This window comes from Jaculus jaculus, chromosome 1 (assembly GCF_020740685.1).
Source record: "Jaculus jaculus isolate mJacJac1 chromosome 1, mJacJac1.mat.Y.cur, whole genome shotgun sequence".
Taxonomy (NCBI): Eukaryota; Metazoa; Chordata; class Mammalia; order Rodentia; family Dipodidae; genus Jaculus; species Jaculus jaculus.
The window spans coordinates 192970929-193115107 of NC_059102.1; the positions used below are offsets into that span (position 1 = coordinate 192970929).

Sequence of the window (144179 nt, forward strand, 5' to 3'; positions counted from 1 at the left end):
AAATGGGAGTTGGACCTGAGGAGATAAATGACCCAGTGCATTTCATCCCAGATCCAGCTGAAACCACAGAGGAATTGGGGTAATGAGCAAGAGTGCTGCTTTCTTGGTTAATCTGGTATCAGCACAAGGGTAAGGAGATAGATACTGAGGAAACTCAACACCTAGCAAACCAGAGATCCAGAGGCTCCTAAGAGCCCATCCATGAAATAGACTTAAAATGCACTGGCATGGCTCAGGAAATTATGCAGAAGAGGGGGCAGAAAGATTGTTAGAGCCACAAATTAGGACATTATGCACAGACACACTGCCTCTCCCCCATAACTGACTGCTTCCCCCAACAATGCATGACCCACAATCCCTATGGGGTTGACCTGCATCCCCAATGAGGAGAGCCTCTTTGGAAGTTACAAATTATAGAAATAGAGCCATCCGTTTTCAGAAATAAAATGTAGAAACATTAAGAAGTAAAACCCTGCTATTGACTTATCATTTGCTGTAGCCCCTTCACTCCTTACTAAAAGACTTATTTCCTTAGAAATTTGAGAGGTATGCATGACAAGTACTTACTTTTATCTAACGTGGCAGTAGCCCTCTATAATTCTATTGTGCTTTACTATAGTATAAGGAAATAATAGTTTACTTATATTAGATCATTTCATGTCTATTATGTAGAAAATACATTTAAGTTTTTCTCTAAATATTGTACTACAAAATTTGAATATTTATTTGACCATTGAGTGGATTTATATATAATATACAAACAAGAGATATAATAGATACAATATTGTTCAACAGCATCTATAATAGTTCCAAAGAAGACAAAAAGAAGTATATGAAAATTTGCTAATGGAAGTAGAAATCAGTTCCTAATTATATTCTCTCCTTAGAACTTTAATGGTTCTTCATGATACATTTCAAAGGAGCACTCGTTCCTTATTTTCCTGAAGTTTTATGTGTTTTTTTTTTTCCCTATGACCTTTGGAAGTCATTTCATTTAATCTTTTCATTTATGAACAAACAAAAACATCCAAAAGTTGGAATTAAAAGCTTCTCTGGATCTGCATAACTTACTGAAAGATGAGAGATTGAGTTGAGTCCAATATTTTCTGCAGTATTTTCCTCAAAGTCCAGTGGCTATAGGCTGCCCTTCTGTGGAGGGAATGTTATTTGGCCATCTTGTTCACAAGACAAGTTCATGGAATGTGTTACTCTCCATGGAGAATATTCATTGAAAAGTTTACCCCTTAACATCCAACCTTACCACTCACTGCTAAGCAAGAATGAGAGGCTGGTTGAATATGCACCTATGTTGCCATTGCTCTTTCAGAATCTAGGGGCTTTTATTGAGTGGGATTGTTGTCAAGGAATATCCACAAAGTCCAACACAACATGTTGTATTGTGGGGGATTGGGAGAGAGAGAAAGGGATAAAGAGAGAAAGAGAGAGAGAGAGAGAGAGGTACTGTTTTTTTTTTTATGGTAGGGTCTCACTTTAGCATAGGCTAACCTAGAATTCACAATGTAGACTTAGGATGGCCTCAAATTCACAGTGATCCTCCCATGTCTGCCTCCTGAGTTCTGGGATCAAAGGCATGTTTTACTACAATTTCAAGTCCGGAGACCAAGGGCACAAAGGTAACCAGATTCTGACAATAAGTGAAGTATACATGCTAGTAATAACCATGGTACAGAAAGACAGATCCAGGTGATAGAAGTGGTATATCTAAAACACATGTTGAGGGCTGGAGAGATGGCTCAGCAATCAAGGCCTAGAGTAGGAAAACTTAGTCAAAAAGACCAACAGGAAAGCAAGAAGATACAAGTTGCAAATATCAGGAATAAAAAGTGGCTGTTACTCTAGATCCTACCTACACTGAAAGAATAATATGGGAATATGCATAATGTGATGTCAGAGAATTTGATAACTCTGGTTAATAGGTTCTTTTGATGGTTCAAATTCCCACAGTTGACACCAGATTAAGTAGAAAATCCAAATAGGACTCATTGAAATTTCCTTGTTTTGACATGGTTCTGTCGGCCCTTCCTAGGTTTCACTAAGGTGGCATGGTTGCTTTCTATAACAGAGCTCAAGGAAATGCCACCGTAACCAGTGCAGAAACAGCACATAAAAGAGATATGGACAAGCAGCCAAGGTAAAGGGTGTAGAAATGATAATGCAAGAAAGACTTCTAATAACAAACCCACTGGAGAATCAAAATCTTGAGTAAAGTGAGGTTGAGGAATATCATTCATTGAGAGTAAAACCAGGATTGTGTAGTAGCTTGGAACTAAACCATTAGGGAGAGATTCATTTCAGATTCAACACATAATTTATAATAATAGGGAAGTGGTTGGTAATAATAGGAGTATGGAGCAAAATAAAGGGGTTGGTTTTATGAAAAACAAAGGGTGCTACATTTCATTATTTTTAAATTTTCTTTGTTGTTTTTCTGCTACAAAATTGAAAGAGTAGGAATGAGAAACCAAGGTGAATTTTTTAATTAGAAAAGAGGAAAGCAACAAGTTTTCAGTTAAAACAAATAAATGAACAAAAAAACAAGTGAAAAAGAGGCTAATTGAAAACACTCCATTTCTTTAGGTTAACTATTTAGTCATTAAACTTCAGCTTGGGGGCTGGAAAGATAGTTCAGCAATTAAAGCACTTACCTGTAAAGTAACAACCCCACAACCTAACAACCCAAGTTTGATTCACCAGTACCTACTTAAAGCCAGATGGAAAAGGTAGCACATGTTTCTGGAGTTCATTTACAGCAGCTAGAAGCACTGGTATACCCATCCTCCCTCTCTCCACCCCTGTCCCTATCTACCTGCCTATCTCTCTTATAAAATAAGTAAATAAACAAATAAATATATTTTAAAATACCAGTTTTGGTGAAATTTCATGAAAAAGTATTTAGTTAATGATTTAAGTCTTTTCAATAAAATTGTCTCTATGTTTGTGTGTAAGAGAACTATTAGGAATTTGAGGAATGTGGAAATTATTTGAACTAGCCTCTAGGGAAATGATGAAAACAATTACTGACTAGTTCAAATCCAGTATTTTCCTGGCATGCACTTGAATAGGTGAAAGTAGCTAGACTGAGTTTGGACTTAATGGATTACTGATATGATAAAATAGAGATACTTGCACTCTGAGTTGAGTTTTGTACATCACTGAAATGATTTTCTATAAAGTCTACATGGAGACAGTAGAAAATGGACCTGATGGTGATGTCTTGAAAGACTCAAAACTCATTCAGGCGCTAAGCAGTGGCACTTGAATGTTCAGCACTAGATGAGACATCTCTATCACACCCTCCAATGGCTCAGGAGCTATCTATCAGAAGTGATGATAGAAAGAATATAAGAATATAAGAGCCAATGGATGGAAAAGAGTGCTTTAGAACACTGTCTTCCATAGTGTTTATTGCATCTATGACTACACAGTGGGTTTGTTACCTGCACAAGACCTATTTTGGATGACAGAGGTGGCAAAAATAAAAAAAAGACACTAACATAGAAAAGGGAATAGTAAGAAAGAAGATGGCTTTCAGTGGGGAGAGATGGGAAGGGAGAACAAAATAGGGTCATGAGAGGAGATTATGTTAAATTATAAAATAAAGTTCTTTATTTTTATTGTTTTAAGTGGGCCTATGTGCTGGAGAGATGGCTTAGTGGTTAAGGCACTGGCCTGTGATGCCTAAGGACTCAGGTTAGATTCCCCAGAACCCACGAAAGCCAGATACACATGGCAACATATGTCTGGAGTTTATTTGCAGTGGCTAGAGGCCCTGGTGTACCCATTCTCTCAGTCTTTCATTCTCTATCTCTCTTTCCTTCTCTCTCTCCCTCTATTAAATAAATAAATATAAAATATTAAGCCAGTCGTGGTGGCACACACCTTTAATCTTAGCACTCAGGAGGCAGAGGTAGGAGGATCGTTGTGAGTTCGAGGCCACCCTGAGACCACATAGTTAATTCCAGGTCAGCCTGAGCTAGAGTGAGACCCTACCTCAAAAAAACAAAACAAAACAAAAATAACAAAAGTAGGCCTAAGATATAAAGTATATTAACAAAAGTGCAGAGGAAGCTTGCTAAGATTGTAGAATGCTTTCCTTATAGAACAATAAATTCAGGGTTATCCTCCTGTACTACTATCTCAAGTATGTTCAACATATGTAATTTATTTTTATAAATAAAACTTAATATTGTTTTCCTTAAAATATTATTTTACCATCAAAGTGTTCAGCCTGTTTACATCTCCATGAAGAGTCATTATAGCAAATATCTCTCACCCTCACAGATAGTTTAAGATGTGTCTATTTTTTCTTAAAGGCTAAGCCTAATAATTCATTTAATATCCTCAGTAAAGTGGCCTTCCAGTTCAATTATTATTCAGCTTTCTCTTCATGAATATTAATTATGTGGCTATTGCTATCTCTTTTTCTAATATTCCCTTAACAATAGATTGGGTTGAATCATATTAAACTGAATTTTTACAGGTCATAAGTATTCATATGTTTAGTTTCAACCAATTCAACCTAACATCTCATGTTTCATTTCTATAAATTTTATTTAAAAAGATTATTTATTTACTTGCAATCAGAGAGAGTGATATAAGAGAGACAAACAGAGACAATAAGTGTACCAGGGCCTCCAGCTACTGCAAACTCCAGATGCATGTGCCACCTTGTGAATCTGGCTTTATGTGGGTACTGAGGAATTGAACCCAAGCTGTTAGGCTTTGCAGGCAAGCACTCCAACAGCTGAGGCATCTCTTTAGCCCTCTATGCCTTTTAAAACACTAGAACTGAATCTAGTGTATGGTTTTGACTGAGTGAAAGATAGCCGTCTGCATATAATGGGACAATTACACTCATGTTTGTGAGAGAAAGTAACATTACTATTCTCAAAAAAAAAAAAAAAAAAAAAAAACTCTGTCAAGGATATTTCATCCTTGGTTCCTCTCAGTTGTATTCACTCATAGCTTATTCCCTGTCTTTTATTTCTAGTGAGCTTTTCCCTCCTACCTAAATCTTACTCCATTATATTTCTTCCTTACCAACTTCAATTTAAAACTTGAAATGCCAAGTCAGCTTGCAAACTTAATGAGAATTCTGTTACTATCTCATTATACTGTAGATAAAAATTTTTATAGCCTTAGCAGTAGACATTAGTATTACAAGCAATTTCTGTTGCTCAGGTTTGCACATTTAATAGTATCTTTAAGTGAACATTTAATTCTCATGGGCAGTAAAATGGAACAGAAGAGCTGCAATCAGCACAGTTCTGTAGCTCACCCTTCCAGTATGATGAAGGGAAGAAACTCAATCATTGTAGGCTCTGTGTATGGGCCTTAGAATTATGCAAATGTAAAAGAGATTAACAGAAACAATTCATACACATTTTATTTAATACATTTATATTTTAACAAACACTTCAGGAAACAGAATTCATAACTTACATACCTTTTTTTCCATGTGTGTGTGTGTGTGTGTGTGTAGAACATGTGTGGTGTGTGATGTGTTGTATGTGTGGTATATGCGCATGTGTGTGCAGAAAGCATATCCATGGGCATACATGAACAGTCCAGAGGAGAATGTCAAGTGCTTTTTTTTTTTTTTTTTTTTTTGGTTTTCTAAGGTAGGGTCTCACTCTAGCTCAGGCTGACCTGGAATTCACTATGTATTCTCAGGGTGGCCTCGAACTCTAGGCTATCCTCCTACCTCTGCCTCCCGAATGCTGGGATTAAAGGCATGCACCACCAAGCCTGGCAACCTTTTTTTTATAGCTCATCTATGTATTTCCTTGAGGCAGGGTCTCTCTCTGTCAAACTGGCCTTCAGTCAGCCCCAGTGATTCTCCTTTTTGCCCTACCACAGACTGAAGCTAGATGTTCATGGCTGAGCCCAGTTTTTCATATGATCTTAGGAGTTGAACTTGATGGTCTATAGTCAGAGAGGCTGAAGCAGCATGTGCTCTTATCTGCTGAGCTATCTTTCCTTTCAGGTCCCATTTTTTGTTATTTTTAAAGAAACAATAATAATTTGTGTAGAATAGACTAAATGATGGAGAAGAGGCTTAACTTCCAATCACAGTGAAATGTATGCAATGACTAGGAAATTTGGGGGGAAAACTAATGAAAGATATGTATGATTTCACTGGGAGTTTTGTTCAGCTCTATTTTGGTATCAACTACAAGTCTCTAGGAATTAGAATGTTCTCTCCCTTGTAGAGAAGTCATCTTTCTCTTGGCATGCTTTAGGAAAACATGGGGAGCTTAATAACCCTTTTCTGTGTCTGCCATTTCTTGAGTATTTTCAGCTAAAAAGTTACCAATATGCCAAAGTGACACATTTTTGGTGGCATGTTCTGGGTGCCTTCAATGGCATGCCTAAGTTTTCTGTTCAAGATTGTCAGAAGGCTGAAATCAAGGTATAGCCTGGCATAAGTCGCTGTATGAGGATTTGGCAGAAAATCACAGTTACAAGTTCATTCTTGACTTTTGAAGAATTCAGTTTCCTGTGACTGTACATCTGGAGATGCTGACTCCCTGATGTCAGTCAAGGACACTCAGCATGGAGAGGCTATTCACAGTCCTTAATATATGGCCCTTCATCTTTAAGCCAGAAACCATGTAGTGAATGATTTTTGTGCTACTAATCTCTGGCTGCCTCTGCCTACAACCTCCCTCCTTCTCCTTCTATTTCTTCTCCTTCTTCTCCCCTTCCTTCCTCCCTCCCTCCTTCCCTTCCATCTTCCCTTCCTTTCTTCCTTCCTTTTCCACCTTTTTCTCTCTCCATCTCCTTCTACTCCTCCTTTTTATCTCTTCCTCCTTCTCGTCCTCCTCCTCCTTTTTTAAACAATATAAAACTTAATGGGAATCATGAACCTGGTAAAAGCCCTGCGATGCATTCCAAAGTCCACACTACCTCATTTGTTCCTGGTTCTCAAGTGCATCTGGCTTTGTTTGCTCTGTTTCTATGTAAATTTGTAGTTGAAGTGCAGCTCCAAAGTAATAATGATTAAGGATGTGATAATCTTGTAAATTTGTATTTCCTAAAGAAATATACCCTCAATTTTCTAGACCAATCTTTGGATGACTCAGACCAAATCCTTTGAAAACTAGTGACTATTATCTCCCATTTAACTATGTCACATGTTTTTCTAACATCTGTCAAGTAAGTCCTAGGAATATTATATAATAAATACTGGTCTGTTAATACAAACTGTTCCATCTGTTTTGACTTTGTACTTACGACTCAAACTTTCAGACATCATTTATTCCAACTAAGTCAGGGAGTATTTTGATTTTCCTTCTGCTTCATTTCTACCTACTGATGACTTAAGAATATTCAATTATAATTTCCATTTTTATTTTCTTATTTTTATTGAGTAAAATACCAGTTTGAGTAAGCTATTTCTCACCAGTAATCTGTGGAAGGGCTTAACTAACATATGTTATTCCCTTAAATTGAAAACATTTATTTAAAAAATAATAGAAGTAACAAAAATTTTATCACTTGCTTTTGCATAGGTTTATACAAAATAAACCATGTTTATTTTTAATTTTATTTTTAAAAAGGAAGAAATTTGAAGTTTAAGTTTCCCAGGTATGTAATTCAATCATCTGGATATTATACAACAAGTCCAAAGCTTGGCAATAGAACATTACTTTTCATATCCAGTATATTAGTGATGTCCCTGCATTAGTTCTGTTTACCAATATCTATCTTTCTGAGACAACTCTGTCTGAAATGAAACATTTTCTGTTCAACAACTTTCTGAGCTTTAAAGCATTTGTGAACTATTTTTAGTTCATTACAGTATTTTAAGAGTTTTGGCAATGGGGAAATGATTGTAAAACCTCAAAGTAAAATAGTAAAACCTTTTTCCAGGAAGCCACATTAATGACAGTACTTATTCAAGTACTTTGGGTCACCTTACTGGCCTTAAATGTATATCTCCTTGGAAATGGAAGAAAATGTAGATAAATTGTTTTTAAATTTTCTTATTATTTCATTTATTAGAGAGAAAGAGAATGGACTAACTAGAGCTTCCAGCCACTGCAAATGAACTCTAGACATGGGTGCCACTTTGTACATCTAGCTTTATATGGGCAATGGGGAATTGAACCTGGGTCCTTTGGCTTTGCAGGCAAGTGCCTTAACTACTAAACCATCTCTCTAGCCCTGAAGTTTTAAAATTCATTTGTAGTATTATTGTTCTAGCACTGAGGAAGGGTTTCTGGTCCAGATGAAATATATTTTTGGCCTCTCACTGTTTCATTCCTCACTGATGTATTTGTTTCTGTGATTTTCCACATTTCCATTCTTCTATCAAGATCACTTCATGCCTTACTTTCTAAGGGATGTGGGGATCAGTATGTGAGCAAATGGAAAATAGGGAAAAGTTTCAGAAATATTCTCCTTTTGCAACATGTGAACAATGAAGTACATGAGGCTCAAAAAATTTATGACATGCTTCAATTTCCAAAGAAGCCAGTTGATTACATGCTTAAGAATGAGTAACCCATCCTTTTGCATAATCATTCTCTGGAAAGTCTTGCTTTCAATTTCTTTCCTTTCCTTCTTTCTTGTTTCTTTTCTTTTCTTTCTTTCTTCCTTTCTTTTTTTTTCTTTTTTTTTTTTTGCTCTCATTTTCTTGTAGAGGAACAAGTGATGCTCTATTATGCTTAATTAATTTGGGTCATAATTGGAGAAGTGATGTTCATCTCCAGCAGGGAATGTGGTAGAGAAGTAGTTGAACTCATAAAGAGCTGATGTCATTTTCCAGCATTACTGAGTCAGGTTTCATTTCTTCACCTGAAATGCAAATTCCAAGGATGCCAGACACACTCATATTCCAACACAAGCCCAAAATCAGAATTGAAAGCCAATCAAAGTTCAATATTCTATTGGCTACTAGTTTTATGGAGCTTGCTCTCCATCTTGTCTTGTCCATCACTTTTAACTCTGTTTGATTAAAAGCATTCTCTGCAGTTACGGGAATAGTGTCAGGGTAAAGGACTTGCCTAGCATGTCAAAGGCCCCAGATTCGATCCATAGAACTGAGTGTATTTTTTTTTAAGTCTATACTTAATGGGCCAAACAACTACAATGAAAGCATAATTTGCAAAAGGGGTTTTCTTATATAGATACCCCATAAACCATAAACCCTATCTTCTTGTGGAATTCTTTTGACACTACTTGGTATTATCAGAATTGGTTGTGATTTTGCTATTGACTTCATTAAAAGAGGCAAATGCAGAGATAGGATCCCATATCCACCTCTTGCTGCCTTTGGGCTTGTTTTCTTTTCTCACACAAGATTAAGGAGTAGGCTTACTGGAGAGTCTATGTTCTGGCAAGCCTGTTGCTGAACTTGGCAGGAGTATTAAAATATCTTTATTAGAAGCCATGAATCAAGTTTCATTTAAAAATGCATAACCTTCCAAATCTAGCTGCTTTCTTTTCTTAACCTCATAGAACAGCATGGTTTAAAACCCAAGTTTATTTTAAGGTGTAAGGATCCAACTATCACAATAAATCTTGTTCTAAAAGAAGATGTGGGAAGTCTTTATTTAAATCAAAACACATCAATCTGAGACATCACAATCTGTCTACAGAAGGTCAGACAATATTTTTGGTCACTTTTTATTTGGGAGGGGCCATGCTTGGGATTGAACTCAAAGCCTGTGGACAAAGTAGACAAGTGTTCTACTACTGAGTGACACCCACAGCCCTTATATAAAAAGAATTCCATCATCAAAAAAGTTGGACTATACTTGAACTGTAATGGATTTGAAAAAGTACCCATCCTTTTCTGGAGCCTGATGAAAATACAATGGCTATGGGTTGTTTGGTTGTTGTTGTTTTGTGATTTTTCTTAACTATGCACATGGAGATTATAATTATAATGGGACATTCTGTTAGTACTCTCTTAGAGCCAAGGTTTGAAATTGCCAGTTCAAAGTTGCCTCCAACTCCAGAAAAGTAGCCTGAGGAAATCCAAAATCTCAGAGCTCTACAAGACCAAGCTTGCCATTGAGGCATGGGCCCAGGGAGCAAGCAAAGTTATAAACAAGGAGGATTTTTTAGTACTAGTAAGAGACAGCTCATCTTGCTTTTCAAGCATGCACCATGGCCTAGAGGCCGGTGATGAGTGAAACCTGATCCACAACAGACAAACAGGGAGAAATAGCCAGAAGCCAGACTCCCTGCCAATCATCAGACCACAGAGATGAATCAAGAGAATCTGGCATTTTTAAAAACATTTTTGCTTATTTTATTTATTAACTTGAGAGCAACAGACAACATGGGTCCTGGGGAATTGAGCCTTGAACCAGGGTCCTTAGGCTTCATAGGCAAGTGCTTAACCACTAAGCAATCTCTCCAGCCCCCAAATCTGGCATTTTAAAGAATGTTTTTGCCATATACTATCATTATGGGTAAGAAATGGGATGATTAGAACAAAATTCTGGTTCAATTCTGATAATCATGGTGTCAAATAAATGCAGTTTAGTGACACTGTTAGAAAACTTCCAAGTATACAAATTACCATCAATGCTTGTTAGAACCATAGATCTAAATGCTTTATAGACCTATTGTTTTGTAGAAAGTAAAATTATTCTATTGCATTGCTTATGAAAATACCTTTGGTAAGTTGAAGGCATGAGGTCTATATAAAATGCTGTTTTTAATATTGTACATAGCTATTTTTTTTAATTTTTGTTTATTTATTTGAGAGCAACAGACAGAGAAAGAGAGAGAGAGAATGGGCGCGCCAGGGCCTCCAGCCACTGCAAATGAAATCCAGATGCGTGCGCCCCCTTGTGCATCTGGCTAACGTGGGTCCTGGAGAATCAAGCCTCAAACCAGGGTCCTTAGGCTTCACAGGCAAGCGCTTAACCGCTAAGCCATCTCTCCAGCCCTGTACATAGCTATTTTATAGAACAATCCCACATTAAAATAGGGAGGAAAAGTATTAAGTATTCCAGCTCCTATCTCATTCTGTGATACTTGAGTAGTTGTTCTATGTATTTAGTGAACAAATGATTAATGAATATTATTATTTTTCTCAGATTACCCAAGAATGCATTTGTTTACAGTTGTATAAAACAGCTGATGGAAAAAATAAGTTAAATCTATTATGTTTTCATTGTCTATCTCTCTTTTATTAGTTGTATTTTTATTTTATTATTTATTTATTTTGGTTTTTCAAAGTAGGGTCTCACTCTAGCCCAGGCTGATCTAGAATTCACTATGTAGCTATGTAGTCTCAGGTGGCCTTGAACTCACAGCAGTCCTCCTATTCTGCTTCCACAGTGCCAGGATTAAAGGGGTGTATAATCACACTTGGCTGTTTTTAAAATTTATTTATTTGAGAGAGACAATGAGGCAGATGAGAGAAAGAGAGAGAGAGAATAGATGTGTATGGACCTCTAGCCACTGTAATTGAACTCCAGACACATTCTCTACCTTGTGCATCTGGCCTATGTAGTTCCTGGGGAATCAAACCTGGGTCCTTAGGCTTTGCAGGCAAGTGCCTTAACAGCTAAGTCATTTCTCTTGCCCCTGAAGTGTCTATCTCTTACACTTAATTGGTCAGAGGCACTATGCCAGGGTCCAGCCCTATTATTTGAGAGGGCAAATTAGGACTTGGAATTCCTTAGCATTAACATTCTGCCTGGGTTCTTCCAGCTATTATACACTCTGTAAATTTTTTGTTTATTCAGTTTTAAAATGCAAACTTGATTGAATGACTCAGAAAACCACTTGCCATTATCTTCCCACAGTTGCTATCAATTAAAGACTTTTTGATGTGAAAGTGTATCCTCTCCTTCTTACTCAGAAATATCAAGTAGCGGTGGAAGCAGACTTTTAAAGATCAGAGAGGTGTTTAATTGTGTTTTATCAAAAATCTGGGTGATGTTTTCTTTTCTTTTCTTTTCTTTTTTGGTGTTTTGTTTTTAGGTAATTGTTATGTCTGTCTCTCCTGGTAAAGACCTCTTCACAGAACTCTACATAAATTAAATTTTTTCCAGGAAGTAGAGAGACAAAGAAAGGGCACCCCTGTTTTAGTTTTATCCACAGAATAATACATATTTGTTTCATATCATGAAAGGCTGACATGTTTGGATTTTGCTTCCAGTTATACAGATGGTTTAATTAAAGAAAAAGAAATGGTGATATATGACATATTTTCTTTTTATCATCCAGAAAGGAGAAGCAACATGCCAAGTCAACTTGTAAGGTATAAGTTCAAGGAAACTGCTATGTAAATTTCATAGTCTGATAAAATAGTCGAGAACAGGTCAGGTAAAGGCACCAAGCCCAGAGAAAAAAGGCATATAACAAAAATAACTTCTTTTAAACAAACACTGAAGTGTTTATATAATTTACCATGGTGTGAGTTTACACATGGCTCTAGCCTGAGGTTTTCTCCACTCTAATACATTTGCAAACAGCTAGTGCACAAAATCTTTTCATAAAATATATTGAGAAAATTGAAGTTTTGACCAGAAATTAAAACAAAAGAGAAACTATGGATAGCTTACCTCAGCATAGATATTCTCTGGCATCCAGACACATGCCATCTGGGGAAAATTTGATTTATAACTACATAATTCTCCTTGGCTTCTAAAAATGAAAACTTTCATTTCTAATGTGAAGCACAGCACCACATATATATATATATATATATATATATATATATATATATATATATATATGAACTTGTTCATAGTCATATGTTCTATTGTATCTGCCTTAAATAAGAAAAACTTAAAAAGTCCTTAGTTAAGGATTTTGCAGTTTTAGCACGGCTATGCCAAGAATTTAACAATAACAACCTTTTTTGAGGGGGGAAGAAAGAATGAAAAATATTAAACATAGAGATTTTGTATGAACACTTAAAAAGTTCTGTGTCATATATAATATGCTGCATGTGAACACAAATTTAAAGCTTAAAATAGTGAAATGAAGCCCACATAATTCATGAAACAAATACTTTGTTTTGTTTTTCATGGTAGAATCTTTCTCGAGAACAGGCTAACCTAGAATTCACTAAGTAGTCTCAGAGTAGCCTCAAGCTCATGGTGATTTTCCTACCACTGTCTCTTAAGTGCTGGAATTAAAGGTGTGTGCCACCATGCCCAAAAGGACACTTTTTTTAAAAAAAGAAATAATCTTTTGCATGCAGGCATCAAGGTTCTTATGGTCTTTGACCTGTAATGGGATAAGACCCAAGCAAAACCATCATAATTGTAATTTGTAGGTACATTTAATATATTCTAACTAATTAACCATCCTAGTTCATTAACACAGTGCACTAAGGAGCCTCCATTGCTTACCTTCATAATCATTTTACTGGAGCTGTGCCTCATTGCCCAGTGCCATACCTTCTAACCACATAGTCACTAGCTGGGAGAAGATCAAATTTTCAAATCTTAAGTATGGTTTATATTGAGTGTGTATGTTTTCATACCATTGTAAAATGGAAACATTGTAAGTTGAATCAGAGTAAGACAAACACACATAAACACACACACACACACACACACACACGGAGGCAGAATCATTAACCATAAAGTAATAGTCTCATAATTATTAGTTTGCATATCCAAATATATAAATATTGCCTTTTGAAGTAGATTCCCTTATCACCCAGGCTGGATTTAAACTTGCTATGTAGTTGTGGGTAAACTTGAATCTCCTGCCTTCACCTCAGGAGGGCTGGGATTACAGATGTGTGCCACAACACCCAGTCAGTTTATGTAGCATTGAAGATCAAAGTCAGGGCTTCGTGCCTGCTGGACTAAGCACATCACCAACGCAGCCCTGTCCTGAGCCCTCAGTTTGCATATATCTGTGTGGGTGTGCATTTGCCTTGGCTCACATGTGGAGGCCAGCGGACAGCTGGTGTCAATCTTCATCTTCCACCTTGTTTGAGGGAGGTTCTTTTTGCTGTTCACTGCTGTTCATGTCAGGATTTCCCTGTCTTCACATCCAATCTCAGTTTAGCAGGGCGAGGATTACAGATGCTTATTACTGTGCTCAAGCTTTTATGTGGGTTCTGGGTGTTCAAAGTGTAGTTTGTACAGCAAGTACTTTCTATCCACTAAGCCATCTCCACAGTTCTATGCATACACTTAAGAAAAACCCAAGTTATTGAATTATGTTTGAATATGTTGCTAGCATAATTGCTTTTTGGAAATGTAGGTTGGAGGGAGCACAAGCCTGGAGTAGTGGGGACAGTATTCCTGACCACATCACTGAATCTGTTGGGATTATTGCAAAGAGAATGCAGATAACAGTGAAAATAGTTTAAGTAAAAAAAAAAAATATGAATAAAATAAAATTGCTAAATATTTATTAAATATGGACATTGTTCTAAGGGTACTATACAGTTTCTCATTCTCTGTATTTTTCTCTGTGATAATTGTTATCGGTATTATTATCTCAATTATATTTAAAATTAAGGTAGAAATAAGCTGATGGTTTATAGCAAACAAAAATGTATTCATTGCCACCTAGGTCTGACTTTCTGACTGAGGTGTTGATAAGGCCCTCCTTGTTAATTATAGAGTGAGTTACTGGAGTTGGGCAAAGCTTGTGCCGGCAGTTGACCAAACCTAATGTTAGATCCAAAAGCCACATTTCTTTGCCCAGGTAATCATTATGTAGGAAAAAACCACAGAGCTTAGTTTAAAAATCAAAATAGCCTCTATCACAAAGGAACAGAGCTCGTTCCCAAAGGGAAAGTTACCTAAACTGTTGTGACATTTTAGACTATTATTTAGAAGTCTTTGGACTTCGAGGAAGATCTATTAAGATCAGACAATATGTCAACCTAAAGAAATGAACTTTGGTATATATGAAAGTATTTTAGTATTCTAGTCTCAACTTTGTTAGTGAGTTAAAGGCCTGTAAATATGTCATATGATTATTGGCAATCTGTTGACAATGAAAACAAAACTTATATGCTAAAATGCTTTAGAAGTGACATTTTAAAGTCAAAGTGTTATCATTGCTATTACTAAAGTAAGAAATTTTAGCCCTTTTCAATATTCCTAAAATATTTCTCTAGGTACCCAATTTCCCCTGTATTCAAAGAATTTCATCACTTTTTTGAAAGTATGTAGAAGAAGCAGAAGAGAAGGAGGAGTTGGGCTCAGGAGTCATGTGAGATCGGCCTTATGTTGTAGAGGAACAGTAGATGATGAATGCATTTCTACATCCCCACACTTAATACACAAATTGGAAGCTTACAAGTGCACAACATATACTACATATTTTTTCTTGTTTAAAAATTTTTACTAATATTAAGATTATCAGGAAAGTAAGAATAATATAGTGGGTCTTGTAATTGAAAAAGAAGTAGATTTTAATGAAAGTGAATATAAATATAGATTTATATATTATCATTACTTTCTGAGTCTAGAATTCAATGTTACACTCCATTTGATTCAGTAACTCCAAGTTTTTCTGGATTGAGTTACAAATTTGTAGATTTCAAGTAAAAATGTGGAATGGAGGTAATGAGGACTTTACCTCTTGTGGCTTTATAACCTTTGACATTTTATCAAACTTAATATTTTTCTTCCAGAGTCCTAATAGAGGAGTTTAGGCTGCTGGCAGATGAGCTGATCTGAAACCTAGAGGCCTAATTGGTATAATTTAAAATGTTTCTGTATTCAACAAAGTAAAAAGGTCAGAATCTAAAAATGAGACCACTGAACTTAATCCACTGGTAAATTAGTTCCATAGTTCAAATGAAGCTTGAGTGTATTTCTTTCTTCCTGGAAACTAACTAGAAACCAGATATATAAAGCAGTACTGTTCATTTCTCAAAATTTTGCATAGCATTACTCTGACTTAATATAATATAATGTAATTTTATACCCTAAACTATTTCCTTACTAATAACTTTTAAAATTAATTACTAGGTCAACATCAGGTGGCAGGTTTATATCTTAACTATTCTGTGTGTGTGTGTGTGTGTGTGTGTGCGCATGTGTGTGCATACTCATATGTGTTACTGTTGTGCCAAGAAGTATATGTGGAAGCCTTCCACCTCTTTTGAGGCATTCGTCATTCATTGCTTTGTTTACAAAGACAGCTGTCTCATGATAATTTGGGTCATTCTCCTGTCTTGCATCCTTTCTCACCTGGTGCATGCTGGGATCTCATACTTTAGGGCTATAGTGTCTATAGCATCTGGCTTTACATGGAATCTGGGAATAGGAACTCAAGTACTCACTCATACATGGCAATAGCTTTATCTACTGAGCCACTCCAGTACTCTTACTCTTGTTTAATTGTTTGGTTAGAAGGAAATGAAAATTTGTCTTTTAAAATTATATATATATATAGATAGATAGATAGATAGATAGATAGATAGATAGATAAATAGATAGATATAGATATAGATATAGATAGATATGATATATATACATATTTTATATATATATATATATATATATATATATGTATATGTATATGTATATGTATATGCAAGCAGAGAGAGAGAGAGGGAGAAAGAAGAGAGAGAGACACACAAAGAGAGAGAGAAAGTGAGAGAGAATGGGTGTGCCGGGACTTCTAGCTGCTGCAAAGGAACTCCAGATGCATATGCCATTTTGTGCATTAGTCCTTACATGGGCACTATGGAATCAAACCCATGTTGCTAGGCTTTGCAGGTAAATGCCTTAACTATTGAGACATGTCTTTAGTCCCTGAAAACTTACTTTTAAGCCCTTTAATATAGGGTAAGATAATCTTTCCACAGGTAATTTTTTTGTTTGTTTGTTTTTGTTTTTCAAGGTAGGGTCTCACTCTAGCCCAGGCTGACCTAGAATTCACTATGGAGTCTCAGGGTGGCCTCCAACTCATGGCAATCCTCCCACCTCTGCCTCCCGAGTGCTGGGTGGGATTAAAGGCATGTGCCACCACGCCTGGCTCAGGTAATTTTTTAAAAAATGATTTTCTTTCAAACTACAGCATACTTTCTTAAAAGCCTTTGTAAAGTCAAATTCTATATCATTTGATGTTCTAGGGAAAAGACAACTAAAGCCATAGAGGAATAGAAGGAAAAATAAGAGTTTCCTAGAAAAGACAAGTTTACTAGTAGATTTAGTCATATTTAGATATAGTGAAAACACTGCATTTTGTTTTTAGTGAGAAAAATAGAAGATTTAACAAAGATGACCAATTTCCAAATTGATTAGGAAAGGTAGTAGATAAATCATGCACATATCTTGTACAGATTTCCAAGAAAATTAATGACTAGCAAGCAGGTAAACTGGAATGAGAATTATTGAAGTGGAATAAGGAAAGTAGCTATGACCTGCAAAATGTGGCATCTCTTCAGGTTGGCTGTAGCAAGTTTCTGAACTGTACCTAGAACCTTGGTAGTTGTTGGTGTCAGATTTCACACACCTATAAATAAGTAGCCCAAGCATTAGGACCTAATGTACCAGCATTCTTGACATGAGATTGACATTGGGGGAAATTACAATAACAGAAGCTGATTGGGAGATAATTTTTGTGAGCCTACTACCTTTTTCTCTCCTCTGCCTATGCTCATGATCTGGTCCTACTCAGGTCTGTTTGCTTTGTGGGCTATCATGTTACAGACCACTTTCTTCCATGCCCTTCTCTACCTAATAAACTTTGTATTCCATTTTCTTAGGGTTCTTATCACTTCCATGGTGAATATGATTAACTAATATCTGTTGAGTTAATAACAATTATGGCTTATATTTTGCCCATCTAAGACTATAATTTTGCATGTTAAGAACTTTCAAGGTCTCATCTTGAAAGAATGACTAAGGCTGAACATTTTATATAATATAGCAGCTGGTTAGAAGAGAAAAAAAGTTTAGACGAAGCAATGTACGAATGATTCATTGTTCTTTCTGGGCATGCTTCTTCAACCTGGCATCAAGTATGTACAAAAAGCAATTGAATTGACTTCTTACATACACAATGTCAAGCATGCTTGGTCTTGATTAACTAGGATTTTTTTTTCCACTTGATATTCCTTTTCAACTTAAAATATTTAATTGACAAATTTCTATATGTTCAAAGTATACAACATAATGATTTGATATGCTTATATGTTTTGGAATGATGGCCACATAAAATTAATGATTACATTCATTGCTGTGCTCCCAGAGTTATCATTTGTATAGGAGTAGAAGTAGGGTTAGGACCCTTCAAATCTGGTCTCATCATATACCAAGTAAACAGCATATTCTTGTTAACTTGAGCAACCTGCTATACATTAAATATCTACAACTTACTCCTTTTGTACCTGGAAATATGTATTGTTTGACCAAGAGCTTCTATTTTTTCTACAAACCAGCCCTTAGCAATCTCTGTTCTATTCTCAGCCTATAAATTCAAGATTTTTAGATTTCATACATGAGTTTGAAGTAGCAGCAACGTTGTCTTTTTTTAAAATTATTTATTTATTTATTTATTTATTTATTTATTTATTTGAGAATGACAGACACAGAGAGAAAGACAGATAGAGGGAGAGAGAGAGAGAATGGGTGCGCCAGGGCTTCCAGCCTCTGCAAACGAACTCCAGACGTGTGCGCCCCCCCCCCTTGTGCATCTGGCTAACGTGGGACCTGGGGAACCGAGCCTCGAACCAGGGTCCTTAGGCTTCACAGGCAAGCGCTTAACCGCTAAGCCATCTCTCCAGCCCCGTTGTCTTTTTTGTGTCTACTTTATTCACTTTGTATAATGTCCTCCAGATTCATCCATGTTGTAGCAAATGACATTATTTCTTTTTAAAAAAACTTTATTTTATTTGAGAGAGAGAGAGAGAGAGCAAAAGTGAGAATGTTAGGACTTTTGCCACTGAAAACAAACTCTAGAGATATGTACTGCTTTATGCGTCTAGCTTTACATGGGTTCTGGGGGCCTCTAACTCAGCCAAGCATGCTTTGGAAAACATCTTTAACTGCTGAGCCATCTCTCCAGCCCTTCCTTCTTTTTTTAATATATATATAATAATCTGGTGTGAGAATCTATGTGTGTGTGTGTGTATGTAATTTTCTTTACCAGACAATGGAAAGTAGTTTATTTCCATATATTGGATATGGTGAATAATAACTATCTCTGGGATACTATATTCACTTCTTTTAAGTATATACCCAGAAGTAAGATGTTAGATTTTTATTTTTTTGAACAACCACTTTTCATAATAGTTATACTACTGTACATTCTCTGCAACAGGATACAAGGGTTTGATTCTCCTCACACTCATACTAAGACATCTTGTCTCATAGTTATCCTACCAGAGAGATGACATTTCATTATGGCTTGGTTTTCCATTCCCTGATTATTAGGAATGTGGAGTATTATTCAAATATTTGCTTATAATTTGTTTGGATTCCTTCTCATTTATTTATGTTTTTATTGTTTTTAATTTTTAAAAGTCTTAAATTAGTGCACACAATATTAGGGCACACGTGACATGAAAACAGCAAAAAGATTATGGAAAGAGGAAGGTAAAAGGATATAAGCGGTTCAGGGGATGAAGGAGGATAGGGGAAAGAATTAACAAGAACAAGTTTTCTTTGTCTGTTTTTTAAGCCAGTTGTTTATTTTTTGCTATTGAGTTATCAGAGTTTCTGATGGATTTGTACACTAACTCCCATCAGATTGGAGGCTAGCAAATGTTTACTCTTGTTGATACACACCATTTTCATTTTGCTCTTTCTTCTGCTGTGCAGAAGCCCTTTAGTCTGATGTAGTCTCATTGTTGACTTTGCTTTTCTTGGCTGTGCTAGTGATGTACCATCCAAAAACTGCCATTGCCAAGCTTCATGCCAAGTTGCTTTTCTTTTTTGTTTTCTTCCTAGAGTTGTATGCCTTCAAAGCTCACACACCAAACCTTAATCTGTTTCATGTTAGTTTGAACACTTGTAAGACAGGGCTTCAACTTCATTCTTTCACATGTAGCTGTTCAATTTTTCCCAGCAACATTTATTGAAAAAGATGATATTTTGCTGGGCATGGTGGCGCACGCCTTTAATCCCAGCACTTGGAAGGCAGAGGTAGGAGGATCACCGAGAGTTCCAGTGAATTCCAGGTCAGCCTAAACCAGAGTAAGACCCTACCTCAAAAAAAAAAAACCAAAAATAAATAAATAAATAATGATATTTTTTCCATTGTTTACTTCTTGTACCTATATCAGATACTAATTGACAATATACACATGAGTTTCAATCTGGTATTCTTTGGTCTATGAAATGCTATAGTAAATAAAAATAAACCGTAGTGGTTAATTAAGTCTTCATTATATTCCATTACTCATCTGCTGAATAGGAACAGCTTCTGAGGTACTTTACATATCAGCAGGGATGAATTTGGTTGCAAATCAGATACCTTCAAATCAAATTAGCATGAAAAGAACTATCAGTCTTTTTCCCTTTCAAATCTGAAAAGTCTAGGCAAGTTTTACCTAAGGTGGTCTTGCAATTTTCCATTTTCTCATGGATGTGCCTTATTTTGAATGCTGGCTTCATCCTCAGTTCAGCTTCTATGATGTTCACAAAATATTTGCCAATAGTAAACAACCAGAGGTGCATGACATTTGGTTCATATCCAAGGGAGAGAGAGACAGTATCACTTTCTATAGTCATTGAACAAATATTTGAGATTTATTCTGACTAGTCAATGTGGCTGGATAGAAACCAAATTCTGAGTGATCTGGCTTTGGCCAAAAGCCCAGTGAACTCAGTGAACTGTCCGTTTTATTTATTTATTTTTGTTTGTTTGTTTATTTGTTTTTTCAAGGTAGAGTCTCGGAATTCACTATGGAGTCTCAGGGTGGCCTCAAACTCACTGCAATCCTCCTACCTCTGCCTCCCGAGTGCTGGGATTAAAGGTGTGTGCCACTACACCCGGCTTTGAACTGTCCGTTTTGTTGTTGATGTTTGTTTGAGGTAAAGTCTCACTTTCTAGCCCAGGTTGACCTGGAATTCACTGTGTAGTCTCAGGGTGGCACTGAACTCACAGCAATTCACTTACCTCTGCCTCCTGCCTGAGTGTTGGGATTCAAGGTGTGCACCACCACACCTTGAACTATCTTTGTTTTAACTAGCATAAAATAATATAGCTTGAAGCTGAGAAAAGATCACTTTTCCCAAGTTCATGGCTGTAATGCATTGGAAAAGGGCTATTTCCAAAGGAAAAGCTGAATGCAGTTAGCAAAAGTTGAATAAAATCTGAGTGCATAACCAAATATTATTCAAAACTTGTTCTGTGGGTTATTTTTTAATATTTTTTAATATCTGAAACAATGAAAGGAAAATAGTGGTGTAGAGTTCACTGCCAAACAAAAGAATTATATGTGATTAATATCTGATTAGGCAAAGAATATTTCTTTCCTCTGTCCAGTAACAGTATCTTCACTCATTTCTTAGCACTGGGGATATAGAATTAACCATGGAGAAGACTCTAAATACTATAAACTATACTTTTAGTTTCTTGCTATATGAGGAAGTTCTAGAATGCTTCATATGACTAATCCAGGAGGAAAAGGACAGGGTTTTGCTTTCCACAGGGCTTTGTGTAAAATTTGTAATGCTAATCCTAGGACTGACAACAGGGCATGCATGAACATACATTTGAAAAAAATAGAATTCAGATGAAATAACAAAATCAGTTATAACTTGCAAATCAATTAACTTTATCCTTATCTCTTCTCTAGATTCTATTACTACCATATCTTCTCACAATTAATGGTTATTATTTTTAACTTGCTGTCTTTATTACATGTCCTTAATTACTGTGCATGTCTTTTTCATAAGTGGAGGGAAATGTGAAAAGAAAATCTGTATTGATTTTTTATAACTCTTACATGAGCATATTTAAGTAAGGGCCACTCCAGTGGCACAAAGTATCAAATAACTATTCCCTTGTTTGGCAGAGAAATGTAGGCTCATAGCCATCACAATCCAGGTCACAATTTTATTGCTGCCAAGAATATACCAAATATTTTTTAACTTTCTCCAGGTGCCCAACATTCTTATTGCAACAATCATCCCTTACTTGCCTTTAAACTTTGTCACAACAAGGGCCCTTTTTGAGCTTTTAATATAGCTTAAATATTAAAAACATTTCCAGCTAACAATATGCAAATTGAATCATTGTGTCAAGTTTAGGAAATGATATGTCTGACTCTTGTTTTTCTGGCCTGGCTGTGGGTCTTTTTCCACCTAAACATTAGAAAGTTCAAGTTTTGAAACAGGAGAATAGATATAAAGTTGTATTTGCTGACCAGAAAGGGAAGATATAGATAAGTCCTTTATATGGAGAATGTGTACATATGAGAGATTTTCAGGCAGAATCTGATCAGGTTAGGACTTGGGAAGTGTACAAAAGAAAATTTTCACTTCATATGAAATTTTCCTTTATTTCAGCTAAGACTTTTTTTTGTCCATCAACTAAAATTAAACTGATATAACTGGGGCTGGGTAGATGGCTCAGTGGTTAAGGAGCTTGCCAGCAAAGCCTAACTACCCAGGGTTCAATTCCCCAGTACCCATGTAAAGCCAGATGCACAAAGTAGTACATACATCTGGAGTTCATTTGCCACAGCTGGAAGTTGTCTCTGTCTGTCTCTCTTCTTTCAAATAAATAAATCAATAAGAAAGCTCCTGGGCTTAAATAAAAACTAATATAAGTCTAGTCCATGAGTTGCTTTTAAAAAAATATTTATTTACTTGAGAGAGAGACAGAGAGAAAGAAGCAGATGGAGAGAGAGTAAGTATGGCCACACAGGACCTTCTGCCACTGAAAATGAACTCGAGGCAAATGTGCCACTTTGTGCATATGGCTTTATGTACTAGGGAATCAAACCTGGGCTATCAAATTATATTGGGGTATTAAGGGTCCAGGAAAGTTCTTGAAACCTGAACCCTAGGTTCATTTCTAATTTTAATCAAAGAATTGAATAAAAAAAGAAAACTAAGAAGGATAATTATTAAATTATTAAACTTATTGAGAGAAGTAGTGCCAAGGAAAGGCACCCATGTGGCTAGAGATCCCATGTGGAGGGCCTGAGGAAAAGAAAAAAAAAAAAAAAAAACTTGGAAAGAAAAAAGAATGGGGCATGGTGGAATATGCCTTTAATTCCAGCACTTGGGAGGCAGAGCTGGGAGAATTGCCATGAGTTCGAGGCCACCCTGAGACTACATAGTAAATTACAGGTCAGCCTGGGCTAGAGCAGGACCCTACCTCAATAAACCGAAAAAGAAAGAAAGAAAGAAAGAAAGAAAGAAAGAAAGAAAGAAAGAAAGGAGGGAGGGAGGGAGGGAGGGAGGGAGGGAGGGAGGGAGGGAGGGAGGGAGGGAGGGAGGGAAGGAAGGAAGGAAGGAAGGAAGGAAGGAAGGAAGGAAGGAAGGAAGGAAGGAAGGAAGGAAGGAAGGAAGGAAGGAGGAAAGAAAGAAAGAGAGACAGAGAGAGAGAGAAGAGAGAAAAGAAAGTTCAAGGAGCTCTTGCCATGTGGGAAGCAGAATTAGGACCCTCCTGCTCCGCCTGGCCTAGGGCCTAGGCTGAGCCCCTCCCCACTGGGCCTGGGCTGTGGAGGGAAATACCCACAGCTGGAAGTTCCCAAATGATCAGGCCTGCCTTCCCCTTGCAAAGGTATTTATGACCTTGTGGGTGTGGGCTGTTTTCTGCCTCAGATGAACCAGAGGGCCAGCTGGTTGGTTAGGTCTAGGGCCTGTCTCAGGAAGAGGTTTGCTCTGGCACCAAGTTCTGAGGGCTGAACTTGATCAACCATCAACCACAATGTTCAAATCCTATGAAAGACCTCCCTCCCAGGAGGGGTCCTGGTTGTTTGTTGAAAAACAGGTCTAGGCAAGATTAAGAAGTTAGATCATCTTTGATTTCTAACAAGTGCAAACTTTCCTGTGCTTTTCAACTTCAGGGGTCCAGTCACCCTTGCTGTATGTAACCCCACCCAGACTTTACAAGCAGGCCCCTTTAAACTGCTGAACCATCTTTCCAGCCCTAGTCCATGAATTGGACTTGCAATGTACAAGAAATATATGTAGTTATCTAGCTAGTACCTTTTTTTTTTTCATTCTCATGGTATTATAAGACCTGTTCTATATAATCTTTCCCTCTTGCAAGTATTGACAAGTAAAGAGATAGCCACCATGCCTAAAGTGGACCAACTGGATTATTAAAGAATTTTATAAATGGAATGCATCTCCCTTATCATTTCCTGATTAAGGGGTTGGTTAGGGCTACAGTTTAATCTGAAGGCTCAACTGGGGGAATAGTATGCTTCTCTTCTTAGTTTTGTGGTTGTTGGCTCATCTCAGTTTCTCAACAGCTTGTTTGGCCAGATTCTCAATTGGCTTTTTGCTAAAGGCCACATGAACCTTAATAGGGTAGCTCGTTTTATTAGAACAAGCAAGCAAAGAGGGCATGAGATCACCAAAGCTAGAAAATATGTATTTTTAACCCAATCTTACCATGATGTAACATTATTTCTTAAGCATTCTATTTACTGGAAGAGAGTTATTAAATAGAGTAGATAGTCAAAGAAAGTTGATTATGTAACAGGATGAATACGAAGGGGTGAAGACCATTGGGACCATCTTGCAGGCTTACTGTTGCATTTGGTTCATCAGAGAACCTGGCAGATAAGACAATTTAAAATTATAACTGAAAATCTCATTTGGTCTTGTTATTTCTATTGAGAGGCATAGGAGAAACTCTAGATGCTTTAAAAAAACTTCAGACTTTTAAAATATTTTATTTATTTATTTGAGAGAGACAGGGAGGGGGGGCAAAGGCAGATTAAAAAAGAGAATGGGTGCACTAAGACCTCCTAGCCACTGCAAACAAACTGATTGCATGCACCACCTCATGCATCTGGCTTACTTGGGTACTGGGGTCCATTGGCTTTTCAGACAAGCACCTTAATAGCTAAGCCATATCTCCGCTATGTAAAAATTTTAAGTCAATTAAATGAAGTAAAGTTTCAAGAAGTTTGGTTGTCCAGTGAATCTTACTAATAGTTTTTATTCAAACAGCACTAAAAGATAAACTATGCATGGTGACATATGCCTTTAGTACCAGAACTCAGGAGGGAGACAGAGGTAGGAGGATCACCTTGAGCTCAAAGCCAGCCTTAAACTACATAGTGAATTCCAAGTCAGCCTGGGCTACAATGAGACTCCATCTCAAAAAGCAAAGCAAAGAAAAAGATCAATTTAAGAGTGATCTAAAATTTTAAATTTATGAGTAGCATTATAAAACAACACTTAAAATTGGATTAAGCTTTTAAGAAAAGTAAATTTCATAAATTTTAATATACAGTGCAGGGTTCTCACATCTTGGTGGAGCAGGAAGCAGAAACACAAGCTGGAACCAGGGGTGTACATAATCTTTAAAGTCCTACCACAGCCAAGTTCCATATTCTAAAGGTTCCACAGCCTTGACAATTATGACATAATCTGGGGACAATATGTTCAAGTCATGAGTCTGTAGAGAATATACTGTGCTTTATGAAGGTATGGTGAAAGTAAACAATCAATACAAAAATATGTTGAAAACTGTTTTAGTACAATATTAAAGGCACTATATTTTGATTTCAATGATTTCCCCTAGGGAGTATAAGTATCATTTATTTTCTAGTATTGGGATATTAATAACACCTGTCACAAAGGACTGTGTAAAATTTAAGCAAGTGCTTGATGCAATGTGTGAACCAGAGTAATAAGCCTTTATGTTAGTTACTGTTCTACACAGTGTGACAAAATACCTGACATAGAAAACTTTAAGGAAGAGAGGATTACTTTGGTTCCTGCTTCCAGAGGGCAGCATTCAATGGGGAAAAGCATGGCATCAGGAACAGTTTATGTTATGTTGGCAGAAGTATGTAGTGCAGTGCCTCACAGATGGACAGACACAGAATAAGAAAGTTTGAGATGGAGTCATAAGTGAATACAGCCTTCAAAGCCTGAAGCAAACCTACTATTAGACCGTACTTCTCAATAGTTCCATAACTTATATATAACTTCTATAATCCCTGAACAATGCCACCATTTGTGGACCAAGTGTTTAAACATATGTATTGGAGAGGAGGCATTATCAACTAAACTGCAATAGCCTTCAGTAAATGTCATGGCTGCTATTGTGAGTATTTTCACAAATTTGGATCATGGCATCTAGAAAACCTTTGAGTTGTTCTAGGGTTCTCCCTCCTTCCTACTGTGCAGTTCAATGGACACTGCTGACCTGTTTTCCTAATTGTATTGCTGCCGTATTTGCCTCCTTGTCTTTATTGTAACTGTATTAACTGAGGCCTCTGCCATGTATCCTACATAATTTTTCCATATTCTTCCATTCAGTTCTCCAGATTTTCAGGGTAATCTTTATTTCTTCCATTTGAGCCAATTCCACACATAACATTGTTTTTACTCCATTTTGATTGATATTCATCGAAGGTTCCTCATTGCTGAAATAAATGCAAACCTTTTAGAAGAGTAGTCAAGATATTTCAGTCTTGCTTTCCATACCAAGTGGGTATAGTATACTCATGAGGAACCCACTGTAATTTGATGAACAAATTATGCAGCATTCCTCTCTATAAGGAGCTCCTTTATTCCAAATCTCTTGAGAATCTGTCAAGGGTCAGCTCAAGTATTACCTGTTTTATGAAACCATCTCTTTTCCTGATCAAATCAGGCAGAGTCTGCCATTAAAAAAAAAAAACTCATTAACCTTATACATAAATAAGCTATAATTTTTATGGCATGAGCTTATGATTTTCTTCTTTACATGTTTATTTCCCAAACACAGTTGTGAACTCCCTGAGTGTAGCACATGGCTTATTTACCTTTTGCTCATTAGTGTCTAATACTATGCTTAGGCATGGGTGAAATTAAATCAGATATATTGGTATTCTTATAGTGCATAATATACCAAATTAAATATTAAAACTTATTTTAAAATCCTAAGAAAGGCTGGGGAAATGGCTCAGCATACTGGCCTAGGTTCAATTCCAGAACCTATACAGAGCCAGATGCACAAAGTGGAGCACGTTTCTGGAGATTTTGTGAGTAACAAGAAGCCTTCATACATACACATTCTCTCTCTCTCTCTGTCTCTCTGTCTCTCATGTACACACAAATAAATAAAATATGTATATTTAAAAACCTAGGGTTGGAGAGATGGCTTACTGGTTAAAGCACTTGCCTGTGAAGTCTAAGGGCTCATGTTCAACTCTCCAGGTCCCACGTATGCCAGACACACAAGATGACACAATGCACACCAGGTGCCGCATGTGTCTGTAGTTCAGTTATGGTGGCTGGAGGCTCTAGTGTGCAAATTCTCTCCCTCCCTTCTTCCTTCTTTTGCTCATATATATGTATACGCATATATGTATATATGTATGTCTGCATATATATATATTATATATATATGTATGTATGTATGTATATGTATATGTATATGTATATGTATATGTATATGTATGTATACATCTATATATATGTTCTAGTCTGTTAGGCTTGCCTCAAAAAAAAAATCCTAGAAATGCTTTACTTTAAAAAAAAAATCTAGGAAAACTGGGTAAATGTCTTCACAAATTTCTCTTACTAAATTAATACAAAACAAGTTTGTTTCTTTGGATAGGTCAAACACAAAAGAATGAATAAAATATTTTATTTCTCTATTTTCATGTGCAGGTTGACATTATTGACATAAAGATTATAATAGATAAATAGTAAGAAAACATAGCTGGTTGACTACATAAGTAAAACAAAAGGGAGGTGAAAGAAGAGTTAACTTTTCTTCTTTTGGCCTTTTTTTCCTTCCATATAAAATAAGGGAAGCCCTGTTTGAGACAGTGGATGAATAGAGACAGATTCAGGGAAGCTCATGAGTGAGAATTACCAAGGGAATGACTCACCCTCTTTATTATAAGAATACTTAAATAAGCGGTATTATAAGAATATTTAAGTACTTAAATAAGATTTATTCTAATAATGCATGGTATAAAAAACAGCCTTTGCATTGGAAATCTCTGGCATGAACAGTCTTTTTTTTTTATAATTTTTATTTATTTATTTATTTGAGAGCAACAGACACAGAGAGAAAGACAGATAGAGGGAGAGAGAGAGAATGGGCGCGCCAGGGCTTCCAGCCTCTGCAAATGAACTCCAGACGTGTGCGCCCCCTTGTGCATCTGGCTAACGTGGGACCTGGGGAACTGAGCCTCGAACCGGGGTCCTTAGGCTTCTCAGGCAAGCGCTTAACCGCTAAGCCATCTCTCCAGGCCTGAACAGTCTTTTTGATTTGTTTTGTTTTTGGGTTTTTAAAATTTCTATTAGATATGTACATATTTAGTATGTAAAACAACACATGTTGATACCATCTTTTCACTCCTCCATACCCCTTTTCTGAAGAGGCCTTCCTCATTGAGGATGCAGGTAAATCCTATAGGGATTGTGGGTCATGCATTATAGGGGCAGCAGTCTGTTATGGGGGAGAGGCAATGTCTCTGTGCAAAATGTCCCAACTTGTGGCTCTAATAATCTTTCCACCCCCTCTTCCACAAAACTCCCTGATCTAGGCTGGGAGCACTTTAACTCTACTTCAGTGATGGGCACATAGGAGCCTCTGGATCTCTGGTTTGCTAGGTCTTGAGTGTCCCCAGGGTCTATCTACTTTACCCTTATGCTGATATCAGGTTCACTGAGAAAGCAGCACTGTTGCTAATTTCCCCAATTACTCTGTGGTTTCAGCTGGGGCCGGGGTGGAATACACTGGTTATTTATCTCCTCAGGTCCAGCTCCTGTCTGAAAAAGAGAAGCAGATTCTCCAACAAAAAGTGAAGTCAGCACTGGTTAAATGGGATGACCATTATTAACTTAGAGATAATTTAAAGGGTGTAGACCCTCCTATACCCCAAGATTAGTGGGAGCTTCACAATGGAAAGCAGAATCATTATCTGGATATGATTCTGACTTGTCAGTTCCAGATATTGTTTCCTTTTCACTGAGCAGATCTGTTGGCCAATCCAAGAGCAGTTGGTTACCCACCATGGCTGTGTGCCACTACTGCAGTTGTGTGAGCACCATGTCAGGTTGTTTGCTTCTGAGTTGCTTAGACTTTTTGAGTAGCTTAGACTTTGAGTAGCTTAGACTTTGAATTTCTTGGGTAGATGTTGGCCACTTTCCCCTGGTCGCTCATGTAGTGCCTTCTAGCACTAGATGGGCTAATTATCTGGGAACTGGCTCTCTTCCAGATTCCAACCAGGTCTCTTCATGGTCTGTGCCAACAGAATGTGGTGTCTTCAGCAGTAGGGTCTTACCATTAACATTAATTTGGTGGGTAATTAAGTGCTCTGACAGAAGTCTGTCTTGTTTGTTTAGGGAGATCTAGTAGGTCTCTCTGATCAACAGTTCATTGTATATGTAAATCACATCCTGGTACAGGGAATTATAAGCCTGTAACAAGGGAAAATAAAAAGCAAAGAGAAGAAATAGAAACAGAAGTAATTTAAGTTTCATTTCACCCTCTCCAGGGCCCTTTAATTCAGGTGCTCCCCCAAAGGTTCTCTTGAGGGTCCCATCTTTTAGTGTAATGTCCAGTAAATAGAACTCTATGGTACTAATTCAATTTGGTTTCAGTTTTGTATTCCTCCCCCACCTTCCCCTTCCCCCAAGCCCTACCCTCTCTATTGTCCAAGCCTCAAGATGGTATTCAGTTATGTTAGCAACTTGGGCTGATCCAGGTTAACAGCAGCAGATGAGTGAGACCATGCCATGATTATCTGTCTGTTATGTGAGTTTACTGAAAATGTTCTGTTCCAAAGTCGACCATTTTTCTACAAATTTCATTGTGTCATTTTTTTCTTCTTCTTACTACTGAGTAGAATTCCATCATGTAGATATACCACATCTTGGTTATCCATTCATCTAATGATGGGCACCTGGGTTGATTCCAGCTCTTTGCTATCGTGAATTGAGCAGCTATAAACATGGTTGAGCAAATCTTTCTGAATTGAGATCTGGAGCTTTTAGGGTAAATGCCCAGTAAGGGAATAACAGGGTCTATTGGCAAATGTATATTCATCCTTTTCAGGAATCTCCATATTGCTTTCCACAGTGGTTGTACCAGATTACATTCCCACCAACAGTGAATCAGTGTTCCTATTTCTCCACATCCTCAACAACATTTATTTTCATTTGATTTTTTGATGTTTGCTATCCTTACTGGGGTAAGGTGGGATCTCATAGTTGTTTTAATTTGCATTTCTCTAATGGTTAGAAATGTTGAACATTTTCTTAAGTGTGTGTTAGCCATTTGAAATTTGTCCTCTGAGAACTCCTATTTAGTTCTCTGGCCCTCTTTTCAAGTGAGTTGTTTGATTTTTATTGTTTAGTTTTTTGAGTTCTTTATAGATTCTAGATATTAGGTTTCTGTCAGTGCTACAGCTGGCAAAGATTTTCTCCTATTCAGTGGGTAATCAATTGACTTTGCCTATGGTATGTTTGTGCAAAAGCTTTTTAGCTTCATGAGATCCCATTGGTTGAGTGTTTGTTTATTTTCCTGGGATACTTGTGTTTTGTTCAGAAATTCTTTTCCCAGTCTTATGTCATAGAGATTGCCTTCTATTTTTATTCCAGTAGTTGAAGAGCTTCAAGTCTTATATTGAGGTCTTTAATCCATTTGGACTTGATTTTTGTGTATGGCAAAATGAGACGGTCTAATTTCATTTTTCTAAATATGGTCATCCAATTTGTCCAACACCATTTGATGAAGATGCTGTCTTTTCTCCAGTCTACATTATTGGCACCTTTGTCAAAGATCAAGCAACTTCAGTTACTTGACCTAAGGTCTGAGTCTTCAATTCTGTTCCATTTGTCTATGTTTATGTTTTTATTCCAGTATCATGCTGTTTTTGTCATCATGGCTTTGTAATATAGCTTTAGATTGGGTTTGGTGATACTGTCAGAGGTGTTTTTTTGGTTTTTTTTTGGTTTTTTTTTAATTTTTTTCTGAGTATATGTTTGTATATCCAAGACCTTCTTCCATTCCATGTGAAGTTTTAAAAAATTTGGTTTCAGTTTTTCACTTAAGGTTTGGTAGAATTCAACTGAGAAGTCATCCAGTCCTAGACTTGCTTTTGGGGGAGGTTTTTGATTACCTTTTCAATCTCCATGGTTGTGATAGGTTTGTGGGGGAGGTTAATCTGCTCTGAGTTTAGTTTTGGTAGGTGGTATGTTTCTAGGAATTTATCAACTTCTTCCAGATTATTTAATTTTGTGGAGTAGAGGTTTTGGAAGTATGCTCTAATGATTCTTCCAATTTCATTGATGTCTGTAGTGATTTCTCCATTTTCATTTCTGATTTTTTAAATTTGAGACATTTCTTTGTTTTTGTTTTTTTTTTTTTTCTTTGCTTGATCACTTTTGCCAGAGATTTGTCCATCTGGTTTATTTTTCAAAGAACCAGCTCTTCATTTTATCAAGTTTTTGAATTGTTGTCTTGGTTTCCAGTTCATTAATTTATACTCTAATCTTGATTATTTGTTTCCATCTGGAGCTCTTTGGGTTGGATTCTTGTTTATCCAGTGTCATTAGGTGGGCAGTCAGTTTATTGATTTGTGATCTTTCTGAGGTATACTTTTGCTGGTAGAGTAGGTTGGGTTTGAAGCCACAGTTTTTCAGACTTTGAAGTGTCCCATTCCAGGTCCTTCTGGCTTTCATGGTTTCCATTGAAAAACCTGGTATAATTCTGATGTGATTGCCTTTGTATGTTGTGAATTGTTTCTCTCTTGCTACTTTTAATACTCTCTCTTTGTTTTTGTTTTTATGAATTTTAACTATGATGTGTCTTGAAGAGTTTCTTTTTTGGTCCTGTTTGTTTGCTATTCTGTAGTGCCTGAACAGTATTTAAAACAGTAACTCTTCTTAAAAATTGCTATTTGTGGGCTGGAGAGATGGCTTAGTGGTTAAGTGCTTGCCGGTGAAGCCTAAGGACCATGGTTCGAGGCTTGATTCTCCAGGAGTCACGTTAGCCAGATGCACAAGGGGGCGCATGCGTCTGCAGTGGCTGGAAGCCCTGGCACACCCATTTTCTCTCTCTCTCTCTCTGTCTCTCTCTCTCCCTCTCTCTCACTCTGCCTCTTTCTCTCTCAAATAAATAAATAAAAATGAGCAAAAAAATTTTTAAAAATTGCTATTTGTACCCATCCTAGCTTTCTCCTAAAGTTATGTTGTAGTGTATGTCTTTGCATGTGTGTGAGGAACTTTCAAAAGTGTTTTCATGCTTATTTTTCTGCTACAAGTTTGAATGTTTTTCCCCAATGACACAGAACAGAATTGCTAAAAGTTTAGCACTTTCCTTAGTCATTCACTGAACCATGCAAGATGAATAAAAATAATGAGAAGCCAAGGTCATTCGTGCTGTGTGACATGATATTGTAGAATAAGAACAGCCTCTCTACCTGGGGTATCGGAATGAAGTACTGTGATAGAAGGGGCAGTTTTGGATTATGAATGGTGAACTATTACTAGTTTGTCCAAATCAGCTCATATATCATATAACAATTGCTATTTACCACTGTGGGACAGGGGACCACCATGGGAAGGACTGCTTCTCTGTCTCAAGTGCTCTGATTACAATATGAAAACTTTATTCATTGTTCACATAAATCTGAATCAACAGTGATTACAAACATCTGTATGCAGAAAATTGAATTCAGAAATCTGTTCCTTATGTTTTTATTCTAGGGTAAATTGAAAGTGCATATTTCTTTGAGACATGTCCTATTCTCTTCTTAGTATCCTTACTTTAGAACCTCCATGCCCACCCCATTCCAATTTTAATTTTCTTCCATTGAAAGAACTTTATTCTGGCCAGATCCCTAGACTATCCTAATCCCTTCAGTGCAGGGAAGATTTACAGATACAGAAAAAAGAGAAAGAAAAGCAAGGAAGAAAATTGAGTCAGCTTGTCATTTGATGAGGAATCCCTGATAAGCCTAGTATGGTAAATTGTCATCTGATCATGGATGTTCTAGCTTATCTAGCTGCAGGTCTCAGCTTCAGGTCTCTGGAAACAGGAGACAAGATTTTGATCTGGGGAGCAACGCAGTTAGGTATGTGTAAATTAAATTAATCAACAACAGTATTTAAAGTTAATTGACTATGAACAATGCTAAAGGCTTGAAACTAGTCATAAGAAAAAATTCAAAAAATACATTTACAGGCATAAGTTGCTATGAGAACTTGATTTTAGGCAATAACTTTCAGTCAGAAAAAATATGATTGAAAAATAAAGATCTGAGGCTAGAAAGATCTGACATTCTGACATCATCTCATAAATTCAATCACAGAGTTTACTCGCATGAAGCTGTAGATTCTGCCAGTGTTACTCCCATAAACTCACAGCATATCCTGGCTGATTACATACAGAAACAGGAAAAAAACAAAGCCACAGTTTAGCCTAGCAGTTTAGTAACAATTAGATAAAGACAATAAAGTTTACTTAAGAAAACTATGCTATGCTCAAAACATCCTTTTAGATACAGACCTTCCTACTCTTACCCATAACCCCATGAACAGAAAGGACAGAACAGACAACAGTTCATAAATCTTTCACCACAAAATACATATAAAATTAGTATTAGATTTATTTAAATTTAAATAGCTACTGTGACCAACTTCTCCCAGACCTTTAGGCTAAGACCTTTTAAAAACAGTCATAGTCCTAGCCAAAGTGTCTAGGAGTAGGTACCAAGGTAGCTTTACCTTGGGGTAGACAGCCACACTGTTCTGGAGACAGACCTTCCAAAATACTTTAGGTATTAAATTTATTAGACATCCAAAAGTTAAAAAAAAAAATAAAGCCAACTAGAATAACAGTCCAGAGCTACCATTTATGACTAAGGAAAATAATAATATGCATGGTATTTACTTTATATAAGCTAAATAGAAAATACATCATTTTATTATGTAGAATATGGAGTAGAAGTGTCTTAAAAGTTACTTGTCCTTACTTTTTGTTTATACAGAAATGCCATGAACAAGAGCCGAGTTGATAGTTAACTGAAAGCAGCCAAATTATCTGTGATTTGTTCATTTTGTGCTTCCAGAATAAATGTATGTTACTTGGGGTATCCCAGTTCAGATGCTGCTTTCTACTGCAGCTTTCACCTCTACTTGTTCATAGGCCCATCCTAGAATACAGCTACATCTGTTCTTTCTTAAATATTTTTTTGTTTATTTTATTTATTTATTTGAGAGTGACAGACAGAGCGAGAAAGGGGCAGAGAAAGACACAGAGAGAGTGGGCACGCCAGGGCCTCTAGCCACTGAAAACGAACTCCAGACGCATGCGCCCCCTTGTGCATCTGGCTAACGTGGGACCTGGGGAACCGAGCCTCTAACTGGGGTCCTTAGGCTTCACAGGAAAGCGCTTAACTGCTAAGCCATCTCTCCAGCCCTACTGTTCTTTCTTATGACAACCCCAAATACTTGGATGCATCTATATTTCTCCTATTATAGTCAAGATAAAATCTAAGGTCCAGATTTTCAAAGGCCTCTTCCACTGTGAGACTGACACCCAACATACCTAAATCACTTATCTGTTCCAAGAAGAGTGGACACATTGATTTCTGATGCTTTGAAATATATATTTTGGTTAAAAGCACTTGCTCTTAACATTTGCTGGATTGGGGTTCAATTCCTCCATCCACCTGCAAAAAGCCAGGATGCCAAAAGTGGCACAAGTCTGGCATTCATTTGTAGTTGCTATGAACACTGACATTAAAAGACACACACACACACACACACACACACACACACACACAAATTTTTTTAAAAAGAAAATTTATATTTCTCTTAAGACAGTCTGGGATGTTTCAGTCATTTAATAGACTCTTCATTTATTCTTTCAACAAATATTGTTTAATGCACATTGTGTTTTATGCCCCGTTTTATATGTTGGGATTAGTTGATGAGCAGAAGCAGACCTCAAAGAGCTTATACTCTATTATGGAAAAGTAGGATGGAAACATATTGAAGTAAAAAAAAAAAACAAAAAACTAAGATGAATTCACATGGGATTGATGTTGTGAAAGTCAAAACCAATTGATTATGTCTCCATAGCCCAGAATAAAGTAGCTAAAAGTTTGATTGAGAGTGGAGGGCATGGGAATCCATACAGCGAAAGTAGTATTACAGTCAAGTAATACAATACAGGCCCTTGTGTGTCTGACTGGGAGGTGTGGCTCCTTACTGCTGCCCAGCACTGTGAGAGTATTTAGAGTATTGTAGTCACATTTCCAAATCTGGAAAATATTAAAATTTAAAATTTAAAGCATGGTTTTAACTGAGTGTACATCTTTTCTACTGTCATTGAAAATTATGTTTAAAAATTATAAATTGATAAGTCAAGATGAGGGGGAATTACTCAGGTAGCCAGTTAAAGGCCCAAAAAGGGAATACCACACCAGTCTGCTTCAGCAGAACCAGAGTTGAGCATCTGATCCAGCCTATTCAATTAGCTCACTCTCTCTCTCTCTCTCTCTCTCTCTCTCTCTCCACCACCTACTCAGATAGGTTGAGCATTTCCTGAGCCAGCACCCCTGAGTCCAGACCAATCTGCTCACTCTTAGGCTCATCTTGGCCTGAGGGGTTAGCCCACCAAAATAAGATTACAACTAGATGGTTACCAAGTGGGAAAATCCTTCTTTTTGGCTGTTTACCTCTTTTGAACTCTCAGGTCTCTACTCAGGTGAGCCCCTCCTTGTCTCAGCTCAGCTGGACTGTGATCTGGGCAGAAGAAGGGGACCCTATTCCCACATAGGCTGTACCCTTACTTGCCTCCTGGTGGGAGATCTCTGTACTTCCTTCTCTTCACTTCTATTAATGTAATATAATAAAGGCTTTCTGAGCATTACTGTCTGGTCTGTGGATTTTGTTTAAATTCATAAGACTGGAAACTGGTGATTGCCTAAATTTATTGGTGTGTTGGCATATTGTTATATTGGCAAGGAACCCCAAAACTCACATTGAAAATACTATCTACTTTTTTTTCCTGTTGTCTGCTTACCTATTATAGGTACCCTTTTCTTTCTATTTTTGGATCAATTAACTGAGCATTATCATTAATATTTCTTGTAAATTAGTTGTTGTAAATTATGTTCTGACACTAGGCTCTCTTGACTTATTAATACCTAATAGCAATTAGGAGTCTGTATTGGTATGATCAAATACCTTAGAAGAAATTTCTTATAGGAGGAAGGATTTATTTTGGTTCATGGTTTGAGGGAATATCATCAGGTTGAAGAAGTATGGCAGCAAAAGAATGAGGATGACCAGTCAGATTTTATCTGGAGTCAGGTAGCCTAGAAAGGTGAATGTTAATGCTCAGCCATCTTTCTTCTATTTACCTTTTTTATTCCATTTGGTACCTCAGCCCATCAGATGGTGCCATCCACATTTCGAATGAGTCTTCCATCCTCAGTTAATCCTCTCTGATATATGCTCCTCACTAATGGAAATCAAGTCTCATTGAAAATGAAGACTAGCCATCACAAGGTCCTTACCAAATCTTGGAAAACACAAGTACCTTGAAATACTTTCACATCATTTACTCACACCTGAAGTTTGTGCTTTTGTGAATTTCAGATCTATGTATATTTTAAGGGCTGGAAAGATAGCTCAGTTGGTAATGTGCTCGCATCTATGCACATTTTGAAAACTAGAAGTCATAATTTCCATCACTTAACATAGCAAATGCTCATTGTGATTTTTCTCAGTCCTTTTCCAGTATCCTTCATACCTTGCTGTATTGTGCTTCTTTCCTCTCTCTCCCTCCTAAGCTCCCTTTGTCCTTCCACCATTCCCTCCCATTACCTTCCTGAGTTTTTCTTGGAAGATGCTAATCAAAGCCATATGCTACTTGATAACTTTTATGTTATTGGTTTTACTATATTTTACAAGTTTTTGTTTTAGGATTTCCCTAGACTTTTACATATTGCCTTGTGTTCAGGGCCTTACTGTGGATCAGTTAGCATTTGCCAAGTAAAATACCACAAATGCATCAAGAAATTCAAATAACAGTTTATGTTTCTCAGGCCTGTGGGTTGATGCTTTGGGCTGGAATCAGTGGAGAAGTTCTGCTGCTTTGAGTTAGGCCTGGTTAATTTTGGGTGGGCTCACATAGGTATCTGTTGCTGGGTTGGAGTTGGCTGTGGACTGGCTGAATGGAGTGTGTTAGAATGCCTGGCTGGCTGGTATGCTTCGGCTCTCTTCTGTTGCCTCTTGAGTGTCGGGCTTGTGTGGGAGGTGGCAGAACTCCATAAATAAAACCAGCACATGCAAAAACCTGCTCATATAGCTATCCTTCAGCTCAGGATAGAATATTTGATTTTTTATTTGAGTTCTAGTGTCTAAGACATATGTTTCATGACACTGCATTTACCACATAGTGATTCCTTTGATGACTCTGAGCAAAGTAAATTGGAAACCATGTGGAAAAGAGTCACTAAATTCCCTTACGATATTCATGATGATTAAGGAAAGGAGATAAAATATCAATACCAATAGGAGTTGGGGCAAAAAAATTCCATATCTCCTGAATGATTTCATGGGATTTAAGATTTTCATGGAGGAAACAACTGCAGATATTTGGTGGAAATATCAAGAGAACTAGGTGTAGACTTGGAACTTGAAGGTGTGACTGACTTCTTGCAATCTCATCATTAAAACATACATAAATGAGCTTTTGCTTCTTTTAAAAATACGTGTTTTTATTTGCAAGTCTAGAAGGGAGAAAATGAGCACACTAGGGCCTCTTGTTACTGCAAATGAACTCAATATGCACATGCCACCTTGTACCTCTGGCTTATGTGGGTACAGGAGAATTGAACCCAGACCATCATGCTTTGTAAGCAAGCACTTTTAACCACTGAGAAATCTCTCTTGTCCCATTAGACTTGATTCTTATGAGAAGCTTTATTTATAAATAAGCAAAGCAAGTGGCTTGCTGAGATTGCATCTATTCTTGGGAAATACATTATGACATTTTTGAAGTGGCAGTGAAGGATTTATAATATTCCTAGAATTAAGCTGGTAAGGCAGTGGCAGGGATTACAAGCACTTATATTTAATTCTAAGATAAGTGAACTGAATTGTTGGCCATCTAGTAGTTAACTGAAAAATCAATTTTTTAGTGCTTTTTGCATAATTTTTGGTGAGTTGTCTATTCTAGAAAGTTTATCATTTTATGAAATGAGTTTACTCTTGGAAATTTGTTAACAAAATAATTGAATTATTCTTTCATTGTCTGTAGGCCCTATCCTGTTTTTATTCATACAATTACACATTCATGAACTTCCTTATACTTTAAAGTGTGATGTGTTTTATCCCAGTTTTATCTAATGCTGACCTTCTCAGTAGGGTTTTCTGAGTTCAAGAGTAGCAGCTAAGGGTACTAATTATTAGGTAAGTTCTAGTTTATTTATTTTTTGTTGGCCCTGATGTACTCATTTCCTCCCTTCTTTTATTTTATTTGTTTTTATATAGACAATAACCCATAGTAATGCCCTTGTACCCCCACAATTTTCCCTTCGCAACTCCACTCTCCATCATGATGATGTCATCATCTTTTCCTCCTGTTATGATGGTCTTGTGTAGGTAGTATCAGGCACTGTGAGGTCATGGATCTCCAGGTCATTTTGTGTCTGGAGGAGTGCACTGTAAAGAGTCTATCCTTCCTTTGGCTCTTACATTATTTTTGCTACCTCTTCTGCAATGTACCTTGATCCTTGGAAGGTGTGACAGAAATGTTTCAGTGCAGAACATTCCTCTGTCCCTTCTTCTCACCACTATGGCACCTTCTGAGTCATCCCAAGGTCACTGCCATCTGAGAAAAGAAGCTTCTTTAACCAAAAGTGAGAGTAGCATTTATATATGGGTATGAATATTAACAGAAGTACTTACTGGGCAGTTTGGTGAGCATAGTATATATATTTAGCCAGACAGCAGCAGATGTTACACCCTTAGTACTCACAGCTACCCCTTTCATAGGTTTTCAGCATCAGGCATGTATTCTCTTCCATGGAATCGGCCTCCATTCCAAGTAGAGAGCAGTTGGTTTTCTCCATAACAGACATGCCAATATTGTACCCACTGGCTTACTTGGCCTGGCTGCTCAAATTTAAGGTTTGCAGTGTCCATTGTTGAGTATCTCCACTGGTGATTTCTCTCAGTTGGTCTACATAGAGAAGGTTTTCAGCTCAGCTCCAGCAGGATTTCTCAATGACCATGCAGCCCAATTATGTGGAGTCTTTAGCAACAAGGTCTTACCATCTATTCCTGGTGGGAAACCAAGAGCCTTGGCAATGGCCTGTAATGTTTTGGTGGTATCAGTAACCTCCCTGGCCAACAATGCACTGGAAAGTATCCCATTCCTGGCAGTGAAAAATTTCTAGTAACAATCTATGGCTTCTGGGTGTTCCATTGTCCAAAAAAGTAGGTTTCCATATGACTTATTCATACCCTCTTAGATTTTGATTAGCCCTCCGCCCACCCTTCCTTTACTAAATCTCTTCCTCTGACCTCACTTAGGCCTTTTTACCCCCATTAATCTGTTCTTCCACTTACATATATACAATACCATCCTAGTAAGTCCCCCCTCCCTCCCTTTCTATTTCCTTTATGTCCCCTTTTTAGCTTACTGGCCTGTGCTACTGAGTTTTATTCCACCTCACATAGAAGTCCAATCATTTGTAGCTCAGATCCACATGTTAGACAGAATTTGATGTTTGGCTTTCTGGGTTTTTCTAATTTATTAATGATGGGTCTATCAGGAAACCAATGGCACTCTCAAAATAGGCAATTTGGATATAAGTTTGTACAATTCTTTGCAGTTATCTGTTCATATCTGCAGGACTCAAAGAAATAGCAGGGCTAGTGTAGGACCTGAGATAAGTAGCTGCCTGGAAATACTACCTGGCCTTCCATGACCTGGAGGAAGACTGGAGACAACAGTGTCTAGAACAGGACTCCAACAGCCATGCAGACTTCTTTACAGGTGCGGATGCAGTCAGGATTAAAGTTAAGGAAAACTATTAGCATACCATTTTTCTTTCATTTTGCAGTCTTTTTTAGGGAACCCCATTGATTGTACCAAATTAGATGCTGGAAGTCCAAAGAGAACTATATATTTTTACCTGGAACACAGAACAGTGTTGGAGCAATTGTGAAGTACAAACTGAAGATACCCAGTGTACTTTGGCAAACCATTTTGCCCACTATTGAGGATCTCCCAGACTCAATGGGCAGAATAACCAGGTCTGTTCTAAAAACACTGCCTTGTATTTAGCTCACTGCTTTCAAAGTTAAATCATGCCTGTTACACACACACATACATATGAGCACATATACCACATACAAATGCAAAAAAATGGGAATGATGCAATTAGCCTCAAAATCTTATTGTGATACTTCATAAAGTGAACATGCATACAGTATTCCCTGGGTGAGAGGATCTTGGTGGCCCTGCAGTCCTGGTTTCCCTACAGCGTAGAATTTTGTGTTGGACAACATGTAAAGCAAAGGCACAAGGCATGAAAATACAATAGCACCACCGTAATGACAGTTGTTTTTTTTTTTTTTTTTTCCTTGAAACTATGCTCACTTCTTTCCTAAAAAGCCAGGACTTTTCACAAAGACTGTTATAGTTGAGATGTGCACAGTTCCCAAAAGGCCCCAGTAAAGACTTGGTCCTTGGCCTGTGACACTCCTGGGAGGTGGTGGAACACTTAGGAGGCAAGCTTTCTGGTGAGAAGTTAGGTACGTAGGAGCATGATCTTGCAGGGCATTTTGGGACCTTGGCCTTTTCCTGTTTCTCTTTTTGCTGGCCAGCATGAGGTGAGAAGCTTGCTGTACCACATAATCCTGCTGAGCTATTCTGCCATGTCACAGGCCAAAGGAAACAGGGCAAGCACTCCTGTACTGAAACCTCTAAAGGCATGAGTAAAAGTAAATCTTTCCTCCTTTTATGTTGTTTGATTCTCACATTTGTCACAGTAACAAAACAGCAATGCAGCGTGCTTATTTTGTCATGATTTAATCATATATAATGTTTAATTTGACAAGTACGAGAGAGACATGGTAGGCATAGTTAGCGTTTCACCAATGGCTCAAATTCATTCCATAGGGTATGCTGGCTAGTGGCTTCACAGTCAGGGGTTGTAGTTCTCAACAATATATTCCCACCCTTGCATTTAAGAGGGGCTATTTGAGGAGTTTTTCAAATGAAAGTAGAATAAAATGATTTGGGTAAGAACGAGGCAAGTGTACCTTGTCTAACCTCTGAATAGACTGAAGCAGCAATGATGGTAGAGCTATAAAAAGGAAGGACTTGGGCTGGAGAGATGGTGTAGTGGTTAACATGCTGTCCTGCAAAGCCAAAAGATCCAGATTCAACTTTCCAGGACCCAAGTAAGTTATATGCACAAGGTGGCCCATGCGTCTGGAGTTTGTTTGCAGTGGCTGGAGGCTCTGGTGTACACATTCTCTCTCTCTCTCTCTCTCTCTCTCTCTCTCTCTCTTTCTCCCTCTTTCTCTCTCAAATAAGTAATTTTTTTAAAGGAAGGATTCTTACCCTTGAATTAACACCTTGACTCTTGCCCACATTATACCTGAATTGTGTACATTTGTCTGAAAGGATTATGTTTCTGCTTTGTTGAGGCTCTGTGATTGGGTGTCTGTCTCTATAGTGTAGTAGTTGCACTTGATCTATGATTTTACTTTCTACAGTTTCTGTTGCTCATGGTTAACAATGGCATGAAAATATTAAAAGTAAAATTCCACAAATGAATAATGCATATTTTAAAATTATGTACCATTCTGCACAGTAAAATTGTATGCTTTTCCATTCTGTCTTCTTAGTACATCAATAATTGCTTTGTTCACTATGTCCATGCTGTATAGGCTACCCTGTTATTCATCAGTTGGTACCCATCTTGGCTATAAATTGACAGTCATGGTATCTGAGTACTTTTGTTTAAGTAACCATTATTTATTTGTGTGTGCATGTTGTTGTTGTTGTTGTTGTTTTAAGGTAGGGTTTCACTTTAGCCCAGGCTGACTTAGAATTCACTGTGTATTCTCAGGCTGGCCTTGAATTCATGGTGATCCTCCTATCTCTGCCTTCCAAGTGCTGGGATTAAAGCATGCACCACCATGCCCAGCATAAGTAACCCTTATTTTATCTAAAGTTTTCATTCGTGAAAATTAAATTTATATATTTTTCTTTGAGTATTTTCCATTCTGATAGTTCTATTTACAAAGGAAAATATTTGCAAAGCTACGTGTTACTTACATTAGGATTTTCACTTAAAAGCACAATTAAGAAAATCAAGACCCCCATTCTCCACACTAAATTTAATTATATTTGTCAACCAAAACATAGTAATATAGATTAACAAATAAAAAGAAATATCGTATAATGTTATATATTTACTTAAAACCATACAAATAAATTTTAGGTAAAATAATTTTTTTTAATATAAGGAAAGGAATTTTTCAACTTTACATGGTATTTGATTTTAAACACACATATACACATATATGCAGATATATATATACATATATATATATATATATATATATATATGTATGTATGTATATATATATGTATATGTATATATGTGTGTGTGTTATTGGTCTGAAAAATGAATTTGAATAATAATTTACATTAATATCTGCAGTACAAAAACTTATACATAAATAAGAAGTTTAAGTTATGATTTTATATTATGGGGTGGGGGAATATGTAAGCTAAGCCCTACTGCACATACCTACAATGTTCATTAGTTGGTCACTGTCAGAATAGTCAATGAAGTCCATGTCAATTTTAATTCATCTCTATCAGATGTTCATTGGTGTTTCTTTTTTGGTACATGTCAAATAGATTGGGTGAAACTCCAGCCATTCATATTAAAATTTATCCTTAAAAATCAAGTCAACAGTTCTCTATAGAAGACTTAAAACATTGCAAAGTATACAAATACTCCAGTATCTCTTGGAAATTATCAATTTCACATGGTTGGATATTGTTCCACGGTGATGAGCTTACTTTTAGAGGCATAGTGAATTCCTTATACAATTTTTTTTTGAGGAAATGATTGATTTGGAAACCTTGTACTTTTTCTGGTATTATAATACTAATTGCTGCTTGCAAAGAAAAGTATTCAAAAAAGGCTCATTTAGTAATCTGTTCTAAAAAATAAAAAAGGGCAAAACAAAGTTATTGTTAGCTTTGTGTTATGAACTTCAATAGATGTACAAAAGACAGTTTTGACTTTGGCAAATTGTTTCCTCACCTCAATAGCTAAACATCAAAGACTAATGGAAATTAGAGTAAAGGAGTTTTATTGAAAGATGGGTACTTTTGAGAATGATACAACAAAGAAGTCTGAAAAATACATTTTCATTATTTCTTGATAAGCATATAATGCATATAAAGTTTTAGGAGTATTAGTAATTCTTTTTATCTACAACTGTTAAAAGTTTCATTCCTGAGATTTTTGGAGTCAATTAAATTTTGTACATTAAGAAGCAAAAAGGAAACAAATGTTTTTCCTTGTTTTGAGGCTGAAAAGGGAACCAACAGTCTCAGCAATATTCTGTTATTTCCATAATCAGGATTTTCATTTGGAATATAGTTACACTGGAATTAATTTCATAACTACTGACCTCCAAATATGCACATCTTCAAGGAGTTGACATATTTAGCTTAAAGATTGTATATGCATACAAATGTTATTACTAAATAACTGCCATTGTTAAGTATCTTCCCTTTTGAAGTACAAATATAGAAATAAAGTGAGTATTTGTACATCTGTTTTGATTTAAATAACAATTCAAGTATCTACTTTAAGATGATTTTCTGAAAAACATTAATATTTATGAACCACAGCTTTAAATACATTTTCAGAAAAGCAGAATATTTCTTGAATATTCATTGTTTAAATCATCACTTAGACTATATAGGTCACAACCTAGTTTTGGTTTGCATTGTATGTTTTACTAGCACATCATCATACATTTTTATTTAGTTCTTTAACTAGTCATTTAGGAAAAACGTTAACATCAGATGTATGAAAGAAAGCTGCAGATTGTAACAATTCATTTCAAAAGCTGTATTAAAGTAAAGGAATGGTCTGAATATTAAGTCATTTGTGCTTATGTTATGATTGGTGCAAAGGTGTTCACAGAGATTTTGTGAGAGATGGAGTTGTATCATAGTCTTGAAAATGAATTCCTTTAGAAGCTGTGATCTTCATAATAGCTCCATTTAGGGCATCATCTTCAATGAGTGTGATCAATCCATTGGCAATCATTGATGGGCTAGAAATGAAGAACACCTTTTTATTGTGAAGCCAAAGAATAAAGTATATTATCACTTCAAATTATTTCTGAATCATCTATAGCCATGGACTTGTAAAAGAAAAACACATCTCATTAAGCTATTATTTCCACTTTGTATTAAGTTATTTACTCACTAAATTATATCACATACTTAGTGGTAGATTTCCATGCCCAATTTTTTGTCAACCAGGAAAATATATGCAGTCATTATTTACAATGATAAAACAACACTTTTCTCATCTTTGTCATAGTAGTAGATCACAGACTTACCAAACAGAAATGTCATTAGATAAATATAATAAATTAAACATAGCATTTTAAAAGATAATTTTCTATTAGTTTCTATGTTTTGCATGTATATATGGTATTTTCACATGCATGCATGCATATTTGTTTGTATGCAGGTACACTTATGTTTGCAAGTGACTATTCATGTAAAGGCCAAAGGTTTATGTCAGATGTCTTCTTCCATTGCTTTCCCCCTTACTGAGAACTTGAACCCAGAGCTCACTGGTTGGCTAATCTTGCTAGCCAGGTTACGCTGGGGATACCTCTACTTCCAGACTTCTAGGATTACAAATGGGCTACCATGTATTTATGTGGGTGCTAGAGATCCTAACTCTGGTCCTCACATTTGCAAAGCAAGTGCCTTATCCACTGAGCATTTTAAGTACTTTTCATGTATCATTTTATTTAAATCTTTCAAGAGTCCCTAAATTTGTTGAGTATTATCTCCAATTTTTTCATGTGAGAAAATTGAGGATTTTTGAGGTTTGGTAGATAAGTAAGTTCATGGTCCATAGTGGAGCCATCTGATTTCTTCAATAAGCTAACCATGATTATGGGCTCAGAAAACCTTGTCTACTCTAATTCATACACAATTCCCCAAGTGGGGTGTGTATATACATATTGATCAACTTGTTTATTTTATTTGTAGTTTTTGCTTTCTTTTTGTTTTTTTGAGACAGGGTCTCATCTTAGTCTAGCCTAATATGTAATTTACTCTGTAGCCCAGACTAGTCTTGTCCTCATGGCAATCTTCCTACCTCAGCATGTTAAGTGCTAGGATTAAAGGTGTGAACCATTATTCCTTGCTTATAAAAATTGTTTTTATGAAAGTGGCTGAAAAAATTTCACAAGTATTTTACTTGAGTATTACTTAAAATTTAGATAGACAAAGGTATAATTGCTTTCAAAGTGACTAAATCTTATCTTAGAAAATAAATCTCAATGGCTAAAAGTACTGTTTGTATGGCAAAGCAAAATTAATAGTGTTAAACATATGCTATTCAGAACCTAAATTTCTTTCAAAAAGCTTGTCATTAAAAGCTTTGACGTGAGCTGGAGAGATGGCTTAGTGGTTACGTGCTTGCCTGTGAAGCCTAAGGACCCTGGTTCGAGGCTGGATTCCCCAGGACCCACATTAGCCAGATGTACAAGGGGGCGCATGCATCTGGAGTTCGTTTGCAGTGGCTGGAGGCCCTGGCGCACCCATTCTCTCTCTCTCTCTCTCTCTCTCTCTCTCTCTCTCTCTCTCTGCCTCCTTCTCTCTGTCTGTTGCTCTCAAATAAGTAAATAAAAATAAATGAAAAGATAATTTATAAAATAAAAATAAAAACTTTGATGTGGGCTGGAGAGATGGCTTAGCAGTTAAGCACTTGCCTGTGAAGCCTAAGGACCCCAGTTCAAGGCTCGATTCTCCAGGACCCAAGTTAGCCAGATGCACAAGGGAGTGCACGTGTCTGGAGTTTGGTTTGCAGTGGCTGGAGGCCCTAGCACGCCCATCTCTCTCTATCTGCCTCTTTCTCTCTCTGTCGCTCTCAAATAAGTAAAAATAAACAAAAAAAAATTAAAAAAAAACTTTGACATGTATATTGTTTTTCCAAATTTGAAAGCTTATTTTTGTCACTTCTCCTGCTTGTGTAGATATAACTTCGTTCCATTGTATAAAGATTAAGGAGTTTTACTTACTCTAAAATTCCATAGAATTTCATCATTTCCTTAATATGATCCTTGTATTCTATATATTGTCCCATGTTTTCTTCCTTTTCAATGGATTCCAGGATGGGTGTGTTGACAAAGCCTGGACAGATAGCATTCAGTCTCACACCACTGTTCATGAGATTAGCAGCCATCTGCCAATTAGAAGCACAAAATTGTAAGTTTCACAAGTTATTCAGGTGGTTACCATAGGACAAAGTTAAATAAAAGTTATTCAAGAGACAGATGTCAAACATACTTGTCAGATAGCCTCCCAATCCCATAACAGTGAGTAGTAAATGTGAAGACAGTAATAGATACGTACCTAAACTACAGAATTCCTTCTCAAATGTCTTATTTCATTAGTTTTTTTGTTAAAGCAGTATACTGAACAAATTATCGGCTATACCCTGAAAGAACCTGTTTTTTTTTTTTTTTTGTCAAGTATGTGCCCCCTTTTTGTTCCTGTTCTTAAAATTGTATACTGAAATTAAGCAAGTATTATAATGTTATGCCAAGTGTGGTGGTTTGATTCAGGTGTGCCCCATAAACTTAAGTGCTCTGAATTCTAGGTCCCCAGCTAGTGGCAGTTTTGGAATTAGGGCCCCTTGGAAGTGATGTATTGTGTGGGATGGGCTTATGGGTGTCAAAACCAGCTCCCCCTTGCCAGTGTTTGGTACATTCCCCTACTGCTGCTATCCATCTGATATTGGCCAGGACCCTTTGCTCATGCCATTATTTCCCCCTGCCTCATGGAGATTCCCTCTGAGTCTATAAGCCAAAATAAACCCTTTTCTCTGAAAAGCTGCTCTTGGTCTTGTATTTTCTGACAGCAATGGGAAAACTAACTGCAGCACTAAGCTTTCTTTCACGATTGAGATCATTTAACAGAGAAGTATTTGTTTAAAAATAGTTTAGTGGAAGCTGGGCTGGTGGCACATGCTTTTATTCCCAGCACTCTGGAGGCAGAGGTAGGAGGATCATTGTAAATTTGAAGCCATCCTGAGACTTCATAGTGAATTCCAGGTCAGCCTGGGCTACAGCGAGACCCTACCTCGTAAAATAAAAAAAAAAATACAATAAAAAAATTTAAAAAGATACGTTAGTGGAAATTTTATAACTATAATTAATTATAAAGATACGATTTATCTCTCTATCACACTCTACAAGGATCAGAGACAATAGCAAAAGATGTGGCAGAAAGAATATAAGACCCTAAGAATGTGGAGGAGTACTTTCAGGCACAAGATGCTGGTTACATTCATGGTCTCACAGTCTGTCATTACCTTCAGAAGACATGCACAGTACTGGGTCCATTAGGTTGTTGTCACAGATGGTGGAGGAGGGGGAAAAAGCATCAAAATAAAGGAGAAACAGTTGGAAAGAAAAGGAAGATAATTGGAGGGGGACAAGAGGGTGGTAGAAAGGGATTATATAAGTATTTAATAAGTTTTTAATTGAAATTATTTTAAATGAGATAAGAATATATTTAAAAAATTCAAGTATGCTTAATAATGTCATCTAAAAAGATACTATTAGTAATTTTCACTATCTGGAAGACAATTGATGACTAACCTTTATGCTTAATTTCCAACCTATTTATTCTATTTGATCTATTTGATAAACATAAAACAGTCATTCATAATTATATATTTGTAGATTCCATCTTTGTAAATTACCTTGCTGGCTCAATTTATTCAAATTCTAGCAATAAATATGTGTAGAGCTTTTGTGGAAATTTATGATCATACACAGAGCAATTCTGAGCCATGAATATGCATGTGCTTATTGATGTCTGGCTATCCATATTTTATACATTTCTATACTCTTTGTTGGTGATTTTTTTTAATTTTTTGTTTATTTTTATTTATTTGAGAGTGACAGACACACAGAGAGAGAAAGAGACAAATAGAGAGAGAGAATGGGCACAGTAGAGGCTCCAGCTGCTGCAAATGAACTCCAGATGTGTGCGCCCCCTTGTGCATCTGGCTAACATGGGTCCTGGGGAATCGAGCCTCGAACCAGGGTCCTTAGGCTTCACAGGCAAGCGCTTAACCGCTAAGCCATCTCTCCAGCCCTGTTGGTGATTTTTATACTTAAAAATATTTAAACTGGCTCTCAGAAATGCTACATCATAGTGTTCTTGTGTAAGGAAACTTTGATATGCGACAGAAAAATTTTGTGTTAGATAAGCTTTGCTCAGGCCCAAATTATTAATGCTGTTAGCCATGACTTCAGTATTCATACAATATATAAAAGTAAGCTATTACTAAGTAGAAATACATATAATATGAGGTTATATATTGCATGCTTAACCAAAATGTCATGACTCTAGGCTCTCAATTACTTGACCTTATGTTTCTTCTCTTAAAAGCAATGGGTCAGCAGCTAGTAATTCAGTGTTTGCAAGTAACTTTATAGAACATAAGTACTTTGAACAATGAAAATCGAGTAGAAATTTTCAGATGTGTAAATTTAAATACAAAATTTTTAATCTTTAATATTTAGTCCATTTTATGTTTTATGTGAACATAAACCTTAAATGAAGTCTTTTCAAAATAAGTGAAACATTCTAATCAATTTAAATTAATAGTGAAAACTACTTAACTTCCTTTTTGAGGGAACGACACATTGACACATCATTTCTGTTCCCTCATGCTTTCTGTGTTAACATAAAACACTGCATACTTTCTTTGTTCCATCTACACAAACTACTCAGATCTTCCACCTGTTCTTTCCTCTTCTATATTTGTTCATTATGATACATTTTCCAAAGATTAGGCAGAATGGTATTCTTAAAACAAAAAAAAATGTGATCATCACACTTTTGTGCATAAGAAACCCAGAAGCTGCTCACAGAATAAAACTAAAGGTCTCATACTTGGCCCATCCGTTCCTTTCACTCTGCTTGCATCTCATCATATCTCATCTATGTCACCCTTGCTTGCAGGCAGCGTTCAAGCTTACCTGTTGTCAGTTATTAAGATGGCAATCATCGTCACTTTATGCTATCAACTTGTGTAGTTTAGAATGTCTACAAGCTTTTTGTAACTCTGTATGCCTTTCACTGTTAGCCTTCATGGGAACACTGTCCTTGAGCACTCTGTCTAGTAACTTTCTCTCCTATCTCTTTCCAGCGCCATACTCACATTCATTTTTATTGTATCTCCAGTGATAAGTACTACGGAGAGTATCTAACATGCTCTATATGACATAGGAAGGTTGAATACTATGCAGATTTAGAATCAATTAAAAACAAGAGCATTTATTCATTGTATATCCCTGAGACATGTTTCAATGCCATATCTATGTTTAGAATTCATATTACAATGGTGTCTCCATTTTCACCTAGGTGTATTCAGTTCTATATTTCTCTTTCATACTTTAAAAATTTTGGGTTTCATTTACATATGCAGAAAGAAGAGATTTTGTGGTTAATCCTCACCGCTGCTGACCGCGTGAATCCAATGATGCCATGCTTTGACGCACAGTACACAGGCTGCTGTGCAACTGGCATGAGTCCTGAAAAAAACACATCCGCATGCTAAGTGACTTGATTTTTTAAGTAGATTATACAATAACTATATGAATAAATGTTTTATGACTATTTCAATGTGAGCTTAATCTGAAAAATGCACTAAACTAGAAACAGACAATTTGTCAAACTCAATAGCTTCAATGTAGCTTATTATATAGAATACATGGTATGCAACTTACATTTAGAGTGATATGAAAGATTTTCTGCTTCTCTCAATTCTTTAAAAATTGATGGAAAATAATGTCATATTAAAAAAGAGAATCATCTATAAAAAGCCAACGTATTTTTTAATCTAACTATCAGTTTTTCTGACTGGATTTAAAAAAATATTCAGTGACCTTTTTAAACATCGGCCTATGTAGCTGAAATAATTTGAATCATCTAAGAGATACTTGGAGATTATTAGTTTTTGCTATAAATCAGAATGCATGTTCCTATCCCCATTTTGTCTTATATGCTTCCCCTAAGAGTTTAAGAAATTTAAAAGTTCACTTCATGTAGGTTGTAGTGATGAATACTTGTAATCCCAGCACTGGAGAGGCAAAAGCAGGAAGATCATGAGTTCAAAGAAAGCCTGGATTACACAGCTAGACCCTATTTCAAAAATCCCAAGGGTGATGTGGAGAAAGTGAATGTAACTTCTTTTTATTGAGAGATGTACTAGCTGCTACTGTCTGTACTATAATAGCTGTACTATCTATCTATCTATCGATCGATCAATCACTCTATCTAAGATCTTAGTTTTTGAAATTATGCAACCCACAACAAAATTTAATCAATTATATATTTTCAAAATTTTCTCCATATACATAATAGCAAGTGATTAACTTCATGGAGAAAAAAGTCAATCTTTTGGTATCTAATAGCACCTTTTCTCCCTTAACTTCTGGTCTAGCCAAACTCTCTAAAAGGAGACAAAAAACATAAAACAAAAAAAAAAAAAAAAAAAAAGGAAAGAAAGAGAAAAAAATCAGTCCTTGCCTGAAAGCCTACCAACCAAGATTCAATTTCCAGGCCAACACATGGAAAGCTGGATGCAAAACTTGATGCAAATGCCTAGAATTTGTTTGTAGCAGTAAAGGTCCTGGTGGGCGCGCTCACGCGTGCATACACACACACGCACACACACCAAAAAGAAAGAAAACACCATTTTTATTGTACTAGCTTAACACAAAGCTTATTTTTCACACTTGTCAAAACTAAGTAATTTCTGAGAGTAACTTAAAAGTTTTTGAAATAGTCTCACTATGTAGCCTAGGCTACCCTTTAACTTGAATTCCTTCTGCCTCAGCCTCCCAAGTGTTGGAATTACAGATGTGTACCACCACGCATGGTTTAGATTATCTTGGAATACTTTTTTTAAAAGCTGATTTGTCTGAGTCAAGAAACAGTGACCCTTGGTTATTGTGATAAGAGGATTCAGTGTCATGCTAATCATACTACATTATTCTGCTGAGATGTTTTTTTGTACTATGTTCATCTCCACCCAGCTATATAATGGCAAAACCTCACTAATCAGTTGTGAGTACTGTGCCAAAATTCAGCCATAAACACAGGCCTGAACCACTCCCTGTGTGCCCTCCAGGCTTCAATTTATGAAGCATGTTTGCTCACGAGCCGTTTAAATCCCTAAGGATGGTAGATCGCACATGGTACCTAGTGAGCTAAAGGCACTAGAACATGTTGGTCCTCTCATTGTTTTGGTTGAGTAAAATGTAGGGGTTAATTAAGCTTATCAGTGGCAGTCAGCAAGAATTTATGATGTCTCTGCAGAGTACATAGGTATATTAGACATGTAAGATAAAGGGAGTTAATGAGTATAGTCAGGCATTGATGCTTTTTGTTTTGTTTTTCCTATTTCTTAAAAGTTTAGGAAGAGTTTAGAGGATGGTGTTCACATCCTGCAGAATATAAAATGTGAACCTTATCAGAGATAAGCTAGTTGTCACAACCACAAAAAGCACAAGAACATTGCTCATAAATATTATCCAAGATGAATTTTGAATGAATTTTTGTTATGCATGCGAAGATGATGAACTTCTAAATTCCAGTAAACAACTCATGGTGTCACAGATACAATAAATCAAACACTGTTTTCTTGGTTCTGGTCATAAGTAAGTGTACTTCTTCCTTTCAAGGTAGAATTAGAAATTCAGTCATCAAAATATGAAAGGAAAGCCGGGCGTGGTGGCACACGCCTTTAATCCCAGCACTCAGGAGGCAGCAATAGGAGGATCTCCATGAGTTCAAGGCCACCCTGAGACTACATAGTGAATTCCAGGTCAGTCTGGGCTAGAGTGAGACCCTACCTGGAAAAAAAAAAAGTGAAAGGACTTGTTTATACACTTGAATTTCTATCCTTCCTTCCATTTCATCCTCCCAAGCTAGGATTACAGGTGTGAGCTACCACACATGGTTGAACTTGTTTAAGTTTTTAAAATGGCATTGGAGTTTATGAATTTTATTGACGTATTCTAATATTTTCAATGTGAAATATTTCACTTGTATTTCTTTCACTTTCTAATATTAGATCAGTAGCTACATGAATTAATTTACTATGCTCAGAAACCATTTCCCTTTTTCCATTTTTATAGCTTTATTGGACTATCATTGACATATAATAAAACTGCATATACTTAAGGTATATAATGCAATAAGTTTAACATACACATATACTAATGAGAATGACACAATCAAGACAATGGACAAAACCAACACACTAATGCTTCTTATTAAGTCCTTTTTGCCAATCCTCTCTTCCCAAGAATGTACTGATATGCTATATTACACATGTTATATAGTATCAGTTCTTTTGGTTCTGCTCTTTCATTCATGATAACTTTGAGATTCATCTACATTATATATTGGTGTGTGTAGCAATAGCACATTGCTATTGTTCTTGTTGCTAAATAGCATCCCACTGATAGATATAGCATCAGTTGCACATAGCATTCATCTATTTGTTAATAAATATTTGTGCTGTCTCTAGTTTGAGGGTGTTGAAAATAAAGAGGATTCCATTTTTCATCCATTAGCCAAGGTATAGCTAATTTGTTTAAGCAGGAAAGTTATTTTGTTTTATCATTCAGTACATGAAGATTTTAAATGTTGCTTCTTATGTTTTGAATCAATGGGGCAGATTATAGTAATCTGGAGTATTCTATCCTCAGTTTTCTAATTGACTCTCAATTAAAAAAATTTACTATATACTTATTTGCTATTTTGACAATGGACAATAAATGTGGAGAGAATTAATTTTTTTCCTTGGGCCTAGGAGATGGTTCTCCTGGTAAGCCTACTTGCTATATGTTATGGTTTGAATGTACAATGCCCCCATAAACTCATGTGCTTGAGTGCTTCGTCCCTAGTTGTTGGCACTGTTTGGTAACTTTGTAGAACTTTTAGGAGGTGAAGCCTTGATAGAGGGAGTGTGTCTCTGGGGCAGGTTTTAGAGTATTATAATCCAGTCCATCTTGCTTTTGAGTTTTCTACTCCCTCTCAGCTGATTTGAAGATGTGACAGTTGCTGTCTTCCCCTGTCATGCCTTGCCCATCATGGACACTTCCTCTTAAAATTATACCATAATAAACCCTTTCCTTCCATAAGCAGCTTCTGATCTAGTTTTTTGTCCCAGTAACAAGAAAGTAACTACTTGTGTTCTGGGGATCCAACTTGGGCCCTTTTATTGAAAAGTCCAAGCATGGCCATGCATGTCTCTATCTCCAGTCATTTAGAGTGCAAATCCTGGAGAATTTCTGGGGCTCACTGTTCAGCCATTCTGACAGTCTGACATCAGCTCCAGGTTTAGTGAGAGATTCTCTCAAGGAAAGAATGTGGAATGAGACAGAAGGACATCTGACATTTGACTATGGCTTCTGCAGGCATGTGTATGGGATACATAAATCTGCATACACACATGCAAATAGTATACATGCAAACACATCATACATACTATACATATATACCATTGTTTTCTTTTGTTACAGCAATGATGTTAGTTGACATAGAAAAAATATCAGAAATCTATTATTGTATTAAATGTTGAGATTAACTTTTCCTTTGCAAGTATATTATTGCTTTCATGGTTAAGCTTTCGTGTTGGTTAACCATAATTCTAAGAGTTGCCTTAAAGTACAACAGTCACGTGTAATATTATTCTGTGTGCTTCAAATACAATATTTGTCCTGAGGCTGGTGATTGTGGTCAGCACACAGAGTTGTTTTGGGTGGGCATGGTATGAATCTTGGAATCCAGTCATATGTCTGTTAGTATAAATATACTATAAGTTCTTGAAATTCATAACCCTTACAATTATTCATAGCATCCATCTGTAAGAGAAGTAGATACTTGAAGAAAGAGACAAAGAAGAAAGAAGCAGCGAAATTAAAACAAAAACAAGCTTCATGCTATGGCAAAAATACTGTGAATGAAAATGCTTTTAGCATTAAAGCAGTTATCAATATTAGGTGAAGATAAAGATGAGAATCATTGTCTTTAAGATATTAACATATTGTAGTATTACTCAAGTAAAAGTATTTATTTGGCTTCACACAAAACGTCTCAAATGACTGACTATATTTCATGTATCCACATTCATTATTTCCATTTACTCCACAACTCATTGTACATAGACTGTCTTTCTACCACTCCAGGTGGACAGAGCTCATGGTATTTGCCAGTCTTAACTCTCAAACTCTACATCTTGCTTGATTCCTTCTCAGAAGCAACTACTCTAGTTCATTCTTTTCTTCTTGAGACACTGGCTTCTTTAAGCTAGTTTCTTTCTGCCTCACACACACTATCAGCTTCTTCTCACTTCTCTCATTGGCCAAACTCATTAGCATGCCAAAATACCCCAGAGCTATCCTGTCCTTCTGTTTTTGTTTTTATGTATACTCTTTCAGTGGATGACTTTCTCCTCTCCTGTGGATAAAACATATTCTCTCCATTTCTCCCTCTTTGAAACATGCACATAGATATCAAAACAGTTGTACATTATCTTCATATTTAAATGCTCCTTTCTCTAATCAGGATGGATTATAACGGCCCAAATCCAGACACTGACAGTCTCTCATGCTGGTGAAGATTTACAACAGGAATAGCCATTCATTGCTGGTGGGACTGAAAAATGTCACAGGCACTTTGGAAGATAGTTTGGCACTTTATTACATAACATAATTTTACAATATAATTCAGCTATTGTGCTCCCTAACACTTACCCAAAGTAACTGAATACATATGTCCAAACACACAGCATGCATGGATACTATGGCAGCTTTATTTGTAATTGCCAATAGTTGTAGATCAACAAGATTGTTTCCATTGATGAATGGATGAATCATAGCATATTGAGATAGTGAAGTGATAAATGGCAACAAGAACAAATGAGGTATCAGACTATGAAAGAATATCCTAGAGCCTTAAATGTATATCATAAAGAAAATGAAGCCAAACTATAAAGGTTACATGCAGCATTATAGGAGCTACATGACATTTAGGAAAATGCAAAAATATGAACACAGTAGGAAAATCAGTAGGTGTTGGAAGTGAGGCCTGAATAGGCACAGCACAGAGGATTTTAGGGCACTGTCTCTAGTCTGTAGGCTACCATAGTATTTTCTTTATATATTTGCAAGTCTACAGAATGCATAACACCACAAATGAACTCTATGTTAGTCATGGAAACTACTAATAACACTGTGTTCTTCTGTTAATGCTCACAACCAAAGAACATATTAGATTTCAGTTGAACTTAGTGAAGACAAACACTGTATTTTTATCCAGCTCCATGGACCTCTTAATACATATGTATTCCTGTGCTGGGAAAAATAAACCGTATGGTGAATCATAGACTACAGGTGACAATAATGTGTCCATGTAGGTTCAGCTATTGTAATGCCACTCTAATAAGGGTATTGATAATAAAGAAGATAGTTAATGAGTAGTAACAGATTTATGTGCATTCTCTGTACACATTTTCTCAATTTTGTTATGAATCTAACACTTATCTATAAAGTGAAGTCAATAATATTCTTTATTTGAGACAAAGTGTGGCTATGTAGCCCAGGTTGTACTTGAACTTAGTATCTAACTGAGGCTGTCCTTGAACCCAAATCTTCTTTTTTTGGCTTTTCATGTGCTTGAGTGACAGGTATGTACCACAAGGCCAGGCTACAATTATCTTTTTAAGTATGTTTATTGGAAGAGATTGTGGCATAGTGGTTTGGACTCTGAATATCAGTCTGATTGAGTTCAAATCCTGAAATCAGCACTGTAAGCCCATGCCATCTTTAAAGAGGTAAATGCTGTTTACTGCAAGCCAAGGTAGTAATAATGGTCACTGTGAGTCTTGAATTAACTAATGTTGGTGCCATACACATATTATACATTTCTGAGATGGTTAATCTTTATAAGCTTGACTGGTTCAAAAAACACTAGGAGGCACACCTCTGAGTGTGTCTGTGTGATTGTTTTCCCTGGTGGTAAGATGAAGAAATGCAGTGGGCCTGGGGGAGACAAAAAGTAATGAAAAATGCATATGTTCAAAATGAAATATATATGTATAAAAATGTTAAAAACAAGTAAGAATAAAACACAATATAAAAGTTAAAATGTTATTTTGTTAAACAATTTAATGTTACTAATAAAACAAAGGATTATAACTTAACAGAAATATCTGAAGAAATGCTGTCTTATTTAACATTGTGATAAATCTCTAGCCTGTGCATGGAAAGTGTATTTTATATTTAAAAGTTTAAACATGTTTTTTTCAATAATTACAGACTCATCATCATATAAGATTACTTAAAAATACAAAATGCCACTTTTTAAGACACCAAACTTAGTAGTACTGAGTTTATGCCTATCAAAAGATACAAATATAGGGGCTGGAGGGATGGCTTAGTGGTTAAGGCACTTTCCTGCAAAGCTAGAGGACCCAGGTTCAATTTCCCAGGACCCACATTAGCCAGATGCACAAGGGGGCACACACATCTGAAGTTTGTTTGCAGTGGCTGGAAGCCCTAGTGTGCCCATTCTCAGTCTCACTCTCTCTGTCTCTGATTCTAATAAATAAACAAAAATAAAAAATATTTCTTAAAAGATACAAATTTAGAAAAAGAAAATCATTAGAGGGGAAACTCCACATCAGAACAAACATTTTCTAACACCATTCAGAATAATATTACTAAACAACCCTTGACTAATAAGATATTTTATATTACATATCTATCATTTGAAACACCTAAACATTGCTAATGCATTTATCAGATAATTAAAACCACATTTATCAGATAATTAAAACCATTTCTGCAGTAGTCTCTGCTTAATATTTTTTCTATTCATACTTGCCAAAGCCAATATTAATTAATCTCTACTTCTCACAGGAAATACTCAAAAATAATTTATATAAAAAACCATAATTCCCTCATGCAAAGCAATGTATGTGCATGTTTTTGTTCCTCAAAGGACAGAAACATGTGAAATGAACTACTTAGAAATACTGAAAAGAACTCAACCTAGGAAAATAAATTGTGAGTCCCAAGATGATAATGCTTGACCCTCAACAGCTGTACCAAAAAGCTGTGATGCAAATCTCCCACATATTTTTTGTTTTTACAACCAGAAGAGCAACCACTTGCCCACCTGTCATTTTAAGCAACACTTCCCTAATATAAGGAAAACGGAAGAACTACTGCAGATCTGGTTATCTATGTTTGTGCCTGAAGCTGACCAATGTAACTGGTGGACTTCCTCATTATGTGCTTTTTTTCCATAACACAGCACACTAGGGAAGTGCTCTACCACTGACCAGCTACACGCCAGTCTTCTCATGCTGTTTTCCCTCCCCATTTGTCAAGAAGTTATGTTCTAAAGTATGGCATGACATCCAAAAGTCACATAAGCTTTCATAACTACTACATTATTTGTAATAAAATCCTCTCAGAATGATAAGTTCAACAGTACTTTCTAGTTAATCATTCTCAGAAAGTTGCTTCTAGTGTTTCACCAACCTTCTTCCTGAAAGTTTAGTACCTGCTTGTGCTGTGGTCAGAGGACACCAAGACAAACATTCTTAACTATTCAAGGCACACTGGAGGCTAGTTCCTTTAAGTGTGGACCCTAGTCCTGGTACCTGGGAGCAACATTCCAGGATACCACAGTCTTGTTGAATCAGAATCTGTACTAGACAAAGTCCCTGTGTACTGTTGAGGGTGATGTTTCTGCATTGTAAGTTTTAGAAGCTCTGGTAAAAAACAAACAAACAAAACAAAACAAAACAAAAAAAACAAACACTGGGTTTGAGAGATGGCTTTGCAATTAAGCACTTGCCTGTGAAGCCTAAGGACTCTGGTTCAAGGCTCGATTCTCCTGGACCAACCTAAGTCAGATGCACAAGGTAGCACATGCATCTGGAGTTTGTTTGCAGTGTTTGTTTGCAGTGGCTGGAGGCCCTGACGTGCCCATTCTCTCTCTCTCTATCTGCCTCTTTATCTCTCTGCATGTCTGTAGCTCTCAAATAAATAAATAAAAATAAACAAAAAAAGTTAAAAACTATTAATTTTCTAAATGTCCTTTTCCCATGCTAGGAAACCTTTTACCTATTCCTCAAAGGGCTCATTGATAAATATTTAACTTTTCTTCCCAATTCCTTCTAATATGTCTCTACCTAATTATTTTCAGGCAAGAGACAGCAAAATCTCAGTGAACTGGCATGGGTAATCTTGGCAGTGCTAAGCAGGAAGTATGGCTCAAGTACTCATGACAGCTGGCATCTGAGCAAAGATCCACATATCATAGGAACCATTCACTCAGTCCCTGATATCCACTAAGATATAGCAAAAGTAAGATTTCTTTTCCTACCACTGCTCATTCTTATGCTTCTTGATGTAAGTTGTTCCTTTGAGAAGAGTTGTTTCACTATAAATTGGAAATAATTTAATTGTCCTCTTTTACAAGGTCTGGAAGCTGGTAGTTGCCAAATAAGTGTCAGCCACTTCCTTATGTCAAGAGCAGCTGGAGAGAATGGTACCTTGTGATTTGCATTTGTTTCAGAGATGAAGGAAGGTGAGCAATATTTTATTCACCTGAAATTTCTGGTCTATTGGGACACTGCAATCCAACCATTGTCCCAAGGCCCCTGTAATTTAAATATGCATCTAAATTGGGTGCGCTGGTGCATGCATTTAACCCCAGAACTCAAGAGGCTGAGGGAGGAGGATCACTGTGAGTTCAAGGTCAGAATGGAGTGAGCTACACTGTCAGTTCTAGGTTAGCTTGGGCTATAGCAAGACCCTATCTTGAACACCCCTCCCATTAAAAAAAAAAAAAGCATCTCTTTAGTCTATGACATAATACATATTTAGTTCTGCTATCTTGATAGTAAATACGTATTAAACATGAATATATTTATGTTATAAATCTAATATAGCACCATACACACACACACACATATATTTCTTAGGCTAGAAACATTACCCGGGCATTTTATTTTTCCACCTTCTTTCTGGTATTGTTAGCATGTAGTACACCTGTACTTGTTGCCTAGAGTAGTAATTTAGTATTTTTCAGTACTTTTGACTTGATGGCAATAGTTAGGTAATTATATTTTTTAAAGTAGCAGAGTACAAGTGGGCTGTTGTTTAAGACCAAATAAAAACTTCTAGTTTTTCAAGTATTTTCTTGAAAGTTTTTAGGGTGTATGTGGGTGTCTATGTGTGTGTGTGTGTGTGTATTACATGACCTTCATGGTATCTTTCAAAAAAAAAATGTCACTGAGTACCTTGTCTCAGATAATGGCTCTACTGAACAATTATCACAGCATAGACTGTGTAAACAGAAAACATACTTAACTTGTAAGATCTTTGACACTCCATCTTCAATACACTAAGACCTCAATAGCTCAGTAAGTATGCAGGTGGGACAGGATTGGTATAGAGATTCTTTTTTTTTTTTTTTTTTTTTCTGGGGCAATTTAGTTTTCCCTTCCCATAGCTTGAAGCCACTAAGTATGTAAGAAGCATATTTGACTCTAATGGGGTATTTTATGGTAGCATAGTTGTTTAGTTATTTGTATTAAACCAGACTTCATTCTTCATTGTTCCCAGCAACATTTTTTAATACTTAAGGATAAATGTGGCAAAATGACTTCATGTTTGTGTATTGTATTCATAAACATTCATACAGAAGGGTCCATGTGGTCAACAGCGCTCAGAGCCCTTCTGGAGATACAGTGAGGAGTAAACTCACTCCTCAGCACTTGAAGGAATCTCTCTCCACTTTACTCTTCTGCTTGTTAGACCCATTAATTGCATTTGAAATTCTGTCTGTGTCAGTGGTCATTATTCACTAGTCTGTCTGCCCAAACCAGTGACAGTGAAGGACTCCTCAGAGTCAGTGTGAAAGATCATGAGGACAGACCCTTCTTGAGGTGAGTATAGTTCATGATTCTCCATTCACTGCAAGTGAGCCAAAAAAAAAAAAAAAGAAAAAGAAAAGAAAAAAAAAGAAAAGAAAAAGAAAAAAACAACAACTAAATGAGGTAAGAAAGGAAACTTGGGAAATACAGCAAGAAAATGTTAGAAGTACTTTGACTTTGATGAACCCCTCTAAGGTTTTTTTCCTCCTTTAACTTCTACCTATGGGCTATGAATCAAGGGCATAAAATTGTTGATAAGATGTCTGAAAAAAATGGTGAAGACTAGGGAGGTCTTTTTCCTTCTATTATTATAATACTCTGATATTGATTTTTATATTTACTTATATCTTTGCTTATTTACTTATGTGTGTGGTGCTAGGGATTGAACCATGGGCCTCATGTATGCTAGGCATGTGCTCTACCACTGAGCCACACCCTGAGTCTTTTTAAAAAATTTTCTCCTTGAGACAGGGCCTCACTATGTAACCCAAGCTACCTGAAACTCACAATACAACCCATGCTTGTCCCAAACTGGAAATACTTCCATTTCTTCCTCCTGAGTGTGGGGATTATATATTTATTTTAAACAAGCTACATTTGCTATGGAAAAAATCAACATTCTTGGTAAGATGATAAAATACAAGACAGCATTTTCTTTGTTGTTTGTTTTTGAGATAGTGAAGGAGAAGTAGAAGAAAGCTAGCTTCTTTCAGGGAGTTAGGAACAGAAGTGCAAGGAAGGGACAAAAAGACTAGGCCCAGTGCAGAATTACCTCTTAGTCTTCTCTCCCAAGTTTTGTACATATGAATTTTTAAGAAAACAGTAAATATCCTGTATTGATTCACTAGTCATTTACATAATTTTCTTATGCAATTTTTCTCATAATAGTATAAATTCAGTTATGTCAACTTGCCTTTAGGGTTCAAACCTCTATGAAACTAAAATCTGGCCCTCGCTAAAGCATATTTCACTTACATTTTTTACATTTTCTTACGTTTACCTGTACTGTTATCATTAAAATGCTTTAATATGTATGTCGATGTTATGTAAGCAAATGTAATGCAATTATCCCTTTATGATTTCTAGTATTGGTTTGTAGTACTGTTAAGAATGTCATTTCAACTTTAAGCAATCCAGAAATTAAGAAGCTACTTAAATTTTCAAAAGACCTAAAAAAGGAAATTCTTACTCTGAGTGGCAACTTCGTGGTGGTTTAGGGATCATCTGACAATGATTATTACAGGGGTGAGGATAAAACTGAGAACCAGAAACTGACTCAACCATAGGTGTTCCCCCCTCCAATATTACTGCTGACTACACTTCCTACCCCAAACACTACCAAAGGCAGAAAGGATAGCTATGATTGTGTGTGAAGAATGGGGTTTAACTTCCTATTTTGAAACCATCACACTGGACCAAGTATGCAATTTAAGGTCTTTGTGGACATTAATAGTTTAGATTTGTTGTCAATATTGATCAGAATTCTTAAACTTTAAGTATCACTTGGATCCTTCATGATCATTCATGAATTTTTCCTGAAGGTTTTTGGTGCTTCTTTGAGACAGTTTTACTATGTAGCTCAGTGTGGCCTCAAACTAACAACCCTTCTGCTTTTTTCCTGCCTTACTCTCCCAGTATTATGGTTACAGCTCTTCCTAGACTTTTAAATATAAAATCACAAGTATGAGGAGATAGTTCAGTGGGTAAAGTGTTTGCTGTGCAAGACAGTTTAACAACTCAAGTTCATACCAACAGGACTCACAGAAAGCAAGATGCTTGTACACCTACTGCAAGAATGGAGGGTGAGGAAGGGAGTGGAGAAAGGTGAATCCTTAAGCTCTTGGACCACCTAGACTAATATATGCAGTGGTTCACAAGAGACACCCTGACTCAAAGAAGGTGAAAGTCAGAGAGCGATGTCCAAAGTTGTTCTCTGACCTCCACATGTGTGCTGTGGCATGTATATACCTATACTCATGCATGAAGGCATATGCATGCAAGCATACACACACACAATCACTCAATTAACATTTCCCAAATATTCTACTGTTTATAGTTACCAATCAGCTGGTATTAATTATTTTGTTCTCAAGTAAATAGGTTTGGATTACTTCTATGGCCCCAAGCCATCTATAATTGGTGTGGCAAAGAACATCAGCCATCCACTGATATCCATTTTTTTCTTACACATGGTCTTTATTTTCCAGGTTTTCTTGTATTTAGTGAACCATGAGAACAAGCTTGATATTTATTATGAGAGAGAAGATATAGAGAGAGAAGAAAGAGACAATCATTGCTAGATCCTGTAGCCACTGCGATCAAACTCCAGATGCATGTACCACCATGTGTGCATGTGTGACTTTATGCATCTGGCTTACATGGGTTCTGGATGTCAAACCTGGGTCACTAGGCTTCATATTCAAGTGCCTTAACTGCTAAGCCATTTCTCCAGCTTGATACTGACATTTGAGTAGAAGTTAGGTTTGCCAATGTGGAGCTGCATGGTTTAAAAGAGCACGTATGTGATATCCCTGTGCTACCTCTTTCAATACTAAAAGCAACCTTGCAAGCTTCATGTGGAAGATGTAGACTTTCTGTCAACCACGCTTTCTGAGTAAGTGTAGAAAAGAAACACCCTGCAACCAGGATATTGTTTTTAGCTAATAGAGAGCTACTGTATGAGCTTATATTACACTGAAACCATGGCATGCTGAGGCTATCTATTCCAGCAGGTTAGCATATTCCAAGTTGTACTCATACCCTATGTCTAAATTACATGTTCTTACTAAAATCACCAGGAAATAGAATAGCTTTAGTTCACTTTAGTAGTTTCTTATTGTGTCAAGGCTTCTTGCACATGCATTGCTGCTTGGAAGTGTCACAGTGACTACATATATATATGTATCACTATACCATCACACACATGTGTGCACACACACACACACACACACACACACCATAGCATTATACACACATGCACACAGAATGTATATATGAGATACACTATGGATAGATATGTACATATACATGTATGTATGTGTGTATGTATATGGTGCCATATAAGATAAATTCATTTTTAAAAAGATACAACTTAGATATCTTCTTTTTAAAAAATAATTTATTTATTTATTTGTGAGAGAGAGAGAATGGGCATACTAGGGCCTGTAGGCACTACAAACAAACTCCAAACATATGTGCCACTTTGTGCATTTGGCTTTACACGGATACTGGGGAATCAAACCTAGATCTTTAAGTTTTGCAGGGAAGTGCCTTAACCTTGAGCCATCTCTCCAGCCCTGGTTCAAATTATTTATATCACATGATTAAATTTCCAAAGAACCACTAAACAAACAGAACATCTGTTTCAAACGTGATTCAATGACATATGTACTTTAAAGATTTACTTTTGTTGCCCAAATTACCAGTAGGAAAATTGTACTGTTAATATAATTATTGTCCTTACCTGCTAAAGATGACATATTGATAATGATGCCACCATCACCTCCATTTTGCTTACTCATGTAATCCAAACCAAGATAGGTTCCACCAATCACAGAAACCTAATGCATGGTCATAAATCAAAAAAGCAACACAGCTGTTAGCTTTCATCATATGCTCATACACCAAAGATATTATTGATGATTTAGATACCTTAGGAAGAGGTTTTAAAATATTACCAATGAAACATTTTGTAAGGATTCTTTTTAAATAAAATTAGTTATTGAACCATGGTTTGCTGTAGTAGACAGCTTCAGGTTCACTGAGATAAACTTCCAGACCAGGCGTAGTTATGGAGGAAAGGATATTTTGTGAAGCTTACAGATCCAGGGGTAGTTCCACAATGGCAGAAGAAACTGGCCTGGTTTCCCAGGACCAAGCAGAGAGAGAGAAACACAAGCCAAAAGCCACATAGCACAGCACACTTCAGGAACTCCAGCTAGGCACACTTTGCATATCTTTAGATTGAAATCTCAAACCCACCACCACACCTTAAGATCCACCCAGTGACACTGCCTCCAGCCAGGTGGCTACAGATGCAAATTACAAACTAATAAAAAACTGAATATATTGGGAGCCATCTATTCAAAGCACCACATTCCACCCCTGACCCCCAATAGATTTATAATCATCACACATTGTAAATTGTACTCAGTTCAATTTCAAAGGTCCTCACAGTCTTGACCAATTTAAGATATTAAGCCCTGTATAATCAAACAAGTTAAATACTTCCAACATTTAAAGGCACAGAGTAAATATTTTCAACTGGTATAATGCATAGCAAAGAGAGACTAAACCAATGCAAACTCAACCACCATCAAACAAACATCAAACTTCTGCAGTTCAAGTTCAATATAACCAGAGACTGCCAGTCTCCAGATTTTCCAATTCACCCCTCAAGCTGGGCAGAGTAGCCAGGGAACACTTCAATACTAGGCCAACAGTGAACTCCATGATAGCCCTTGCACAGCTCTGGTATATCCAAAATGTCTTTAGGACTCCATACAAATCATGGTCCATCTTCCAAAGGCTCTTTCAGCTTATCAGGGAATCATGCCCTGCCTCATGCCACATCTCAGCAGTGGCTCCTGGAACAGTGTGCAACTCACAACAATTTCTCACATCTTTCATTCTTCTGAAACCAATACCAGCTGTGTAGGACACAGCCATATTCTTAATTCAGGGAAGAAATAAGTCATAGCCTTGTAAAGCAGGTTCTTTTTCCAGTCAAGTCTTTCCAAAAGTGTTTGCATTTCTATGATAGTCTTTCCTCAGACATCCTTTCCATTGTTTTAATGTAAAGTAGCCAGACCATCTTCCTTAATATTGCTCATATGTTGACAATAGCAGCTTTAATAATCTAAAACCAGTCTCTATGCCAGTAAATTTAACTTGCTTGAAGTTTTCCATCTTAAAAAATTTAAATCTCTCAGTTCAAAGTCTCTAGCCAAGCACATCAGTCCATTAAAAGTTTAATCTTGATAAAATTCTCTGAGCCTGGGCAGCACGACATAACCAGTCCTTATGCTAGTAGCCCAGTTCTAACAAAGAATTCTGTAGTCTTTCTTTCACTTTAGAAGTTCATAAGCCAAGCCTTGAAGTTCAAAACTATCTGTGCTTAGTATTCTCAAAGTCTCATCAGGATAGTCCATAAAACTTGGCTTACCACTCCAGAAGGTGTCTTCGGTTGCAAGCATTAAGTCCATGCCCATTCCTCCAAAACAAAAGTTCCAAAAGATCAACATCCACATAGTCATATTCATCTCACCCCACTCTTGGTACCAAGTTCTGCAGCAGACAGCTTCAGGTTCACTGAGATAAACTTCCAGAGCAGGCACAGTTATGGAGGAAGTGATTTAGTGAAGCTTACATATCCAGTGGAAGTTCAATAATGGCAGAAGAAACTGGCCTGCTTTCCCAGGACCAAGCAGAGAAAGAGAGAAACCCAGGCCAAAAGCCACAGCATACTTCAGGAACTCCAGCTAGACACACTTTGCATACCTTTAGATTGAAATCTGAAACACACCACCACACCTTAAGATCTGCCCAGTGATACTGCCTCCAGCCAGGTGGCTGCAGATGCAAACTAAAACCTAATAAAAAACTGAAAATATATATATATATATTTATGTATCTAGAAAAAAAATGTGTATTTCACAAGTGAAAAAACTATTTATTTGTCTTTCTGAGTCTGGCTTATTTTCCTAAATATGGTTATCTCCTGTTGCATCCATTTTTCTGCAAATTATAATGTCACTTTTCTTTATAGCTGAATCTAGTATGTATACTTACTGCATTTTCTTTATTCATCCATCTGTTGATGGACACCTAAGGTAATTCTGTTATATGGCTATGTGATTAGTGCTGCAATAAACATAGAAATGAAAGTATTTTAGTGGTATCTTGACTTGAGGTATTTTACTCCAAAGTGTTATATCTGGGTTATATGGTACTTCTGCTTTTATTTTATTATTTTGTGGAGGAATCTCTACACTGATTTCCATAGTAGCTGGATAGATTTCCATTCTTACAAGGAATGTATAAGATTTCCCCTTTAAGCGTCTCCACATAAGCATTTGTTATTTGTTTTCTTTATGATAGCAATTCTGACCACTGTGAAATGGAATCTCATTGTAATCTTAATTGGCATTTCCCTAACATAAGAATATTGAACATTTTTTCATATGTTTATTGGCTATTTACACTACTTCATTTTGAGAACTATCATCATTTCAATAGTTCACTTATTGACTGGGTTGTTTGTATTTTAGGTATTTAGCATTATGAGTTTTTTATTCTGGATATTCATCCTCTGTAAGATGAATAGCTAGTGAAGATATTCTCCACTTTAATTTTTAAAATTTTGTTTATTTTTATTTATTTATTTGAGAGCAACAGACACAGAGAGAAAAGCAGTAGAGAGAGAATGGGTGTGCCAGGACCTCCAACCGCAACAAATGAATTCCAGGTGCCTGCGCCCCCTTGTGTATCTGGCTAACGTGGGTTCTGGGGAACCGAGCCTTGAACTGGGGTCCTTAGGCTTCACAGGCCAGCACTTAACCGCTAAGCCAGCTCTCCAGGCCTCTTCTTCTCCACTTTTATAGGCTGTCTCTTTATTCAATTCCTTTGCTGTGTAAAAGCCTTTAAATCTTATGAAGTCCATTCATCAATTCCTAGAATGATTTCCCAAGCTGAGGGAGTCCTTTTAAGAAATTCTTTGCCAAATTTTTGGGCAAGGTGAGGTACATTAAGGAATCAATCTCAAAAACTAAAGGCAAAATAGTAAAGAGGTGTGACTGTTTGATTCAGGTGTCCCCCATGAATTTAGGTCTTCTGAATGATAGGTTTCCAGCTGATGTAGATTTGGGAATTAATCTGTCCTTGAGGCACTGTATTTTGGGGCGTGGGCTTATGGGTATTAAAGCCAGTTTTCCCTTACCAGTGTTTGGTACACTTTCCTGTTGCTGTAGTCCACCTTATGTTGGCCAGGGGGTGATGTCCACCCTCTTCCCATGCCGTCATTTTCCCTGCCATCATGGAGCTTCCCCCTTGAGCCTGTAAGCCAAAATAAACCTCTTTTTTTTCCTCAAAAAAAAAGAAAATCTTTGCCTACGCCTACACCTTGAAGTCTTTCCCTATGCTTCTTCTAACGGTTTCAGAGCTGAAGATCTTACATTGTTTTTGATCCACTTAGAGTTTAGTTTTTGTTTTGTATAGATTGACAGATAGGGATCTAATTTCATTCTACTACATGTAGATATCCAGTTTTCTCATAACCAATTGTTGAAGAGGCTATCTTTTCTCTAATCATTACATTGCTCTACATGACTGTTTCAGTGCCAGCATAATGCTCTTTTTAATATTATGGTTCTGTAGTACAACCAGAAAATAGGTATTCTATTACTTCCACTGTTCTTCTTTTTGGTCAGGATTGCTTTGACTATTCAAAGTCTTTGTACTTCTCTCATTGTAGCTCAAGTTGCCCTGGGATTCACTTTGTGGCCCAGGATGGCCTTGAACTCGAGACAGTCCTGCATCACCTTCCAAGTGCTAGTATTACAGGAATAAACAATCTATTTTGCTTTTTAAATCTATATCTTCTCCACTTAACACAGTAGAGTTTGATCTCCCTAGCTTTAGATTAGATACCAATTAATATGTCTCTTATGTAAATTCCATTCTCCTTGATAGTGTTGGGCTCATGAACTAGGATATGGCCCATTTTTTTCCTCAGGTGCAGTCAGTTAGAGCTGAAAGGGAAGGACAAGTTCTGATGAAAAGTCTCTTCCTAAGAGAGATGAAAAAAAATGATTATGGTATTTCTTGTATACTATTTTGTATATCTGTGATGGTTTTAGTGAACAGTCTTACTGCCAGCATCATGAAGATTAAACCAACATAAAAGGTAGCAAGTGGGTGAGATGATAAAAGACTAGGTCCAAGTGATATCACTGATCTACAGCATTAAATATTTCTGAACTCTCTGGGTTTGGTAAAATCACAAATTTTTTTATTCTAGTTTTAATAGAGGTTTTCTGATACTTTGACATGGGGGCTTCAGACATATCTCTTTCTTAATTTTATTCATACTGCTTATAGCTTTCCTTTTGATAGCTTACTATTTTTCTATCACCTTATGTAAGTATGAGGAAGCTCTTCCTGCTTATTTTGACATTTAAAAACTCACTTAGCCAGGTGTTGTGGCTCATACCTGTAATCCTAGTACTCAAGGAAGATGAGGTATTTTATTGATTTAAGTTCTAGGCCATTTGTTCTACACAATTAGTTCATAACAGCCTGTGTTGGGTAAAACCCTGACTCAAAAAGACAGAAAAAATAAATAAATAACAGAAAGAAAGAAAAAGAAAAAGTCCCACTAGCAGAAATGATCTGTTACATAAAACTGATACTGAAAGTTATTTTTCCTTTAATATTTCAGTACTTCTCTCATTTTCATTTCAGTCGTTTGAAAAATGAATATTCCCTTTTGACATCACAACTCCTACTTTTTTCATTCTTTATAATAGTGCACAGAAAATAATTTGGTAGGTCTTGAGTCTGAAACTGGAGCCACATATTGGTTTCTGTCTTCTTTGTACTTTAAAATAGTTCTTTCTTGACAAGTATTCAGGAAAACCTTTTTTTCCTAACATTAGCTCTAAAACAACAACAAAAAATTAAGTTGGAAATTCTTTTTATATGCCATTTTCATCTATTATTAAGTGGTCTTAGGAAGAATGAAAAAAATAATGATTTTCTTTAAAAAAGAAAATATCAATATCTTATATTAGGAAAAAAAAAACAACAACTCTACCTGACCAAAATTATCTAAGTCAGTTAGATTCTGTTAGTTTCTGCCCAAGTTTTCAGCATGTCTGAACAGAATTTCAGTTTATGCATATTGGTGCTAGGCTTATATTCTCAGGTGAAAGGTTTTCTGACATTCTACATTTGTATTTGCAGAATCTATAATGGTGTAGCCAGATACAAAATTTGAAAAGGTTTAAGCTTTAGTTTTAATAGTTTTTTAAAAGCAAGAATTTGTTTCCATGTTTAAGAACTGAATAAGTTTACAAATGAAAGTGTCCGTGGAAGAATTTTCAAGTCATGCCTAATATTCAGCTTGTGCATTCATGATATTGCCAATTCTCCTTTACTATGACAAGCTTTTGCAATCTTTTCTTTGTCGCAGATTAGATACATATACACACATATATACATATGTATGTATATATGCATATTAGAGTCATTGTCAGAAAAATCACATAATCAACTGTTTCTTATTTAATCCTTGTGTATCATATATTTGGTCACTCTATCAAATATCTAGAAAACAATTACAGACATTCTTAGATATATTACAAACTCATGTCTATGTTATGATCTTAATCTACATAGAGAATGTGGCTGAGATTCTGTACTTGATTTTTTTAAAATTTTTATTTATTTATTTGAGAGAAAGAGTAAAAGAAGTAGAGAGATAAGGAAGCAGATAAAGAGAGAATGGGCATGTTAGGGCCTTCTGCCATTGCAAAGAAACTCTAGACACATGTGCCACCATGTGCATCTGGCTTACATGGTTCCTGGGGAATTGAACCTAGGTCCTTTGGCTTTGCAGTCAAGTGCCTTAACTGCTAAGGCCCCTGTACTTGATTCTTAAAGAAAATTTCAATTTAACTTTGCATAGTTTCAGAAAAGAGAAACTTCAATTATTAGCAGAATGATTAAGTTAACACATTTATTCAATACATTTGGTTGTTAAGAAACAAGTTTTAAATGTAATAATGAAATTGTAATTATAGAATGTTATAAATTTTCATTAATTGTAGTAGTATAAATTAAAACCACTCTTCTAAATTCCCTTATATGGGGACTAACTCTCCAGTAACAACAACAGATAGACAACTATAATACCCTAATTGTTTAACTCTCCAGTATCAAAGACAAATTGACAACTCTCTTCTTTTCAAGCACTGTGCATTCTTACAACTGCACTTTTTCCTCATGACTGAAATTTCTAATCTGTCATTTCTCCTTTTCCCTCAATTTACTTCTCTCCTTTCTGTAGGTTTTTACTTACTGTTCTTACAGTATACTGTAAAAAAAAAAAAAAAAAAAAAAAAAAAATTCTGGCATCTGAATCATGCAACTTGCCTTTTCGGTTTCCTTGTATTTCATTCAACAGTTAGGTGACTGAATTTAAAAAAAAAAAAAAAAATACCTGAATTTTAAAAAATTCCTTGTTTTAGTGCTGAGTTTTATTGGCTTCCTTTTGGTTGGAAATATTTATAATTTTGCAAATTCTGCCCAATATATTTTAACTATGCCTTTAGATATTATAGAGCAGCCATGTCAGAAAAATAATTGCTAATGTAATTTATAACCAACACCTTTGGAGGGGAGGGGTGATAGAAGGAAGCACATTGAAAAACAATGCTTCTAACCAATTCCTCAGCTTTTCATTTATAGCCCAGCGAGACAAAGGAATCCAAGTCATAAGAAAATACAGCACTGAGCCAATGTGTGTTTGGACACTTAGAGGGGAAATGTGAATTATTTATGAGCTATTCAGTAGCTGTATGCTATATGCTTCACATAAACTATGGTCCTGACCTTAATGGTTCTCAGAGTTCTAGGGTTTCTCTCTCAACATTGGGAACTCAAGATCAGAAAATTTAAGTAAGAGTTCATCAAAGGTTGAATTCAAAGCCGGGCGTGGTGGTGCACACTTTTAATCCCAGCACTTGGGAGGCAGAGTTAGGAGGATCGCCATGAGTTCGAGGCCAGCCTGAGACTACATTGTGAATTCCATCCAGGTCAGCCTGAGCTAGAGTGAAACCCTACCTCAAAAAACCAAAAAAAAAAAAAAAAAAAAAAAAAAAGGGTTAGATTCAAGACTGAACTTTAGTTTTGTCTAATTCCACTTTTATCAGAGCAAATCTTTAGTCAACTAGTATATTTCTGTAGAAAGTATCATCATCAACAGCCATCTAATTTGTTTGAATTATATTTGAATATACTGAAATATTCAATAGATGTCAGCTATATTTCAAAGTTATATTAGAATTCCCACTAGAATATGATGAAGTACTTATATTCATTAAAGTGTCCAAAAGTTAAAAGTAAAGAACATTACAAAAATCACCTTTCCAATGGTGAAGGTTAGGTCTACTACTGAGGCAGTTTAGAGTGACTAGGCACTTTTACTGAAAGTAAAATCAGGGATGTCCTTGAGCCTGCCTTTGCATTCTTCACTTTGCTAGAGGTCAGAGAACGATCTGGCTTCTCCTTATTTCTTGCTGCCTAAAGCAGTTTCCTAGATATGTTTTTCCACAAACAACTTAAATCCCTCCATAGGAGGGAGTTACCCTTTCTTAGAATTAAAGTTTCTGGAAGGATTAAACCTGAACCTGGCATTGTGGTTGGTTGGTTCAGTCTCCAAAACTTGGTGTCACAATTGGTTAGCACAGCTATCATTCAAAACCTATCAATGACCCCAATTTGGATCCTTAGGTAGGGTCACCCCCACCTTCCTGCCTTCTCCTGGGCAGAAGCTCTTCATTATATCTCCATTTTACTTCTCCTAATTTAATAAAGTCATTCTAAACTTTACTTTCTGATCTATGGATTGTAACTCTTTGAATTCATAAGACAAGAATGTTGGGACAACCCTAAAATTTCATATCCTATCAGTGGATTGGCATATATTGGTGCATTAGCAGAGGAACAATTCCTGTGTCATATTGGTACACTGGTGTATATTAGTACATTGGAGAGGAACCCCAAAATTCTGCCAGAATGGACTTCAAAGATTTTGCAAAGAATTATTCTTTCTCAAATTCCTTGAGAGGACTTGAGAGGAGCTGTAAGTAATACTGCTTATCCTCTTATCCTCATTTCAGACAAACGAGCAAGCACAGAACAGTCTAGTGGGACAAAAGAATGGGAAAAATTGTAGTGTCCTTATGTGAGAAGAATGATGAGGTCAGCAGGGCAAAGAATAAAGAGAGGGTAAGTGTGGCAGTAATAAAAGTAGAAGAACACAGAGACTCTTTGGCAGTGCTCATCTGTTAGCAAATCACCTAAACATTGAGCTGAAACACAGAAGGTATTCACACTATCATATCATCATAGTTGGCCCATTAAATATTAATTGAACTTTTATTCTGTAAGGATATTAAAAAATAGTTTTATACCTTGAAAGAACTGATGGTATCCTAGCATGTATACAAACAGCCCTAATAGAATTATTCATAGGTAAGCTTCTTGAGGATGGTAGAAATAGGTTGCATGAGGAAAGAGAGGGATGGAGCTGAACATATACATTAATGGTAGTGCGTCAGTATAGTAAACATGAGGCCCTGATTTTAACCCCCAGCACACAAACAGAAGATGACAGAGGAGGAAGGGAAGGGTAAGAGTAGAATGGAGCTCTGATATCAATCCCCAGAGCAGAAACAAAACAAGAAAATAAAAGCTGAGGGTAAGAGGAGGAAGGGTATGAGAATAACAAAGAAGTTCTTTAAATGTCACTCTGACATGGGACTAAGAGGAAAAATCTTTCACAAGGATAAACATGGAACTGTCCAAGACCAAGGAAACAAACTATCCATAACAGAGGTTAAATTTTAAAATAAGAATTAAAGAACCATAAATAAATATTTACATTACCCTAGTAGAGATAATCAAGTTGGAATAACAGGGATTGGTCATACTGATTTATCTTTGCAGTGGGTGTGTAAAAGGGGAAATTAAACACTTTTAAGATCTATATCAGTAACAAAGTTCATGTCTTGTTCTCTTTATATAAAATTAAATAAATGTCAGCAATACTTGAATTTAAATAAGCAAAGAAGTGGCAGGTCAGCATGCCCCCCCCCCCCACCAAATTCAAACTAGCTGAATTTCAGTGTGGACAGATTCAGGCAAGTTGGGTATAACAAAAGGAGTTAAAATAAATTTTCCCTGGCTTTCCAGAATTTCTAGTAGCCCGTAATCTGGGTACTTTCCAGGTGTTTATACGTTTATACATACTCGGCATGAAAGCAAATTATGTTTGCAAAATATTGGATGAAGACAAATTATTCAAATCCTGCATCTCTATGATAATAGTCTCAATATTTTCATGATTCTCAAGAGTGATTCTTGCCATTGCATGCTATTTCTTTTCTTTTCTTTAATTTAATCTAATTTAATTTAATTTTATTTTATTTTTTGAGGCAAGCCCAACAGACTGGCCTTTATTTTTTATGTGAGAGAGCAAGAGTGAGACTGGAGTGAGAGAGATGGAGACAGAGAATTGGAGAGCTAGGGCCTCCAGCCACTGCAATGGAATTCCAGATGCCTATGCCCTTTATGCACATGTGCGAGTTTGAGCCCTTGAGTCACTTTGTCCTCTGGCCTAAGCAGGACCCCTCCAGTCCTGCATACTATTTCTGAAGCTGATATCACAAATAACAAAGATAATTGGTGTCCATCACAAATACACTGAAAATAGGAACATTATACTGTAGTGACATCTATTGATATTTGTAGTAATTATTGGTAGAATTATTTAAAATATCATTAGCAATATTAAAGGGAAACAACTATTGTACAGTTTGTGTTCTCACTGGAAGAGCTAGGCTCAAAAACATCTTTGTGACTTTAACAGGATTTAGAAAGTGGCATATGTTTGTAAAAAAAAAAGTCCTTAAAAGTTAATACAATTTTTAACTAGGTGTGCATTCAATTTTTTTTGTCTTATCAGGTAACAAAAAATGTAGTGAAATAACCAGTGAAGATAAAATGTTTTCTTAACATCTGAAAAAAAAAATTAAGCCATCCAGTTGATCTCAGAAAAAAAATATAGTAAAATCAAATATAAAATAGTAAGCATTAAAGTCTAAAATACAAATGTAAAAATAAGTATAAGTGGCTTAAATTTGCAGATATTAAAATGTGGTTGCTCTTGGATTCTGTTTTTAGAATAAAGGAATTAAAAAAAGAAATACTGGGCTGGAGAGATGGCTTAGTGGTTAAGCGCTTGCCTGTGAAGCCTAAGGACCCTGGTTCGAGGCTTGACTCCCCAGGACCCACGTTAGCCAGATGCCCAAGGGGGCGCATGCATCTGGAGTTCATTTGCGGTGGCTGGAGGCCCTGGCGTGCCCATTCTCTCTCCCTCTCTCTATCTGCCTCTTTCTGTCCCTCTCTGTCTCTCTCAAATAAATAAACAAAAATAAAAATAAAAAAAGAAATACTTAGGTAGATGTTAACCAAAAGAAAATGATGTATTACAAATTTTTATCTAGAAATATAAGCTGAATCATAAATGTTACAGGCAGAAGATATATGCATAACTTAGAAAATTCTTAGGATTTGCAAAAATTTAGATTCTGAATATTATTAGTGTATAATATATGAGACTGACAGACAGAATTACTGAAGAAGTTAGGCAAAGTGACATTCGTCATTTGCTTATGAATATCTTTGTTCAGAATCTGATAGATTAAGGAGAAAAAGAAAGCCACAGTGCAATCAACACTCAAACAAAAAAGGCGCATTATAACAAAAGAGAACTCTAAGAGAGTAAGCATAGCATAGACACAATTATCAATTAGGTTTAATTAAGAAAAAATCTATGATGTATTAAATATTACTCTATAATAATGGAGTAAAATTTAGGGAGAGATCTAAGTATGATACATAGTCAAAACTATTTCATTTAGGGCTGGAGAGATGGCTCAGGAGTTAAAGGCACTTACTCACAAAGCCTAACAGCCTGGGTTTGATTCCCCAGTGTCCATGTAAAGCCACATGCACAAAGTGGTTCATGTGTCTAGAGTTCATTTGCAGTGACAGGAGGTCCTGATGTAACCATATTCATATTCTCTCTTTCTTTTCTTCTTTCTCTCTCTCTCAAATAAATAAATAAAAGATATTTCATTTTTTCACCATATTATTGGTCTAATGCAGAAGAAAATCAGGATTTTTCTTAAATGTGGTAAAGTAACTGTTTGTTAGGTCTCTCCCCTACTACACACATAATATTGAACATGTACACATCATATTATTTTACATTAGAATCACAGAAAGATTTTTAAGGGAAAACAGACAATTATATTTGAAGGTTATTTTCAAACATAATGAGCCAGAAACGCTGGTAAGAATTTCTTTAAAAAGTCATGAGCAAAGTACTATAAAATAGAACATTTGGTTCTTGGTTAAAGGAACTTAAAAAATCTGCAAATTTAGGAAAGAACTTTATAATTTTATCAAAGTGAAGCTTACCCATTCACCTCTCTAATGAGGTAGCAAAATTCTCTTTCCACTTAGCTGATTCTAAGTATGTATTTAGGGGACTTTCATTTGAAGCCAAACATCTATTGATAAAGCACTATCTTTAAGACATGGCACTGAATACTGAGAGAGGAACAAGGGAAACCATAGCACAGCTTCTGTTTTTAAGTTTATAATCTCACAGGAAGATATGCACAAAGCAGTAGGCCATTCCTGTGCATGCACACAGAGACCACACTGCATTTACACTTCACTGTTTCACAAACTAGTAGGAATAACTTGAGCAAGGGCAGGGAGGTTCCATGTAAAGTCCCTCTGACATTTTGATTAAGCTGAGTTTGTGTGTGTGTGTGTGTGTATTTTGGTTTTTGGTTTTGCTTTTGTTTTCTTGCTGTCCCAAGAATTTTTTTGTTTTTCTTTTAGTCACTGATAGTTTATGTTGAGGACGTTCATAAAATGAGATAATCAGCCAACTTGTGATGCAATAGATAAACAGAAAACTATTTTTTAATTAAACCTTTTCATAATTTAGTTTAGAGCTCAATTGTTATCAAATATTATGGAAAGTAAACACACACACACACACTGAAATTCAGGATAAAAATTTACCAACTACAAAGTTCAATTGTCACTTGAACCATGTTTTCTGCTATTTTTTAGCATATTTAGGATTTATTTTTCAGCCATTGACAACATATATGCAGATGACTGGTGTGTTCCAATAAAACTTTATTGATACTGAAATTTCAATGTCATATCTTCATATATTTCACATTATTTTTGACCACTTAAAATAAAATAGAATTTTTAGCTCATAGATTGTACAAACACATGTGACAGGTCATTTAACCTGTCTGTCAGAGACTGCAATCATTGAATTAAGCAACCAACTATGTTTTTTTCTTTCTTTCTAATATTTTAAGGGAGATTTTCATAATTCTAACTGTTGAATATCTTCATATTTATAAAATAAAATGTTTTTATTCTACCTTACTGTGAATTTCACTTTTCTATATTTTAGGCCAGTATTTTCTATTAATATAATAACTTTTTCTTTATAAAGAAATGACACTAGTTTTAGGCAGTAAATATAGCTAACATGGCTTACCAAATTAATTTGCAGAGTTTTTTCCCAGTTTTTCTCATTATTCACTCCGGCATTATTGACCAAAATATCCAGTCTTCCAAAATGATCAACAACTTTTCTAAAAGTATCTAATAAAAAAGGGTACATTTTAATTTTGCATATAGATTTAAATCATTCCTTATGACATTAAATGAATTTTATGTTTTATTTTTTTCCTTGGGATTAACTATATATAAGGCCTTACATGAACCATCCAAACTATACTACTTAGCTATACACTCAGCTCTCTTTGTACTTTTTATTTTGAGGAGGTTTCTTAACTTGCCAAGGCTAACCTTAAACCCACTGTTAACCAAGCAAGCCTTGAACTTTGCAGTCCTCCTTTTTAGTCACCACAGAAACTAAGATTACAGAATAATACCACCAGGCCTGTTTGGATTATTATTTATCCACATAGTGAAAATCATACTTCTAACATAACTCTCAGAATTTGGTTTATAGGCCAGTTGCATCAATTAGAACTACCTAGTAGCCTGGTAGAAATGCGGAATTTTGTAGATAATGTAACTACTGAATAAGAATCTTACTTTAACACATACTTGGGTGATTTGTACTGGCATTAAAGTTTTGGAATCAATAACCAAGTGGACTAAACGTTACAGAAACGTGCATCCTAAACTAAGAGTTCTTTTGAAATCAGTCTGGGCCCCTAACATCTCTGTCTTCCTAAGAAGTTATTACAGCTCTGTGGCACAGAGACATCTACTGTGTTTGCCTACAACAGTGAGAATCAATCCCAGAGAACATGCTAGGCAAGTACTCTACCAGTGAGCTATGTTCCCAACATTTCACACATATTTAAAGTTGAGATATATTGTGTTTATTAAATGTTATATTAACTCAAATACATATTCAAATCCATCAGGATCCTATTTCAAGGAGCTTTAGTATCCTAGTAAATAGAATTATACTTGCATTCAGTTGATTTTATTAGACTAATGAAACTGATGTCTACAATTTCATTTTTATTTTCATGCTATTATGGTTACTTTTTTAACATTATTAGATTGTACAAAACCTATCTTCAGCCAGAGAAAAGTTTACATAGACTTCCAGTTCTGAATCTAATACATTGCATCGCCAAACCACATATCAAATTCCTGCAAATCCTCCTCACCCAGCCCAAACTTGGCTTTACCACCTTAATATTGAGAAACTCACTATTGCTCAAAGCAGCTTGTTATATATTTCTATTGACCTAAGTAGTCTTCTTGGGCCATTCGCCATTTGCTGTAGTGCTATCACTTTAGACTAGTGATAACAATTGTGGCTATTCTTTCCTAGGAGGGAAATGCATTCTCAGATCTCCAAGCTAGCAAACGGGTTCCTTTGAAAAAGCATATCAACACAAAGTTTATTTTGATTGCAACAAATTCTCCAAAGTATTAATGCCCATCAAACATGGCATGGATTAATTAGCTTCCAAATGGATAAATTACCATGCAAGTTAATTGCTAAGCACATTGTCAGAGCTTTCTAATAGTCACCCTGTTATATTACTTCACTGGACTGGAAAACAATAACAAAAATTAAAAACTGTTTACTTTTTCATGGAATTTTTAAACTGTTTCTTAAGGTCTCAAATTAGTTCCAGAAAAGGTCATCCAAGGAATACTAATTTTTCTTTCTTTCTCTTTCCATTCTATGTACCACTCTCGTAAGTACAGAACAACCTCACTTTATGGAAAATTAGGTTATAAGATACTTATATCTGATTTTTCTTTACTATTTTCCCCCTCTTTCTGCTCTCCACTGCATTCCTTATGCATTGCATTTACCAGTGTTTTCATACACCAACTTCTTTCTGAATCCCAGAGTTATAGACTCAAGTGATCTAAAATTCAGCTCTTGCTGACATTTATATGCTGTAGTACATTTTATAATTTACCTAGACTCTCTGTGCCTCAATTTATTGACTTGTAAAATGCATTATATCTAGATCTCTAAAAACATTTCCAAATCTCTATTGGTAAAATAATACAATAATTTAAGTATGCCTGAACAGTTATGAAAGATGTAGTCAACATCATTACTTTCTGAACCTGAATTTACCTTACTTTCCTATGATGCCAATAAGAGGCCAACCACCATGTGGGTTTCCCCTGGTCATTCATTATGAGTCTGCATTTCCTCCACAATCATTTAACCTTAAGGAATGTGATTACAGCCAAGGTACTAATTTTAAATACTGGCAGGCAACACAATTTTGGTTTAATGCCACATGTGAAACTACACAAATTGAGACAGAAACAGCTTTTAGATTATCTAAACTGCTCTATCCAGAGTGATTATCTGTATTACAAACTGGGACTTAACATGACTGTCTTTGAAAATAAATACCACATGCAATCCATTAAATTAACCTCTGGCAAAACATGCTCTTCTAGTATTGTGTTTACAGATCTGTTCTCGTGCTTGCCATCACTGTCATTGACCTGTATTGATATTTGCGGATTGTAATTACATCATTTTCTTTAAATCCAATTTCCCTTAGCTTTATGCTCATTCTTATGCATTGGTCCATTTTCACTCTTCCAGAATAGCTGAAAATGGAGGAAACTCTGGACCTCAGTGTCCTTGTAACAAGAACATAGCATGAATTCTATAGAAGTTTTTGATTTCTGGATTTAAAATGTGCTTAGCAATTTATTCAATTCCTTTGAATAAAACTTTGGGAAACACAACTATTTTATTTTTGTCATTTTCCCCGCTGGGGGAAAATATTTTTCATGCAAAGCTTCTGGGCTCTCTATACAACCAGAGTTTACTATCCTTGCCAGTACTGTGCCTGCTATTTTGCAAGTAGATGGATTTATTTTAAGAGCAACGAAGGAAGGCTGATAGAGCCTTTTCTTCTGTATTCCAACACTGCATTGTTTTTTTTTTGTTTTTTCTTTTTTGGTTTTTCGAGGTAGGGTTTCACTCTCTAGCCCAGGCTGGCCTGGAATTTACTATGTAGTCTCAATGTGGCCTTGAACTCATGGTGCTCCTCCTACCTCTGCCTCCCAAGTGCTGGGATTAAAGGCGTGAGCCACCATGTCCGGCTTCATATTTAATATTTTTAAGGCACCATTTTTTATAGGGGAGACCACAGAGAAAACATCTGGCCATAAGCGTCCTGAACGCCTGTGACCTTGATTCTTGAAATTGTCTTCCAAAGTGTTCACAAGCTACACACTGTCATGTTTGATCGTTATTGGACTCTGTGTCTTCCAGCTTTCTGAGAAGCTGTTTGCCCTGTTTCCTCAGCCTGTTTTACCTTTCAAGTTTCCTGTGCAGTTTTAATCATTTAATAACTGCAGCAGCCCTATTTGGGAATACACAAAGGCCTTCTAATTACATGATGTACTGTCAAATGACTAAAATAAAAGGATTTTTCAAGCAGTCCTGTCTTTCCTTCGTTTTCATGGTCCCGTGTTGTCAGGAGGACACATCACAGTGGGGCTGTCTTTGGGAGGTGGGAGGCAGAGGCATGCAGAAGGAGCAGCACTGGCTGGCTGGCTGGCTCCTGGTCCTGCCGCCTGTTGTAGGCCCAGCAGGTTGCTGCTTGCTCTGGGCGTGTTGGGGGTTGGTGGATTGAATCCGGTGTCTTACCTCTCAGCTGTTCTTGGTCAGCGACATCACACTGGACGAAGAGAGTCTTCTGAGATTCGAACTGCTCATCCAGGGCCGCCTTACACTTGACACCTGCTTCAAGGTTCCAGTCCACCAGCGCTACCTGCACCGGAGTGGGCAGAAGAGCTCCAGGTCCCGCGGGGCACAATAGACTAATACGCGGATGCGCAAACAAATAAACAACCCGCTCCCCCTTTTGACCCCAAATGTGGCAGTTCGAGCTCGGCGGGGGGGGGGGGGGGACACGGTCCTCTTTGCGCCGCTCTAGAGCCCCGGGTTTAGCAGTACGTGGAGTGGGCGCGCGCCCGGGTTCACTCCAGGAGCCCCTCGGGGTGGCCAGCCTGCGCCCACGCCCAGCTTACCTTGGCGCCCTGGTGCAGCAGGGCCTCAGCGAAGGCTCTGCCGATGCCCTGCGCCGCGCCGGTGACCAGCGCCACTTTGCCGTTCACGTGCATGGCTGGCGGTGGGTGAGTGAGCGTCCGGGTCGAGCAGCGGCGGATTTTAAGCCCCCCGCTCCCCCGCGCGCCTGTGCGGCCGGGCAGCGAGCTCTCTCCTGCCAGTGGGCGGGGATGAGATTGTCAAGCCAGCGCAGGGGAACCGACACCGTGTCACCTGCCCCTGAGCACTCCCGCGGCCACAAGTTCTCTGATCTTTGCCTTCTAGGCTCCCCTTAGCCTCTGGCTGTTCCGCTGCGGCTGAGCTGACTGAGGAAAAGCTGGGAAGTTACTTAGAAACAAGTTTCTGGCAGTACCCTCAAAGACTAAGCCGATAGGAGAGCCGAGCATGGACTTGGGAGCTCGGATTCCTCCTCCCGCCTTGCAAGGAGCAGAAAAAAAAGATTGCGTTTCTGTGGCCAAGTTTTTGACTATGACGCCCCAGGACTGGCATGGGGTGCAGTGGGGGAGAAAGTGGGACACCCTTCACTTACTAGAGTTTTATACTGATATTGGAGGTGAGATCTGAACTCTCCTCTGATCCAAAAACCCTGAATCGTATTCTTTCAGGGCTTGGAACTTTAAGAATCTTCCTGGGCCTCATGTTTCAGATGCGTGTCATCTTGAAGGCCTGGCCCGAATGTCATCGTGTATCTGCACAGGGCTTCCAGCGTCGCGGATTGTGGCTTCAATGGAATGCTTGCTCACTGAATCACACTCGCCTCGGAGCCTGAGCCTCAGCATCAAGCATGGGACCAAAGTTTCCAGCCCTCCAGGAACTCTGTGTCAGGCACATTCAACCCCTCTGGGGACTAGCCTCTCCTAATCGCCCTCACAGCTGCAAACTGCGATTAATTCTGTCACTGTAATCCATGGGTATTTACTTTCGTGAGCAAAGACATCTAAGCACTTTGGGAAGAGGGCATGTGGTGGGGAGCGGGCTAGATTGATAGCAGAATGAATCTTTTGTGTACTTTGTCAGTTTGCAGAAGGAAGCCCTGGGGAACAGGACTGGTTCTTAGGAGGAAGAGGTGTTTGAGAAGCCTGCATGAAACAAATGCTGGTGGTAAGCGACCAGAGCAGAAGCCTGCAAAAGTGACGTGAATTTTTTTGGTTAAATGCTGAAAGGGAGAGGTTGTATAGTCAATCATGATCACTGTACCTCAGCACTGGGAAGAGGAAGGGGAGGGATCATTTTGAAGGAGAATAAAGGACAAGAGAGAAAAATAAAAAAAGAAGTAAAACAAACAAAAGCCAACACCAATGACATGCAAAGGAAAAAGGAGAGGAACAGTTCCATCAGGAAGGAACTGCTGGGATAACAAGGACAGATGTTTGCAGCACTTGGGCGGGGTGGGGAGGGAAACATTCAAGAAGTAAGACTTAAGTGGGTTAGGAATACAGAGGACCTTGATGAACAGGAGGGGAAAAGGATGGCAAAGTGACTTGAGTTTTCCAGGACAATAATTCATAGAAGTAAACTGAGAAGGCACAGAGAACAGATGTTGAAATTTAAGGAGAAATTGGCTGGTGAAGGAGGTAGACATTGTTACAGAGTAAAGACCATCATAATGAGTAAAGCAAATGGACTGGGTAGTAGTTGCAAAGATTAGAAGGCAACCGAGGCTTGAAGAAAGAGCAGGAATATTGATTGAAATGAAAAGACTTGGCATCCAGGAAAGAGAAAACAGGAAGCCATTTGGAGGTTTGTGGTGAGACTTAAGGACAGACCAGCTGGGTGACCTTGGGCAAGTAGCTTCAACTCCCCTGTGTGTCAGATTCCTCATTGGTAACGTAAGAATTAGGTAATATGTATAAGGTATTGTCATGGGACCTGGCCCTGAGGAACAGCACAATAAATAGGAGTCTTAGCAAATGAGATCTGAATGAGTAATAAGTCATACGAGTGAGAAAACAATGTGAGGATGGGTTCTTCTAGTACATAGGAAGGCTTGGTACCTAAGTATCAGTATCCCTTAACTCCATTCCATCTCAATTTCCACTAAAAACACTTTGTGCTGTGATCATAACAACAGTTAGGTTCCTGAATTTCTTTGCTTTCAAAGTTCATCACTTCAGCTTCCATGTGCAAACCAGAAAAAGTTTATGCAGTCTCATGATTAAAATCTTTACATTCTCTGAACTCTAGCAGACTGCATGTGGAGCAATGTACGTCTCATATCTTTCTTGCATTTCCTAGAGACACTACAGGAAGTAGCTTCAGGGGCAGCATATCCCACTCTCTGTGCTTCAGGGAGTCCCATGCAATCCTTGCCCTCGTGGTATCCTTCCCTTGTCATTTCTCCATTTTCCTATTCAGCTTTTGAATCTCTACCCTAGAAACAGTATTCACACTGCTTGCTGCAATGAGCTTGTGATCCCAGAGTGCCTCTATAGAAGCTGTATCTTTTTCTCTGCATATCTTCTAGCATCCACCCCCAGTGTGTGTGCTCCGCACACAGTGAAGGAAGAAAAATACAGATCAACATGAGATATACTCAAGAGAAGATGGAAACATTTTTCCCAGATGGTGAGATTTATCATATACTGATTATTTATTTTAACACATTAAGATCAAGAAAAAAATACATTGATAGTTTTGAAAAAAAGTTTCAAAATGTTATTGTGCTTTGTATTAAAAGGAGATTTGTATTTAAAATATCTACAGGACATTAATACACAATTTTCCAAAACCTCCAAATCATTCTTTACCTGGTAAACATGTAATCCTCTTTCTTATTTTTTTTTAAAATTTTTATTTATTTATTTATTTGAGAGCGACAGACACAGAGAGAAAGACAGATAGAGGGAGAGAGAGAATGGGCGCACCAAGGCTTCCAGCCTCTGCAAACGAACTCCAGACGCGTGTGCCTCCTTGTGCATCTGGCTAACATGGGACCTGGGGAACCGAGCCTTGAACCGGGGTTCTTAGGCTTCACAGGCAAGCGCTTAACCGCTAAGCCATCTCTCCAGCCCCTCTTTCTTATTTTTTGATATGCATTCCTCAGCTTCTACATGGATAACATTATTTGCTTTCATTTACATTAGCTGCATGTTTTTACCTTCGCGGGAATTTGCCATTATAAGGTGGACTTCATGTTCAAAACAGTGATAAGTTGGAGACATGTTTATCATTACTAAAACTTTGTGAAAACATTCCTGTGAAGGATTTCATTTTTTGAACAAAGTTCTTCTTCACTGAGACTGGGTAGATGACTCAGCAGGAAAGAGCACTTGCTATGAAAGCATGAGGACCAGAGAGGGCCTGAGACTGACCCCCAGCACCCATGTGACCACACACTTCCCAACCCTAGTCTTGTAGGGGACAGGGCAGAAGAATCTCTGGGGCTTACTGGTTAGACAATATGACCCAAAAACAGAAGCTCCAGTTTCAATGAGAGACTCCCTCCCAAAGACAGACATGGAAGAGTGATAGACAAGGACACGAGACATTCTCTTCTGGCCTCTGCATGTGTGCACACAAGGTATATGCATCTGCACACGCACACTGTACTGCATGAATGATACATACACACACCCACATGCATATCACATGTATATGCATGCAAGCCAAAAACAGTTCTCATAAAATGAAAACAATGTTGCAAAATTAAAGGAATAATTAGTCCCCTGGCAAAACACAAGTACAGAGTATTTATCATTTACTCAATGAGCAGGCATCTCATATCAGCTACTCCCAGAGACTGGGACTCAATTCAAGTCCAGTACTTTTCAGCTGGGGACCACGGGCACCTTGTTAATGTCACTCATCCTCAGCTTTCTTTTTGAAAAAAAAAAAAAAAATTACTTTCAGCAGACTCATCAGTGAAAAGAAGGTAATAATAGTGCCTATTTCACACAGTTGCTGTGAAGACAATGCTAAATTAAATAAATACAATTCAAGAGTTGAGGCCAGTGACTGGCACATAGCAAATGTTATATAAATGCTATTATCATTAAACACTATACATATATAATTGCATATATCATTTACAACCAAAGTGTAAGGTAGTTATTACTGTGGTCATTCTACAGATGAGAACAGGTTTGGGGAGTCTGCTGGCTCAGTTCACTTATCTAGAAAATTGAAGGAGGAGGAGGTTTTGACTCAAGGTGTGGCTTATTCTTGCTGATTCTTGAGAAGTAAGTCTTTTTTTTTTTTTTTTTTTTTTTTTAGGTAGGGTCTCAGTCTAGCCCAGGCTGATCTGAAACTCACTCTTTAGTTATAAGATGGCCTCTAACTCACAACAATCCTACCTCTGTCTCTCTGAGTGCTGGGATTAAAGGTGTGCACCACCATGCATGGCTATGATTCTTTTACATTTTTTAAGAACACACTAAAACAAATTGTTTTTGAAAAATACCATATGATACATAAGATCTTTGTATGTTAACTGAAAAATAAATTAGATTTTAAAAAATGGTGGCATGTCTGTCATGTTGGAAACCAACTACCCTCCAACTGGACTCGAGGCCCACTCCATGGGGCCGGGGGGAGGAATACATCCCTGATACTGAAAACTTAAAACAGGTGTAGTCATGAGCCCTAGGGGTGTAACATCTGCTGATGTCTGGAAAAATGTATATACTATACTTATCAAACTGCCCAGTAAGCACTTCTCTTAACATTTATACCCTTATATTATAACGCTACTCTCACTTTGGGTAGAGAATCTTCTCTTTGCAGATGGCAGTGACCTTGGGATGACTCAGAAGGTATCATAATTCTGGAAAGAAGTGACTGGAGTACTGAGTAACATCTCAATCACACCTTCCAAGGATCAGGGTCTAATGCAGAAGAGGTGGCGGAAAGAATGTAAGAGCCAAAGGAAGGGTAGGACTCCTTACAACATGCTCCTCCAGACCCAAAGTGGCTTGCATATCCATGACCTCATAGTGCCTGACACTACCTACACAAGACCATCATAAGAGGAGGAAAAGATCATGACATCAAAATAAAAGAGAGACTGGGCTGGAGAGATGACTTAGTGGTTAAGTGCTTGCCTGTGAAACCTAAGGACCCCGGTTCGAGGCTCGGTTCCCCAGGTCCCACGTTAGCCAGATGCACAAGGGGGCACACGCGTCTGGAGTTCGTTTGCAGAGGCTGGAAGCCTTGGCGCGCCCATTCTCTCTCTCCCCCTCTATCTGTCTTTCTCTCTGTGTCTGTTGCTCTCAAATAAAAAAAAATAAATAAATAAAAATTTAAAAAATAAAAGAGAGACTGATTGAGATGGGGAGGGGATATGATGGAGAATGGAATTTCAAAGGGGAAAAGTGGGGGAGGGAGGGTATTACCATGGGATATTTTTTATAATCATGGAAAATGTTAATAGAAATTGAGAAAAAAATTTTAAAAATAACCATTTTTATTTTGACATAATAGTAGAAAGAAGGACCTTTAACCACACTGGAATTGTCTGGAGTTTGTTTGCAATGGATAGAGACCCTGGCATGCCCTTCTCTCTCTCTCTCTCCTTACTGCCAAGTCAGACATTTTTTGAACCATAACTTTGCATGTCACCTTAAGTATCTTGTGGAATTAGAAGTATCATGAGACAGAAAGTGACTTAGACCATGATGATAGAAGAGAGGAACAGAAAGAGAGTAGTGGAAAGAAGGAAGCAAAGAAACAGAGAGGGAAGAAAGATAAAGAAGGAAGGGCAAAAACATCACCACAGTTCTCCATAACAGTATCTGTGCTCTGAAGCATCCTCTCTGTCCAGAAAGGATACCCCTAATTAACTGTTCCAAAGGCAGGTTACTGGGTTGATAGTGAGATAAGATTGGATATTTTGCAAGTGATCCATTGTGAAGCTAAGTCAGTTTTGTAGTTTCATTGTATGAAGATAAGGTTACATTTACTTATTATTATTTTTTTAAGTTAGGCCTTTTGGAGAAATTGACTTAATCAGTTTTGTTGTTTGGCAGGTCTGATATGCATAAGGCAAAAAGGCATCTCCTGCCTATTTCCTCATCTGTTCATCTCACTTTTTCTTATCCCTTTAGCTATGTCAATAAGAAATCTTACAAACCCAGTTTCTTCTGTCTGTCTCCTTCTCTCATCATGGTTAGTGGTAATCTTAAGCAAACTATATGAGTCTATTGCATTAGCTTTTCCCCTTATTTCTGTAAAATAAGGGTTCTTCTGATGCATACCGCTTTAAATAGCTTACAGGGTAAAGACTTGGCTATTTTTGAGCTGTTCCAATTCCTTATTTTACAGATGAGTAGATTAAAGCAATAAATATTGAATATTTTTACTATCAGTTATAATGAATTGTATCATACCTAGAAGCAATGTCAACTTTCCCAAGGAAGAATATTCACATCACATAGGGTGAATAGGGTAACCATGGGATTTCAAGGAATTAAAATTTACCCAGAAATCTCACATTAGATTAGGAACAGTAGTGTACTGTGAGATTGACAGTTACAGAGGCTTAATACAATTAGATAAGACATTTATTACTGTCTTGTAGTCTCTAAAACAGTAATGCTGATGGTGACAACAGTCACATATCTATATACTAAGTTCTTACATCATTATACCGTTCATATGTAGAGGTTTACACATTATCTGATTTAGTGTTTCAAATGATGGTATTGTTTTATCATTTTTCTCTGAAGTAGAACAGAAGAAAGTGAGGTATATAGCTGGTAAATATCCAGACTTCCCACTATCAGTAAGTGGCAGAGATGACCATGTGTAACTGCTCTCACCGTATGCCTTATTGCTGTTTTCTCCAGCAATCTAAAAGCCTGACTCAAGATTTTTTACTACTTTTTTCTGACTTGTGTTGGAATAGTAATATTTCTGGAAGAAAAATCTTTGCTGTACTGAAGCTTTTTTTTTTTTTTTTTTTTTTTTTGAGGTAGGTTTTCATTCTACTTCAATTGATCTGTAATTCATTCTGTGACCCAGGTTTGTCTTTTGAGCTCACAATCCTCCTACCTGTCTCCCAAGTGCTGGGATTAAAGATGTGTTCCATCATGCCTGGTGGAAGCAGATTTTAATTTAAGAATAAAATCCTGGGCATTAAATAACTTTAGGTTTAGGTGATGTTGAGTAATAAGATTTTTCTTCAGTGTTTTAAAAGGAACTTGAAAGGTGCTGGGAAATAGCTCAGTAGTTGACATCTCTTGCTTACAAAACTTGTGGCCCAGGTTTGATTCCCCAGTGATTCCCTCACGTAAAGCTAGATCAAAGTGGCACATATGTCTGGAGTTCTCTTCAGCACACCCATTTTCTCTGTCAAATAAATAAAAGGAACAAGAGAAGTCTTCCTAATCAAAAGAGCACTGATTGCCACTTCAACAGCTAAGTAACCAGGGGCAAGTAAATTGATCTCTTTTTTTTCAGGTCAGTTATATAGTACTTCTATGAAATTATCAAAGAGTAAAGAATAAAATGTATATGAAAATAACTAACACAATATTAGGAAAATCTCTAAATATTAGTTGGTCGAGATGGAGCCAGATAAAGTGAAGCTGAATTCAAGAGCACAGTTTTTAATTTTTGAAAATGTTAAGGGAAGGGAAAAAGAACTAGTTAATACTACCCTACTTTGGAAGGGCATCTTAGTAACTCATAAATGAAAGCAAGATAAGAATGGTTACAAAATGGGAGTGGGACTAATTGATAAGGTGAAATTTAATGATAAATAGTTAAGCATAATCTAAATTATTATTGTGAATTAGTCACACAGAATCAGAAAATGGCAGGCAAAAGCTAATCATTGTGTTAAGGAAATGCATTTAAAATCAGGGACAGGGAAGTAGAAAATAGAAGCACTAATGAAATGTGAGACTTAAGAGAAAGTGAGCCAATTAAAAAGACCAAAGAGAAATGTGAAATAATTAAATCTGTATAGTACATATTAGAATCCAGCTTGAAAAAAATCAAATGATATATTTCTCCCAAATTACTTTAAACATAATGATTTCATTTATAGTCAAGTCCTTATGCTTAGTGGCAGGCACTTAAAAAATAAAAATTCCAGATTTGTAAGCATCTTGTCTGGAGACTGTAAAAGAACAGATGAGCAAAAATTAGTAACCATTGAAACTTTTTAGCATTGGGGGTAGTATATTTTGTTTAGTTTTAAACAAAAAAACAAAGCAGGTGAAAAATACTTTATTTCATTGTAAACATTGAATCTCTGAAAACAGGTGAAGAAATTAAAAAAACAAAACAACAAAAAGAAAACAAGGATGTGGTTGGAGAGATGGCTGGGTCAGTGGTTAAAGCACTTGCCTGTGAAGCCTAAGAACTCCGGTTAAAATCCTCCAGATCCCTCATACAGCAAGACCAAAGGGACACAAGCATGCAATGCCAGACATGCCCACAAGGAGGCACATGCATCTGGAGTTTGTTCACAGAGATTGAAAGGCCCTGGTGCGCCCATTCTCTCTCTCCCTCTCTCTCGCTCTCTGTCTCTTTCTTCTTTCTTTTTGTTTTTCTTTCTTCTTTCTTTCTTTCTTTCTTTCTTTCTTTCTTTCTTTCTTTCTTTCTTTCTTTCTTTCTTTCTTTCTTTCTTTCTTTCTTTCTTTCTTCCTTCCTTCCTTCCTTCCTTCCTTCCTTCCTTCCTTCCTTCCTTCCTTTCTTTCTTTCTTTCTTTCTTTCTTTCTTTCTTTCTTTCTTTCTCTCTCTTTCTCAAAAGGAAATATATGACTGTTAAATTCTAACCCAAAAAAGAACTGATTTGTACACTGAGAACTAAAATAATTTGAACATATTAATATTCCTACTGAAGAAAGAGAGAAATACTAGTATTGGTACTTGCCCTTCCAAACTGAGTTTATGGAAATTTCAGAGAAAATGAGAACAATTACATGATTAATATGAAGAAATACTACTAAATATGTGTGATACATATAATAGTAAAGTTCTATTTCAAATTAAAGATAATCACTTTTGTAGATAAGAAGCTAACAGAGAAAGCAACAATAAATTCCTTGCTAGGAAGCAAGGTAGCATTAAGTTAGATTTACTTTCTCACTTCACCAAGCATAATACGGAGTATGTACACTCCAGTAAAGAAACTTCAGTTGTTCACAGATGATGTCTATTCTGACTATTCCATGTGTGTCCTATACCAGCTCATGTTCTGAGTGAAAATGTATTCAAAAGATTTATTTAATACGTACTATGTGACTCAGCAACAGGTCCCAGTAGCATCCTATCTTCACACAGCTCACCTCCACTTGAGATAGGAAAAGTCACTAGTGCAGGTAGTCCTAAAAGATATGGAAAGAGTAATGAAGGCTTAGGATATAGTAACATGGGTTGGGGAGGAAAAAGAACTCCATGAGATCCAGTGAAGAGAGGCCTCTGAGAACATGACATTTGAGTTGAAAAGAGACTAAGGAAGTTGCCAATCACGTGAGTGAATGAACAGAAAGGTTTAGCATTTGCAGATTTTATTTAGGAGACTAAAAGTTTCTAATGAAGTGAAATTTCTAAGTCATGGAAAGGATAATAAAAATGTTCTTCAAAGGCTGTAGAGATGGCTTACTGGTTAAGGCACTTGTCTATGGAGCCAAAGGACTCAGGTTTGACCTCCCAGTAACCATGCAAGCCAGAAGTAGGAAGTGGTGCATGCTTCTGAAGTTTGTTTACAGCTAGAGCCCTTGGTGCATCCTCTCTCTCTCTCTCTCTCTCTCTCTCTCTCTCCCCCCCGCCTCTCCTTGTCTCTTTGTCTCTCAAATAAATCAATAAAATATTTTTTCTTAATGTTCTTCAAAATACTTGAAGCAAAACATCTATATGCCAATGAAAGCTAATAGATGAAGGAATGGATAATGTATATTTTATAATATGGTAGTATACACTAGAGTATACTTGGTTCTCTAAGACTATCAGTAAACTTGGCCTGAAGATTACAAGGGATTTAGAACATGGAAGGTGATCATCTGTATACTTTCAGCACAAGATAATTATTAATCGCACAAAATTTCATTTTCTCATGCTTAAGCATTTTCTATTAAGTACATTTAATCACTGAACCATCTTCCCAGCCCCTCTGCTTAATTATTTCATTTTGTGATTGAAAAGCTTTTGTGAACTACACAGTAGGAAGGAAATGTTACATACGCCAGAAACCAGAAATGTACACATGTTAGGGTTTCAAAAGACAGGTCAAGATGGTAGGAGAAATAGGGTTAGGGAAGAGGTCAACATATGTAAATTCCAGAAACTTGTAGGAGTGGCATTGACATCCATCTGTAGCATATTTCCATGTCTAACTATTGAATCAATTATGTTTGATGTCTTAGTGAAACAATATGGTTACCACTAGGACCACAGCATGGGTTCAATAAGAATGTCTCATGATAAACTAGCTCTTCTGAAATCATTTACAGACCAAAGCATAAATTAGTCCAAACAATTCTACATTTGAATGAGACATACAAAAAAAAAAAGTAGTGGTTGAAAATTTGTCTATTACAATTAACATTTTGTAAATTCCATTCACTGTTGAAAACACAAAACTATAAGAGAAATGGCAAATCTGTTTGCCAGTAGTCATATACTAGAGAATTTCAATCTAAGTCTTTATTTATTTATTTTTTTAATGATTTTTGTAATCTTTTTTAGAGCAAGAGTGAGAGAGCAAGAAAGAGAAATTGGCACTGGGACCTCGGCCACTGAAATCAAATCCAGATGCTTCTGCCACCTAGTGGACATATGTGACCTTGCATTTGCCTCACCTTTGCATCTGGCTTATGTGGGATCTGGAGAGTCCTTGGACTTTGCAGGCAAGTGCCTTAACTGCTAAATCATCTCTCGAGCCCATAAATCTCTCTCTTTAGAAACTCATATTACAAATACAATACTTAAAGTAAATGGAAATTTTAGTTTTTAGTAAATTACTTGTTTTGTAAGAGTTGGTTAAATTGATCCATAAAGAATATATAGTCTTCCAGTTGTGGTGGCACAGGCCTGTTGGATATTGCTGAAGAGGCAGAAGAAGGAGAATCAAGAATATGCAGTCATATTAACACCTGATAAAAGATATTGGACCTAACGAAATACTGAGTTTATTCATCTTTTGAAGTTGAAAACATACTGCCAAGACATAGAACTAGAAAAAAAATACATGTCAGTTTGTTATAAATACAGTCACAAATAGTCACATAATCTGAATGTGCCAGTGAGCTGTTATGCTACAGATACAATTTGTGAGTTTACTTGATTAAAGTTTTAAATTACTTTCCATGTTGAAGTAATCTCAAACTTACAGACTTAAAAAAAAATGTGATAGGTATTTTTCTTTAAGTCTATTTGAAGGTAAGTTGCCAATATGCTGCTCCATGAACCCCAAATAATTTGGGTCCACAAGCAAGGACATGCTTGCCTATGTATCCAAAAAAGAGACATCTGAATTAAAATTTAACAAGACAAAACCATAGAAGAGCTACTGCAGAATAATACTAGCTAATGCCTTTCTAGCTACTCATTGTTATAGGTATCCTGGCATTATCATTATCTTAATACAATTATTATTAATAATCACAACTTTACAAATATGCATCTCATGTTTTTACTATGTCTTGTGAACATCTACTATTTCCAATGCTTTCCTTGTTATAGTCAACTCATGTGGTCTACAAAGAGAATATAATTGACATAATTGATTTAAATTTCCATTGCCATAATATATGACTTTGCTAACATATTCAACAAGACTATATTTAAACATCTAAGTTCATTTTCATCAAATTTATGTAATAATTATTGTGATAAAAATGAAACACATCTTATTAATTCTATTATTTTGTTTTATGGAAAGTATAGTTATTCATAGGATTTATTTTTTATTAGGCATGTGAACTGACATTTCATATTTGCTGTGTTAACAGAATTTTGTAAATTGGCAAAATTACTCTATAGAAGGAATATGCCAACATTTTCATGTTGGTTTATATAAAAGTCTTATTCCTTGACGTTTACATTATTTGTAGTTTTTCTTTTTGACTTGTGCATGTGTGTGTAATGTTATGTGTATGTAATGTAGGATGTGTGTGTAATATATTGTGTGTGTGTGTGTGTGTGTGTAATGTAGAGTGTATGAGTGTCTGTGTGCTATATGTCTGGGTATGTGTAATTGGTGCCCTCTGCACTTTCCCGCAGTGGGGTATACTAGCCTATGGTTGCAAGAGTGTTCCACTCCACCACTCTCCTACCCAGTCTTAATTTTGAGTGGAAGTCTCTTATTGATCCTGGAACTTGTCTTTTTATCCACAGCTCCAGCAAATCCCAGGTCTCTACTCCTCTGTATGACTGGGGTCACAGGCATGTGTGGTTCCTCTTAGCTGTTTAATTTGGGTTCTGGGAATCGGAATTGGAAATCTGACTCCTTCATGCTCTCATGTTTGCAAAACAAGTGCATTTAATTGCTGAGCCATCTCTTTAGATGTAGTTTTTGTATTTTTAATCTTTTTTTTTTTTTTTTTTTTTTTTGGTTTTTCAAGATAGGGTCTCACTCTGGTCCAGGCTGACCTGGAATTAACTCTGTCATCTCAGGGTGGCCTTGAACTCATGGCAATCCTCCTACCTCTGCCTCACGAGTGCTAGGATTAAAGGCATGTGCCACCATGCCCGGCTGTATTTTTAATCTTATGATTTCCTTAAATTCCTGAATGTAAACTTTCTGAATTAATAGAACATGCTATATTGTCTTCTAATTATTTGACGACCATGTGAATGTCCCACAAGTAGTTAGGAGTAGCTATTTCCCTTCCAGCTAATACTAGTAGTATTTTTAAAATTTTTATTATTTATTTATTTATTTGAGAGCAACAGAGAGAGAACAAGGCAGAGAGAGAGAGAGAATGGGCATGCCAGGTCCTCTAGCCACTGCAGACGAACTCCAGACGCATGTGTCCCCTTTTGCATCTGGCTAACATGGGTCCTGGGGAATCGAGCCTCTAACTGGGGTCCTTAGGCTTCACAGGCAAGTGATTAACTGCTAAGCCATCTCTCCAGCCCTACTAGCACTATTTTAAATGCTTTTCAGGTGTGGGTGAAACAATTAAATCATAATTTTTATTTGATTGGCATATCTTTACTGATAATGAGGCTATTTTTTGCTTTTTATTTCATTTTTTGACAATTGATAATTTTGAGGCTGAATATTTTTCATCAGCTTGTTGGTGATATTTATATTTTTTAAGTGAATTTTCAGCTCATTTACTTCACCCATTTTGATGACTCAGATATTTTTATTTTGTAGAAGTTAGCATAGAACTTACATTTTAGAAATGTATTCTAAAGATACTATGGATTAGATGATACGATCTCTGTGACTATAAGTAAAATAACCAGGTAATGTGGTAAAGGCAAAAAAAAAAAACTAGTGGTGTTAGGCATGGTAGTGAACACCTTTATTCCTAGCACTTGGGAGGCTGAGGTAGGAGGGTCACTGTGAGGCCTGGCTGAGACTAATTTCCTGGGCTAGAGCAACACCCTACCTCAAAAAACCAAAAAGGGCGGGGGGAGAACTAGTGGCAAATAAGTGATGATAACAATATTAGACAGAGGAAGAGTTTGTGGGGCTTCACAATGCATGACCCTCCATTTGTGTATTCAATGAAAATATTCATTACAATAGGTAAGCTGTGTCCCTAAATTAATAATTTTATGTGTTATTAGGAATGGATTAAAAAGGGCAAGAAGCTGCTTTTGGTATCAAGAACAAAACCATACATCAAAGCATCAAATTGGACACTTGAACATACAAGTATTCTTGTAATAGCCCTAAAGCAGAAATAGAGCTAATATTCAACTAGCCATAGATACATACAACAGAAAGCTTTCAGTAATGGACATAATTAAAATATTTATATCAGCATCATTTAAGAATCTTAAAATAAGAGGCATGAAGGAAAACAATAATGAAAAAATAACCATGATTAAAAAAAATGAACTAATTTTCTTAGAGGACAAATAAGTCAATGTTGTTTGGAGGGCTGATAAGAGCAGGGAAAGGTTCTTAAAGGAACAAATTAAATGCAGTAAGGATTTGTTCATTATCATGAATTATAAATTTCACCTATATATATGTTTATATATACCCTATGTCAAAAGTAGTCCAAATGTACACCTTAAATTTGTATATTTAGAACATATAAACTATACTTCAACAAAGTTTTAAAAGTTAGTTTAAAGTCTAGATCTACATGTTTCAGCAGTCATAAGGTTTGGCAACCCTATGTTGACTGCACCAAGACTGGGGAAGGGAAGCCATGCATCATTGGTAGGAAACAGTGACATGCAGTAAGTATGATCTGTTTTTGAGTCAACAGAAATGATAGGTAGGTGATGAAAGCCACATCCCTGGATTATACTTCTTTCTTCTTGTGTCATTCTCTTAACTGTGTAACAATGCCTTTGAGGTCATTACCAGAGTAAATGAGACCCAATTTTCTCTGACAATAATTTATGTTCCAGGAAAAACACCAGTATGGAGTGTGTCCACTTAGTCATTTTCAGTGGAATTCCTATGGATATAACTTTCACATCTATATTCTCTCTGCTGTGATCCAATCTCTCCCAAATCCTAATATTGATACTAGTTATGGTTTCAGTTTGGCCCCAGGTAGTCTTAAACGACACCATCAAAGAGAATTTTGGACATGAGGCCCCCTGACACCAGTGCACAGCAGGGCAACAGTTCTTCTGAATAGTGTTGAGTGTTGGCTCTTGGAAAAAGTTAATGAACTTATGATTTTTCCCAAAGTGTTGCAAGTTGTCACAATACATTTTTCCTCCATAGAGTCACCTCTGTAGCCCCCCCCAAAAAAATTGTCTCAGCATCTCTGCCACAAGTTAGTACCACAAAATGTAGTATTTTTGTTAGGTTGCTTTTGGAAGCAATGCAAATTGGAATCAAAACTGTAAGTAAAATTCTTTACTCAGGGCTGGAGGAATTGCTCAGTTGTTAAAGGTGCTTGCTTGCAAAGCCTAAGTGCCCTGGTTCTATTGTTCCCCAGTACCCATGGAAAGCCAGATGCACAAAGTGGTGCATGCATCTGAAGTTCATTTGCAGTGGCAAGAGGCCCTGGTGTGGCCATTTTCTTTTTCTCTTCTTGCAAATAAATAAATTTAAAAAATACCTAAACACATAAATAAATGAATATATACATATATACATATATACATATATACATACACACATATATATCTATATATATATATATATATATTTCTTTATCAGTAAAATTCAGACTGTTTCTTGCCCAAAGTTGTATCAGAGCTGCCTTAACTATCAGAGAGGAAATAATGATGTCACTGTAGGTCTCACTTTTCCTATAAAAAAATTGAAGAAGAGGGAAGGATTTGCTTTGTTGTTGCTTTGGGGTGATCCACATTAAGAAAGACTTGTGAAGTAATTCAGTTAAAATAGTTCCTGAAACAGAATCTGGCAATGACTTAAAATTTGACACAGGCCCTGTTCTGCTTAGTGGGAAATGTATTCTTAAAGCTACCCACATACCTGGAACTTACGGGGAATGTACATGTTCAGGTAGCACATTTCAGTTTAGCTCCCATGCTTTCACAAGAACTCTCTAGCCTCCATTTGCTATGACAAAAGAGGAAGTTGTACTCTAGTTCAAACTGGCTAGACCTGAATGCTTGGTCAAAAAGATTTCTCCTATCTACTGAAGGCATTGCAAACTGGCGACTCTTGAGGTGGAGCTGGAGCATAGTGATGGCCCTCCCTGCCACTTGGAGTCTGTTACCCTTCACAAGGAGGCCCTGCCCACACTCTTTTCCATTGCACTCTTTCCTTCCATGAACCAGGCTTGCACTGAACCAACCAGACTCATCTCCCACGTGCCTCACTTAGCCAGCCTTCCTTGATACTCTGTGTCTTTCCCCAGGACACCCAGCTCACAAGGACAGGGTTCCTGGAGGGATAGACCGCACAGTCCCACACCAGTAACCCAGAGAGGTTATGCCAAGTTGGCATATTTGTTAAAAATATTAAAATGAAAGAGCAACATAATTCAATTCAACTTCTTTACCTACTTAGTTATCTTTGTCTTCATTGAACAATGAGAATTAGAAAAATGGTGAAGGAGCTGAAATGTTAGATGAGAAGCCCTCTAATTTCCTTGAATAACTTGGGAAAGAATTCTAACACATAGATTTCTTTTCTGTTTTTTACATATTGCATTATTAAATCCTTATAATTGTAAAGTAGTTATTATTATGTCCACATAACATGTTAAAGTAGAAATAGAGATTCATAGGCTTATGTTGGTCAAGTTTTCAAAATTATTGAGTGGCAAATTTTTTATTTAATTTTAGGCTTTCTGACTACAAAATTCTTATTTCTTTTTCTTCATCCTTATCCCGCTAAATCTGACCAATAAAGATGAAGAAATACAGGTTCTTTTTAATGTTTGAATGGTTCTTTCATTCTGAAAGAAATTTAACCTGCTTGTAGCATTGAAATAGACTTAAAAATGTATGGGGCTAAAATAGAATTTTTTAATTTTATTTTTATTAGTTGTGGACATACTCAGTATGTAAACAGCTTTTGGTGGTACCATCCTTACTCTCATCTCTGCCTACCCCTCCAAAAGGATCCTCCTCATTAGTATGCTGGTTAACCCCATGGGGATACTGGATCATGCATTATAGGGGTAGCCATCAGTTATGGGTAGGAGGCAATGTCTCTATGTAGTGTCCCAACCTGTGGCTTTAACAATCTTTCTGGCCCCTCTTCCACCAATTTCCCTGAGACGTTTGGGTTTGGTTTAGATCTACTTCAGAGATGGGCTCTTAGGGGTCTCTATATCTCAGGTTATCTGGTTTGGTAGGAGTTGATTGAGGTCTCCTTCACCTTTGTGCTGATATCCAGTTCACCGAGAAAGCATCACAATTGCTCATTTCTTCAAATCCTCTATGGTTTCATCTGGGGCCCTGGTGAAGTATGATGGGCTGTTTTTTCTCCTCAGGTCCTGCTTCCATCTGGAAAAGAGAAGAGATTCTTCAATGGAGAGTGAAGTCAGCACAGATTAAATGGGATAACCATTGTTAATTTAGAGAGGCTGTAGGCCTGCTTATAGCCCAATATTGGTGGGATCTTGATATTGGAGAGCGAACTCGTTACTGCATATGATTCTGACCTGTTTACCAATTCCAGATTTTGGTTCCCTTCCACTGAGCAGATCTGTTAGCCAATCCAAAAGTAGTTATTTACCTACCATGGCTTTTTGCTACTATTGCACTTTTGTGAGCATCACATCAGGTTGTTTGGTTCTGAGTAGCTTAGATCTCAAGTTGCTCTCACAGATGTTGGTCACGAAATCCCAGTAGCTCATGTAGCACCTTCTAGCATTAGACAGACTAACTGTCTGGAGACTAACTCTCTTCCAGGTTCTAGCTAGGTCTCTCCATGTTCCATGCTGACAACATATGGTTTCTTCAGCAGTAGGGTCTTACCATTAACCTACCTCTTGTGGGTTATCAAGTTCTCTGACAGAATTCTGTCTTCTTTTGGGGAACAGTGTAGGTCTCTGATCATTGTGGGTATCAACCACATCCTGGTACTGAGAGTTACAGGCCAGTGCCAAGGGAAAAGAAAGAAGAAAAAGAAAGAAAACATAAAAAAGAGAGAGAAATGAGAGAGAACTAAGGTTTGTCTTCATCTTACCCTCTTCAGGGCCCATGGATTCATGTATTCCCTCTATGTCCCGATGAGGGTTCTCAGAACTCCCTACTCAATTCTCTGCCCACTTTCTGAGTTATTTGATTTTTTTATTGTTTAGGTTTTAGAGTTCTTTGTAGATTCTATAAATAAGGCCTCTGTCAGTTGTATAACCAGCAAAAATTTTCTCCCATTTGGTGAGTAGTCTATTGGCTCTGCTTATTATGTGGTTCTCCACAAAAAAAAAAAAAAAAAAAAAAAAAAAAAACAGCTTATTGAGATCCTAATAGTTTCGTGATTGTTTATAAGTTCCTGAGTTACTGGGGTTTATTATGAAGTTTTTTTTAAACTCCTATGTGGTTGCAAGTTCCTCCTATTTTTTTCTTCCAGTAGTAGCAGAGTGTCTGGTCTTATATTAAAGTCTTTGATCTATTTGGACATGGTTTTTGTGCATGTCAAGATGTGTGGGTCTAGTTTTATTTTTCTACATATGGTTATCCAGTTTGTCCAGCACCATTTATTGAAGATGCTGTCTTTTCTCCAGTTCACACTATTAGGGCCTTTGTTGAAAATCAAGTAGCTATAGTTACTTGACCTAAAGTGTAGATCCTCATTTTTGGTTTATTTTTATTTATTTATTTGACAGTGACAGACAGAGAAAGAGGCAGAGAGAGAGAGAATGGGCACACCAGGGCTTCCAGCCACTGCAGACGAATTCCAGATGTGTGCACTCCCTTGTGCATCTGGCTATCATGGGTCCTGGGGTATCAAGCCTCGAACTGGAGTCCTTAGGCTTCACAGGCAAGCATCCAACCGCTAAGCCATCTTTCCAGCCCTATAATCCTGTTTTATGCCCGTACCATGCTGTTTTTTGTTACTGTGGCTTTGTATTATAGCTTTAGATCATGTATGGTGATGCCTTCAGAGGAGTGTCTTTTGCTGAGGATGTGCTTGAATATTTGGGCCTGCTGCCATTCCATATGAATTTTGAGACCTGTGGTGGTTTAAATAGAATAGATGGCCCCCAATATATTCAGTTCTTTATTGTTTGTAGTTTGCATCTGCTGGCTACCTGACTGGAGGCAATGTCACTGGGTGGATTTTAAGTTGTGGTGATGGGTTTCCAATTTCAATCTAAAGATATGCAAAGTGTGCCTAGCTGGAGTTCCTGAAGTGTGTTGTGGCTTTTGACCTTTAGGCTTGTACTTCTCTCTCTGTGCTTGGGCCTGTGAAGGCAGGCCAGCTTTTTCTGCCATTATGGAACTTCCCCTGGATGTGTAAGCTTCAATAAATATCTCTTCCTTCATAATTGTGCTTGGTCTGGAAGTTCATCTCAGTGAACCTAAAGTGGTCTGATACAAGATCATTTTCTTTTTATCTCGATGAGGAATAATGCTGGGATTTTTATTGGTATTGCATTAACTCTGCTCATAGTACTAAACAGAGTTAATGCAATACCAATAAAAATCTTGCTTTTGGAAGTATTGTTATTTTCACAGTGTTAATTCTGCCTATCCAGGAGCATGGGATGTCTTTTCACCTTCTCAAGTCCTCCTCAATTTCTTTCTTGAATGTGTTTATGCTTTCATTGTTTAAGTCTTTCACATCATTTGTTAGTATTATTCTAAGGTATTTTTTTTTGTTATTGTTGCTATTGAATATGGGACAATGTTTCTAATTTGTTTCTGCATATATCTTTGTCCTTTGCATATAGAAAGGCTACTGATTTTTTTGCATTGATTTGTATCCTCCTACTTTGCTGAAGGAATTAATCACCTTTAAGAGTTTTGAGATGGAAGCTCTTGAATAACTTATGTATAGAATCATGTCATCTGTAAATAGTGCTACCTTAACTTCTTCCTTTCCAATTTGTATCCTTCTTATTTCTTTCTCCTGTCTTATTGCTTGGGCTAGGACTTCTAGTACTATAGTGAAGAGCAGAGGTGAGAGTGAACACCCTTGTCTTGTTTCTGATCTCAATGGGAATTCATTGAACCTTTCCCCATTGAGTATTATTTGGACTTTAGATGCTTTATATATAGCCTTTACTATGTTGAAATATAAACCACCCATGCCTATTCTCACCAACATTTTGATCATGAAGTGATGTTATGTTTTGTCAGAGGTCTTTTCTGCATCTATTGAAATGATCATGTGCTTTTTGTGTTTAAGCTTATGTATGTGGTATTTTAAATTGTCAGATTTCCATATGTGGAACCAACCCTGCATTCCTGGGATAAAGTCTACTTGATCAAAGTGGATAATGCTTTTGAAGTGTTGTTGAATTTGGTTTGTGAGGATTTTGTTCAGGATCTTTGCATCAGGGATATAGGCATATAGTTTTCTTTTTACTGTTATATCTCTGTCTGGTTTTGGTACTAGGGTGATACTAGCTTCATAAAAGGAGTTGAGGAGCTTTCCTTGTTCTCTGATTATGTGGAACAGCTTGAGAAAAATTGGTTTCAGTTCTTCCATGGTGGTTTGATAGAAGCCAGCTGGACTCTTCTTTTTGGGGAGGCTTTGGATTACCTTTTCAATCTCCATGGATGTGATAGGTTTTATTAATACATTAATCTACTGTGGGTTTCATTTTGTTAGGTTGTATGTATCTAGGAAATTGTCCATTTCTTCCAGTATATTCAAATTTGTGGAGTAGAGATTTTGTAAGTATACCTTGCTGATTCTTCCAATTTCATTGATGTCTGTTGTGATCTCTCCTTTTTCTTTTCTGATTTTGTTAATTGGAGACTTTTTTTTTTACTTGATCAAATATGCCAGGGGTTTGCCAATTTTGTTTATTTTTTTCAAAGAACCAGCTCTTTGTTTCATCAATTTTCTTAATTCTTTTCTTTAGTTTCATTAATTTGTTAATTTCTGCTCTATTCTTGATTATTTTGAATCTGAAGCTCTTTGGGAGGGACTGTTCTTGTTTTCCCATATCCTTTAGATAGATGGTTAAGTTATTGATTTGGGATCTCTCTTTGTTATGAAGGCATTTAGTACTATGAATTTTCCCCTAAGAATTGCTGTCATTATGTCCAATAAGTTTTGGTAATATGTGTTCTCATTGCCATTCAATTCTAGAAATTTTGCAATTTCATTTTTAATTCATCACTACCCATTTATTGTTTAAAAGTGTGCTGTTCAGTATCCAGGAGCTGATGGAGAACCTGGCACATCTCTTGTTAATTTCTAGCTTTATAGCATTGTGGTCTGATATAATGTAAAAAATTATGTCAGTTTTCCTAAATATATGGAGGCAGGATTTATGGTCCAGTGTATGATCTCTTTTGGAGGAGGTTCTATAGCTTGCTGAGAAGAATATGTAGTCTGTAGATTTGGGGTAGAATGTTCTTTAGATGTCCGTTAGGTCTAATTTATCTATGGTTTTGTGGGACTGTCTTACCTTCCTGTTGATTTTTTGTTTAGATGATCTATCTTTTATTGATAGTGGAGTATTGAAGTCTGTGACTATGACGATGCTGATGTTTATTTCTGCTTTGTTGTCAAGTAGATTTTGTTTTAGAATTTTGTTACATCTGTGTTTGGTGCATAGAGATTGATGATTGTGATATCCTCTTGTTGGGTCATTCCCTTGATGAGTAAGAAGTGGCTTTCCTTGTCTTTTTAAGTTACTTTTTGTTTGAAGTCTGTTTTACCAGATATTAGTATAGAAACACCTTCTTGTTTCTTATTTCCATTCATCTGGAATATAATTTTCTGCCCTTTCACCCTGAGACGATGTCTATCTTTAGTGGTGAGGTAGGTTTCTTGAAGACAGCAGATTGAGGGTTCTATTTTTCGGATCTACCCTGTTATCTGTAACTCTTGATGGGTGAATTAAGGCCATTAACGTTTAGGATAATAACTGTGAGGTTTGATTTAATCCCTGCCATACTGTGGTGCTTTATGGGATCTGGTGTTTTCTTGTACTTCATAGTTCTTGAGTATTCTCGGGGGTTAGTTATTGTGGTCTAATTCTTGTAAGCTCTTGAGGTTGGATGTTTGACTCTTCTTTGTGAACAACTCCCTGAAGTACTCTCTGCAGGTTTGGTTTTGTATTCATATAGTTGAGGAGATAACTTTTATTGGGGAAAGTTTTCTTTTGCCATCTTTTATGAGGGATATTTTTGTTGGATATAATATTTTGATTTGGAAGCCATAGTCTTAGATTTTGCAGTATTATATCCCAAGCCCTTCTGGCTTTCAAGGCATCCATTGAGAAGTTTGAGGTAATTCTGATGGGATTACCTTTATGTTTAATGTTTGGATTCTCTCTTGCCACTTTTAGGACTTTCTCTTTGTTTTCATTGTTTATATTCTTAATGATAACATGTCTTAGAGAGTTTTTCCTTTGATCCAGTCTGTTGTGAGTTCTACTAGCTTCTTTTATCTTGAGGGACTTTCTTTTGAGAGGGTGGGAAAGTTTTCTTTGATAATTTTGTTGAATAAGTTCTCCATGTCTTTGGCCTGAACTTCTTCCCCTTCTGCTATACCCATGGTCCAAATGTTGGGATGTTTAAGGGTATTCCACAGTTCCCTCATGTTCTATTCACAAAAGTTTTGAACTTGTTCAAGGTTTTGGACTCATGAGCTGTTTCTTCTGTCTTGTCTTCTAGTTCTGACTTTCTGCCCTCCACACGACTGACTCTGTTCTTGAGAGCTTCTAGAGAAATTTGGACTTATTCAATTTGGATTATTATTTTTATTACCCTTTCTATATAGTAGCCATCTCTATGTGAAATTTCCTTTTCAGGTCATTTTCTGATTTTCTTAATGCTTCTTGTAATTCATCCTTGAATTTATTTATGTCTTCATTGAGCTTAGCCAGCTGAGTCTTGAGGTCCCCTTTTTCTTGGCTCTCCTTCAGATCACTTAACTGTCTTTAGAAGACGCCCTGTATTTTTTTTTTTTCTTTTAGATCCAACTTACAGAGAACAGAATTCACACAATTTTTACTATTTTGTTGATTTTCTGCAAGTTTTGCCAATTATTTGGCTAGGGTCACATACCTTGTGCCTTCATTTTGGGGTTTTGATCCCACTGTCTCATCTATGTTTTGACTAGAGACTTTCATTGTGAGACTAGGCAACCTTGTTGGGTTTCCTTTCATTTGATGTTTTGTGTTATTCCTTTTGTTCTGTGGTCTGCCCATCACAATGTGGGAATCTTATTTAATTCAGGAGGAAACTGTAGTTTACCCTTGAAGTGTCTTCAGTGATTGTTCCCTTTTATGTTTGACTACATTAGGCGTTTCATGGCAAGGGGGCCTCTATGCTTAGGTGGGAAGAGTTGGCACAGTCCTGGAGGGACCTGGAGACTTTGTGGTGGGGCCTACTAGCCAGTGGTGGGGCAGGGGAATGGGACTGCAGTCTGGTGATGTGGTAGGGGGTGGGGGAATAGGATGGCACAGTTTGGTGGTGTGGCAGGGTGGAGGAGATGGTATGGTGCAGTCTGGTGGCCTGACTGTGTGTGTGTGTGTGTTGGAGGGTCATGAGACTATTGGTCTGGTGTCAGAGCAGTGGGAGGGGAAATGTGACTGCATGGTCTGGTGGCAGGGCAAAGCGTGGGGATGAGATGCATGGTCCAGTGGTGCAGAGTGGGGAGTGGAAATGCAGTCGGTACTACAGTGAGACAGAGCCAAGGGATGGTAATGTATGGTCTGGATTGGCCCACACAGTCCTGGTGTAGGGGGAAGGGATGGGACTGCACTGTTTAGTCATGTAGTGCCATAGGGGGAAGGGGTGGCGGTCCCAGTGTTGGAAAAAGGGAGGAAAGCCACCAGAGGGAGGAAAGAGAGCCAGTTGGTACAGGGAAAGATAAGAAATGCCTGGCCCAGATCCACAGAGCCTGCAAGTAGCACATGAATGAACCTGGTCCATGGCATGGGCTGATGTGGCAGCCGGGCTGGCTTTTTGAGGGGTTTGGGCAACTGGTGGGCTACCCAAGACTGTGAGAATCAGGAAATTCCCTACTGTGCTCCCACAGAGGAGGAGCTGGAGGTCTGCTAGGACCTGCTGATCCCCAAAACCCCACAGATCTTATCTGCTATTGCCCTGCGAGATGAAACTTGGTTAGGAGCATGCCATGTTGACCAGAAGTGAATAGAAACTTCTGTAGAGAATAAATTGCATGACCACATTGCTAATTAAAATTTTAAATTTGGGGCTGGAGAGATGGCTTAGCAGTTAAGGCATTTGCCTGCAAAGGCAGAGAATCCCAGTTCGATTCTCCAGGACCCATGTAACTCAGAGGCACAAGGGGGCACACACATCTGGAGTTCATTTGCAGTGGCTGGGAGCCCTGGTGAGCCCATTCTCTCTCTCTCTCTCTCAAATAAATAAATAATAAAATATATTAAAAATTTGTATAAAACATTCTAAATTTGGGCCAGGCATGGTGGTGAATGCCTTTAATCCCAGCACTTTGGAGGCAGAGGTAGGATGGTCCCCATGAGTACAAGGCCTTCCTGAGACTACATAGTGAATCCTAGGCCAGCCTAAGCTAGAGTGAGACACTACCTAGAAAAACAAGATTAAAAAAAAAATATCTAAAGTTTGAGGGATTTGGCCATTTCCATGGCCTTCTGCACCCTGGCGACCTGGCCATTACCACCCCAGTACTGACTGCCACCCTGTTGCTGAGAAATTCCCTTCTTAAAGTGCCCTCTGCCTTAGTGATGTCCCCCCTGCCACCCAATACATGTTAGTGACAACTTTGTTCCCTGTAAGAGTCAAACCATGTACACCATTAGACTACTGAAGATGAGGAAGTCTGGTGGGTGAGACCACATAGGCTGGATCAAGTGCTTGGCATCGGTGGGGGCCATAAACAACATTATTGAATGCTTGATTTCCTTCGTTTCCATCTGGAGCCAGGGACCAAGCCCAAACTCTTAGAGAAAAAGGTTGTTGTAGTCTGCTGTGATTCCTGTAGGTCAGCAGACATAGCTCTGGGGGCAGGAGGCAACCGGAAATGCTGGATCATTGCCACAGAAAACATGAAGGCAGGAAATAAAATCTGGGACCCGAACCATATAGGCAGAATGGCAGTCACTGCTTAGGAAGAGGTTGCACACCCTCTTGGGTCTCTGCCCATAGGGACCCTCATCAATAACGTTTAAAGTGAACCCAGCTGAGGAGCCCAGTATACCCTATCCGCAGGGTCCTGTGGTATACTGCTGAAGACTATGAATGGAACAGCTATTATCCAAGTGCCCTCTGAGAGGCAGAATCAGGTGCTTGATATGTCAGCCTGAGCTAGAGTGAGACCCTACCTTGAAAAACAAAACAAAACAAACAAACAAACAAAAAAATATATATATATATATATATATATATATATATATATATATATATATATATATAAATTTATGTATAGTATTCTAACACATCAGAAGTGTTGGATGAATACTTTGTGACATTTAAACTTGGTCAGAGTCATAAACTTCATTTGCTTCCATTTAAGTTTTCACATGAATTTCTTGTAGTACAAATTAATCATTGGCAATAAGTTTAACTGTTTTGTAAATGAAGGTTGATAATCTACATACATAATTATAAAAAGAAATAGACTGTTACTATGTGTAAGATGTGGCTCTTAAAATGTGTAATCAATTGAGTAGCATGGAAATTTCTTGCTATGAGGTCACTGAATAACAAGGTGGCATATGATGTAGGTCTTGAAGGAATTACTTTGGTTGCTATGGAAGAATGGATGCAAGTGGAAAAAATGCCCAAGAATCATTAGTTCCAAGGTTTAGAGTGCCTAGATACCCTCCCCCCACCAAATAACTGAGTGGCAATAGTAATGAAGATGGAAAGAAGAGGGTAGATGATGAAAAACAAATGACCTGCATTTTGTGGTTGCTCTTGGACACCTGCTTCTACTGATTTTAAAAAGAAAAAGGACAAACAACAAACTCGGAAGCATTAATCTAATGCTGAGCATGACACATGATACCCAGTGCCTATTACTGTATTAAAGTTAGGACTGTTAGGTGACTATCCAAGAGTTTGGAAGTCATCACAGTCCAAACAAAGAGGAAACATCTGAATGAACTCAAACATCATAACTCTTCTCAGAACAAAAGGGAAATCAAGTTACGGGGAAAACTACTCCTAAAATTAAAGAAAATGGCAAATATTGAGAAGCACACTTTTTAGGAGCAGAAACCTGTGAGTAGAAATCTAGGGAACAAATGTTATTTCAGGGAACCTAAGCAATAGTTCATGCATTGCTAAAAGTCAAGGCTAGAGATGCCCACACTTCTGTGTTTAAGCTTTGTCAGGTTCTCAAAGTGAGTATCAGAAGAAACTCTTCATGTATCTGGCAGAGACAGAGGAAAAGGAGCAATTTTGAAATCTATCAGCCTTCTGTTTAACAAGGTCAGTGATTCAGAGGAAGTACTAATGAAATGCTGAGGTTTAAAGGGAACATAAATAGCCTAGAGGAGGGGAAATGTACAAGTGTAGTCCAAGGAAGCCCTCCTGCACCACCTAAAGGGAAGAAAACAAAAACAAAAACACAACTGAGAGATATTTCTGAAGCTCACAGATCAAAGGTCTAGACTCAAGAGACTAAGACATAATTATAGAACACACATACACACATCTGTTTTATATGTGTGTGTGTGTGTCCATATATACACAAATATACATACCTACATATATATGTAGATATATATGTAGATATATATATATATATATATATATATATATACACACACACACATATATACATACAAATACATATGTATATATGACTTATAGAATGCTTCTCCCCTCTTCATACCTTATCACCATATTGTAAAGGTTTCTTTACAGCAAGGTCATTTAATTAGTATTCCATATCCAGCTATCAAGAAACTATTATAAGGCATACTATTATTGGAGAGTGTGCTGTAGGATTGGACCACTTATGCTTCTCATGTCTAGGGTTCTTATCAACTTTGGTAAAGAACTGAGAATGCAGACTCAGAGAAGGGCGAAAGTATGAGATTTAGGGGGAGTTGAAATAAGTGAGAAAACTAAGGATGTGAGGGCAATCTGGCTGTGACATCTGTCACTCCATTGATTGCCAGGGTTGATTCAGCTGATCTGGCTGGCTAGGTGGGTGTCCCCATCCTTCTCACTGCTCCGTGTGTGTCCCTCCCAAAGCGGTGTGCTCAGCGGAAGAGGACCACCTCCCCTGAATGGAGGAGGATTTGTCTTTGGTCAAGGCTATAAGAGTAGCTGTGCTCCCCTGCTACAACCTCCAAACAAGCTGTCAATAGAGAAAACTAGGCAGGAGAGCCCAAGCTAACAGTTCTGCTTCCCAGCCTGGCTGTAAAGGTGACGGAGAGCTAGACAAAATCTCCCTCACACAGATAACGGTCTGTCCAGAAAAGATGCCTCTGAGAAAGGGGCTCACTTCAGTAATTCAGGTCCATTTATATGAATCAGGGATCCAAGTAGAATGGGTCTCATCACCAGGATCACGTGTGTGGGAAGGATCCTGATTAGTTTGTGGGCCAAAAGACTGACACAAGACTGTCCATTCCAGATCTGTTAAGCCCAGATGAAGTTGAGAAAGAAACAGGAAGCTCATTCTGAGGGATTCTTGCTTTCATCTTGGATGACACTGAATCAAACTTGAGAGTTCTAATCCTGCCGGAGCAGAGAAGGTGGCATCCATGTTTATGTGGGCCAATCTCTAGTAACCCACCTAGCAGAAAGAACATGCCTTCCTCCTAACCCATATCAAAACCAAATGAAACACAATTTGAAGAGGAATTACACATTAGTCCTAAACTCTGGCATGGTGGAGATGTTGGAAAATTAATACAACTCTAATGACTAGTCTAATGTCTCTCATTTATGCAATGGATAGCTTACAAGAATATGAGGACACTGTAAATAGATGAACATTCTAAGAAAGAATAAGAACATAAACAAATACTGTATACAAAGAGCACTCAAACATAATTGAACAATTTCTGAAATTGTTTTATAATAGAAGGATGACAAGCTAAGGTAAGAATCTTTGAGCTTGAAGAAATCTCAATAAAAACTCATGAAACTTAAAAGCAAAGAGGAGAAAGAGAGAGATAATATAAGTAACAGAACAGAATGTCAAAGAAATATCTCACTCTACAAGAGCAGGTACAAATAATAGGACTACCAGAAGAAGAAAAGAACAGAAGAAATATTTGAAGCAAGCAATAAATATTGATAATGTCCTCATAGATGAAGCAAACAAAGAACACAATGACAATAAGGATTAACTATTATGACACAAATCCAAGCATAACCCAAAACTATAGTGATATAATACTTTCAAATTGTAAAAATAAAGTATAAAAGAAAATAATGCTAAAAGATGTCACAGAAAATAAAATCTGGAAAAAAAGAGGACAGAAGAAGAGCAAGGAGGATGAAAACACTGAACCAGGAGCCACGAGCAAAGGGACAGAGCAAGGTGGAAGGAAGTTCTTTAAGGGAGAAATAAAAGAAGGGTAGGGCAGAGAAGGTCTGTGGGTTGCTTGTGGTGTAGGAGAAGACAACTGTCTGGAGTCTTTAACCCCCAGGGTGGCTAGATCTCCTGCAGAACTCCTTTGGGGAAGTGAGACTCCAAGTCAGCAAGGGTGACATCTGGGAGGAAGCTTCCCTTCCTCTTAGCCCAGGAGCTAGAAGGCATAATTACCATGATAGTACACAGGACTTGAAGATCTTAGAGCTACTCTGAATGTACAATGAAGAGGAAAGAGGACTCTCTTTGAAATCTCAATTACCATAACAAAAGGTGGCTGTAAATTTCTAGAGTAGAGCTTGGCCTGTTGAGAGAGGGAAGAGTTAAGAGTTCTGAGACTCATACAAATAAACAATATATTTGACATCTACAGAGAACTTTATCCCACAACAGCAGAATACACATTTTACATCAGTTTACATGCAAAATTTACCAGGATAAATCTCACTTTGAGATATAGAACACTTGTAGCTGGGCATGGTGGCACACACCTTTGATCCCAGCATTCCGGAGGCAGAGATAGGAGGATTGCCATGAGTTCCAGGCCACCCTGAGACTCCACAGTGAATTCCAGGTAAGCCTGGGCTAGAGTGAAACCCTACCTTGAAAAACAAAAACAAGACGAAACAACAATAGCAAAAAAAAGAAACACTTGTTAAGAACTGGAGAGATGCGCTAGCAGTTAAGGCTTGCCTGCAAAGCCAAAGGATCCAAGTTTAATTTCTCAGGACTTAACAAGGTGGCAGGCACATGTGTCTGGAGTTTGCTTGAAGTGGCTGAACCCTGACATGCCCATTCTCTATCTGCCTCTTTCTCTCTCTAAAATAAATAAATAAGTATATTAAAAAAAAAAAAACACTTGTAAATATACAGAATAACAATCATACAATGTTTTTCTTCAATGAAATTGAGTTAAATATAAAAATGTGACTGAGGACATACAAAAACTTGCAAATTCAACAGCATATTTTAAAAATAACACATGGATCAAAGAAGAAATCTACAGAGCAATTAAAAATTTTTTTTTTTAATTTTTTAAAATTTATTTATTAGAGAGAGTGAGAAAGAGAGAGAAAATGAGAATGGGCATGCCAGGGTCTCTAGCCTCTACAAATGAACTCCAGATGAATGTGCCACCATGTGCATCTGTCTTATGTGGGATCTGGAGAAACCTGGGTCCTTAGATTTCACAGGCAAGCACCTTAACTGCTAAACTTTCTCTCCAGCCTTAAAATATTTTTAACTTAAGAAAAACACTGCTTATCAAAATGTGTGGGTTGTGGTAAGAGCAGTGCTTAGAAGGAGATTAATAACATAGAACACACAGATTGTCAGAATCAGGGTTCATAATGGACAGAGAGCTTCTTGAATCTAACACTTTATTGTAACAGAGGAGAGGGAAAACAGGTGAGACAGAGAAAAGAAAAAGATAAAGGAAATGTTTGTACCAAAGAAAAAAAAAGAGAGAGTGGGGAGAGAAGGAGAGGAAGAAAGAGGAGGGCGGGTGTTGGGGGCGTTTGCATGCACCTGAGAAGCAGAAGATCCAGAAATAGGGTGAAAGGAAGACAAACTCGGGGGTGTGTTTTTGGGAAATGTAGCGGGAATCTTGGGTTTCCTTGCCAATACAGCAATATATACTGATGCACAAATAAATTTGGTGCTTCCCTGAATCCTTGTTTTAGAAATTCAGAGACTTAAAAATTCACAGAGGAGAGTGTAAGGTTTGAAGAGACTTTGTCAGGCACAGGTAGGGCTCTGCGTTAAAGCAAGCTTAAACTGTCAGACACTACTAAGGGCCCCAGACTGTGGAGAGGTCCCAGCAGCCTGAACTCCTGGACACATCTCAGGTCCCAGACTGGCATTCCTCTCCCCATTTTCAGGGGTTGCAGGGAGCCTGGACCCTTGGATAAAAATCTCAGACACCAAGATCAGCAGGAAGCAGGCCATTCCCTCTCCAAGCCTGGGACACCTGGACATCCTGATAAGACAGGTTTCACTCATAGCCCTGTGACCTTTGGCTAGTTGCCTAGGAAACTCCTTATATAGTATCAGCCAGAAGCCTTCACACAGCCCATCCCCCCTGCCACTTGTACCCCATGCCTTTTCCCACCACTACATAGATCACCTGACTCTCTTCCTAGATGCTGGAATGAATGTCCCTGGGAACCAGCAAGCAACCTTTGAATCCACCAACCCCTTTAGGACCCTCTTCCCACTCTCCTTAACTGCTTATAAAAACTCAGTCCCCTGACAAATAAACAAGCTATTCTCTGAAGCAGTCTCCTAGATGTTTCTTCCCATTGTACTCACAGCCACTCAAGACCCTGCTCCATGAAGGGACCAAACTGATGCCATGACAGGCTTCAGTAATGCACTACCCTAACTAGGCCTAAGTTCCAGTTTCCCAGAGAGGCAGACAAGACTTCTAAGAAAGGGCAGGCTGTTAGACAACAGTAATCCTGATATGTAGCGGGAAAAGATAACTGTCCAGGGCCTGAGTCAGGTCCTGGAGACATGTCCCTTTCATGCTTTTTGCAACCCTTCTGCCCCAACCAATCAGAGATGCACAGCTGTAATTGCTACTTGCCTAACCAATACTTTTAAAAATTACCTAACCCACCTGAAAGTCTCCTAGACCTAGCCCACCAAAACCTTAGGACCAATCAAAAGAGTGCAAGTACAGGTACTGTTCCAATTAGCCAATCATGTTAGAAAAGACTAAGCCCACCAAAATTCCTCTAGCTGTGTTTAAAGGGAGCCTGCGAGCTCTTCTTGCAGTTGCCATTTTGCATGAGTAGTTGACCCCTGCATGCTGGCTGATTCTGCAGAATAAATGCTCTTTGCTTTTACATACTATTTGAGTCAGGGGTCATTCTTCAGTGATTCTCAGGCCCTTACATTTGGGGGCTCATCTGGGATTGCTGGGGCCCTCTCCAGATTCTATAGTGGAGCATTTCCAGGAGAGCACTTGGTTCTCCATCAATCGGTGAGTTGGGGCACCCCTCTGTACTGTGTGTCTTTGGTCTGCTCTGCCCTTTGTTTCATTTTCAGTAAATCTGGCATCTGGGCACAATCTGGAAGCTAACAAGCCAGTAATTACTTCAAGGCCAGGGGGTTCTGAGGATGCTCTGGACCCTCTTCTGGTGGAGCTGAAAAGCTCCAATTTGGCACAGCCCATTCGCAGGATAGGCTGCCATCTTGTGGGGCTGGAAAGCTCCAATCTGGTAGAGCCTAAGAGCTCCAGTCTGACTCTGGTGTTAAATGCTGATGGGTCCTGTCCATCTGGCAGATCCTGTTTATGGGATAGGCCACTGTCTGCTGTATTTTGGTTTCTTTTTTGCTTCCTGGGAAACTCATTTTGTTGTCTGTGTCTTGTTTGTCCTTTTCTGGTTTCTTGAAAGTTTCACTGAAAGGTATTATGGGACAGGCAACCCGTTCCATTCCACTGGACCTAATCCAGTCATATCTCAAGGATTTCAGATGCCTGGTGGACAATCTAGGTTTAACAGTATGGTCAGGGAAAATATCTTTTGCAGGAATGAATGGCCAACTTTCAATGTTAGATGGCCAGATGGAGACAGCTTCCACCTCCCCACCATTTATAAAGTTAAAGGTATCATGTATGGGAGTCTTAGGCATCCTGACCAGGTCCCATACATCACAGCCTGGCAATACCTGAAAGCCCCCCTACTTGATTGAGTCCCTTTGTGCCACGAGCCTCAGCCATCCTACCTGTGAAGGAATCTAAACTGCAGGAGGATCATGTGTCACCAGTCTTGCCCCCCTCTGCCTCTGAGGAGGACCTCTACCTGCCTTCCTATCTACCTTCCCTGGCACTAGAACCCATACCACAAGTGGTAGCTGCCAATCAGAGCCCCAGGGAAAAGGGAGGAAACATGATCAGTCCTCCCTATCTATGAGCCTGGACTGCAAGACAGGAAGACCCCCACTGTGGTTGTGCTGCCCTTGTGAGCAAGAGACCCCTACCCCCTGATCAGGACAGCCAACAGTTCACGGCCCATATCCCTTTATTCACTAGTGACCTGTATAATTGGAAGATGCAGAATCCAAAGTTTTCAGATTAAACTCTTGGCCCTCCTAGACTTGATAGATTATATAATGATAATTCACAAACCCACTTGGGCTGACTATCAGCAACTTTTGCAGGTTTTCTTTATAACAGAGGAAAGAGAACAGATTCTAGCTGCTGTCTACAAGCTAGTTCCTGGACATAATGGCCAACCCACGATTGTACAGGCTGTCATGGATACAGCCTTTCCCTTAGCCTGCCCTGGTTAGGACCCCAACAGCCCTGAAGGTAAGGAGAGACTCAAAGCCTACTACCAGATTCTGATGGGGGTCTTTGAGAGGCTGTTAGGAAGTCCACAAATTTATCTAAGGCAGGGCAGGTTATACAAGGTAAGGAGTAAAGCCTTGGGTCCTTTGTAGAGAGGCTACTAGAAGCCTACTGGACCTATATGCCTCTGGGCCCAGAAGCAAGAGAAAACCAGTCTGCTGTGAACATGGCTTTTGTAAGCCAGGAAGCACCAGATATCTGCAGAAAACTCCAATGACTGGATGGTTTCGTGGGTAAGCAGATGTCAGAATTTGTAGCAATGACAGAAAAAGTTTATAATAATAGACAGACTCCAAAAGATAAACAATCTAGAGGCATAGCCAAAATACTACTGGCTACCATGGGAAAATCTGACCCAAGGGAATTAAAAAAACATGGCTTATGGGAGAAAAGGGGGCAAACCAGCCCCACAATTGAGAGGGAAAGGACAACACCAACACCATCTCCAAAAAGACCAATGTGCTTATTGCAAAGACATGGGACATTGGAAAAATGAATTTCCATACAGACAAAGGGACAAAAGTCCTAAAATCCTGGAGATAGGAGAACTCAGTGACTGAAGGAATCAGGGCTCATGTCCCCTCAGTTCCCCTACTGGGAAACCAGTAGACTTTCTAGTTGACACTGGGGCTCAGCATTCTATCCTGAAACAGCCCATGGTATTCCTGTCCACCAAAAGGACATGGGTCCAGGGAGCCACTGGGACAAATCAATATTCATAGACTACCCGAAGAGAAGTGGACTTAGGAATGGGACAGATATCCCATTCATTCATGGTTGTCCCTGGGTGCCCATATCCACTCTTTGGGCAAGACCTTTTGACTAAAATGGAGGCACAAGTCCATTTCAGCCCTGAGGGAGTACAGTGTCTTAATCAGAGTTGGCCTGTTCATGTGTTAATTGTGTCATTGGAGGAAGAATATAAACTCTATACCTCTCCCTCCCAAGCCACCCCAAAAGCCCATATCTGAGGGAACTATGGGAAAAGATTCCAATTGTATGGGAAGAAAGATATCAGACTGGGCTAGCCAACCATTGGGTCCCAATCATGGTCCAACTGAGGGCTAATGCCAGTCCAATCCAAGTCTGCCAATACCCTATGCCGCAAGAGGCCAAACTAGTAATAACAACTCACATAAACTGACTTTGGGAACAAGGGATATTAGTACCTTGTCAGTCCACCTGGAATAATCCTCTCCTGCCAGTAAAGAAGCCCTACTCCAATGACTGCTGGTCTTTGCAGGATCTAAGGAAAATTAATAAATGGATAGAGGACATCCACACCACAATGCCAAACCTGTATACTCTGCTAAGCACTCTGTCATCTGAACACAATGTGTACATGGTGCCAGACCTCAAGGACACATTCTTCAGCCTGCCATTGGCCCCGGCCAGTCAGCCTCTATTCAAGTTTGAATGGAGTGATCCAGAACATGGATTCAATGGACAGTTGACTTGGACCAGACTGTCACAAGGATTTAAAAATTCACACACCATCTTTGATGAGGCACTCCATGAGGAACTGGGTGAGTACTGCCAGACCCATCCCCAAATAACCCTCTTGCAGTACATAGATGGCCTTCTTATAGCAGCCTCAGATTAAGAAGCCTGCTGCTCAGCCACAGAGGCTTTGCTGAGAGAATTGGACCACATGGGATACCGAGTTTCAGCAAGAAAGGCACAGCTCTGCCAGAGGGAAGTATCTTACCTTGGGTACATACTCAAGGTAGGCCAACACCTGTTGTCTCAAGTCCCCAAGGATACAATCATCAAAATTCCCCACCCCAGAACCTGGCAAACAGGTACATGAATTCTTGGGGTTGGCGGGGTTTTGTAGACTCTGTATATCCAGATTCACAGAGATTGCCAAACCGCTCTATGAGGCCATGAGGGGACAGAAAAATTCCCTTGAATGGACCCCAGAAAGGGAAAAGGCTTTTCTCCAGTTGAGAAAGACCCTCCTTGAAACCCTGGTATTAGCTCTGCCAGACATACACAAACCTTTCCATCTTTATGTTGACAAAAACAAAAGCATAGCTAAGGGGGTATTGACTCAAACTCTTGGCCCTTGGAAGATGCCAGTTGATTACCTATCAAAGAAATTAGACCCAGTAGCAATGGGATGGCCCCCATGCCTCTGAATAATAGCAGCCACTGCCTTATTGGTCAAAGACTAAGATAAACTGACTTTGGGCCAAACCCTGAGAGTCACTACTCCTCACATTATTGAAGATGTGCTAAAGCAGCCCCCTGAATGTGGCTAACTAATGCTAGACAGACTCATTATCAGGCTTTTCTTCTCAACCCTCCCATGGGTCCAATTTGTCACCAGTCAGGCCCTCAATCCAGCAATGCTGTTTCCTGACCTGCATCTGGACAGTCCCATACATGTCTGCTCAGAGATCTTAAGCAGTTTACAAGGCATCCGACCAGATCTCACAGATGTTCCCTTTAAAGGGGCAGAGCTGGCCTGGTATACAGATGGAAGCCACTTCCTTAAGAATGGTGTCTAGTATGCAGGAGCTGCAGTGACAATGGAAGAAACAACTGCATGGTCAGAAGCCCTCCCTCCAGGTACATCTGCCCAGAAAGCTGAATTGATAGCCCTGACCAGATACTCGCAACTAGGCCAAGGAAAGAGACTTAATATTTATACTGATAGCTGCTATGCTTTTGCAATAATCCATGTTCATGGGGCCATTTATAAAGAAAGGGGACTATTGATAGCATAAGAAAAAACCATTAAAAATAAACTGGAGATTTTGTACCTCCTGCAGGCTATATGGGTCTCCAGAGAGATAACAATCATGCACTGCCATGGTCACCAGAAAGGGGAGGATCCTACTTCTAAAGGGAACAACAGGGCTGACAAGGCAGCATGAGAGGCAGCCCTCCAGGTCACTACTATTCTGGTGGCAAAATTTCTTCCAATGGTGTGCCAAAATTGCCAGAGACACCAAACTACACTGATTCAGAACTATGGAGGAGTCAGACCTGCATAGCAGCCTATAAAGATCAAGGATGGTATAAGACTCCTGACAGAAAGATTATCCTCCCATTCGACTTTGCTAACCAACTCATCAAACAAATGCATCAATGTACTCATCTAGGACAACAGAAGATTGAGGACTTACTTAGACTTTCCCACCTTAAAGTTTTTGACTTGAGACAAAAGGCAGCAGAAGCCATACCCTGATGCCATGCCTGCTGACTGGTAAAGGAAAAAAGCAAAGTTTCTTGGTTGGGAATCAGGAAAAGAGGAACCCGACCAGGAGTAAATTGGAAAATTGACTTTACAGAGATAAAACCTGGTTTATATGGATACAGGTGTTTACTAGTGTTTATAGACACCTTTTCATGATGGACTAAGGCTTTTTTTTTTTTTTTTTTTTTTTTTTTTTTAAGAATGAGACTGCCACAACTGTGGCCAAGAAACTGTTAGATGACATCGTTCCAAGGTATGGTTTACCTGTTCTTTTGGGGTCAGGCAATGGACCAGCCTTCATTACACAGATAACCCAGTTAAAATTGTGGGGACAAATTTCAAACTTCATTGTGTGTATCATCCCCAGAGTTCAGGACAGGTAGAAAGGTGAATCAGACCCTAAAGGAGAAACTAACTAAATTAACCCTTAAAACTTTGCCCTCTTCTGAGTTTGAAACTTCCCATATACCATGGGGCTGACCCCTTTTGAAATCATGTATGCAAGGCCCCCATCCTTGTTGCCCAATATAAAAGCAGAAATGTTAATTGAATTTGATGATGAAACATTCCTTTCCTCTCCCCTCTACAGGCTTTATTTCAGGTGTAAGAACATCTCTGCCCTCAGCTGCAGGCCATCTATGAGAAGGCACCTCCACCTACATCCCACAGGTTCAGGCTGGGAGATCTAGTTCTCATCAAAAGACACCAAAAAGAGACTCTTGAACCTGGCTGGAAGGGACCCTGACCACCCCAACTGCTGTAAGTTGGACGGCATCCCTGCTTGGATACATCACTCCCACATGAAGCCTGTTGACCCACATGCAGATCCAGATGACTACAACCCTGAAGAAAAGCCAGGACTGTGGCAAGCCATTGCGCACCCTTAGGATCCATATAAACTGAAGATTTGTGATTTGTAAGCTAGAGACTCAACAATGACGCTAAAGATGTTTATGGTTATGTTTCTTACTACATTTGCTTGCTGTTCAGAACTTTGGGTGTTCCCCATGAATCTTCCCCCCTCCCATTGCCATAACCCACATGAGCCTTATAATTTCACCTGGATCATCTCTAACACCACCACTGGGACTTAACTCCACCTCCCTGGTGGCCCCACCATATACATGGTGGCCAGAACTCAACGTAGACTTATGTGCTATTTTTAAAGGGGAATAGGAACCCAGTGACCAACAATGCTTTCCCACTTTTGGGTGCACTTATCTGGCTAGGAGGCAATGAAATCAAGCCTTAACCATCTATGTTTGTCCTGGGCATCGTCTGACAAGAGAAAAAAACCAATATGTGGGGCCCTAGGCAGTACTACTACACCTCCTGGGGATGTGAAACAACTGGCACATTTACATGGGCATCTGCCAACAAAGACACAGATTTAATTACACTAGAGAGGACCACATGGAGGAAGCATATAGGAGAACACCTTATGAATGGGACATGTAAGAAAAAAACAATGCAACCCCCTAACCATCAGATTTATAGAGGAGGGAACAATGACTCAAAATTGGACATCGGGACTCAAACTATATGTAATGGGGACAGATTCTGGTGCTCTATTCACTATTAGACAGGCAGTTGATCTAATGCCCCCCCCCCCCAGCCCCTAGGGACCAACAAAGTGTTGGCTCTGCTTCAAAGACCACCTCAAGAACCACAGACCCTCCCTAATCATTCAAATCCCTCTTCCCCAACACTGAACCAGTGACTCATGTCCCTCCACTTAACATTGGGCCACTGGAACTATTGGAGGCAACTTATAAAGTCCTAAACTCCTCTAGGCCTGAACTTCCTAAAGCCTGATGGTTGTGTCTTAACCCACAACTCCCTTTCTGTAAAGGCATAGCAGTACCAGAAAATTATTTCACAGTTGCAGAAGCAATGGCCTGACATTGGCAACAATCAGGAAAAGGAAAAATAACCCTTTAGTCAGTGACAGGAAAGGGACTCTGCATTGGAGATCAGATTCCCCAAGCCTACTTCCATCTATGTAACCAAACCCAAATTCCCATTGCTCCAGGTACTTAATTCCCCCAAAAGATAGATGGTGAGCTTGCACTACAGTATTAACCCCCTGTGCCCATGCCTAGGTCCTCAACTACACAAACGACTTCTGTGTGTTAGTACAGCTAATCCCCCGGATAGTCTGCTACCTCGACCAAGGTATTCCTTCACAATTATAGCCAAAGAGACAGGAAAAATAAGAAATTGTTGCTGCTGTTTTATTGTCTTCTCTTCTAGGCCTTGGCTTAGCTGGGGCAATAGGCACTGGCACTGGCACCTCCATGCTAGAAAATACCTAAGATCAGCCATTGATGTAGATTTAGAACAATTAAAAAAATAAATCACCCACTTACAGGATTCTCTCTCCTCCCTAGCTTAGGTAGTACTACAGAACAGATGGAGACTAGACCCACCATTCCTCCAACAAGGTGGTCCCTGCACTGCCTTAAAGGAAGAATGTTGTTTCTATGTTAATCACTATGGTGTTATAAAAGAATCCATGGCCATACTTAGAAAAAGACTACATGAGGGCTGGAGAGATGGCTTAGCGGTTAAGCGCTTGCCTGTGAAGCCTAAGGACCCTGGTTTGAGGCTTGGTTCCCCTGGTCCCACGTTAGCCAGATGCACAAGGGGGCACACACATCTGGAGTTCGTTTGCAGAGGCTGGAAGCCCTGGCACGCCCATTCTCTCTCTCTCTCTCCCTCTATCTGTCTTTCTCTCTGTGTCTGTCGCTCTCAAATAAATAAATAAAAGAAAGAAAAAGACTACATGAAAGAAAATTAGAAAAAGAACAATCTCAAGGATGGTATGTTCAATTGATCCCCTTGGTTAATGACTTTAATTTCTGCCCTAACTGGTCCCCTTATCCTTTTGCTGCTTTCCCTCACCTGTGGACCTTACATCATTAATGCTTTGGTTAAATTTGTTAAGAATCACATAGCCATGGTACAACTAATGGTTCTGAGACAATAATACCAACCTTTAGATACATCTCTAGGATTAGATGTGGGACCATACTCAAGGGGGAATGAACAGACCAAACTGATGCCATGACAGGCTTCAGAGTAAGGTGCCACCCTAACTAGGCCTAAATTCTAGTTTCTGTAGAGGTAGACAAGACTTCTAAGAAAGGGCAGGCTGTTAGACAACAGTGATCCTGACATGTAGCAGGAAAAGTTAACTGTCCAGGGGCTGAGTCAGTTCCTGGAGACATGTCTCTTTCATACTTTTTGCAACCCTTCTGCCCCAACCAATCAAAAATGTGCAGCTGTAATTGCTGCTTGCCTAGCCAATAATTTTAAAAATTACCTAACCTGCCTGAAATTCTCCTAGACCTAGCCAAAACCCTAGGACCAATCAAAAGAGTGCAAGTGCAGGTACTGTTAAAATTAGGCACTCATGTTAGAAAAGACTAAGCCCACCAAAATTCCTCTAGCTGGGTTTAAAGGGAGCCTGTGAGCTCCTCAGGGTTGCCATTTTGCATGAATGGTGGACCCTGCATGCTGGCTGATTCTGCAGAATAAATGCTCTTTGCTTTTACATGCTATTTGAATCTGGGGTTTTTCTTCAGCAATTCTCAGACCCCTACACTCCTCAGTCACCTGGACTCCTTCGGGGAGCCAGTACACAACAACCCCTGAAGAAGCAAGCACCCCACAGCTGGGGCCTGAAAAGGGACTCTGAGACATGCTGAGGGTGAGTGCTTTCCCAGAGGGATAATTGTTGTCTAGGGGGACATTGGCCCCCTGTGGCCTTACCTCCATGCTCTGAAGGCTGGCAGGTTTCTCTTTCCTCAACTTTCAGTTTGCAACATCATGAGGGACTGGACACAACAAACTGGCAACTGATGCCTCTTGGTCAAGACCACTTTTTGGCATTGACTGAAGGCCACTAGTCCTCTGCCTGGACCCTGACAGCCCATTTAGGCATTGGCAAAAACTTTCAGTCTATTTCCCTCCAACACAAAATGCCAATAATGCAAAAAGCTGGCAACATATTGACCTCTTTAAAGCCTGTAGGGCAGGTCTCCAGTTAAATTTGCAGACAGGCTTGTATCTGGACCACTGGGGAATCCCCTACAGTGCTATTCAACCCTTGGGAATGTTGACCTCTAGCCTTGGCATTTCCGTGCTTTCTATCATGGGCAATATTGCCTCCCACCAAAAGGAATCATAGATTCATACATAAAGGGCTCTCTTGAAAGTTAGAGGAATTAAACTCTCCCAGAGAGAGAATATCTCCTTCTGTGAAGAAGTCCTCCAGATCACTCTCTGGATGATTTCTGGGAATTCATAGGACCCAGACATGTAGACCAGCATAGCTTATCTGGCTAGGGGACAAGAAGTTCAGGAAGGGGATTCTCCCACACTCCCTTTTCATCTCCTTTAAAGCTTCTCTGCTAGGGCAGTGGCAAAGCTGCAAGCCAGCTGAGCAAGCACTGTAAGGTGGCTCAGATCTGGCAGTGGGCTCATGCCTGCAGTGGTGCCTTGGCCCATGCAGCAGCAGCAGAAGCAGTGTCTCTACTTCCCTCCTTGACAGCCCAAGCCACAATCCCCTTTTCCCCTTCATGAAGTCAGCTCCAGGGCATAGTCACCCTCTGAGGAGGCTGGACTAGGGAGGTGTCCTGTCCTCTCATAAAGACCACATGCCACCTGGGCCATCAGGCAGCCCAGCATCTTGGCTGCTGCCTCTGTGTCTACCAGACCTGACCCCAGGTGAGAGCCTTGGCATTAGGAGGGACTGGACTAGGTAGGGCTGATCTGAAGATAGTGAGTTATGTGAGCTCCCACCCTACCCAACTGCCTAGTCTCTACCTGCTACATAAGCAACATGAAGTGGCAGGAAAAAAAAAGTCATATTTAACTAAACCCTATGCTGAGCTCAAATTTTATGTAAAAAATGCTGTACTTTGTTACATGATATCATAAATATAATTACTGACTTTATGTTCTAGGTCAACTTCAACTTACATAGAGGATTATTGAAAACAACAAAATTCTCTCTGAGGTGGTGACTTGATATTTTTAAGAGATTGTAATGTCCTGTTATTTAAAAAGAGGAGACAATTGGCCTGAGTTCTGGGCCAGCCTGCCTCAAGACAGAAACAAAAATGCACCTTAGTTACTCCTAATAAAAGCATTTCCAGGTGTGTTAGATGTATTGATGACACAAAATTGTTTAAATCTAGACTAGTTGCTTGTCAGTCAGTAATAGAATTCATCAATTTAGTGTAGTTTCTCTTAGTAGTCTTATAAGAAAGATGACATGAGTTGATTGAAGGAACTAGAAAGGAATCTTTCAATGTTGGACATAGAATGCTCATTAAAAATGCTTTTTGAATGGTACATGCCTCAGAATGTTTTTTTTTTTGTTGTTGTTTGTTTGTTTTTCATGTGGAAGAAAAAGGGAATTACAAACAGCATATGACTCTGGTTCTCTTTATAGTTCTTCTCTTCTGAACACCTAAAGTCACATCTGTTAGGTAAATTTCTCACTAGATAAAGAGATCAAATAGGTAAACTGAGTCAAGATATTTGATCAGGTTACAAACCCCTTACATAAAACAAGGTATATCAAGGTACAAACATATGGCTCAAGGAAGGGCATTCATTTGGATAAAATCTAAAATATGTTTACATGATGCCAAGGTAGTAATCAGAGAATCTGAGTCTTATGGTTAAGGCCTTGCTCATTAACAGCTCACTGATGCTAATTTGTTATGGTTTAAGGGTTATAAAAACTGGCTTTAAGACTCTCATAGAGTACATTAGATCCCTCTATTCTTCAAGGTTTTAACTATTGGAAAGACTGAGTCTTAAGATAAAGGTTCACATATAAGTGTTTAATTTTCAAAGATGTGGTACTCATACCTAAAGACATTGTGACTATAAAGGTACCTTTTGTTTTATTCTAATTCTATTGAACAGTCATCACTAGGTTTAATCACTTAGGTTTAAGTGATTTAATTTCAGTCGTTATAACCATTATGTTCCTGTTAGGTAAAATATGTTGGGATAGCTTGCTTAAGCTTTATCAAATGTAAGTCATGGGTAAAACATAAAATTGTTTTATGTTAATAAAAATTTCTATGGTACATAAAATCAATGGCTATCAAGATTAAGCTAAAATTATTAGTTGTCAAATGATTTTTTTTTTCCTTTCCTCTCAAAATAGATTTGTCAAGGATTGTATTAGAGCTAAGCTATTTTGGCTCAACAAAGACCAAATTCTGCTCCATTGTATGTAAAGTAACTGTCACATTTCTGGCATCTCAAGTCCAGTGTTTATAAACAAATTAACTCATAAGACATATTCCCTACTTTGGGGTACAACCTTAACCTCAAATAATGGTTCTCATCTGAGAGAAATAATTTCAAGTTCTATGGTTCTGTTTCCAATGTCCTCTGGGTATTTGGTACTCACACAGGTATCTGAACTAATCAAAGATGTTTTCAAAAACCGGTGCTAAGACTTTATGTTGTGTTACTTGTCCTTTTCTGATAATTTCTAGGTTAAATTAATTGGATTGTTTGTTTGTAAATTAATTTGTAGTCTTTTCAAGACTGAAAACAAGTTCTGCCTGTATTTATAGCTATTAGATATTTAAAGTGTAAGATGTGCCAACTTTCTATTGCTCCGGTATGACTTATATCTCCACAAGACAACAGAATTTTAAAAGGTGGACAGATTTATTCTAAGAAGCTTTTGTGCCATTCTTTAACCAAATCTATTTCAGTAATCAAATGTGCTCTATATGTACATACATCCAGGCTGGTGTAACTTCCTTTCTAAGTGGATTAGTAACTTATGTAGAAGCAAAGTCAATTTGAATCATCAGAACTAAAAAGGCCAATATTTTGGCCTGTGCTCCCAGGTTATGAGGCCACTGGAGATGATGGGACATTTATACACTGGCCCCCTAGTAAGTCACCTGTCTTCCTGATCAGGGAAGATTCAGAGACCCAAACAAAAAATTGGTGTACAGTCTAAAACAGGAGAGTTACAATTGAGGAACAATAAGTCCTCCTGGCTTCCCAAAGAAGGGAAACTACTTGGCCAGCATGGTCCTGACTCCTCCTAGCAGACAGAAAACAGCAGTAAGCTGTAGTACTACTTGTAGGTCCCTAAAGTCTCCTTTGGAGAGCCATTGGTGACCTCCAAAATCAATCCTTGATTAAATTTTGGCTATCTGCTTGGTTTTAAACACTCAGAGAGAAATGTATAACCAAAGATAAAGGGTTACCTCAAATATATGAATGGCCTATTAAGTAATACAATAAGAGCTTTCCAAGAGAGGAAACAAACAAGACATTAAGACATGTTGTCCTCATCTCTAGCAGGTCTAATTCTATAACAAGTAGAAACAACCATAAATGTCAAAAGGTTTATTTTCAAATCTAGAATATACATATAGATGACTCTGACTAAAGGTTGCTTAATTCAAAAGACTTCCTTATATTGGGAACAATAGTGAATCTCTTCTAACTTCTGCCAATACATCCTTAAGTAAGTTCTGAGACAAAAAATATGCTTGTACAGCCTTTAATGGCACCCAATGGCTCTATGGTACCAACCTTCAGCCCTGGCTAGCCTCAGGATTAATTTTAAAAGGTACACTCTGGAATGCTATTATAAAGGCTAAATTTTGTATATATGTTTCTGAAAACTCTGCTAATATCTTATCTGTTTTACAAGCCATATAAAAACAGATTCAAGCCATATCAAACACTATTGTGCTATATGAACACTATATGAACAGTTCTAGAAGAAAATCTCAGCCAGCTCATGCTCAGATGGTCCTGAGACAATACAACTCTGTCTACCTGGGTTCCCTTGAATATTCTCCAAGGCCTGGAAGTCCACAAGAAGGATAGCCCTGAAAGTGACCAGTTTTCTGTGTGTCCACTTCTCATTAACTCCTTACTTTTATTCTTTCTCCCCAATGTTCTCTTCCAAGACTATCTCCCTACACTCCATCATTACACGTCTAGGGTCCTTTAGAATAGTTCCCCTCTCTGGGAGAGACTCTAACTGCCACAACTTCTTGCCCTATTCAGCAGGCAATAGTTAATGATCTGACTTCATCACCCCCCACCCCCCGTCCTCTACAGTAGTTAGAGTGTCTTTTCATGAGAGGGGGATGAAGGAGGTAGAGTTAGGGTGACTAGACCCCTGAAGGTAAAAAGAGCAGGCAAGTGTTTCTTATCCCTTGCCCATTTGTAAAGAACTGTTTCTCCACAGTCAGGACCCCTCCATAGAGGGAGGTCAAAAGCCAGAGGAAACCCTCTCTGATTTTATATTAAGAAGAAAAACCAACCTAGAGAGAAAAATTTCTGACAACTTTGGAGCCCCAAGTGGGGTCCAGATCTCCACCAGCCTGCATCATCACCATCATATGCACCACATCCCTGGCTTTGCAAAGGATAGGCCTCACCCTTTTTTATGCCAGTCAAGGCACCCATCATCCACTGGGGTCCATTGTCTATCAGCAATTGGGGTTTTGTTATTTCTTGTTTTTTGACATAGTCCTGCTGTGTTGCCAGGACTGACTTCAAACTCATCATCCTACTTGATTCTCACATATGTCACATGTTATTTCTTAAATTATAATATGTTTAAATAATTTAGAATGGTTCTAGATATTTCAGGTGTTGCTTCAATACTAGCTTCTTATACTTCCTACCTTACCCAAAACAAATCGTCATATTTACAGAAAGTTAAATTAACTTTCTTATTTAATTCTTATTTTACATGTTAACTATAAGACTCTAGGAGTATTTCCTGGTATACTTTTGGGCTAAGGAAAGGGATGGTCTAAGGCTTTATGGTTTTGATGTACCACACCAATGAGAGAGTTCAACTGTCTCTGGAGAAATTCAAGGTCAAGCTTGCTCCAAGCTGACCAGAGATGAATGCCTCCTCAATATTTCTATAACCACTTGTGTCACGACATCTGCTCTCCTTTGGTACAAAGGGGTAACCACTCTAGGCATAAATGCTCTCCCACTTATTGTTCCCCAGGCTTGATTGTTCCACAGGTGTATCTCTACAAGGAGGAAGAAGCAGCCTACAAACTCTGCCTGTATCAGTCAAGGGAAATTTTCATTCCTCTGGTGGTGGGCTTCGGCATGATGCTGTCCCTGGATGCTTCCAGTGCTACAGGAGTCTCTCTTGTTGAGACCAACCACCTCACAGGGGGCTTCCAAAACAAGCTTGACCAGGCTATGATATCTACCACCAGCAGCCTGGAATCTCTCCTCCATAAGGAGATTGTGTGTGTGTTCTGTTTCTTTTACTTTATTTTATTTTATTTTTTTCTGATTTATTTTTATTTATTTATTTGAGACATAGAGATGGGGATAGAATGAGAATGGGTGAACCAAAGCCTCTAGCCACTGCAAATACACTCCAGGTGCATGAGCCACCATGTGCATCTGGCTTTTGTGAGACCTGGAGAATCAAACCTGGGTCCTTAGGCTTTGTAGGCAAGTGCCTTAACCACTAAGCCATCTCTCCCGCCCTTTTACATTATTTTATTTATTGATTTTTTTTAAATAAAAAAGTTGCACACATAGACCACCCCAATTCTGCTGAGAATCTTCTTCAGTGGTGTTATTGGCATTCATTGTGGGGACCAAGAGACCTCAGTTTCTTCAAGGAGTGGGAAACGTAAAGTCTCAGGCTATTTCCACACACCCTGAGGCTCTTACAATCTTTCTGCCCCCTCTCCCTAAAAACTCCATGAGCTTTGGTGGGCAAGATAGAAATTTGATTTAGTGTTGCTTTCTCTGTAGATTTTAGATGTTTGTTTTCATGAGGTTTGAGTGACCACAATGTCTGTCACTGTTACTCTGGAACTGGTTTTTAGGCTAGCAGTGATAGCAGTTTTCATGTTGCCACTTCCCCTATAATGACTTCTGGCCTGAGCAGATGAGGTGGAGATGACCAATCTTCTGGGAGACAGGCAGCTTTCTGTTTTGATGCATATCCCTGTTCTCTCCCTTACTGTCCTCCATGCTGTTCTAATTCTGTAGCAACTTCAGACTGGCAATAGGAAAACTAGGTGTCGAACAGTTTGTGATCATAAAGAACCTTAAACTCACCCCCCTTTTCCAGAAGTAATTGCATTTTATTATAATTGCCTGCTCTTTGATCTCTTTCACTCAAAAAACTGCAAGCTCCTTATTGGTAGGAACTATGTGATAATCTTTGCTGTATTTCAAGCTTCCTACTCAGGTATTTCTTTTAGTGTGTAATCAAATGAACAGTTGTTGGGAGGGTAAAACATATGAGGTAAATTAGAAATTTAAGTAATTTAATGTCTCTGATTTTCATAGCATTGAGTACACAATAGCTGAAAGTATATATTGATTCATTTAAAAAATTTATTTTGATAGAAATTAGATGTGATATCATAAAGTTGAGACCCAAATACGTAGTCTATTAGTATAGGAAATTTAAGTGACTAAAATAGTTGAACATTCTTCAAATAAATACTAGTAGAGTCAATTTGACATGCTTCTGTTATGGTTTCCCTATGGAGTGTCTCCCATATACTCATGCCTTGACCTTGTGGTGTCCAGCGACTTACTGGTGCTGTTTTGGAAGGTGATAGAAACTCTTGGAGATGGGATGTAACTGGATAAAGTAGGTCATTGGGCATGCCTTCTGGTTGTGCCTGGTCTATGGTCCCTTCTCTTCTCTCTACTTTCTGTCCACCATGAGGTTCATAAATAGTGTCTACCACATGCTCCCAATGCCATGAGATATTGCCTTACCACAAGTCCAGAATTAAGAGAGCTAAGACCTATAGACTGAAATCTCTGAAATCATAAGCCTTAACAAGTTTTCTCCATTAATTTATGTTAGCTACTTGTCACAGTGGCAAAAGTCCAATATATCTCTTTGTATGCACATATTCTTTAATGATTATGGATGACTAGGGATATGGTTATACACAATCAGAAAAGTATCTCTGGAAGTACAGAAGATTCCTGAAGGAGTTTACATTGGTAAGTGAAGATATTGGCAATATGTCAGAAATGTAAAGAATCTAAGACATTCAGACTACAGCTTGCTCAAATTAATCCTAACATGCTGACTTTCAGAGCTTTTAGTAGTCTAATCTCACTTGTAAAATTTGGGAAAGAATTTAACATTGCTCAGTTACTTGTAAACCAAGCATGGTACTTGAACATTTTTTGTTTGTTTATAAGCATTCTTTATTCAAATGGATTTTGTTAAGTTAAAAAGATAGAGTGTTTACTACAGCAGTTTTAAATTTACAGAAAAATTGTGCAGCAGGATAAGATCCCATGATTCTCTCACAAACTTTGCCATACCTTCTTCTATATAATCTCTGATATTCATGCATTGGTGTGGTATGTTTGTTACAGTTGTCAATCCAGGAATGAAACATTAGTAACTGAAGCTATAGTTTATATTACAGCTTACTCACCTGTTATTCAGCTTTATAAATGTGAGATGTGTATTCACTACCTTGAGTTCCACCTGTTTATGTGTATAGCTCTCTGCATATAAAATTCTGTCAACTACAGATTTGAATTTTTTTATAGACTTGCCTTAAAGTGGGCATGTTGGTATACATTTGTTGCATCAACACCAGGGATACTGAGGCAGGAAGATGTGAGTTTAAGGCCAATCTGACCTAGATACTGAGAAATATCCTCTTGTTCTCCCTATCTGTCTCTATCTCTGTCATCTCTTTCCTTCTCCAGGATGTTATACTGTATGTAACCTTTTTGGATTGGCTTTTTTCACTGAGCAGTATGTATCAGTTCTTTTAATGCATGCTGACAATGCACAGAGCACTGACTAGAAGTTGGAGCAATAACAATTAGTCCCCATACTAAATTCATGATATAATAGAGCTGGGAGGATTGTACTTGGATAAATAAATAAATTTCAGTTGAATGGAGATAAATATGATTTATTAAAATACACATAGAGAAAGCAAAATAGATAAAATGAATAATCTATAGATAGGGAAGTAGGGAAGGTAGTTTACTTAAGCATCCTACAAGTAGCTGATTCTTTTTTTGTGACAGGGTATGTTTGCTGCATAGTCTAAAGTTACCTTGGACTCGGGATCCTTCTGTTTCAGCCTGCATAGTGCTTGGTGTATGTTACCATTCCTGGCCTAGAACAAACTATTTCTCATTTGTGGTTTGAGATATGGATAATGTTTTTCCTGAACAGAGAAGTCATTCTTCTCTACTTTCTCTCATTTCGCAGTAATGGAGCTATTTCCTTATATATAGTCACTTGAAAGTCACTTCCTCTATCTTACTGATAAGGTATATGGTTAGTTATATTGGCAATATACCATGGGCACATGACAGGGTAGAATTTTGAACAACATTTCAAAAGTTCTCTCTGTACATGCTCATAAAAACATTGTTGGCTGAGCCTTCTGAACTTTGACTTGTTTTTCTGGCAGTGATGATAAATCTGTGACCAATATAGCTGGAATTAAGGGTGTTGCCAGAGCCTGTAAAAGAAAGTCATCTGTCGCACACTGAGACTTACTATGTGGCTGTAATTAACTTCTTTGCCAGAATCAACTGCCAAATGGATTTAAGATAGTTTATAAAGAAGTACATACACACATACACATCCCAAGACCTCATCATTGAAGCAGACTTAAAGTGAACTCAACATAGCTCAGGGAAATTTGCAGAAGAGGGGCCAAAAAGAATGTCAGAGCCACACATTGGGTCATGATACACCAAGACATTGCCTCCTACCCACAACTAATGGCTAACCCCACAATGTAAGAGCCATATTCCCCAAGGAGGAGGGTCCCTACAGAGTGGAGAGGACAGGAAGGAGGCTAATGATGGTACCAACTTGACTGTATACACTGAGTACAAAACTACTAATAAAATAATAAAATAAAATAAATTGCCATTTTTTCTAAGTAGATCCTTTTTTTGCTGTTGTTTGTTTGTTTTTTGTTTTGTTCTTTTGAGGTAGGGTCTCATCACACAAGCTCAGGCTGACCTGGAATTCATTATGGAGTCTCAGGGTGGCCTTGAACTCATGGTGATCCTCCTACCTCTGCCTCCCGAGTGCTGGGATTAAAGGCATGCACCACCACACCCAGCCTAAGTAGATTCTTACAACACATTAAAGTGAGAGATAACATGAAATTTTTAAAATATTTCTGTTTCACAGTATACTTTTGATACATGTAGTTATGAATGTAAATGGAATAAAAACATTGAAAATATCAGTCTTCTAATCCAGAGAATGAAAGACATAAAAGTCAATATCAAACTGGGATATTTAAAAATACATTTTGAGCTGGGTATGGTGGCCCATGTCTTTAATGCCAGGATTCAGGAGGCAGAGGTAGGAGGATCTCTATGAGTGCAAGGCCATCCTGAGACTATATGCATAGTGAATTCCAGGTCAGCCTGAGCTAGAGTAAGACCCTACCTCAAAAACAAACAAGCAAAAATCCATTTTGGTATTTTATTTAATTATTTGTTTAATCACTTACTCATACTCTCTCATATAAAGCAAAAATGTGGATCAATGCAAATAACTCTGAAAGCATGTAAGGGTTTCATATTGTCAGCCTATTACTTTAGGTAATTGCAGTAATAACTCTAAGCTATTGTACACAATCATCTTATATGGAAGTTTGTAGTAGATGCATATAACTGTAATTAGCTATTTGCTTCAGCCCTTCTGAAAGACTCAACTTTTAATCATGCTTTGAATAATAAGAATGAAAATCTAATATGGCTCAAGTTACTTCGTGTACTTAAAACACTTGGCAAAAATGAGTTCCAGGACTATTCAACCTGATGTGTTTAATTTTGGCAGCTTTTCTTTTCCTCAGGGTGCATGTCCATGGTTAATATAATAATCATGAGAGGCCTTGTTTTATAGTATTTTTAAATTTCTTCAATAAATCACTGTCTTTATGGTAAGTAATATTGAAAGATAACTTGTGGTCTACATTGGGAAAACCACATGTTTCTTTCTAATTAAGTATAAAGCGTATGCACTGGATATGTATAAAATATTTTTTCACACAAAGTACTAATAAAATGAAGAAATAAGTTTCTTAAGTGATGTCATCAAGGATTTGTGATGATCTTAATTCTCAATTCTTGTTAACATGCCTAACTTAATAGTTCTTATGGAATTTCTTCTAGACCTGGTGCTTCTTGGGAGCTCAAACTGGAAAGATTAGCTACATAGCACATAGATATACATAGTGAGCTTTTGTTTCTATGATTGCAAAACAAGTAGCTATTATAGTTTCAAAAAGCTCTATGTTGGAGAGAAATTGCAGTCTACCTATTAGCTGCACTAAAAAGACTTAGATTTAAAAACCAGCTCATCTCATTCTAGGAAGTAATAGATGTTCTTTATCCAAGTATCATGGCAGGACATGTGGTGTGTGTGTGTGTATGCATGCGTGCACACATATGTGTTATAATGAACTAAGATTCTAGATACAGAGTTTCCTTCTCTTAGTGCCATTAAAGTGCTATTTTGAGATTAAAAGAAGTAAAGTACTGTCTAACTTTTCAGAGATAGGAGCTTCCCCTATCAATGTATAGCTCTAAGTAATAAGATCTCAACAAATAATAGGAAGAAAGGATAAAAATATCTATTTATTTATTTCATCTCTTATGTATACAAGACAATATTTTTTGAACTTGGTATTGACTCCTAGGCATACTCAAAACTCATGAAAGTTCTGAGAATAAGTGACTGTTGAAGATTCAGTGCTAAATGAGACATCTATACCCACTCTAAGCCTCAGAGAATATTGTAGAAGAAATGGGCAGAAAGTAGGTAAAAGCAAGAGGATGGGTAAGAGTACTACAGAGTGATGACTTCTGGATATGGTGTGGCCATTGCATTTATGATCTCACAGTGGCTATCATTACCTACACAAGATCTATACATTATCGGGCACACAAACTTTTCACTATGTATGGTAGAGAAGGTCCTAAGGCCTTATTACTCCTTGGGGAGTTATTGATAGTTAAGGTTTTCTGTCTGTGGAGGAGACATTTTCTTCAGTGGTAGAACTACTGGTAATTTTCCTGTGCTCTTATAATCCCCTCCCCACACCCATGCCCATGCAACCAACCCTAGTTAATTAACTGGGCTATACATATACCTCACCACACTCTCAGGGCATCAAAAAGACAGGCTTAAGTAGGAATGTGGAATAAGGGATGATTTTGACCAAATACATTATATACATCTATTAAAAATTGTCAATAAATAATGTTTTTTTAAAGACCAAAATTATGTTGCCAAAAGGACCATGTCCTATCTGAAGCCTGTAGTGAATCCTTTCCTTGTCTCCCTCCAACTTCTAGTTATTTGCTGGAAGCCTTTGTCATTTCTTGGCTTACCTCTATAGCCATGTGATATTCTTTCGGTGTTATCTTCATATTGCCAACTTCTTATAAAGACAGAGGTCATGGTAGATTAAGAGCCCACCCTACTCTAATATGAACTCATAAGCTTAACTTATGATATTTGCAATGAACCTATTACTAAATTATGTCTTCAGCATATTTGTGTATTGGGGAGACACAAATTAACCTATAATATTTCATCATTTATATTTTGTCTATCATTGTACATTATATGATCATGACTTAGTCTTAAAAATTGGGTTATATTTACATTGCTGATCATTTAGCAAATCTGAACAGTGTGGAGATACCAGGAGAAGTAAGCTTGTCCTTAAGGTTATAACCTAGTTGAAGAGACAAAATTATTTAAATTATTGTGTTCAGAGAGATCTATGGGAGAAAGGAGACAAAGCGCTATAGAAGCAGTTAATAGGATAATAATAGGTAATGGGGATGGTCTTGAAGTCATTTTTTAAATGTTTTAATGTTTATAACTTTCATATAATGAGATTTATCAGTTTAGTAAGCCTTTGTAACAAATGGAATTACAAAAAAAAAAAAAAGAGAAAATATTGTGAGGCACTTAAATATATGTCCTAAGCCATCTGTTCACATCTACAGAGGGAAATATTATCTAGATGTCATTTTAAGTTTTTAATCCATCACTTACTTGGCAGTTAGCATCAAATCAGTGCCAATCACTATTCCATGTTAAGGATATAATGTGGATCACTATCCTTGTTTTCAAGGAATTTAGAGGAAGGGGTAAGAGTTAGGGAGAAAGTAGAAGAGGAAGAGAGAAAGAAAGAGAGAGAAGAAGGAGGAAGAAGAGGAAAAGAAGGGAGAGGAGGAGGAATGAGAAGACAAAAAACTTATGATACAAATAAATAAAGTCATGGCAATAAGTGAGGGAAGAAAATTGTTAGAAGTGCAGGAAAAGGTGCTTGTGTTTCTGTTTTCATGTTACTGCCACATGCTCAGGGAAAATATTTGGAATCTCACTCTTCAAGGATAAGATGATGCTGACCATGCAAACCACAGGAGAAGTTGTCCCACAAGTGTGGGACTTTTGTTGGAGAGGTTAATTATAAAATTGCAGAGTATACCAGGTATATAGTCATACAAGTTCACATATACAGCACTTAGGAGGCTGAAATAAGAGGATCACCAGTTTGAGGTTGACCTGGGTTACCTGTAGGGAGCTAATGCAGACGCCATTACAAGATGGCGCTGGCTTCCTGCCAGTCTTGAGGTAAACAATTCCTTATTTAGGCAGTGCCTTGGCGCCAACCTCGCTTGAGGTTGCGCAGCGCTTGACACACCTTGTCCCAAGCCTATCCCGTGGCTCCTGTGGGCGGGTGAGCCTATGGCAGCCAATCAACAGGCGCCCCATAGTATTCTGCCCTATAAAAGCAGCTACACCCCTGCACCCCTCGCCCCTCGCCATCAGCTTTCCTGTTAACCAAGAGGCTCTCCAATAAAGTGTGATCAAGAAGGATCTTCCTCTGGTGGTCGTTCTTCTCCTGCAGGACAGGGGGCTCTCCCCAGTTACCTATCAAGATGCTCTCTCAAGAAGTAAAGGAAAATAAAAATATGAAGCTAAAAAGAAAACTGACAAATAGGTTTAGTAATTGAAGCGTTTCAGATAAGAAATCTCCACTTATAGGTAATGTATAAATGGTGGTAGGCAGAGGGCCAGCACAACACTGATAATGAGGGTCAAGTACAAGCACTTCCAAAATGCTGCACCTGAGTAGGCAAAGCAGATTAGAAGGTACCATTAGAGAAGCAGACATAAAAAAAAAGGAGGAATAGTGAAGGGAGTAAAAGGATAGTGGATTATTAATCATGATAAATTATAGAGAAGTTAAAAATATGGTTGATAGAAATTCTAAGAAAATATTGGTTTGTCTATAAGCATGATTTTTTTTTTTTTTTTTTTTAGGTACAGTGTCACTCTAGCCCAAGTTGACCTGGAAATTCACTATGTAGTTGCAGAGTGACCTCAAACTCATGACAATCTTCCCACCTCTGCCTCCCAAGTACTGAAATTGAAGGTGTATACCATCACCCCCAGTTTCACATGATTTTAATAAAATGGAGAAACAACCTCCATATATAATTATAGGATATTGGTTCAATTATTTCCCATCCATCCATATAATGAGATGACATCTGCTAGAATGTGTATTATGAAGTATCAAGTTTCAAAGATTTGGTTTTAAGGTCTTTTTCTGCTCTAAAAAAATGTATGGAGGAAACTAGAAGCCTTTATTATTGTGGGTAATGTCTACATTTACCTCAGCTCTGATCTTGATATTATAGTAGTATACCAAGTGATTTAATTTTATTATGTATTGGAGCCAGAGGATCATGCCTCAAAGTAATAGCTCCTTGGAAGTGTAGCTAAGAACAAAAACTTGTCAGCATAAGTTTTTAATAAAATAGTATATGAAAGAACACCTTTCAGTATCCCACCGGGTTGAGCTAAGTGGTTTTAAAACACAAAAATTTATAATATACTTTTCTCTTGGAGACTATCAAGATATTTGGAGTAGATTTTAAGAAAAAATTCTCTATATAAGAACATATTCTGAGTAAGGAAAACTTATAATGGAACTCTCATGTTCATTGCTTCATCTTGATATTTTTGTTTAGCAATAGCCTGAACAAGCTGGATAAGATGTTCAGAAAATGGTTTCATGGGTGTAGTCAGAGGCTAAACAGGAGCTCAGAAAAGAACTGACAGGATCATCTGGTTTCTCTGTGGCTACTTGTATACTGTCACAGCATTGATTCAGAGACCTGCAATTTTTTTTTTTTTAACCAATTAGCTAGTTGCATTGTGAAACCTAATTCCAGCTATTTCTTCTTTGTGATGAAACTGAACAAAATTAACTTCACATAACATTAGAGTAGTAAAGAGTCTGTGGGTGATAAGCCTTTGTCACTCTAATAGCATTATTTTGTAAGTGTCTTCATCTAGTATGTGAGTCTCTTGGGCCATATCCCTTATAACCATTAACCAGCATTCTTGCAACTTGGGGGATGCAAATCACCCTACCTACACAAAGCAACTGTAATGAAATTGTTGTGTTGAGCAGCAAACTTATTTTCTAAGAATAAAAATACCTATTATTCACATTCTATCCCCTGGAATGACACAGAAAAACCCTAGTTCCTTTTCATGTTTTTTTTCTTCAAATAATTGGAAGTATTTGCTTTCAGGAATTACATTTTGCCCAACCATTCTTTTCAGCACAGATATTTATGGTTTGTTGATTGCAAGGTTTCATGTGTATTTATGGTCTTCTTCTGTGGATAGATTTTGTATTAACCAGGTCCCAGATCAGAACACAAAGTTCTAAGAGTGAGCCATGTGTGCTAATGAGTAGTGTCATTAAATTGTGCCTTTCTGTAGCATTTAGGGATGAATACCAGTTGAAATTATTTTGAAAACACATTGTTATCTTAGCTCTTTTTCTGTGTTGGACTTTTCAGGATTACTTTTAAATAAGTTTTGAATTTTATTTCAGGCCCGATGAATTTTGTTGCTATAATATAGCATCCCAACAATACACTCATTTGATGATTAAAAGAAAATTAACCTCCCTTAAGCAAAATTTCAAATGTTTTATCCAAAGATTTGCCTATCTCAGTTCATAGGACCTCTTTTTCCCTTTGTATTTGACATTAGTCCATGTATAGGCAGAATGGGCATACTTGCATCAGTTAAGTTCTTTTTTTTTTTAATTTTTTTTATTATTATTATTTATTTGAGATCGACAGACACAGAGAGAAAGACAGATAGAGGGAGAGAGAGAATGGGCACGCCAGGGCCTCCAGCCTCTGCAAATGAACTCCAGACGTGTGCGCCCCCTTGTGCATCTGGCTAACGTGGGACCTGGGGAACCGAGCCTCGAACCAGGGTCCTTAGGCTTCACAGGTAAGCGCTTAACCACTAAGCCATCTCTCCAGCCCAAAGTTCTTAATGCTCTGATTAAATACATGATCGTAAACAACTTGGGGAAGGGAAGAATTTATTTTGGCTTCTGGTTTTGAGGGGAAGTTTCATTATGATAGGCAAAGCATGGCAAGGCAGAGAGGAAAACCCACATCATCATCTCACCAGACTCAGGATCTGAGAAGCTAGAAAGCATGCAGGGCTGGACTATAAACCTCAAGGCCTACTTCCAGCAACCAACTTCCACCTCCTAGTGGGTTCCACAACCTTCCCAAACAATGCTATCAGCTGGGGATCAAGTATTCAAACACACAGGGAAGGCATCTTATATTCAAACTACTATAGTACTGCAGAGAGAAAAGCAATTGTTAAGTAGCATTTAAAAGTAGCATTTACAACAAAAGTTTATATTAACTATAATAAATATTACATAGATGTATCATAAATGTCAAATAGTTTTTATTACATATTACTAATATGTAATATATGTAGATTGTCTTGTTATGAAATATATAATTCATATTATAGATAATATTTTAAAAATACTTTATTTTTGGCTGGAGAGATGGCTTAGCAGTTAAGTGCTTGCCTCGGAAGCCTAAGGACCTCAGTTTGAGTCTTGATTGCCCAGGACCCACATTAGCCAGATGCACAAAGGGGCACACACATCTGGAGTTCGAATTTGCAGTGACTGGAGGCCCTGGCGTGCCCATTCTCTCTCTCTCTCTCTCTCTGCCTCTTCCTCTGTCTGTCACTTTCAAATAAATAAATAAAAATAAACAAAAAATAAAAAAAAAATACTTTATTTTATTTTATTTCATTAGAGAAACAGGGAGAGAGAGAGAGAATGTGTGTGCCAGGGCCTCTAGCCACTGGAAATGAATTCTAGACACATATGCATCTGGTTTAAGTGGGTACTGGGGAACTGAATCTGGGTCCCTAGGCTTTGCCGACATGTAGCTTAAGTGCTAAATCAACTCTCCAGCACATGAATGGATAATATTTAACAACATGAGAAGTATTTTGGGCAAGGTATGTTTCAGGATCTATTCTATAGATGTTATGCATTATCTCTTCATAGTATGTACTTTTCTTTTTAATTTTTTTTTTTTGTTATTGACATCTTCCATAATTATACACAGTAGACCATTATACTTCCCTCTCCTCCTCACTTTCCCCTTCTCAACTCCACTTTTCATCACATCCCTGCTCAGTTCTCTTATTTTGATGTCATCCTTTTTTCCTCCTATTATAATGGTCTTGAGTAGGTAGTGCTAGGCACTGTGAGGTCATGGATATCCAGGCTACTTTGTGTCTGGAAGAGTGCATTCTAAGGTGTCCTTCCCTTTCTTTGGCTCCTCCATTCTTTCCTCCATGTTTTCCACAATGGACCCTGAGTCTTGGAAGGTGTGATAGAGAAATTTCAGTGCTGAGCATTCCTTTGTTACTTCTTGTCAGCACTATGGTGCCTTTTGAGTCAATCCAAAAGTCACTGCCATCTGTAAAGAGAAGCTTCTCTAACCAAGAGTGAGAGTAGCATTTGTATATGGCAATGAACATTAAGAAGAATGCTTACCAGGCAGTTTGTTGAGCATAATGTATGCATTTAGCCAGATACTAGCAGGTGTTATACCCTTAGGGCTCTTGACTTCCCCTGTCATAAGTTTTCAGTACCAGGCATGTATTCCCTTGATGGAGCAGGCCTCTAGTCCAATTAGAGAGTGGTTGGTTTCCCCCATTACAGACATGCCACTATTGTACCTGTTGGTTCATTTGGCCTGGCTGGCCCAAATTTAAACTTGCAGTGTCCACTGTTGATTATCTCCACTGATGACTGCTCTCTCTCCTGTGGATCTGCATACAATGTAGCTGTCACAGCTTTCTGTCAGCTGGTCTACAGGGAGGAGGGTTTCAGCTCAGCTCCAGCAAGATTTCTCAGTGGCCTTACATCCCAAACAAGTAGAATCCCCAGCAATAGTGTCTTTTCATCTATTCCTACTGGAAAATCAAGAGCCTAGGTGGTGGCCTGCAATATTTTGGGGGCATCAGAGACCTCCCTGGCCAAAACTTCCTGGAAGGTATCCCATCCAAGCACTGAAAATTTTCTAGTAAAAATCTATGGCTATTGTCCAGAAACATAAGTTTCCATATGAATTATCTATAGACTATTAGATTTTAATTAACCCTCCACCATGATTCCCTTATTCAATCTCTTATCCTGAACTCATTTAGGGCTTTCCATCCCCAATAATCTGCTCTTCTACTTGGATATATACGTCCTCCCTCCTCCTCCATCCCTTATAGCCCATTTCTTGCTCACTGACCTCTACTACCAAGTTTTATTCCAACTCACATACCACTCCAAACATTTGTAGCTAGAATACATATGTGAGAGAGAATATGTGGCATTTGGTTTTGGAGGCTCAAGTTACCTCACTAAGAATAATCCTTTCCAGGTCCACACATTTCCCTGCAAATTTTATGACTTCATTTTTCTTTACCACTGAATTGTATAAATGTGCCACATCTTATTATCCATTCATCAGTTGAGGGACATCTAGGCTGGATCCATTTCCTGGCTATTGGGAATAGAGTGGCAATAAACATGGATATGCAAATATCTCTAAGGTAATGAGAAGAGTTCTTAGGATATATGCCAAGAATTGTATAGCTGGGTCATATGGTAAATCTATTTTTAGCTGTCTCAGGAACATCCACACTGATTTCCACAATGGTTGTACCAGATTATATTACCATCAGTGGTATAGAAGGGTTCCTCTTTTTCCATATCCTAGCCAATATTTATTGTCATTTGTTTTCTTGATATAGCCATTCTGACAGGAGTGAGATGGAATCTCAAAGTAGTCTTAATTTGCCTTTCCCTGCTGGCTAAGAATGTAGAACAATTTTTCAGATGTTTAGATGCCATCTGTATTTCTTCTTTTGAGAACTCTCTATTTAGTTCCATATCTCATATTTAACTGGGTTGTTTTATTTCTTATTATTTAGTCTTCTTTTGAGTTCTTTGTTTATCCCAGATATTAATCCTGTCAGATGTATAGCTGGTAAAGATTTTTCCCCCATTCTGTAGATTGCTTCTTTACTCAATTGACAGTGTCTTTTGCTGTAAAAAAGCTTTGTAATTTCATGAGGTCCAAGTGGTTGATTAGCGATTTTATTTCCTGAACAACTGGGATTATATTCAGAAATCCGCTGCCTATACCACTATGTTGAAGGGTTTTCCCTACTTGTTCTATCACTTTCAGAGTTTCAGTCTGATATTAAAGTCTTTAATCCATTTAGATTTGATTCTTGCGTATGGAGAGAGATAAGAATCAGTTTTCATCTTCATACATATAGATATATAGTTTTCTCAGCACCATTTGTTGAAGAGGCTGTTTTTTAATCCTATGGGTATTTTTGGTATTTTGTCAAAGAACAGGTGGCTGTAGCTGCCTGGATTAATGCCTGCGTCCTCTATTCTGTGCCATTGATCTACATTTCTGTTCTTGTGCCAGTACCATGCTGGTTTTGTTACTATGGCTCTATAATATAGGTTAAAATCAGATATAGCGATATTAACAGCATTAATTTTGTTGCTCAAAATTATTTTTGATTTTCAAGGGGTTTTGTGCTTCCAAATTAATTTTAGGATTTTTTTTCTATTTCCATGAAGAATGCCATGGAATTTTGATGGAAATTGCATTTAATATGTAGATTGCTTTTGGTAAGATTGATATTTTCACAATATTAATTCTTCTAATCCAAGAACATGGATGTCTTTCCATTTTCTAGTGTCTCCTGGTGTCTTCTGTAATTTCTGTCTTGAGTGTTTTAAAGTTTTCATTGTAGAGGTCCTTCACTTCCTTGCTTAGGTTTATTCCATGGTACTTTATTTATTTACTTATTTTTGAGGCAATTGTGAATGGGAGTGATTCCCTGATTTAATCCTTAGCATTTTTGTAGTTAGTAAATAGGAAGGCTACTGATTTTTTTTCTTTTTTCTTTTTTTTTTTTTTTTTTTTTTTTGTAACCTACAACATCGCTAAAAGTGTTCGTCAGCTCTAACAGTTTGGTGGTAGAGTCTTTAGGGTCCTTTATGTATAGAATTATATCATCTGCAAATAATGATAAGTTGATCTTTTCCTTTCCAATTTATATCCCTTTTATGTATGTCTCTTGCCTTATTGTTATAGCTAAGACTTCTAGTACTATATTAAATAAAAGTGGAAAAGTGAACACCCTTGTCTTGTTCCTAATTTTAGTGGAAAATTTTTTAGGTTTTCCTCATTTAGTACAAGAATATGTAACACATCACCTGCCCTGACATGGAATGAGATATTAGCACTTCCAATGCAGGACTATATACCTGCCTTTGTGTAAATAGGTCCTGTTACCTCCTTGAGATGGCTTCTAATATCACCAATGCTGAGTGCCCACCTTGATCCCTCTCTCTTTCTCTGTGGATCTAGTGTTCTGATTGGCTGTGCTGGGTGATGTGCAGCCAGGGGTGAAGGAGTTCTCTGGAGGTTTAAAGCAGTGTTGTTTGGGGGATGGGAGGCTGGGAAAAATGTTTGGAGTTGTACTGGAACTGCTCAACTGTTCCTGTTTGTATTCACTCCAGTACATACTCAGCTGGTCCCTGCTGTGTTTTCCTTCAAGGCTCTTGGCTTTGGAAGGAGGCTGATGTGAGTGGAAAATCCCTCCACCTGGTTTCTGCTTCTGCAGCTCTTCACTGGCTGGGTGGGCAGACATGCAGACCAGAGCTGCTGCCACCTCAGTAGGATTCTGGCTAGTTTCCTCTTTTCTGAAAGATCTTATTCTCTCCTGCTTTTCTGCTGTGGTTGACAATAATATACACACCTTTATTTTTAAATAGAAGAGTATTTGTTGTTTTTTTCCTTATTTCCGTCCCTGGGTTGCTTTGACATGGATACTATGCTGCCATCTTACCTAGAAGCCTAGCTTGTGCTTTTCTATGATGTTATTTTTCCCAATTTAATTTTAATTTTAATTTTAGTGAGAGACAGATGGAAAGAGAGAAAATTGTCACACCAGGGCCTCAGCTGCTGCAATTGAACTCCAGACACTTGTGCCACCTAGTGGGCATGTGCAACTTACCTCACCTTTGTGCATCTGGCTTACTTGAGATCTGGAGAGCCAAACATGTGTCCTTAGGCTTCTCAGCCAAGCACCTTACCCACTAAGATATCCCTCCAACCCTTTTCCTACTTTTGTATGTATGTATGTATGTATGTATGTATGTATGTATGTATGTATGTACGTACGTACGTACGTACCTATCTATCTATCTATCTATCTATCTATCTATCTATCTATCATCTATCTATCTATCTATCTATCTATCTATCTATCTATCTATCATCTATTTATTGATGACCAGAGAGAGAAAGAGAGACAGAAAGACAGAAAGATAGAAAGATAGAAAGAAAATGGGAGTGCCAGAGTCTCTAGCCACTGCAAATGAATTCCAGATGCATGCACCACTTTGTTCATCTGGCTTTAAATGGGTACTAGAGGATTGAGCCTAGGCTGTTAAACTTTGCAGGCAAGTTCCTTAAGCACTAAGCAATCTCTTCAGCTCAATGTCCATTTTTAAATTAAGGATAGTTAAGTAATATTTTCACATTGGCATAGATATATTTCCACATTTGCATATAACCTTAATATATTAAGTTATATTAAACAATAGATAATTCAGAAAATATTACCCTTACATTGAAATTTGGCCCAGTAAGGGAATAAAATGTCTGTTGGTAGTTCTATATTCATCCTTTTCAGGAGTCTCCATATTGATTTCCATAGTGGTTGCACCAGCTTAGAATCCCACCAAAGTGAATGAGAGTTCCTATTTCTCAGCATCCTCACCAATATTTGTTTTCATTTGATTTTTTTAATGTTTGCTATCCTTACTGGGGTAAGGTGGAATCTCATAGTTGTTTTAATTTGCATTTCCATAATGGCTAGGGATGGTGAACATTTTGTAAGTGTGTGTTAAACATTTGTAATTCTGTGCATTATTGTTGAGGTCGGGTATGCATTGCTGGTAGAAATCACCCAAACAAGAGCGGCTTGTGGGAAAAAAGAAGATAATTTGGCTTAAAGGCTCAAGGGGGAAGTTGCATGATGTCAAGGAAAACAACAATGTGATCACAGGGTGGACATCACCACATTTCCAACACAAGGTGGACCATAGCAACAGGAGAATGTGCCAAACACTAGCAAGGGGAAGCTGACTATAACACCCATAAGCCTGCCCCCAACAATATACTGCCACCATCAGGCATTAATTACCAAATATCCATCAGCTGGGAACCTAGCATTCAGAATACCTATGCTTCTGGGGGACACCTGAAACAAACCACCACATTCTACCCCTGTCCCCCATGAACTGATAACCACACATGATGTAAAATGGAATTCATTCATCCAGCTTTAAAAGTCTCCATAGTTTTTATCAATTCCAGTGATGTTCATACATTTCCCCATAATCCAAGGTCTTTTAACTGAGCCATAATACCAAAAAATTCCACCCCCCCAAAAAAAAAAAACATAATGACACAGAATAAATTTTCATACTGCAAAAGATGTCATTGGGCATAGCAAATAAATATTTAACCAATATAAGATTTAAAACAACCAGGGCAAACATCAAGCTGTGTATCTTCAAGTACAACAATTCCAGTCAATGATAAGTCTCCAAGTCCGATAATTCTAATCAGTAACAAGTCTCTGGAGTTCCTATTCCACCCCTCCAGATAGGCTACTCACAATTGTGGCAAACTTCATCTGGGGCTGGTAGCTTTTCTTAGAAGCCATCTCGTGGTCCCAGCATCTCCGCTGGGTATCCGCAGCAATCCATGCTTCATCCTCATGGTCCCATGGAGTCTCCATACAGACATTCAACATACCTGCTTCACACTGCCCATGGCCATTTCCAAAACACAAGACTGTGTTGCAAACTCAATGACTTCTCTTTCCTGCAGTTCTTATACTCCATAATACTATGTAGGGTGCAAATCTGTTAATCCAGGGGGTAATAAAGCAGACTTTGAAGAACAGGACACTCCTTGAGCACTAAGAACCCTTCAAAAGAGTCTACATTCTTCCTGTTGCCATAGTGCAGGTCAGCTGGCCTAATCTCAAAGGTTGGAATCTCTCAATTGCAGCTGAGTGGGCAGAAGTTTAGGCCCAAAGATTACATTTTTTTCTCTGCCATATGCCTCTACTCACCCCAGTCCATTTCTATTCAATGCAACCCTGCACAACTTTTTAGGACATGGCCATAACAGCAAACTTCTTAAACTGCCAGTCCAAGCAAAGCTCTTTCTCCTCCTCATAAGCCAACCTTCACAGTCCATAGTTCTTACTGCATTCAGGTTTGTCAACTCTGACCAGAATAGTCCATCAAGCTGTACTTACAGCACTGTAAGGCATCTCTTAGGCCAAGGCTTCAAATCCTTCAACATTCCTCTTGAAAATCAGCTCCAAAAGGCCAAAACCACACTGTCAAGTATCTAGCAGCAATCCCACTCCTCAGTACCACTTTAGTACTGCAGTCAGGTTCTTTTTGCTAGTAGAAATCAGGCAACCAAGACTTGCTAGAGGGAAAAAATAGAGGTTTATTTTGGCTTACAGGCTCAAGGGGGAAGCTGCATCATGGCAGGGAAAATGACAACATGATCAGAGGGTGGATATCACCTCCTGGCCAACATAAGGTAGACCATAGCAGCAAGAGATTGTGCCCAACACCAGCAAGGTGGAGCTAGGTATAGAACCATAAACCTGCCCCTAATAATACACTACCTCCAGGAGGCATTAAGTCCCAAATTTCTATCAGCTGGGAACTTAGCAGTGGAACAGCTAAGTTTATGGGGGACACATGAATCAAACCGTCATAATTATTTGGCAGATTTCTGTGTGTTGAGCCACCCCTGCATTCCTGGGATGAAGGCTACTTGGTCAAGGTGGATAATGCTTTTGATGTGTTGCTGAATTTGGTTTGTAAGGATTTTGTTCAGGATCTTTGCATCTAAGTTCATAAGGGATACAGGCCTATAGGTTCCTTTCTTGTTGCATCTCTGGTTTTGGTACTAGGGTGATGCTAGCTTCATAAAAGGGGTTAGGGAGGATTCTCTGGTCTCCAATTATATGAAACAGTTGGAGCAAACTTGGTTTCAGTC

The 144179-nt window shown here is 37.8% G+C and overlaps 1 protein-coding gene and 1 pseudogene across 1 annotated transcript; one reads left to right on the forward strand and one right to left on the reverse strand.

The window, feature by feature from the left end:
* Nucleotides 1–42730: 42730 nt before the first annotated feature.
* Nucleotides 42731–81464, reverse strand: Hpgd (15-hydroxyprostaglandin dehydrogenase). Its single transcript, XM_004657122.2, has 8 exons — nucleotides 81343–81464; nucleotides 80777–80967; nucleotides 80394–80517; nucleotides 76761–76867; nucleotides 63840–63936; nucleotides 49867–49943; nucleotides 46413–46576; nucleotides 42731–44420 (listed from the first exon to the last, which is right to left on the reverse strand). Exons 2-8 carry the CDS (start codon nucleotides 80867–80869, stop codon nucleotides 44282–44284), a joined length of 801 nt encoding a protein of 266 aa, XP_004657179.1. The 5' UTR covers nucleotides 80870–80967; nucleotides 81343–81464; the 3' UTR covers nucleotides 42731–44281.
* LOC101612269 lies at nucleotides 81198–120236 on the forward strand (annotated as a pseudogene).
* Nucleotides 120237–144179: the final 23943 nt, after the last annotated feature.

What these genes read in the sequence shown, in the direction of transcription:
- Hpgd (XM_004657122.2), bottom strand. Translation starts at nt 80,869, where the DNA reads ATGCACGTGAACGGCAAAGTGGCGCTGGTCACCGGCGCGGCGCAGGGC. An exon ending in TGCTGCACCAGGGCGCCAAG is followed by an intron (nt 80,518 to 80,776) that starts GTAAGCTGGGCG and finishes ACTCCGGTGCAG; the next exon opens with GTAGCGCTGGTGGACTGGAA. An exon ending in AAACTCTGCAAATTAATTTG is followed by an intron (nt 63,937 to 76,760) that starts GTAAGCCATGTT and finishes ACCATGCATTAG; the next exon opens with GTTTCTGTGATTGGTGGAAC.